Source organism: Staurois parvus, unplaced genomic scaffold (genome assembly GCF_062004578.1).
Source record: "Staurois parvus isolate SC_StPar_1 unplaced genomic scaffold, SC_StPar_1.0 ptg000818l, whole genome shotgun sequence".
Taxonomy (NCBI): Eukaryota; Metazoa; Chordata; class Amphibia; order Anura; family Ranidae; genus Staurois; species Staurois parvus.
In genome coordinates this window covers 12,165,384-12,309,562 of record NW_028318614.1, presented here as the reverse complement: position 1 = coordinate 12,309,562, position 144,179 = coordinate 12,165,384, and the positions used below count along the sequence as shown (strand labels likewise).

The following is a 144,179-nucleotide window of genomic DNA, read 5'->3' as shown; positions in this document are numbered from 1 at the left end:
CTAGGGCCAATTTAGACAGGGTCCAATTCACCTACCAGCATGTCTTTGGAGTGTGGGAGGAAACCGGAGTACCCGGAGGAAACCCACGCAGGCACAGGGAGAACATGCAAACTCCAGGCAGGTGGTGCTGTGGCTGGAATTTGAACCAACGACCCTAATACTGACAGGTGGAAGTGCTAACCATTTAGCCACTGTGCTGCCCATGCTGGACTATGAAAAAAAAACTGGTGCTCTTCATTTATGAAGAGACAGTTACAGGGCTGGCAAAAGGTTTTGATACCTTGCTCAACAAGAGAGGTAAGTACATCATGTTAGCGAATAGTCTAGATCAGGGGTCTCCAAATTATGGTCCTCCAGCTGTTGAAGTACTACAAGTTCCATCATGCCTCTGGGAGTCTTGTATGTGGCTGTCAGAGTCTTGCAAAGCCTCATGGGACTTGCGGGTCCTCAACACCTGGAGGGCCATAGTTTGGAGACCCTGGTCTAGATGTTAAATATGCATGTTCAGTGTTGATGCTGGGTTCTTTCTTGTAGCCCTATTGTATGCTGGCAGGAAATACTCCCCCCTCCTTCAAAATATAATGCTGTTTTTGCAAACTTTCCCTAGAAGTGACCATGGATCATCTTTGACCAGCGCTGGATTTATCCTGGACTTGGGTGAGTTTTCCAGAAGGGGAGGACATGGGTCAACTTTGACTTAATCAATATCTGTTTTCTTGCAGATGACCCCCACAGAAGAAGGAAACCTCCTACTCTTTTCTGAGGCAGCAGATCTGCAAGATCTGGGCTTCTCTGCATCTGACAGGAATTATATCATCAGCTATTCTCAAGAACAGCAACCTAATGTTGGTGTTGAGGTAATCAACCTTCTGCCACCGTCTTTAAGTTCAAAATCCAAAGATAACAATTTAAGCCAAAGTTCAGCAGATGTTAATGCCAATTTGGGATCGCCCACTCCACCAATCGACATACGATGTGGGCATACTATATGTAGCATATGTAATCTTGACCGAGAACAACTTGTTTTTGAACAACAGAGAGTTTCCACCAGGAAAAAACATTATGAAATCTTAGAGGGTTATTTAAAGGCCATTGAAGTAGAAATTAAGTGCATGAAGGCATGCATGCAGGAATTCTTTAGAAATACAACAGAATATCGACAAAAGAAACTTGACTTACTCAGACAGTGGCTTAAAAAGTCTTCTGGTGTTAATCCACCGCCTGAATTTGCCTCTCCCTCTGCTGTTGCCTATTGTTGCCTTTTTATAAAGTTGATCTCTAGCCAACAGTTTTTTGTCTAAAATGTCTTTTTTATATGTGACTTTTGTAGTGCACTGCAAGAAAGTGTAACTAAAAGTGACATTTTCTTTTTGGATACAGCAGAGAGGGGTTAGAATATCTATCATTTTTTACTTGTCTGTGCCCTGTTAGGGAGAGACACTCTTTGTATTTCTACTGTTTTTCTTTATCATTGAAAGTGAAAGGACTAGAAGAACCTATATTTTGTCTAGTCATCCAAACAATAAAGGGTGCATCTCACCAATGAGACACAGTTGGCGAAAAGAGACTAACAGGGGTTCTAACACTTCATTACTGTATCAAAAAAAAAAAACAGTTTAGCCCTTAAAAGCTGGTCATACTACCTAATCAGCTTTTAAAATTAGCTTGTTCTATGAAGCTTGAATAATAACACCTAGAAGATGATTGGTTACTAGGCCCAGCTGTGCTAGATTGTATGTGCTGCAGTTTTAGTACATCCCCACCATTGTTATTTTAGACAATGTTGAGCCTAGTTCTTTGAACCTAAACATCTCTTCATCATTAAGATAAGGAGATGTTTACCGGTGTGTATCAAAGTGTGATGGGACACCTAAGTTCCTTTGGCATATACCTCAAGACTTGTAAATACAGTGGCTTTGCACAGCTCTGGTCTAACACTGGTTGTTTGGCCTAATAATAACATTGCTGGACAACATATTGGTTTTATGTTTTTATTCATATATTTTATTGAAGGTTTTTGGTAACAAACATAGAAGAATGGCTTTGTGTATTATACATTTTTGCCTAAAATGCTGTATATCTAAAGATGTGTATGTAAAATGAATGTATTTCCAGTAAATGTGACATATGTTCAACCAAGGGCTCAGAGCTTCAAAAGAAGCTGCTGAAACGATCAGCTTGCGTTGAAGTAAGAGGGTTACAGACAGCCTGATAAGGGACAGCTTCCTGTGTTCCTTTGTAACAAGTCGTTTCTCCAAAAACAGAGAAAACTACATTGTTAGATTTACAGAGCAAAAGTAGATGTGACTTGATGGCCATGCTCATGGTGATAGGATTCAGGGATTGGTGGAGAACGGTCCTCATCATTGTTTTGAACCTCAATATCCAGGAGGAATAACCTCAAGCTCCTGAAAGCCTTGATAGGTGAAGGGGCGGGCTGCAACGCGTTTCCAAGGCCCCACATCCTTCACCTGTCACGGCTTCCAGTGAATGACTAGAGCGAGAGCTACAGACACCACTGTTCACCTCTATTTATTTATTATTATTTATTTCAGGTACTTATATAGCACTGTCAATTTATGCAGCGCTTTACATATATATATTGTACATTCACATCAGTCCCTAACACTCAAGGGGTGTACAATGTAAAGTCCCTAATTCACATTCATACATACACATATTAGGGCCAGTTTAGACAGGAGCCAATTAACCTACCAGCATGTCATTTCAGCGGATGTTTTGCCTATGCCGCTGCAGCCAATCATCAGTCTTTTGAGGCAGCTGTCCTCTGCTCTACTATGCACTTTCCACCTTGTCCATTGGAGCTGCATGTTGAGTATTTAATGTGTAGCTCACTTGTAAAGTGTTTATTGGATTCATTTTTTTTAACCTGGTGCTGTTCTTCTTTTGTAGATTTCATGTTGAGCTGTTGATGTCTGTTATTTTTTATTTACAATAATAAATAACAAAAGACAATACATACAAAATCACTATGGCCATGTCCCTTTAAAAATGATGTTCAAGTCTTATACTTCTCTTCTTACAATCACTATGGCCATGTCCCTTTAAGAATGATGTTCAAGTCTTATACTTCTCTTCTTACAATCACTATGGCCATGTCCCTTTAAGAATGATGTTCAAGTCTTATACGTCTCTTCTTATGATGGTGCTCTATTCGTTTGCCCACAAGGATATTTTGGTAAACAACTGTATGGCACATTCATTGGGTGTTTTTCACTTGTTTTTGCTTTTGCTTGTGTGCACTTTGATTTGTTTATGCCAGTCTATATTTTTATTCTGCTCTTTAATATTTTACTTTTGCTTCTATTTTTGTCTCAGGCTTTGGAATTCTAACTTAATAGAAAACGTTTTCTCAGTAAGTACACAGTTATGTGACCCATGACCAGGGTAACCTTAGAGCACTTGGCAAGAACAGCAGCATGAGGGTAGAAAAGGTAACTATTGCCAGTTCTGGCTCCTAGATGGCTGTTTATTCTGTAGCCATTCACAGGTTTTTGCCTTTGTGCTTAAGCCATGAAAGAAAACCAGCTTAATAGATTTTGTTATTACTTATTAGATTCAATTGCACAACTTTACTTAAAGAAGACTTTGGAATTGTTTTTACTTCCTTTTAGACTTCACTGACACCTTTAGTCATGACAATCGTCCATCCAAAAATACAACATTTAGGTTTTAGGTGGGGATGTGAAAATGTCATCAATGTTCATAGTGAGTTCCAAATTAAAAGTTCTTTGATGTACAGCAGAAATCCACAGGGATGTACAAAAGTGAAAATGAACCTGTAAGTGTTTAGTATAAATAATGCTTCAGAGAGGTTAAAATGCATTTAAAAACTAGATTTCTCCATTTTTAATCAGAAAATCATGGAACTGCATAGAAGTGGCTTTTCTGACTCCTATGGTAGTCTGCCTAAGTTTAGCTCAACCTGTGCAGCATAATCTCCACAAGAGTTTTAGATCCACTTTTCAGTAACTGTTTTATTACAGATTCCTACTTTAACATGGTAATGGATCTTGAACAATCAAATGACGTGAGACCTAGATTTGTGGTAAATAGTAAGGCACCCACGCTGAGAAAGTATTCCATGCTGACCCATGCAAAAATGGATATCCTGGTACTTGGGGGTTTAACATGGGAATAACAACCTGGTCCTGTGGAAAAAGTAGTTGCAAAGCTTAAGTAACAGGAGGACAAGGCCTTGCCGAGAAGTTACAACGTAAGAAATTATTCCTACTGTATATGTTTGATTGTTATTGTGGTTTTTATTTTAATTGGTCTCTTTAATTTGGAATGAAGGCCAGTAAAAGTTGTAACCTAGCTGAGCCAAACTTTTCAATTTATTAAACTAAATAGTAAGAAGGCTTAGCAGGTATTTAAATGTGAATTTATATACCTACTGCTTAGGAATGGTATGGTCAAGAGTCTGCCAAAACCAGTAGACCTCAGCATAGAAATGCTCTTCTAGGTCTTTATTTCAAAAAGTTCCATGTAATTATGAAAAATGTGACCTTTTAAGATACCAAAAGTCATAGTGTTTTTCAGCATTGTTTCCAGTTCTCCCCTTTGGCTGCAAATGTAAAGCAACTCAACTTTCCACCTATACTTGACCCACAACAGAATTCCCATGCATGTCCACATAAGTTACCTGCAAGGACTGCAGGGAGAAATAGACAAAGGAAGTGCAGTAGCTTCACAAGCTACCTAAAGGCCATTGTGTGTTGGGGGCTGCCACCTTTAGACATGTGTGGTTCTTTTCATTGAAATTCAGACCAATTTTTCATTATTCAGAGACTTGGATGTATCTGGATTTCCAAATTACAATAGTAACGAATTTAAATGAATCTGAAATAATGATGGTTCATCTGAAATTCAAACTGAATCAAATTTGAAAACTAAATTGAATTCAAAAACAAGAATAGAATAAGTTAAAAAAGAAAATAAAGGAATAAAATAGAAAAGAACAGAATCGATAAGAAGATAAAATGAAAGAATAGAGTCAAATAAAAGACTAGGTAAAAAAAAAAGAAAAGAGTAAAACAAAACAGAATAGAATATAAAATAAAAGAATATAATAAAATAGAATAGAAAAGAATAGAATATAAAATAATAAAATAGAAAGAAATAATATAGATTAGAATGGAATAGAAAAGAATAGAATAGAAAAGAACAGAAAATAAAACAAAAGAAAAGAAAAGAATAGAACAGAAAAAAACAATAGAATAGACCAAAATAGAATATAACCGTCTTCTGAAATTCAAATTTTGAATGGAATAAATTTGAATAGAATAGATTAGAATATAAAATACTAGAACAGAAAAGATTTGAATAGAATAGAAAATAAAAATAGAATAGAAAAGCATAGAACAGAAAAAAACAATAGAATAGAATAAAATATTGCCCGCTTACGAAATTCTAATTTCAAATAGAATAAATTCGAATTAGAACAGAAAAGAATAGAGTGGAAAATAAAAAAATAGAATAGATAAGAATAGACTATAAAAAACAATAGTATAGAATAAAATATAAAGGACATAACCATCTTCTGAAAATCAAATTTCAAATTGAATAAAATTTAATAGCATAGATTAGAAAAGAATAGAATAGGAAAAACAATAGAATATAACCGTCTTCCAAAATTCTAATTTCGCATAGAATAAATCAAATAGAATAGAAAAGAATATAATAGAAAAAAAAAATAGAAAAAACAGTAGAATAGAGCAAAATATAAAGACTATAACCGTTTTCTGAATAGAATACATTTGAATAAAATTGATTAGAATTGAATACAAAATAAAAGAATAGAATAGAAAAAACAATTGAAAAAAATAGAATATATCTTCTAAAATTTGAATTTCAAAAGAATAAATTGGAATTCAATTCGACTAAATTCGGAAAATTCAAATAGAATTAGAAAACGATGAAACAAAACAAATTCCTGAAAACAAATTCAACAAATTTAACTAAATTAAATTATTTAAATAACAAAATGAAACAATTTGTTTTGTTCTGCACATGTCTAGCCACCTTTAATAGTGCTGCAGAGTATTCATTAAAGGCCAGTTTCTATATAGTTCTGGTTTATGTCACTGAGCAGGTTTTGTTTGGGCTCTATGTGCATTTTTCATTGACATTCAGGAAACCAAACTTTCCTTACTTCGCTTCTCAAAAATTGTAGTTCAGGCTATAGAATAGAATAAAAAAAATAGAAAATAAAAGAATAGAATAGAAAAAAATGGTATAAAATAGAATCTAACTGACTTCTGAAATTCACATTTGAATACAATAGATTAGAATCTAATTGAAAATAATAGAATAGAAAAAAAGAATAGAAAAAACAATAGACTAGAATAAAATAGAATATAACCGTCTTCCAAAATTTGAAATTCAAATAGAATAAATTCAAATTGAATAAAATAGATTAGAATAGAAAATAAAAGAATAGAAAATAAAAATAGAATAGAATAGAAAAAACAATAGAATAAAATAGAATATAACAGTTTTCCGAAATTTGAATAGAATAAATTTCAATTTGAAATTAGAATTTAGAATAGAATAAATTTGAATTAGAATATAATAGAAAAAAAAAAATAGAAAAAACAATAGAATAGAATAAAATAGAATATGACCGTCTTCCAAAATTCGAAATTCTGAATAGAATAATTTTGAATTTGAATGCTAAATATTTTTTGATTCAGTTGAATTGAATTTGGAAAATTTGAATCAAATTCGAAAATGAAGAAACAAAATGATCTCCGATAACGAATTAAACAAATTTAACTAATGTAACTAAATAAAATGATTTAAATAACTAAACTAAACAAGTGTTTTTCTTCTGCTCATGACTAGCCACCTTTAATAGTGCTGTAGAATATTCATTACTATGCATGAAATAGTAGCTTGTAGTTCAGTCTATATGTCTTGGATGAATGTCGGATGGTAATTGAAATAGAATGCCCAAAGCTTCTGCTCAGTTTAAGGCCCCATGTTGCTGCCTTTTAAACCCATTGTAGCTTTTATTTTACAAGCCCCCCCTCCCGCTGCCTGGGTTTTTCATGAGGGGTTGTCTTTTTTTCTACTCTGTATAAAGGAAACAGAGCTCCTGCTATTAACAAATACAAGTTACAGGTGGGGGAGCTTAACTGCTTGAGAACACCTTATTGGCAAGGATCCAAGGTGACCCCACTAGTTGTTGCTGCTTAACAGTGTAGGGCTAGCTCACATTAGATGAAGTCCAGTGCATTTTTTTCTGCATCAAAAAATGCATGCACAGTGTTTTCCATGTATTCCAATGGCCCTAGTTCACACCAGTGCAGTCAATTCCACCTGTGCATAAAAAAAGTAGAACATGATGCATTTTTTGTGCACAGAACTGTACTGGAACATAACAAACTGCATCAAAAATGCACCGGAACAGAGTGTGGTGGGAACTGTAAGCAAAAATGTATCCGGAATGCATCCAGAGTGTGTTTTTGTAGTGTGAACTGGCCTTTAAATGGGGTTTATACCTTATATAGAAAAAAATCCCCTTTGTGGATAACTCCATATTCCCCAAAGAAATGGAAAGCATCTCCCTGTGCATGTGTTAAAGAAAATGTTATCAGGAAGAGTTGCTGTCAAATGTGCCCATGTCTGTTATGGATAAAGTTCACACAGTTTTTTTTTTTAAAGTCTGCGGAAGTGAGAAAAAACGAAAAACCCGTAAGTGAACAAAAAACGTGCTAGTGCAAAAACCAACACAAAAAAGTGCACTTAGGGGTGTGCTTTGTCCACCCCCCGAAGGGGTAGGACCTCTACCCTGATCCCCCGGGGCACGAGGCTCCTTACAGGGACTAAGGTTTCCACATGGTCTGCCTAGCTGAAGCCAGCCACCAAGTACTAGGTCAGGGGGCTCTCCCGAAGAGAGACCCCCCAGGGACAGGGGAGGAAGGTTGTAAGCTTGAAAGAGCAGGGCCCTTGAACCCCTCGTGTTTTGTTTTGTTACTGTATTGTCTCATGTTCTGTCCCCCACTATAATGTACAGCGCTGAGCAAACCTTTTAGCGCTATATACACCACGTTCCAAAATATTATGCAAATTCTATTTAAGTGTCACAAAGAATAAATATTTTGTTTTTCAGTTTAACTCATGGATGGCATTGTGTGTCAGGGCTCTTTTGATCACTGAAAACAATCTCGGACACCTGTGATAATTAGATTGGCCGATGAGCCCAATTTAAGGAAAACTACTAAAGGACGGCGTTCCACATTATTAAGCAGAGCACTATTTTCAAGCAATATGGGGAAGAAAAAGGATCTCTCTGCTGCTGAAAAGAGTGAAATAGTTCAATACCTTGGACGAGGTTTGAAAACATTAGATATTTCATGAAAACTTAAGCGAGATCATCGCACTATTAAGAGATTTGTGGCTGATTCAGAGCACAGACGGGTTCGTGCAGATAAAGGCACATTGAGGAAGATTTCTGCCAGATCCATGCATCGGATCAGGAGAGCAGCTGCTAAAATACCATTACATAGCAGCAAACAGATATTTGAAGCTGCTGGTGCCTCTGGAGTCCCACGGACATTAACGTGTAGAGTCCTCCAGAGTCTTGCAACTGTGCATAAACCTTCTATTCGGCCACCAATAACCAATGCTCACAAGCAGAAATGGCTGCATTGGGCAGAAAAATACATGAAGACTAATTTTCAAACAGTCCTGTTCACTGATGAGTGCCGTGCAACCCTGGATGGTCCAGATGGATGGAGTAGTGCATGGTTGGTGGATGGCAACCCTGTTCCAACAAGGCTGCAATGTCAGCAAGGCGGTGGTGGAGTCATGTTTTGGGCCGGAATCATGGGAACAAAGCTGGTCGGCCCCTTTAGGGTCCCCGAAGGTTTAAAGATGACCTCTGCAAAGTATGTGGAGTTTATGACTGACCACTTTCCTCCCTGGTACAGAAGGAAGAACTATGCTTTCCGTAATAAAATCATCTTCATGCATGACAACGCATCATCTCATGCTGCAAATAATACCTCTGTATCAATGTGTCAGGAATGGACTGGCCAGCAATGATGGGACTCACCTGCCTTTTGATCTGCAGTACCAGGGCTGGCCAGCGGGTGCTCCCAGCAATCAGAGACTCAACCTTTCAGCCAGCTAACACCTGGAACTGATGATACTGGTGTATTTAAGGGATGGCCAGACTTGCAGACTCTGCCTTGGTGTTGTGTTTGTCCTGGGTCCTGTATCTGTCCTGCATCCTGTTTCTGTTCCTTTGCTGACCCTGCCTGATCTGAACCGCTGCTGACTTCTCCTGCTCTGATCCCGGCTCGCTCCTGACCATCCCTCTGCCTGACCCTCTGTACCACGCTGCTTGCTACCTGTTCTGATCCCTGGCTTGTGACCCTGACCATCCCTCTGCCTGACCCTCTGTACTACGCTGCTAGCTACCTGCTGAACCTGGCCTGTTACCCCGACCCATCTCCGCTTGCTCCCCCTGTACCTACCTGCCCTAATGATATTGACCCGGCCTGCCTGACGACGCTTGCTTGTATGTACTGTTATCTGTGGGTGGTTGGTTTGGTTTGTTTGCACTGTATTATGTTTTAGTATTGCACTGCGTTTATGTTTGTATGGTTAGTGTTAATAAATTATATTGTTTATCACATATCTGAAGTCTGCATTTCCCTGCGTCAGTCACACACCTCTGGTCACACCTGGGAGCCCTGACACAATGACTGCTATGGGGATAAAAGGAGAGAAAGTCATGGTGTGGCCTCCATCCTCCCCTGACCTCAATCCTATTGAGAAGCTTTGGAGCATCCTCAAGCAAAAGATCTATGAGGGTGGGAGGCAGTTTACATCCAAACAACAGCTCTGGGAGGCTATTCTGACATCTTGCAAACAAATTCAAGCAGAAACTGTCCAAAAACTCACAAGTTCAATGGATGCAAGACTTGTGAAGCTGCTATCAAATAAGGGGTCCTATGTTACAATGTAACGTGACCTGTTAAAATGTTTAAAAAGTTAAAATGTTGTTAAAAGTTTGATTGAAATATCTTTTGATTTCAGTAAATATGCTGCAAACACAACAAATGACAGTTTTCAGTTCTTTACAACCTATAAAGTGTTTTGAAACTTACTGTGTGTAATAATTTGGAACAGTGCATTGTAAGTGTTTTATGTTTAAAAAAATACAGTTATCATTAGGAGGTTTGTACAATAAAATGTGAATTGTACTCTTAATAGTTGATAACATGAGAATTATGCTGATTGTTATTTACATCAATTATTTAGGTAAATGAGAAAAATATAATTTGCATCATAATTTGGAACTCGGTGTAAATACTGTATTATAATAATAATAATAATAATAAGGAACCAAAAGGCCACACATCCTCCCCCTAGACTTCAGGGTAGGCCCAAGGACCCACACCCTACCATCCGTGAGAAAAAAAAACACACATAAGTGAAAAGTGAAACAAACGTGGGAGAAAAAAATTAAGTAAGTAAAAATAAAAAAGTGGCCATGCAATTGTGCACTGGCTAGGCCCTGAGGCCTGTAGCATAAAAATTGCCCTGGACTTAGCCAAAAGGCCTAGCCCTAAAAGGCTCAGTGCAGATAAAGTGTTTTGGAGCAGTGACCATGTGCACGTTTCACACTTGGGATCCCATCCCCATATGCTACTAGGAGCACCCCTGAGGCGACCACTCAGGGGGAACTGTTCCGCGGACTCTCTGCCTCCCCGGCCCCTGGCGAGACAAGGTAGATCCGTTCAAACCAGGAGGAACTGGGCCCCTCTGGGTTTCCCGGGGGAATTACTCCCGGGCCCCAACTGCCTGTGGGCACCTCGGTTTCTGTTCCAGCCGGTAGTAACCATCAGAGCCCCCATCCTTCCAGCAGGGGTACTATACAGCCAAACATCCTCGCTAAGAAAGAATGATGGTGGAGCATCATGTCTTTTGATATCTTTACCGGGATACGGTACATTTGTGTCAATTTTAATAATAATAATATTTGAAGAATTTTGCAACCAGCATAGAATACTCTACCCCCTTTGGGAGTCTTGTATTCTTAGCAGAGTAACATGTATTTAATTGCTGTGTAATGGTTTACTTTCCTATGATAAAGTGATTTTAAAAATATTTTTGTCGCAGTGCCTCTAAAGTCTGCAATTGGCCTCTTTATTTCTTTAGATTAATTCACAATGATCTGTGAATAAATGGACTACAAGTACCATGTTCCACTGTGGCAGATGGCTTGTAGTTCTCAATCAACTGCCAGGGTGCTGCAGAGTGCTCTTGTAGTTCATTGATCTTCCTGCTCTTAAGTAACTGTCTGTCCATACGAGAGGTATAGGCAGACATCTATACTGATAGTATGTAGCAGCCTGACATTGCACCAGTTATCTGCTGATCATGAGTGTAGTGCTTTCTAAGCTCCTGTGGGAAAAAATGATAAATGCACATTTTTTCTGCAGAAATGTGTGCATTTATTTTTCCCAAAAGTTGAACTTAGCCTTTAAAAAGCAGCTTCAGGAGCCATTTAAAGGTCATTACACTCTTTAAAAAACAATTAATTTGGCCTTTCTTACTGATTTTAAAGCATTTCCGAAAAATGGTGAAATTTCTCCAAAATCTACTGATTTTCACCAACAGTTTGAGGAACTGAAAACTCTCAATTTTGCTCATCCCTACTTGTTACAAGAAACTGGTCAACAACAGTCCTGCAAACTGCTTGGGGCACCTATCTCTGATGAATGATTGTTTTGACTGCTCATGAACTATGGGGAATGGTCGGAGGAGTCTAGTTGATTCTGCTCACAATGCATGTGCAAACCTACCTTGAAAGTGGATCCTCAAGTCAACTCGAACTTATACAGCACCTGATCTGCAAATATGCCGTGTTCTGTTGTGTCTGGTACTTGTGCTGTCCACTCTCTGACCTTTGAAGTTGTCCTAAATAAGTTAAAAGTTTTAACTTCTGCTATCGGTCAAATGAGGAGTAATTTGAGGAGGGGGGAATTTAACCCACTGGAATATCTATAACAACAAAATACTAACATATACTGCAGAGGTCAATGTATGTAAAAGTCATCAAATGTTCCAAGTTGAAATGGGTTAAATTAGATTTCAGAAAATAACAAAAAAAGGCCATAGTGTCTGTGGTGTTCAGTCAAACACAGATAACCTCAGAGTAAAATAAACTTTTTGTTTGCCCAAGGACAAAGCTGTAGCCTGAAATATGCCCGTTCTCAAACAATGCTTATTCTGAGAATTGGACTGAACTTCAACACTAGACCAGTTCTGTTAGGAAAGTATAAAAAAAAAAACCTAGCAGAGATAAAGATTGCTGCAAAAACAACAGCAGAATAAGTAATGTACATACAAAAACAAGTAACAAAACTGAAGGCACTTAAACAACGGATAACGAACAAAACAAAATAGAAGCTTTCCAATCACTATTTTAGAGCAAGAGTTAAAATGGAACTAATAAAAAATTGCTAGGATGTAGAGTTCTTCAGCATAAGAAACATGCCATTTTTTTTCTGCCAAAGCACTTCTTACCTTTGCTCCTAGCAATTTAGTAAGATGCAGAGAATGGGGCCAAGTGCCAGGAGGATATCACTTTAGTGTACATGTGCAGTAGTTATATCATCAGTGACAGACCTGGAAGAGGCTGGACCTGTATGAAAACCAGGGAAGAAGTCATTGGCCATGTAAGGATTATGGGTGGAAAGTCCAGATTTTACATTGCTGGAGGAGGAAAATTTAGAGCACAGGTGTCAAACTGGCGGCCCTCTAGCTGTTGCCAAACTACAAGTCCCATGAGGCATTGCAAGATTGACAGTTACAAGCATGATTCCCAAAGGCAGAGGCATGATGGGACTTGTAGTTTTGCAACAGCTGGAGGGCCGCCAGTTTGACACCCCTGTTCTAGAGGGTAGACACATGGGGGAAGTACATGCAACCAACATGACAGTGTTCTATATCTGTTCTTGTGTGGGTCAGCACCATCTTTATCTGGCTCCACATACAGAAGGATAATGCGCTATACACTGCCAGCAACCTTTGTGCTGAACACTAATCATTCTTTACCAGCTCTTCATGACACTGACTGTACTTCTACTTTTGTCCAGCCTTAAAGGAAAATAGTAGAGCCACCATACTACTCACAGGACCTTTTATGTATGTGGTTCTAGATTCAGTCCCTAGGAGGATTCTTTTCTTGCAGTAGGCCCTATGATAGGGACCTTGCTGTACAGTAGAGTTTCCCATGCTCAGCCACCTCTACCTGAAAATTTTTTGTCACTGGCCACCACCATTCCACACCCAAAACTGGATGCTCCTCCTTCTTGACACTCTCCAGCTCTTAACCCCAAGGGTTAACTATAATTCATACTTTGTTTCATGATTGCAAAGGTTAACTTTGTTTGAGCACACTTCACTGCATAGCCTGAAGGAATATATTAAACAGGTACTCTCCATTCCATCAGTTCTTTTAATACACTATGAATGCACTATTAAAGTATACATTTGGTTCCTCTTCCCCAAATAAATCAGGCCAGGCAGTTCAGTAACTATTTTACTGAAGAAACAATATCATATACAGTATATTTTCAATGTGGTATTATTATACAGGATTTATTTAGCGCCAACAGTTTGCACAGCGCTTTATAATGTTGTACACTGCTTTACATGGCTATTCTCATTTACATGTTATCACCTTCCATAAAGAACATTATATTGGGCTATGGCTGTGATGTACAACATGGTGCTGTCCATACCTTTGATTGGAATAAGTCTCCACAGATAATGTCCATAGTCTGACCCTTGGAAACACAACATTGATTGTCTTCATAAACTGCTTCCCATCCCCAGACAGCCACAAGATAAGGTCTCCTCCTATATAAATCACTTTACAAGTGGGAAGCAGTTATACAGGGGAAGGCAAGTCAGAGAGCAAAAACGTTAACTCTTACAGAATCGTCCAGTAACCCTTTATTGCATTACAAACGATAACCTTACATATGCACCTGCCTACAAGTGCCAGAACATGCAAGCATACTATGCATACTTTCAAATTACTGCAAGAGCCCACCCACCTTGCAAGTGCAAAATTTCTGCTTTGAAGAGATTGTATGCCAATCTCAAAGACAGTAGTTCCTGATTCTGTGCTCACGGCGCCAAAAAACAAATTAAAAGACAGTTCCCTAAATGTCACTTACCATAAATTATCACTGTAAAGCACATCCAAACACATCTCCCCATATATGAACCCATACCACAACCTAACCCCTAAAACAGCTGTTCACTCTTAAAGAATACAACTTAAATTTAAAAAGTTGAAACAAGTACAGTGGTGGAATGCACAGATTTATTACACACTATTAACATATGCTGTAGGCTGACTCCAAGTCTCCGATCATCTGCGGGCTGTGGCTTCCCTCCACTTACTGCTATGTTCCTCTAAAGGGAAGCTCTAGTTATAGAGCAGCTGATCAGGCAGTACCAAAATGCAGACATCTAGCTCTGCAAAAGAGTGAAGATTGGAGTCAACTACACACTAATTGAAAACAATTATAACTACCTTCCAAAGCTGTACTTGTTTGAACTTTTTAATCTACTGTGCGCGTCTCTTTAACCTTCTCCTAACAATTAATATTTAAACCCTATACTCTAACATTTACCCTTATTCTTAGACCTTAACACCTAACCCTCCCCTCAACATTTATTTTATCACTTAATTCCCTATACCAGACATGTATAATCTGTGTTTTGGGGCCCCCTCAATCTTTTTTTGCACCTCATGTGGCCAGCAGTCTACATTTAGTTCCTTGTTTATGTAACTGAGCAAGTCTTGTTTAAAAGATCCTATGAGTCACACATGTGGTGCAGTAGGACAGATAAATAATTACGGAATTCTTTACTTATAGAGCATATCAGCCTCTCAGTTATAGTTTGGCTTTCACCCTTTCAATAATATCAGTACTGCTAATGTCAGACTACTAGCAAGGCTGACAATATCAGCATCGGTGAAGTAGAGAAATAGCTGAGAACGTGATTAGAACTAAAAGTAAAAGGACCCATAGCTTTTGTATTATAATGCTGCACAGGTTGCTCCAAGGAGTTTGAAGACAATACATGGCCACCAGGAACAAAGCATGAGGAAATATGAGGGGTATGGGGTTCATGCTGTCCAGGGCTGTCATTGGCTCTTGAAATCTTCAGATAGGAAAAGATTTTAGAAAGAAGGGGGAGTATACAAGGGGGTAGAAAAATATGAATGGGCACCTAAGCAGGTTCAGGTTTCACCAGTTTTCGATATTTTCACAGGACAAAGAACTACCCAAGATTAAAACTAGAACTACCAGTGGTAGCACTAACCCCATAGTAGTCATTGTAGTAATGTCCAGGCTTTCCCTAACTTTGCCCTGCAGCCAGGCACAGGGTAGTTTCACACCCTGGTACACATACACTTTCGCTCATTGTCTCCAATGATCAGTCTAGAGGTTGTTGTTTTTGTAGTTTTTTATTGGAGAACGTGGATAGTAATCCAGAATTTAACAGCATACTCCAGGAATAGAACTAGTTACAGTTGAGGACAGAACTTCCTTAGGTAGCAGCCTTAAGCAAAGTCCCAAAGTCAGAAAGGGGTTAAACAGACAGTGTTCTTCAGGACATCAGCTGATGTCCCCTGGTTTGAGCACCACACTGACTATAAAGCACCAGAGGGGTAGCAAAGCACACAGAGTCCCCAAGATCCTACAGTGTCTGTACTCACAAGGCCAAGGACAGAATGGTAGCCTCCTTCAATCTTCCAAGAGATGCCCTCCAGTAGGGATGCACTGATACCGAATATTTTCACTCATACTCGTGAAAATGCTCCCAATACAGGAAACCAATACTTTTCGGTGTGATTTGCGTCAATACAAAATGCAAATTGCACCGCAAAGAATAGCATGTGATTTGAATTGCCACTCCTGTCCAAATTGAATGTGATTTCCCCACTTCTCCTGTGTGAACTCAGGCTTGTAATAGGCTGAGTTCACACAAGAGCTGTGCAGGAAACCTCTCTGCACCGATCCCATGCTGAGTGGAGAGTGGTAATGTATACCATGGAGGTGGATGCTCCAGATTCTCAGCCATAGGAGAGGACAGAAAGCTGCAGGGATTTCAAATCCCTGCGGCTTTCTCTCCTCTCCTTGCAGTATTGACCGTTCAGGCTAGAGGGCTTTTGATTGGTCAGCACCGTCAAAGGACCGTGCTGACCAATCAGAAGCCGTCTAGCCCATACTGTCATCCCTGCAAGGAGAGGAAAGAAAGCTGCAGGGATTTCAAATTCCCAGACCTGTTAAGCAGCTTTCTCTCCTCTCCTTGTAGGACGACAGTAAAGGCTAGACGGCTTCTGATTGGTCAGTACCATCCATGTAATGGTGCAGACCAATCAAAATACCTGTAGACCGAACTGTAATCCCTGCAAGGAGAGAAGAGAAAGCCGTGGGGATTTCAAATACCTGTGGTTTATTCTTCTGTCCTACAGCTGAGAATCTGGAGTATCTGCCTCCATCTGCTACCAAGGTATACATTCTCACATGCCCTTCTCTCATGCTGTCCTCTGCAGGAAACCTCCTGCATCGCTACTGTGTGAACTCAGGCTATGACAAGCCTGAGTTCACTTGGAAGTAGTGGGAAACCGCATACGATTTGGATAGGAATCGCGTTACTGTTCAACATGCATGCTATTCTTTGTGGTGTAATTGTGTCCATACATTTTATATTGACGCAAATGACACCGCAAAGTATCGGTACTCAGTATCGGTGAGTACTTGACCAAAAGTATCAGTACTTGTACCTGCCAATCAAAAAAGCGTATCAGTGCATCCCTACCCTCCAGTGGTACCAGACAGATCTCTGGCAGACAGCTCCCCTCACTCAGCTTGCTAAAGAACCAGGATCACTCTCACCCTTACTTTAGGCCTCAGGTCGCCCACTTGAGACCACATGGCAGCAGGTGTCTGGGGCAGCAGCGTGCCTTCCCCCAGTCTGGTACAGTCCTCTCCAGCAAATACCCTGGGTTCAGTATGCCCAAAGAATAAATACCTTCTCCCAGCATCCTTCAGGGCTGCACTCCCTGGGATTGGCTGGAGTGACATTAATATTCATACTGCGTTCAGGATGAGTTTCACCTATATATCCAGAACCTTCCTAGGTTACAGAGGAAACCAGGGGCAGAACTAGCAGCACTTGAACACATTGAGCAAGCACTACTAAACAGTTGCAGCTCTCTGTTAAGCAGAAAACCTAATTTCCTAACAGTTCTCCTGTTAAGCAGAGGAACCAGCTATAATCTACTTATCCTACCACCTATCTAGGAAGGTGCTACAGTTATATGCAGAATATCTGCTATTGGTGGGCTCTGATACATGATAACAGAAAGTCATAAACAAAAGTGAATTGCATACAGTTTCAGTATAGTATTTGGTTGTAGCTCTTTTTAGCTTATAGTCAGGCCATATGCTTCACTTGTCCTACATAATGAATGATTGTGGCTGATGGATGTTGAATGGCTATTGAGAACGAATACCCAAAGCTTTTGGCTGGGTTAGGGCCCCATGTTGCTTTACATCCTGCTGCAGCTTTTTTTTCCCTTCCTAGTTTTTAATGTGGAGTTGCATTTTCTTTTTTTTTTCTACTCTGTGCGTAAGCAGCCCGGATTTGCTGCCAGCTCCCACCAAGCTGGCCAAGGGCACTACCCCGCTTCTTCTTCAGATCGGGTACACACACATCTATAAAGGGAGAAACTCTGAATTTTCCTGGCCTGAGGCCCATATTCTGACTAAAGGAATGTCCGCATGAATAGCTTTTCACCATTTTTACTGTGAGAAAACAAGTCAACAACTCAGTACAGCCGCTTCTTTCACTTCACACTTCATGCCAATAGTAGAGTACAGTTCAATACAGTAAATTTGAACTCAGAAAAGTCCAGCCTCTCTCACCATGAGTCCTCCTACTATGGGTCCTTATCCAGAATCTTGCCAGCCCAATCCTGAAGGGCTACCTACATAGCATAAGTCAGGGGTTACCTTTTTACATACTCCTTCTGACTAAAACTCTACCCACTCCAACTTATAAAGGGACATGTACTCCACCCACCACCCACACCCAGGGGAGGGGCCTAACTAAAAGAAGTATGAACCACTGTCTACAAAAAGAAACAGTGCTGCTGCTTTTAAGAACCACAGGTTGCAGGTGGAGCAACTTAAAGCTGAACACTGGGCTAAGCAAATATTGTCTAACAAGAGCCATGTGTATTCTTCCTTGAATCTTGGAGTTTTTTGTTGTATTAGTTCCAGATCTGTGTAGTAATCCATTGTGAAGCTTTGTCTCTGTGCAGGAGCTTGTGATAATAAAAATCTAGTCTAAGGTTTCTTTATATCCTTCGTGGCTATTCAGGAATAAAGGTATGTAGTGCTCACCCCCGAAGGAGCCACTGGGATTAACGGGCACTTCTGTCCTTACTTCAGTGATGAACCATATATATATTGGATCCACAGCACACCAGTACACCTGGGATGGTCACAAGCCTCCTGTGCGATTTCCAACACTCTGACCTCTCTCTGCGGTGGGAGATGTCATTGCTGTCGGCAACTGCCGTCGCAGGTGACTGATACTAATGATCACAGTTGCTGACTTCAGCTGCTGTAGATAACCGTTGTCCTTAGCAACCTCTGCTGTTCTGGAAACAGTGTCAGTGTACTTCAACATTAGGTGCTGCAGACTAGCTCCCACATGTCCTCTGCAAAGGCACAGATGGCTCTCTCTTCCTCCTCTTTGCAAAGCATCCTGGTCCTGTAGTCCTATGCAGTATAAAGTTGCATTGTCTGCCTCTGTGATGAAACTGCAACTCCCACAAACACTCTAGTACTGCTGAGAGCTGAGCCAATCAAACCCTTTCTGACAACATGCAGTCTTAAAAGGGAAACAGTTCTTTAAAAGGGAAACAGCAATGGCCCCGCTACACTCCCCCCCCCCCCCACTTAAATCTTTGGGTCCTCCCAAAGGATAAATTACACATGACCTTTCAAATTATAAACCCTCTGAATGAGAAGGTAGACTCAATTTGTGCCACCTCTTAACAAATGAGGTGGGTAGGGGGACATTACACCAAGGTGTGCTGATGGCCTGGGGAGGACTCAAGTCCTTTGATACATCTATGGACAGGGTGGACACCTCAGGTGATCTTCACACAGTTGTTACAGATTCTTCTGTTCTATTACCGGATAAGTCATAAGTGAATCTCTGAGGAGGTCGCACTGGTCGCTTAGACCTTGATTCTAGAAGCAATGAGGATCCTTCATCTGCAGAATCATCTTCTAGTTGAAGTATAGGTTGAGGGGACTCAATTCTCTCTTCTTCTGGAGAAATAGGGGTTTCTTCTGAGCTGGTCTCAGGGGTGTCATTTATTATTCTAAGCGGGGGTCTCACTGTTCTCTTAACTCTCTGTTCTTTGGGCTCAAGGTGCATCTCTTCACAGGGTTCTTCATCAGATTCAAGGTGGCTTTACTCAGAAAGTCCTCCTTCGGGTTGAGAGAACTTCCAGAAGTTCCTCATCCAGTTCAGAGACTAACAGATTGTCTTCCTCTACTAGCTCTGTGTTTTCTGGTTCCCGAGGTATGAATTCAAGTGCACTGGGCCGAAGCATGCCTGAGTGCTGGTTAGCAGCAGATGTGGATGGAGTGGCATCCATGGACTCAGATGGCCACAACCTCCAAATAATCATCACTATCATCTCCTCCAATTGCAGCCTCATATGATGGTAGAGATTGAGACCTGGTGACTGGAACTTGCCTGGAAGAAGATGGTTTGGGTGATGGAGTTTTCACAGGTATTCTGACAGCTTCACTCAGGGGGCAGTAGGTGGTTTCGATGCCAGGTCTTTAAGGGCCCTGTCTTGCCATCAGGCTGGATTTGGTACACAGGCAGGCCAGAGAGCTGCCAGCAAATGACGTTTTGTTGAGAACTCCACCAATCAGCTAACTTATGCTTTCCAGAGGGGCCCAGATTCTGTACCAACACCTTGTCACCTGGCTCTAAATCATGGATACGAACTTTTAGGTCATAATTCTTCCTGTTCCACTGACCTTTGTTATCAGAAGCTTCCTGTGCCTTCTCACAGACTGTCTTCAGGTTCTTTCTGAGCCTATCCACATAACCCCTGTGGAACGTAGCTGAAGTTCTGTCTATTGAGATTCCGAACGCCAAGTCCACTGTCAGAAGAGCTTCTCTTCCAAACATAAGTCTATATGGTGAGTAACCCATTGCGTCATTTCTAGTACTGTTATAGGCATGAACCACTGTGGAGATATGCCTACTCCAGTGCTGTTTTCTGTAAGATGGGACGGTTCCAAGCATGTCAAGGAGGGTATGATTAAACCTCTCTGGATCCCCTGAGGGTGGCAAGGTGTTGTTCCTGATTTCTTAATTCCCAAGAGATCGAATAGCTGTTTAATGAGTCTGCTTTCAAAGTCTCTTCCTTGATCGGAATGAATTCTCTGGGGCAGCCCATAGTGAACAAAGAATCTCTCCACTAACACTTTGGTGACTGTAACAGCTCGCTGATCCCTCATTGGATAGGCCTGGGCATAGTGGGTGAAATGGTCAGTCACTACCAATATGTTCCCTTGACCACTCGTGTCGGGTTCCAAACACAAGAAATCAATGTTCACCAGATCCATGGGGCCTCGACTTAGTAGGTAGCCCCATGGGGCAGCTCTGGAGGGCAAAGTCTTTCTCTGGATGCAGCGAAGGCAGGAGTGATAGTAGCTTTCAATTTCAGCTCGCAATCATGGCCAGTAGAAGCGATCCCTAACTAACCTGAATGTCCTATCAGATCCCAAATGCCCATGCTCATCATGTAATGCATTCAGCACTGTCCCCCCATGTATTTCTGGGAGGAACAATTGCCAAGTCTCTTTTGAGTCATCCAAGGAGCCCCTTCTGTAGACCACCCCATCTGACAACTGCAGTCGATTCCACTCCTTATGAACCAATCAAGCCTCCTTTGGGGAGTCTGCTACTAGCAAAAGTTCTGGGTGACCACTCTCCAAAGCTTTCAAAGTCAGGCAACAAAGAGGATCCTCTGTTTGATCCTTTCTCAAGTCTTTCTTGGAAAGGGCAGGCAGTCCCTCATCCCCCACTTGGGTGACTTAGGTCACAGTAGAGCCTTGGGACTCCAACAGTGGTTGCTCCAAGGGTTTCAGCCCCCGTTGCTCCTCTGCCTCGGTACTCAATCCCTTGACACAAAGCCTGAATGCCTTCTGTCGTCAGTTAAGTCCACTCTTCCTTAGAATCTCACGGGTCATGAGGTCTTCTTGACAGAGCATCAGCATCTCTATTCCTAACTCCAGGTCGGTACTTCAAGCTGAAACAGAAACTGGAAAGTGCTGCTAACCGTCGATGTCCCGTGGAATCCAGTTTAGCCGTGGTAAGGACATATGTGAGTGGGTTGTTATCTGTCTTAACCTCAAATTCTGCACCATACAGGTATCCTTTCAACTTGTCCACGACAGCCCATTTCAATGCCAAGAACTCCAACTTGTGGGTAGGGTAGTTTCTCAGATGGAGTAAGGCTGTGACTCACATAAGCAACAGATCTCACACATCCTTCACATTCTTGATACAACACACCACCCGGTCCATCTCTTCTGGCTTCAACATGGAGCTAATAGGGCTTGCTGGGGTCAGCGTAGGCTAAGACTGGGGCATTAGTCAAGCTCCACTTCAATTGAATGCTTGTTCGCATTGATCAGACCACTCTCCCTCTATGGACTCTTGAGACTTTCTCAATCCGTTAGTATGCTGGACTCCCTCTGAGGTCTCTTGCTGTCTATCATCTTCCCCAGCCTGCAGAAGTCCAGTGAGAGGTCTGGCTATCTTGGCAAATCCTTCCACAAACCTTCTGTTGTAAGAGCAGATCCCCAGAAATGACCTCAGCTCTTGCACATTTCGGGGCCTGGGCCATGTGGTGACAGCTTCCAATATCTTGGGGTCAGTTGCTACTCCCTTGGCTGAGGCAACATGCCCAAGGTAGGTGACTGATGACTGGTAAAACTGGCACTTTTCAAGAGACAGCTTAAACCCCTCTTCATGGAGTTGTCTTAAGACCTTCTCCAGACACTCCTCATGTGCTTCCAGAGTACATCCAAAGGCAATTATGTAATCTAGATACACCAGTACTTCAATCAGATTCATATCACCAACAGTCCTTTCCATCAAACACTGGAAGGTAGCAGGGGCTCCAGACAGACCTTGTGGCATTCACTCAAACTCAAAGAACCCCACAGGGAAGATGAAAGCAGTTTTCTCACGGTCATGTGGATGCATGGGGATCTGATGGTACCCACTTCTCAAGTCCAACACGCTGAATCATTTGGCCCCTGAAAGACATTGCAGGGCATCTTCTATCCGTGGTGTAGTGTACTGGTCTGGAATGGTTCTCTTATTGAGGGTGCGATAATCATTGCACATCCTCAATGACCCATTCTTCTTACTTACCACCACAATGGGACAAGCATAGGGACTACGGGACTCCTGAATAATTCCTGTCCTCTAATATGTTCCCTGAGGTCATCTAAATCTGCTAATGGGATTCATCGAGACCTCTCTCGAAATGGCTTATACTCTTGTAGACGAATATGGTGCTGTGCGCTCTTTGCACATCCCACGTCAAACTCATTTGCAGAGAAAATTTTTCTCCACTTTAAAAGTTGTATTCTGGCCCGTTCTCTCCATTCAGATGTCATAGGAGAAAACTTGGATAGAGCTGGTCCTCTGATAATTCTTCATCGGCTTTCCCCACTGTATCATGTGGTGCAATGGGTGTGGCTGGGTTCACTTGCCCAATTGAAATTCAAGCCCGCAGCTTCACTGGAGAGTCAGTAACATTGAGAACACTGACAGGAACCTTTCCATGGGCTCTCCATAAGGCCTTCATCGAAATGACTTCTGGAATCAGTTCCAAACCCTAATTTGTTGTCTATGGGTCACCTTTAAGGACAACGTAAGGGCCAGGTTGTTCCCAATTCAATTTAACTGAAGCCCGCATACACGCTATTTCACCTGGTTGCATAACATTTGCTGTCCTGTCCAACTTTCAAAGTTTTCCCACTCCTTCAACTGGAGCCTTCTGTTCCTGAATCAACCTCTGGTATACCGAGAGCAATGCAGGATGTACACTTTCAGCTGCAGTCTCACTCTCTGAGACATGAGGAGTGAGTAACCTGCCGTTCATTTACAGTTTGGGAACTGGAGCAAAATGACTTAATTGGGCACCAAGTTGGCTCCCTCGCCAGGGTCCTCTGGAGTTTCCCTCTGTCTAGTGATTTCCTTGTGCCTTAAGTGGGCTGGAACAATTACGCTGATAGTGACCAACGCCTCCACAATTGTAACAGACCACTGAAGGAGAGTGTTTGTTCTCTAGTAGGAACATTTTGTGTTCTCTCTGTCTGGGTGGGTTTCAATACCTTTTCCCCCTCGGATGTGGCAATCCTGGCGGACAGTAATGTCATCAGCTCCATCATCTGTGACATCTGAGTCTTCAATAGGTCTATTTCTGAACTGTCATTGGACACGTTGACCATTCGGACCTCTGTAATCAGTGTACATCCTGATACTCCTCCAAGATGGCCTCTTCCTCCCGTACCTTCTTGATAAGCTCAGGGTATCGCAATGAAGTACCTCCTTGTAAAGTCTTCAACTGAATCCAGATAGGGTCCGAACTCAGGGCACCTCTCAGGATCTGTTTCATTTTGACTTGGTCTACAACTGTAGGCTCTATTCCTTTCTACAGTACAATCTGACACAGCATTTTATTTAGTCGTCGAATATATTCAGACAACTGTTCATCTTCCTACTGAAATGAATGTTCAAACAGGTAGATTAAATCCGTAGCTTTCTCTGTGCATCCAAATTCATCTTGTAACATGCAAAGATAATCATAAACTATACTGCACTCTTGGCTGAATTTCAGATTTCTAATGGCTTCTGCTGCAATACCTTTCAAACTGTCAATAATTCGCTGTTTCCTTTGAGCCTCTGAAACATCCCATTCTTCTAGTGCTTGCAAAGCCTGTTCCATTCAGGTTCATACTCCTCTTCCCTAGGTGGCACAGGAACCTTCCCTGAATAGAATCGCAGCTTGCGATATCCATAATTGATGGACGCAGCTCAGTTGTGGACTAAAGTCTCCACCAGCTTTCCCATATCAGTGAAAAATGTAGCAGGAGGGAACCCTGTATTTGGAGTGGAAGTAGTATCTGATATTCCTGATCCTGACGCTTTTGAGCTAGTAATCTCAGTGTGGTCATCCAGTGTACATATCTGTATAAGCTGGGCTTCAAGGGCCCCTGGCAACTGTATGTTAGACCCCTGGAAACAGGTTGGGATCCCTCTCCTCCATTTTAACAGAGCATAAGTACTGGAAGCTACCTGATCAACCTTCAGGTCCACTACGAATGTCTTCTGATCAGGTACTAAAGTTGACACTACTTTCTGGACTTGTTCTTCTGTCCAGGTGGCAGCAGAGAGACACATACTTACACAGAGCCCCAACCTGCCATTTTGCTCTTCACACCACTTGGCTGTGGTAGCAGAATCCATCATGGTCAGTAGAGGTGGTTATCACTTTGTAACAGGGACAAGAAGGTATCCCGACCAAGACCCCCACGTGTAGCGCTCACCCCCAAAGAAGCCACTGGAATTAACGGGCATTTCTGTCCTTACTTCTGTGATGAACCATATATATATTGGATCCACAGCACACCAGTACACCTGGGATGGTCACATGCCTCCTCTGCAATTTCCAACACTCTGATCTCTCTCTCTGCGGTGGGAGATGTCGATGCTGTCGGTAACTGCCATCGCGGGTGACTGGTACCAATGATCACAGTTGCTGACTTCAGCTGCTGTAGATAACCGTTGTCCTTAGCAATCTCTGCTGTTCTGGAAACAGTTTCAGTGTAAAAAGATGAATATAATGCTTTTTTTCTTTTCCGTACTTATTTGTAACTGTCTTCTTCCATGCAGGATTTTTAAAAAAAATGTTCTTATTACAAAATGTTACACTACTACTTTCATCCACAGAAGCCATAGCACACTATGATAAAAGAGTAAAATACTACGGATATCATTGTTATGACATGTTTTCAGCCTAATTTTGCCAGATTTAGGTGATATCTCCCCAAAGGTGATACAAACAACAATAAAAATAATAAAAAACAGGGTCTAAAGCTACACCAATCTATTGTAAAATATTTTGGCTGAGACTGGACTTTAATCTAATTATTAGCATATGGAAATGGCTCTGCATAACATATTTGATCTGTACCACTTTGATTGATAATGCTTAGTTGAGTCCTACATTCCCTACAGGAGGTGCAACAGATACAGTACTGCATCAGAACCCTTCTTGTCTAGTAGACCCTGTGACGGGAGTGACTTTTGGGTTTCGGGGGACCTCTGTATCATCTCCCCAAATCATTATGTTTAACCCACCCTGTGCCTGTTAACTTCTTGCCGACCGCGCATAGCCGAATGACGGCTTCACCGCGGCCGGCCAGTTCTGAGTGGACGTCATATGACGTCCTCCCAGAACGCGCTCTCCTGCGCGCCCCAGGGGGCGCGCACCCGGCGATCTCCGTGATCGCTGTGTCCTACGGACACAGCTGATCACGTGATGTGGTGAAAGGCCGATCCCACCGGCCTTTTACCACGTGATCAGCGGTGTCCAATGACACGCTGATCACAGGGAAATGCAAGTGCCGGTTCTCGGCTGCACTTTCCTCACGCTGTCAGATCGTGAGGAAAGTACTGCCGAGAACCGGCAGTTGTCAGAGCGGGGATCGGCACCGATCATCAGGGCACTGATGATCAGTGCCCTGATGATCGGTGCCCAGCAGTGACACCCGCAAGTTCCGCCCAGCAGTGCGCCCACTAGCCCCGCCCACCCGTTCCCAGCATTGCCCCCACCTGTGCCCAGCAGTGCCCCCACCTGTGCCCAGCAGTGCCCCCACCTGTGCCACTCTGCAGTGCCACCTACCTGTGCCCAGAAGTGCCACCTACATGTGCCCAGCAGTGCCACCCACCTGTGCCCACCCACCAGTGCCACCCACCTGTGCCCACCAGTGCCACCCACCTGTGCCCACCCACCAGTGCTGCCCACCAGTGCCACCCACCAGTGCAGCCCAGCAGTGCTGCCAGTCAGTGCCACCAGTCAGTGCCCAGGGGTTGTGCCAGTCAGTGCCGCCAGTCAGTGCCCAGAAGTGATGCCAGTCAGTGCCGTCTATCAGTACCCATCATCAGTGTCACCTATCAGTGCCGCCTATCAGTGCTGCATATCAGTGCCGCCTATCCGTGACCCCTAATTAGTGCTGTCTATCAGTGCCGCCTATCCGTGCCACCTCATTAGTACTGCCTATCAGTGCCCTTTAGTGCTGCCTATCAGTGCCCATCAGTGCCGCCTATCAGTGCCCATCAGTGCCGCCTCATCAACGCAAATCAGTGAAGGAGAAAAAATACCTGTTTGAAAAATTTTATAAAAGAAACAAATAAACTTTTTTTTTTTTTCAAATTTTTTGCACTTTTTTTAATTTATAGCGCAAAAAGTAAAGTGCCCAGTGGCGATTAAATACCACCAAAAGAAAGCTCTATTTGTGAGAAAAAAATGATCAAAATTTCATATGGGTACAATGTTGCATGACCGCGCAATTGTCAATCAAAGTGCGGCAGCGCTGAAAGCTGAAAATTGGCCTGGTAAGGAAGGGGGTATAAGTGCCTGGTAGGCAAGTGGTTAAGGGTTACAGGGTGTGTATGTGAATGTCTGAGTCCTGTGTATAGTGTGTGTTACTTTGTCTAGGCCACATGGCTGACCATTGTCTGTTTACCATGTGCTACCCCCCATGGTGCTGTGTCTTCCTGTGCAGCGAACTATTATGGGATGTACTGTTTGTGTATTGGTGTGGGGGTTGGTCAATGTCCTTTGCCACATGGTTGCATCCCATTGTTCTGTGTCTGGTTGGATGGGGAGGCGTGATGAGGTGTTTCCTGCCTATACTGTAGCCCTTCCCACTGAGAGGGTGGGCTGATGATGTATTTCTTGTTCCTGGTTGTGTTTCCCCGCCCTCTGTATATATTCTGTGTTTTGTGTAAAATAAAGAGTAGTTGGCTTCCTGTTTTAGTAAGAGCTGGGTGTTGTCTTTTTTTCCTGAGGGATTTCGAGGGTGTGGTCCGTGGATGGTGTTCGGACAGGGGAAGTTGTGCTATAACGGAAAAACTCAGTGCGGTCTGGGTTCCGGTTCCGTTACAGACCCTACTGCAGCTATATCCCCCACATTCAAAGTAGTATTGCCCCACAAATATTTTATTGTTATGGGTAAAATATTAAACTATTATGAAAGGAAAAGTCCCAGATTTCTGGAAAGGGGTTCAGCAGATACTGCACCAGGCCCCTATTTGCGTAATAGAGCCTACTGCAACTGTATCTCCCTCATCCAAAGTAGTATTGTCCCACAGATATATTATTGTATTAAAGTGACACTAAACTCACATTTTTCATAAAATAAAATAAATTCAATATATTTAAATATGTAGCTACCCGGCCTTAAGCAGGAGTATCTACATTTAATTCTGCATTGATGTAGTCAGCTAATGCTAATTTGTAGCCTGTGGTTGGTTCAACTTCCCCTAAGTTCAACCTGGCTGTCAGTTCTCCCTGGCACTGTCACCTCTTGTATTAGTGAGAGATCTTACAGTAGGTATGAATTATGAACATTCATATCCTTTCTTAGCCCACAACTTATTTTGCCAGTGGTACATTATGGGAAAGGGTTTAAATGAAAATGAATATGAATAGGGTTGGCTAATGCAAGCTCTCTTCCTCCCTTGCTACGGCCAGGGGAGGGTGTGTGTGAGACTGAGCTGCTGATTTAGATCTGCCTAGCCTGAAGGGGGCCTGGGGATTAATGAGGCCGGAAACTGCTGAATCATCAATATAAACCCAAAGCCCCACAGTCTTGGATGGCATGGCACTCCCGTGTTCCTCCCTCCTCCAAGCTCCAAGCTGTATGATTTTAGGGACTCTTCCCGGGACAAGAACATTTTGTGACAGCTGCTAAAAATCCGTGAGCATCCCGAGCATTTCGGGACTGTTGGCAACTATGCTAGTAGGAGGAGTTGAAAGACAGGTCCATGAGGCTCAGTGGCCACTGGAAGATCTTGGATGGGTAGAAAGTTAATGGTTTCTGCTAATGGGGCCAGGAGATACTGTACAAGAAGAGGGTTCTCATCATTGAATCCCATACTGGAAGATCCAACTATTTTTCTCTCAGTTACAATGTGCTGCTGCTGGATTGTTGGCATGGAAGTTAGTTATTCTTCTCTCCTAGTACCGAATGAATTATGTCAGACCAGTGGACAGTTTAAGAAGTCCCACCTCTGTTCACTGTAATAAGGCAGAAAGACTCTGTTCAATCTTCGCCCACCAGCGTGACATAATTTGAATTTAATAAATTAGAAAAGATTTCCAAAGAATCAGACAAAGTATAGCAGCAATCATGGTTTATAAACACTTGGTTGAAACCCCATGGGGAGTCATTTGGAGGTAGAGGTTTGCCTCATTCACTTGTGTGTTTAATATTTAACTTCAGCTGCTGAGTTTCGCAGAGTGAACCATGGGAAAACATTCAAAAAGAAGTCTAAAGTTGGCTGAATAGAAGGCTACATATGAGTGGGTTCAAAGTCTGAAGGATAAAACATATTAGGAGAGACTGGAGGAACTAAACATGTACAGTCTTAAGAAAGACAGGGAAGGGGACATGTTTGAAACCTTTAAAGTGGAACTAAACTTTCTTAATCAACATCAACTATTTATGATCCTTATGCTGATAGCTTAGTAAATAGGAAGGTATATTATATTTACTTATTTTAAACTGCCATTTTTTTAAGCACAACCTCCTGCATGCATGCCTGAGTTAAGGGTAGATGGATTCTAGGAATGAATGCTGCATGAATCATCTGCCCTTACTCAACATGGCTGTGGCTAGAAATGCAAAGTGATTTCTCAACAAAATAAGGCATGGAGACATGGATGAATTGGTGGGTTTGCTTTGAATAGTAAAAATGAATTAAATAGCGTTTTCAGTTTGTGTTGCTCAGCTACAGTTAAGTTCTGCTTTTTAGTATAATGCTATCAAGAACATTGGGGCATGGCCTCAAACTGGCAGAAGGAAAGTTCAAAACCAACCTTAAGTTGGTCCCCCTATAGTCCTGCACAGCCAGGCAATCTGCATTATCCACACAAGCTTGCATTCAAAGTCAGAAATCAGTCCTTGAGCTTTTGTTTTGTTGTTTATTGAGGGGGTTTAGATTTCGGATAGGTTAAAGGGGGTATAGGATGCCCAAGGAAACCAGTAACTGAGGACAAACTTCCTGGAACTATTCACAAGCTCTTTTGTAGCACAGTCTCTGTTGGAAAGCTAGCCAGGATCTCCACAATGTAACACCTCAAACCCTAGATGCAATTCTCCTCTTCACCCAGCAATCTGGAGGTTTTTCCTGGGCAGGGGAACTGGCTCCTGTCCCTTTAAATAGGTGATCAGTCACTAGTATGGGGCTAATCGGGTTTCCCACCAGAGTTCTCCTTCCCCTATCCACCCAGGGGGTTGCAGGTGTACTCACTCAGATCCTCTCCTGTACCGCTTGTTGGTTAGTTGCTTCTACCAGGCCTATCAGCTGGGCTGCTCCATCCCTGCCATACAGGTGGCCCTCGCTCAGGGGGCCAGTGAGTTCCAAACTTTCCTCCTTTCCAGCTCCAGGCCCACAGGCAGTCCCCATCCCACTACGCCTCCTGGCAGCCTCCTTCCTCACAGCCTCACATCTTCCTCTCTCCTTCTCTCCCACACTCCACACTCCTCCCTCCTGCTCCTGAGCAGGCTCCTACATTTTTAAGGGATTCCCAGTCCCTTGCTAAGCCTTCTGTTAGGGATTGGCTGTTGTCCCTCAAGAGTGCAGCCAGCTACTTCTCAGATCCACCCTCTGCCTCCAAACCTCCTTCCAAGCCCCAGAGCAGGGGAAATTTCAAAGGGGCTGGCCTGCAGAGCCTCTCTGTCCTGACCACAATTTGACCCCTCTGGCTATTACACCTGCGCTACTATTCAGCTCCTGTCTAACCATTAGGATCTATTTCCCCCTAGCTAAACTAAGAGGGCGCTACACTTAGAAAGTATTATCTTGTCAAAAGACTAATGGATGCTTGGAACAAACTTCCAGATCAGGCAGTTAGTTCGTCATCAGTAAATTTAAGCATATTTGGGATGAACATTGTCACAGACCCAACTGGGCCAGGGGCTTTTGGAGGGGACTAGGGGCTAGTTTTTTACCCACTAGTTTTGGCCCATGGAGGAGACCGAGAATATTGTCTGCTTCTCCCTGTCAGAGCATGGAAAAGAGCTCAGTTTAGTCTCTGATCACATGGAGAGAGCAAAGCTTTCTGTAATGATGGACAATAAGGTGATGAACACTGAGAGCGAGGCTTGGATTAATCCTCTGAATGAATGCAATAAAGCTTCCCTTCTTGAGTGGATCTTGTACAAGTTAATGGTCAGAGGAAATATTGTGGCCCTCCAGCAGACTGGGTTGGAGAAGCTCCTCCACTTGGGACAGAAATATTTATCAACAATTTCCCTCAAGAAATCTATGAAGATAAATTATTTCCACTTTTTCAGACTGTTGGAACATTGTATAAGTTTTGTCTTATGATGACTTTTCCAGTGGACAGATTACACAAATGAAAGTGAAACACCCAACATCTTTGTTGATTAGCTTACTGTTAATTAAATCACTGTTTAACCAGTTGCCGCCCGGCCTATAGCCAGATGGCGGCTGGGTGAAAAGCTCGTCCCTCCAGGTAGATGCCATATGGCGTCCTTTCAGACATGCGCAGTGCGCCTCTGTGGCATATACTGTCACCGGCCATGTACCTTGGACACGGCCAATGACAGATCTGTGTACCGGCCCCGGCCCCATTGCCAGTACCATGTGACCTGATGTGACCAATCACAGCAGGTCACATGACAGTTGTATACAATGGATGGCTTCCTTTCATGCCATCCATTGTATACAAGTGTGTCTAGCTGTGAATGGTCACAGCGATCACATGCACAAGCTGGGCCAATCACAGCCCATCTGTGTCATGTGATTAGCCGTGACCAAATCACAGCTAAGCAAAAAAAAAAACTCTGAATGAATCGATGTCATTCAGGTAAATGCTTGCTTATAGCAAAGTAATTCTTTGCTATAAGCAAATTGTGTAACAAAAAAAAAATACTGATCACTTCCCCAACGTAGTACAATGTTACTATGGTAACATTATACTACTTTGGTCATAGTGAAATATGACAAAAAAAACTTTAAAAAAGAGAAAAAATGTAATAAAAAATTAAAACTAATAAAAAAAAACCAGTATGTAAAAAAAAAAGTGAAAATAATTTTTTCATTGTTTCATTTTCCGAAAAATGACAAAAAAATTACAACTTCAAAAAACTCACCATGCCTCTTATCAAGTACGTCGGACTGTCTACTTTGCAAAAAGGGGTCATTTGGGGGATATCTGTACTGCTCTGACATTTTTGGGCCTCAAGAAATTAGAATGGCTGTCAGTACTTCAGGATTGATCAATTTTCAGATATATCCCATAGTTTGTAAACTCTATAACTTTCCTACAGACTAAATAATACATCCTAATTTGGGTTATTTTCAGCAAAGAAATGTAGCAGAATACATCTTGGCCTAAATTTATGAAGAACAATTATTTATTTGCAATCTTTTATAACAAAAACAAAGAAAAACTTGGGTTTTTTTTCAAAATGTTCGGACTTTTTTGTTAATTTAGCAAAAAATAAAAGCTCCAGTGTTGATTAAATACCACCAAAAGAAAGCTCTAGTTGTGTGAAGAAAATTATAACATTTTAGTTTGGGTACAGTGCTGTATGACCGTGCAATTGTCATTCAAAGTGTGAGAGCGCTGAAACCTGAAAATTGGCCTGGACAGGAAGGGGGTAAAAGTGCCCTGTATGGAAGCGGTTAATTAGGTTACTGTTAGCTGCTAGCTGTTCATTAGATGTACTGTTAGATGTACTGATGATATTACTGTTTAAAGTTTGCATTGTTTAGGATAATGTGATTAAGCTCTTATCTGATTTTGTGTGGTATAAATTTTGTGAATTTTCCAGCAGCGAGGAAGCAGTAATCTTACCGAGGAATCCAGGTGGGGTGCCAGGCAGTCCACCACAAACATCTATAACATATAAAATGAAAGGCTAGAACCAGGAGCGGACTGACAACTCATGGGGCCCCGGGCAATAGGGGATCATGGGGCTCCTGTGTCCTTGCCCAAACTCAAAAAAGCCTATAAAAAAGGTACCAGGGGCATCTCATGGGGACCCCTACTGACCATGGGCCCTCGGGCAGTTTCCAAATGGTCAGTCCACCCCTGGCTAGAACACAAAAAACTCTATGGACCATTTGGTCCTTTTTTCTGTCACTCTTCTATGATTCTATTATTTTCATTTAAAAATATTTCATAATAACCTTTAAAATGAAAAATGTTTGTGTTTCATTTTTTAGCCCTGACAATAAATTTGGGAAAATATATACAAAGCCGCAATGCATTTCTCATACACTTGGCTTGTTATTGCAAAATTAATTTCATAGTGACAGAAATGTGAAGTAGTATTAGGAGGAGCAGTTGTAGAACATCAGCTGCAGCTCTCATTCCAGCTCAAATCAATTTACAGCATATAAACACAAGCACTGTTCCAGCTCTGGAACTTGTCTAAATATATAAGGAGCTCTACTGCAAATCAAAGACACCAACAATCCTTGAGGCTGGAACCTGTCACCTGAAAAATTTGTATAAGTTTAAATGTTTATTCCTTGCAATATGTTTAAAGAAGAAATCCAGGTAGGGTACATTTTTACATACTATTGAATATGTCGAGTCTATGACTACTAATAATATAAGGGTACTGTGACGATCGCGGCGTCAGATCCCCGCCATTCTCACCAAACTCGTGACCGAAGGGCTAGCCAATCTAAAACCGTGATGTCACATGCGTAACAATGCCATGCCCAGCTGCACCCTGCACAACGATTTTCCAGCTAATTGACCACAAATCAATGTACCGGCAGCCTGAGCCCGATTGTTACTGGGTCAGGTTAATTACGCAATTTCACACTGCCACCATCTCCTTTTTGTACAGAAAAAGAGGAAACTTGGCAATATCAGCAATAACACTAGGATGATTGGATTAATCGCCTGTATACCACTGTCACCGCAGACAGGTTATACAGAGGGTTAAACAAATATAGTAGCGCTCTTCAGCGGCAGGAATTCGTAAGTTGCATTAAAAAGCTATAGAATCAGTTGAACACTTCCAGCAAGAGAAGATTTATTACTAAAAGGTCAAAAGTGTGCAATAAAAATATTTACAGAAAAAAGATGTAACCAATATATATATACATATACAGAGCACAATAGCACAGCAAAGAGATAACAGAAAGGAGGTTAAAGGGTTAAAGTACTTGCCAATCAGCCTTGGGTTAAGCAGTTTCAAGTCTTATGAGCTCAAAAAGGATTTCTGGTCTCTCGCTCAGTTTCGATGTCACAGGGAGACTCTGCTTTCTTTCTCTCACACACTAAGCATAACAGCCCTTTTTCTACAATCTCAGCGGGGTGGCTCCTTACAACAAAGAACCAATTGCCTTATTTGGGGAGGGGGTGTTGGGAGGAGACCTAAGTACAACCAGAATCTCTCCTGGCTTATATTTTGGCTCATAACTTTTCCTAGGTACATTTGACATTCCACCCACGGGTAGATTAATATGCAGACGCATCTGCGGAACGGGTAGATATGAAACATGAAATATGCACTTGAATGGTTCAAGAGATATACTTTTCTGCTTTCCTATGTATGCCAGCTAAGGGGTGTCACATACCAGGAGAATGGCCTGAAACTGAGCCTTCCGAATATAGGCTCCATGTTTAGGTAGTTATGTCCTATGTGAAGATATCCACTTATATGAAAAGTGAGTTTTTAAAAGTAAGTCTGTTTTTACGAACCCTTGGAGGGTCTTTTGAAGTTCAGTGAGGGACTTTTACGATGTGCCAGATTGCACAGTTTCTGAGACAGCGTGGCACCCAGCTCCTGAGGTTTTATAGCTCAGAGCTCCCTGCTGTGCTTTGGCCGCCTGTGACACTTCTTATCACTCAGGCCATATGTCACTGTGGATGAGCAGAGAAGGAAGGGGATAAGGAAAGATATATTTGTACAAGATGGACGATCCTTTGCCAAGATGGAGGTTGGAGCAAAATGGTTGAACCGCGTCCATCTCTGTGGGTACGATTGCTACAGGTACCACATCCAAAAATATTACATAACAGAAAGAGAAAAAAAGAAGGGTGGGATTCTCAAGGTACTGACCAACAACACCATTAAGATAAAAAAATACAATGATTTTATTGAACAAAGTTAAGAACTATACATGTAACACAAAATGGAGCAATCTATATTTTTACATCACTTATTGAGTAAGTTGGTTGAGTTCCATCTGGAAAAATATCCTCAGATGGAGTTTGGAGACCCTGAAACCTCAACACGTTTCAGTTCTTAATGAGCCTTCATCAGGAGAAGAGATATGGTGTGAAACAGAAGCGCATATGGATAAATACCACATGTAGATGCAAAACAAAAATAAGGCCATTCAGATTACAAAGGCTACTTATACAAACCCCAAAGAATAATATAACAAAAGATACCTAGAGAGATGCATGTACTGTGTGGTGAAACTCCAATGGGGACAGGTGGAGTACAAAGAGGATAAAGCCTTAAAGAGGATAAACTCTTTGCACTTCAAAATGGAAGCCTTCATTAATATTGTCAACTGTAGGGAGGTGGGGCGGGGGGTCCACTTCGATTTTAATAAATTAACAACAGCCCAGAGTGGTGCTCTAGGTAAAAAAAAACCTGAAAAATTAAACTAACAACTACAACCAACTATTAAGTTGCAGTATAAAATGTTTGCATTCAGCTTTAGATATACTTTTTTAGGGCTCTAGCCTTTCATCAGATACCTCCAAGAGAAAGGTTGTACTATTTGGAATTTCAAACATCTGCTGCTTTTTTGACTACTTGGGCAAATAGGAAATGAAAATAGTGAAAGTGTCATGGGGTGAAACATTGTGTTACTAGGCTACCCACCACTAGTCTCATTGCATGAGAAGAAAGATGAGATGTGTGATACTTACCTGACATCATGGCAGCAATGAAGGACATTGGGCATTTATTACATGGCCATATTTCACCAGAAAATCTAAAGACAAGAGCTGTGTGGGTGCATGCATATAATGCATAGAATGTGTAAGAATGTACTGTATGTGTTTCCAGAAAAGTCTTAAGCGCCTAAACATGTAATTGAATTTAGTAGTCTAATTTAGTGTATGTCCCAAAGAAGATATACCTCTAATTAGCTTAGATAGCAATAGAAGAATAGGTACATGAGTTTCTCAAGAGTAGCAAGGACTATTGGGGAATATAAAGGCTGAGGGGACTGACAAGATATTATCTCGAGGTTTGAATACTAGCACATGAAAGAGTCCTAACTAAGTGTGCTAGCAAATTGGGACTCTTCATCATTTATCAAAATTACCATTTTGAACCCTGCCTCTCCAGGTATCGAATGTAATGCCTGAGGAAGGAACCTAACGGGTCCCCAGATCTTAATAACTTTTTTAAATTCCAAACATTTTACATTAATCACTGGCCAGCATGGTTCAAGACTCAACCTCTGAAACTAACCAATAGAGACATCATTGTGAGAAGCTCGGACTTGGTCAAGGACTCTTTCACTGTATCTTTGAATTACTTGAAGCTCGGACTTGGTCAAGGACTCTTTCACTGTATCTTTGAATTACTTGAAATGAGCACAGTGAGTGAATCCTTACCTGTAAAGTGTCTGTAAATATCAAGTTCTCCAACAAAGAACAGTCATCCTCTCATGCTGTCAAAAGCACGTTTAAATTATAATGAAATGGAAAATGCTTGTGCTGCACAACTTTTTCCGCAATCCTACTGAAACGTATTTCAACTGTATCCATGAACCTTAACAAAAACAAATATGTGGAGAGGACCATTAAAAGTAACTAAAACTGTAACTGTGAAAGGGTAGAAGGTCAACAAACAGCAGAAAGGGCAGATTGGGTGGTTCTTCAGAATCCAATACTATAGTGACTATTCACTGAAATATGCCAACTGGGGCATAATAGCAAGGAAACTTTTGCTGACCTCAGAGAATTTCCATGTCATAGTGCCCAGATCAGCACTGTTTGAGCTATATGAATATGTCCTTTTTTCTTTGGTTCCCGTTACTAATGAAGGCATTGCCAAGCCTGAATGACTGTGACCACAAGAAGTTGGTAGTTATTTATATTTAATACTGCGCTTTTTTACTTTATGAATGTTCTGTTTTTAACCTATAGCTTATTCAGAATACACAATATCAGTCTGTCCTGGCGATGGATACCATATTGAAAGCCTTATTGGTGAAAATACCAGAGAGATGAAGTTTCTAGCCCAAATCAGATTCTCAGATATGTAATGCTTGCAGTACAGGCCAGGAAAGAAAAAGGAGTACCTTGCTTGTTGCCATGGGAAACACAGACAGTTATCAGTTTCCTTTATTTGTTATCTGAAAGTGAATTGTTGTTAGAGAAACAAACAGACAGCAATTGGTGTGAAGAAAAAAAAATCATTTGACTGTTTGCTATTTTGATCTTTCGTATAGTTGACCTGATGACTAATGCTGATATTAAATCTTGTAGCTGGAAATTAAAATTAGTTGAATTTTAAAACTGTTAGCTTAAACACTGTGCAGTTATACTTAAGCCCCATTTACTTGTCCACACATACTGAGGCAATTTAAAGTGTATGTAACAGCAAAAAAAAATAATAATAATGTTGCAAATACAGAAAAGTTATTGCTGTTGTGCCAAAAATGTATTGGGCTCCTACTTTCCTGTTTAAGCTGACAACACAGTGTGGAGGGTTCAGTAAGACATTTGTGACACATTTCTGGCGGTGTGGATGTAGTCAGCAGCATGACACCAAAGTCATGAAACACTTTCATTGTTTGTATCCACATATACAATAAATTCATGTCATTCTTAATTGTGACACTTTTACTGACTGTTGCTGATATTGTGATAAATTTAAAAAGAAATACTACCATATCAGTGATAAGGAGAGTAGAGGTAGGACCTCCACCATGCTGGTAACTACCTGGTGAAAAAAAAAATGTTGTTCTGTATTTCCAGGGGAAAAGAAAATTAGAACCTGTGACAGTGCGAGGCCTTGCCACTGTGAAAATGGAAGTAGAAATGACACAGGGTTGACATGGGTTTCTCCAGGGTTTAGTATTCCTGGATTGGGTTCCGGATTTTGGAGATTTCAAAGAGTTTTGGGCTTGAAGAAATCTCCAACCCAGTGTCTAGTTCTTGCAGGAGACCAGCAGGCTGTACTTGCAGGTTCGCACAGCCTTTATAATGAAGGACTTGGGCTTACTTCAGAGCTCCCTTAAGCAGACAGGTGTGGGCTCCATTTCGGAAACAGATGTGCTCCACTCAAAAGACTGTACTCCATGCTGAAGGAGAGGTTCCTTGTCCATAGAACTGAGAGAGTCGAGGCAGCTATGTGAGAATGAGAGACTGAGAGAGTCAAGGCGGGTCTAAGGGACTGAGAGAATCTTGAAATCTCAAAGAAGCAAGAGAGCCCCGGGGTACCAGGAGAGCCCCTACTGAAAGACCAGGAAGTGGGCCCAGGCAGCTGAGTGCTGCAATTTAACCATCTGTGAGTGCTAAGAGAGCCAGGAGAGTTGAGAAAGGGCTGCAACTGTAAAACACAGGGTCACTATGTAAGGTGGTCTTGGGGTCAGAAGCTAAGAGCCAAGGTGGCTTGACACTATTTCTGTTACCTGTTTTGATGATGAAACATCCCCTGTGTGAGCAACAATTTCTGCTGAACTTTTTGTCTAATAGTTTTGGACTGGGAAGCCTTAATATCACAGTTCAGACTGGTATGGGCTCACTACAAACACTTTTACCACTGAGCTAAGCACCTCAAATTTCCCAAACTATATTTTTAATGGACTACAGTAGCATTTGTCTCTATTTTGATGTTTATACATGTGAAAAAATGATAATGTACTGAATGTACAACTAATAACTCTTTTCAAGAATATTAATTATTTTGTTACTTAAATAAAAGAAATATAGAAAAACTACTTTTACACAGTAAACCAGATTGTAGAGGTGAATCAGGTAAATTACAAATAAAGCAGATTGTAAGAAGTTTGCTCATACCTGTTCTGTACTATTTCATTTGGTTGTTCTGTTTCACATTCAAGTCTAGAAGTAATGGAAAAGCTTCCTCCACAGAGCAAGTCATGGGTTGGATTCTTTGGAAAAAATGTTTTCTGCTTGCAATATGAATAAAGACAAAGATTTCCATAAGTACATCTCAAACAGAGCCTATACCGAATACGGCAATGAATAGACACAAGGCTTTTTTGTTAAAAGCAGTGGCTGTGGGTGGACTCTTAGGATAAACTGAAAGCTAAATATTTCCAGAACGGAATGATTGCCCTTTATAGCATATTAGGTTTAATATGTTTTATGAAAAAAAAAATATATGGAAATATAGGCTCCCCATGTCAAAAGTTCAAGTGAGGTTTTCCTACTTTTTACTATAGTGAAAATTTCTACTGAAACTGCTCATGGAATGATGACTTCACTTCCGCTTCTATTGCCTGTGAATATGTCATGATTTCCATGATTTAAATAACATTTATGTTGTGTAATTAAGATGTCTACTCTAATGTATTTTTATGATTAAAGCTGACCTCTCAGTTACACATAAGTGTTTTAAACCCATTCCAGGACATAGCATATAACTAAACATGTTACACTCAACCAGTCATATTCAAAAAATAGTTCAAAAAGATAAAGAGTTCATGAAATCTTTGGAAAATGTCTTTTTATTTAAAAAACTGATTTAAAACTACAAATACATAGAAAATCTTAAGTCTTAAAGCCCATTTATAGATGAACCAGTACCCTCTGTCACCCCTAATTTCTCCCATCAATTCAACAGCTTAAATGAAAAAAAAAAAAACCTTCTGCAGCTCATTAATTTATTGTTCAGTAAGGGACACAGGATCAGTATTAATTCTGAGAAAAGTGGGTTATACGGCTGCCTACAGTTATACTGCTGCCTACAGAAGGCTGTACACTATCAAATAAAGATGTTAGTCAGCTTTAACCTCTTCCACTCCAATCATACTCCAGTTTTTATGCTAATCGGTTAGGAAATTGGATGTCTTGCTGAGAGAAGCAAACCCTTTCCAATAGACTTTTTGTTTGCTTGCATAGCCACAGAGGCTGCTCTTTAATTAGGCAAATTAGGCAGTCGCCTAAGGGCTCACATTTACAGGGGCCTCATGACCGCCTAATTTGCCTAACTGCCCCAAGCAGTGTTGCCAGTGAGTTTACAGACAGCAGAATAGTGCCCATAAAAACTCCACTTGTTCCGAGCTTCCTCCCCCCCCCCCCGCGCCCCTCTCCTTGAGCAACTGACCAGCGGCAGCCTGTCCCTCCGCCGATCTCAACCGATTACCAATCAGCAGGCTGCAGAACTGCGCATACGTGCAGTTCTGGAGCCAGCTGATTAGCAATTGGCTGAGCTTGGCTCGATTATGGACGGGCTCGGCTTGAGCGGGGGCTGCCGCTGGTTATGTGTGCAAGGAGGAGAGCACAAGAGGGAAGGGAAGCTCTGGACAAGGCGCCTTTCCTTTTGAAAGCAACTGAAAGAAGAGACGCAAAGAAGAGGAGCACCAAAGCCTGCAGGCACTTACAGGTTAGTGTGTGACAGCTCTGTAGGGCAGTCAGACAGTCACTCTCTCTGTTGGGGGTCACTGATGTAAGGGGCGAGTGGAGACAGGTCAGGGGGCCCTTCATGGTTTTTTGCATTGGAGCCCTGAAGGTTCTAGTTATGCCTTTGGTCTAACGCATTAGCCCAGTTTTGAGGGACAGGGGACCTTAATATTGCTGTGTGCACACAGCCCTGTCCCACTCACCTCTTGCGCAACCAAAGACTTCTGGAGCTCTGCCCACCAGCTAATGAGGAGTGATGTTGCATCCACGCACATCACCCCTCCCATATACAATGTACATCGATCACCCAGAAAGGATTGTTTTTTTTTCATCAACAAAGGTTGACTTACTCTATATGGATACCATTTTGGTCCTCATTGATGCAGTGCAGACCTGTCTAGATTTGGAACAACCTGCATCTGCATTTTCTATGGCTGGCCATACACTATACATTTTCTTACAGTTTTTTGACCAATTTCTTCCCAATTTCCTTTAGATTTACCTTCCACTATGTAGTGCAAGGGCCTGCCTAATTATTAATTTATTAAAAAAATCTTAGCAAAATTGTATAATGTATGGCCAGCCTTAGACTCCTTCAGAAGTCCCCAATCTGTTACTTGTTACTGGGACCTGTTGTATAGTGAATGACTTAATCCAGATGAGTCGTATCATATCATACACCTGAAATCTAGTAAGGGTTTTCTATCCATGCCATGTGAAGCACCTTCCGATCTTCTACCTCTGTAGCTAATAAGAATTTCTACCAGTCTCTAAGGCCAAGTGTGGTACACAATTCCACTGCAGGCCTTCAAATACAAAAGCTCCAGACCAATGAGTCCCCCTTGAAATGAGGAGATGCTCCCACTTCTCAGGGGGGGCATCTTTTATCCTTTGCTACTATCTAGGCTGAACAAATCTTGGACATATGGGTGATGGAACATAGTGTCCTGGGGCTAGGGAGTCAGAGCCATGGTCCTGGAAAAAGTAGGGTTTCTACTCAAACTTGTTTACTATCCCCAAAGCAAAAGAGGGCATTTTCCCCATTCTGGATCTAAAGTCACTCAATATTGTCATTCTAGCACAAAATTTCTACATTGAATCTATTGGTCATTTATTGCTTCCCTCCATCCAATGGACTGTCAGGTGCCTGTGGACATCAAGGATGCCTACTTAGATACCCCAATTGTTCCAGTGCATCAATGCTACTTGAGTTTTTCCTTAATTTCTTTTCCTTTTTCTCTTTACCTCTGTTAGTCCTCTGCACCTCGGGTCTTAACCAATGCGCTAGTCTCTCTACTTACTCTGCTTTGTTTACAGAGCATACCCATAGTGGAATACTTGAATTACCTTTTCCTGGGGGAACAGCAGGCACAAGCCTTGTCTTCAAATGTTCATTAAACTGTTCACGTTTGGTTTGGTCCTGAACATTTAAAATGTAGCTCTGGAACTGACTCTTTGCTTCGGATATCTAGATCTCCTTCTACAAATGGCCCATTCTAGGGTTTTTCTTTTGCAAGTCAGACTCCTAACTCTCTACTCCTGGAAGCAAACTCTGATGTTCAGTCAATAACCCCCTGCTTTTGCATCAGCATTCTGGGCTTTATGGCTGCCTCCTTCTAGGGAGTTTCATATGTCCATTTTAGCTCCAGAGAACTTAATAGTTAGGGTTCATGGACCAAGTAGGCACATCCTGTGGACAATGCTATGTACCTGCAGCCAATAACCAGCCTATGCCTGGAATGGGAACAGTACAACCTGAATCACACCTTTCCTCTTCTTTTTTCAGAATCAAAATTAAGGTAATTCCAGTGCTTCTCAACGCCATGGTCCAGGTGGATGTGGTATTTGGACTTCATCAGACTTCTGTGTGGGCTCTTCCAGATCCATATTACCTGGATCTTCTATCCTAAAGACCAGTTTTCCACCTTGCGTTATGGTTGCTGGCTTTTACAAAATGGCTGCTGAAGCCCAGGTCCTAAAACATAGGGGGGAAGCTGATTCTGTTATTCCCATGCTATTTATAGCTGGGACATCATCTTTTCACAGGGTCTACCATCACACTTGGAAAGCATATTTCTCATGTTGCGAGGCAATGAATTTCAATCCAAGGCAGCACACTGAGGAATCCCTTTCTACAGTCTGATTTGGATCAACATTTGGCTTTGAGTACAGGAAAGCTCAGATCTCAGCCCTTACATTTCTTTTCAAGACAGCTTACCACTCATTTTCGGTGAAAGCCTTAGACCAGGGTGTTGCCTGTATAGCTTAACCTGTACATCTACCCCTGACTCTGTGGGATCGCAACCTTGTCATGTTGGTTCTTCCAAAGCCAACCCTTGCAACTGTCAGAGGATTCCTCTGTTAACTCTCACTCATAATATCGTTTTCCTTGTTGCCATTAAAGAATCTTATCTGGTGCTACACAGAGAAAACGTCTTGAGGCCTAGGTTTGCTTTTCTCTCTAAGTTGGTTTTCCCTTCACCTTAACCTGAATATCATGCTTCCATCACTCTGCCCTGTGCTGGTACATCCCAAAGAGATATCCCTCCATTGTTTTGATGAGGTGTGAGCTGTTCAAGTTTATCTCTTGGATGCGGCTTCTTCCAGTGAACTGCCACCCTTTTCGGCATTTTGAAGGTCCCTATAAGAGCAGCCTGCCTCTTGTCCCTCATTACTAGGTGGCCTAAGCAGCTTTAACCCTATAGGCTTTGGTCAAAGTTTCACCTTTTCCTGTCAGGTGCATTCAGTTAATCAGTCCGTGCCTTTTAGACTTCAGCATCTGTCATCTGTCATCTGTTTTTTTAACTGCAAGGCTGCCACCTGGTCTTTTGTTTGCTTGTTTGCTAAATTTTAACAGGTGGATGCCCATGTCTCCTTTGATACCATCTTTGCACATAAGGTCCTGTATCTATTAAAATATCTTAATGTCCCTGTGTCCACTGTGCGCCACATTATCAAGAAGTTTACAGCCCATGGCACTACAGCTAATCTACCTGCACATGGATGAAAGAGAAAAACTTGATCAAGATTGCAACAAATGATTCTTTGAATGGTAAATAAAAAAACCCACAATCAACTTCCATACAAATTCAAGCTAACCTTCAGGCACAGGGTACAACTGTGTTAGCTTGCACAATACGTCACAATCTGAATGAAAAAGGACACTATGGTAGGAGACCCAGGCGGACCCTATTGCTCACACAGAAACATAAAAAAGCCAGATTGGAGTTTGCCAAAACTTACCTGAGGAAGCCAAAATCCTTTTGGGAGAATGTGCTGTGGACAGACGAAACAAAATTACAGCTTTTTGGTAAAGCCCATCATTCTACTGTTTTCAGAAAAAGAAATGAGGCCTTTAAAGAAAAAAATATAGTCCCTACAGTCAATCATGGTGGAGGTTCACTGATGTTTTGGGGTTGTTTTTCTGCTTCAGGCACTGGATGTCTTAATCGTGTGCATGGCATTATGAAATCTGAAGAATTCTGCAGAATTCTGGGGTGCAATGTAGAGCCTAGTGTCAGAAAGTTGGGTCTCCATCAGAGGTCATGAGACTTACAGCAGGACAATGACCCAAAGCACATGTCAAAAAGCACCAGAAATGGTTTCAGACAAAGTGTTGGAGGGTATTGAACTGGCTAGCATGAGTTCAGATCTCAATCCCATACAGCACATGTGGAGAGATCTCAAAACAGCAGTTGGGAAAAGGAACCCTTCCAATCTGAGACACCTGGAGCCTTTGGGAAAAGAAGAATGGTCCAAAATTCCAGTAGAGAGGTGTAAGAAACTCATTGATGGTTACAGGAAGTGATTGATTTCAGTTATTTTTTCCAAGAGGTATATTACCAAATATTAAATTGAGGGTGCCAATCATTTTGTTCATTCCATTTTTGGGGTTTTGTGTGGAAAGTATCCGATTTGGCTTTTTGTTTCTCCACTTTTTTGTGTCATACCAATACAAACAAAAAAAATAAACATGAGAATACCTAAACATTTGTAATTGCAACAATCTTCTGGATGAAGTGGCGCATTATCTGAACGAAATGCAGGGGTGCCAATATTTTTGGCCATGACTGTATGTGGCTGACTAACTGCTTTTTTTTTTGTGTCCATTCTTCTGAAGTAGCATTTTAACCCACTTGTCTCAGAATTAATACTGATCCTGTGTCTGTTAAGAACTCAAACAAAGGATTTTACATTAAATACAAAAATCCTTTTTTTTTTTCACATACCTAGGTCAGCTGTCCATATCTCTTTCCAGTTCTGCTTCCGAGTATGCCGATTGGTGGTCCATTGCTGCAGTGTGTGCCCACACCAACCAATTGTCTCTGTGTGATGCCTTCTGTCCACTCCAGTCTCCTGAACCATGAACATGAACCATGTTACAGAGGCACTGACAGAGACACCCAAAGAAGTCCCCCCCCACCTTTGTAGTGAACAAAATAGAAGCCTCAGGAACCAGAATGTCACGTGACCACAGATTTGGGTCAGTAAAAATGGGTTTTGGAAAAGGTTTATTTTATAAAGTAACCTAACAATTAGTTGCGGGTGGGGCAAAGAGTGTGTGTGTGGGGGGAGGAGGGGTACGCTTTGAGTTTAGTTTTCAAGTATCTAATTCTAATTTTGACATTTATGGGAAAACACATGTAAATATTGATGACTGTATTAATTTATGACTGCTAGGCGAATGCGAGTTGTTTTAACATGTATTTTAGAGAGCATTAATAAAATCAGGTCAGCATAACCTCCGGGCAACCAGCGCTTTCAGAAGCAGATTCCAGCAATGGCAGCCTCCATGTTACACTCATGAAAGCTTTCCTTTTAGTCCACCAAGCAGTACAGAAAAGGGAAGTCTTGCTGCTATGTTCAAAGCAGCTGTAGGATGTGGGGTGTCTTGGGACCAAATCAATGTTTATACTGGCATCCCAAGTAGACGGGTAATTTCTAGAAATTTTCTAGGAATCACCGTCAATGTTGATATGCCGCTGTTCTTTGCGGTTATAGCGAATTTTTTTGCAATATAGCTGAATGTCACAAAATAATGGAGACATCCACTGAACACACTAAAATATGTTTTCATTTCTTCTGTAAAGATAATAAAATGTGAAAGTTCATGTTATATAATACTCTGGCCTGACATAAGTTTATATTAGCGGTCACTTAAAAGAAAGAATCGGGCTGAGCAGACAAGAAATAAGGAATACATCCCCTCCATTAGAAGATTAATAGTTGGGGATAGGCGTATCAGTAAGCTGCAGAAACGGCGACAGTCATGCAGACCATGTCCTTTTTCCTCCTTAAGTGTTTCCCCCTGCTTTGTCATTAAAACAATTTTCTTTTTTTATCTACTTTTCTTTATTTTTACAAAATGACCTAATTTCCTCCACACCCTGGCAATTATGTTAAAAATAGGCGTTGCCTGGGTTGAAACTGTGCATAGTCTACTGTAGTTTGTGGAAAGGGTTACCAGTTCTAGGAATTGTTGAGGATAACAGTGACAGGGGCAGCTAAACAAAGAACAGCAGTCAAAATTGTTTTCTGTGTTTGCATTTTTATTTTTTTTTTTGCTAAGGACTGGTAATAGGGGACCAGATGCTTTTCTGATTCAATATTATTGTTCCTTTTAATCCTTCTGCATACTGTAACATTTAAAGTCATCGTTAAAGAGAGAAAGTGTATTTCTGGCAGCCTTCAATTTCCTCCTAAGGAAAGCAATTATCTATTCCTTAAACAGACTTCAGACTTATTAATGAAAGTGAGGGAGAGTGTGATTTGTCTCAGGAGGTGCCTATAGAAAGCAGTTCTCACTTTCATTGGTCCCCAGCAGCATAGAGGAGTGATAGGAAGTGTATGCAATAGCATAGAGTGTGGGAGAGCGTTCTACTCTAAGAGCCATTTTTTAAACGCAGGACTGATGTGTAAAAATTGGAGCAAAATAATAAATAAAGAAAAAGTGGAGAAAAGATTTTGAAAGCAGCTAGTCTGTTTTCCTGTCTTATTGTCCACATAAATGAAAGATAAAACCTGATTGGTTGCTGTGGCCAACAGTCCACATTTTCTACATCATTCCCTTTGAAGAGTATTGTGTTGTATTTTACAGGACCAGATACTTTTTTCCCTATTGTATTTCAATGTGTTAAAGAGAAGGAACTGCATTTTTAATGAGTATATATTCAACATTTTGTCCTCGTGCACATTGGACATTTTTAAAGCTGCTCTTCGGGGTGCTTGGTGCTTTTTTTTTTTCTGTCTCATAACACCCCTGAATGTTAGTCTGTGTGTCTACGTACACATAAGCATTTAGAAGAGTTTAAAGGCATGGGTGTTTAGAAGCAGAAACAAAAAACACTGCCAGCGCATTCAGGAGCAGCGGCGTTTTGGCAGAAAAAATGCTTGAGATGCCTAAATGCATGTAAATGCATCTAAATATGCATTCACGCTAAGCGCATTTAGTGTTTGAGTGTTAATTAATTTTAATGGCCAGAAGCTTGATGCTCCTAAATATGTTACATGCGTTTACAAGTGACAAGCTGTTTTTCTGCCAAGACAATGCTGCCAGGGGAAAGGCATCTAGGAGAGATGGCTAAAGCATCCAGTGTGCATCAGACCACATAATCAGTGCCATTTTAATAGCATCATGGGCCCCTGGGCAAAGTAATGCAGTGAGGCACCTACCAGCCTGCATCAGGTTTCCCTATCAAAGTGTCCATATACATTAGCTTCCCCCATCACACTGCACATTCACTGTACATCAGGTGTCTCCCATCACAGTGTCACTACATATCAGGTGTCCCCATTACAGTGTCCTCATATATCAGATGTCCCCCATCACAGTGTACCCATACATCAGGTGTCCCCATGCATCAAATGTCCATAACACAGTGTCCCCATACATCAGGTGTTCCCCACACAGTGTCTCCATACATCAGGTGTCCCCATACATCAGATATCCCCATCACATTGTCTCCATGCATCAGGTGTCCCCATACAACAGGTGTCCTCGTTACAGTGTCCCCATACATCAGGTGTCCTCCATCTCAATGTCCCCATACATCAGGTGTCCCCATGTATCAGATGTCCACATCAAAGTCTCCCCATACATCAGGTGCCCCCATACAAAAGGTTTCCTCATCACAGTGTTCCCAAACATCAGAAATCCCCAATCACAGTCTCCCCATACATCAGAGTTGTGCCCCCCCCCCTTTCCCTCTCGTACTCACAGCCACCTGTATTGACGTCAGCTCCTCCTTCCTCCCCTATGCTGAGTCTGAGATGAATTCTCAGTCTCAGTGCAGCTCTCTTCTGCTACCTGCAGGAGGGAGAAATAAGATGAATCCTCTCTCCTGAAGAAGCCAGCCACAGCTCCTTCCTTAGTCACTCCTGTCAAATAAGAGTGTCACCAGCAGCCAAATCGCTAGTGAACCCCAACTCCAACACCACGCCCACCCCCCTTGTGTCCTGGCCCTGATCATGGGCCTGCCATGCACTTGGGGCCCCTTGGCAGTGCCCAGGTTTTGCCATTCATTAAGATGGCCCTGCTCATTATTAAAGGATATGTCATTACTCAAATGCACCTCACAACTTCCCTTTCCTCTCATATAACATGTCCTGGGATTATTTTTTCTTATACTATTTAGTTGTAATGAAAAACAGCTTTTATTACTCCCTATGACATCATTATCAAGCTTGTAAAATTCTTATGAGGGTAGATGATGGGAGCTCAGAACCTATGATGTAGAAATAATCCCCAGAGCTACATCTCCTACACCTCCTAAGAATTCATTTCTTACACGCAGTGTGTGGACAGGCATTTAAAAGTCAGGGTAGCAGCATGTTTTTACTGGGAAATAAACCAATGTATGCATGTGGATTGAGACAGAGAGGAATGGGTATAGGGGGAGTACACTGGATTTTTTTGTCAAAGTCAAAAGGTATTTTCTGTACTTGCATCTATTTTAATGGGGAAAATTGGGGAAATTGCATATATTGAAGAAATATACTGAATATGGGTTTATTTTCCCTAATATACACTTTAAAGCCCAATACCCAGCAAAGTGTTTTATTGTTTTTTAGAAATTATTATTATTATACAGTATTTATAAAGCGCCAATAGTTCACTCAGCGCTGTACATTACAAAGGGGGACAGAACATGTGACAGAACAATACCAATACAATGCAAAACATGAGGGCATTGAGGGCCCTGCTCTTTCGAGCTTACAATCTAGCAAGGGTTCGAACCTATGTCAGATTTTACAACCCAAGTCAGGGTTGTGTAAAAACTTAAAAAGAAAGGGATCTCCCAGCAGTGTTTAAGTAGCTTTGGTTGCAGTTCCAGCCCTGATCTTCTTTGTTTAGTGATGCCCAGTGTAATTTTCTTGGATTAATTGTGGGTTTAGGTTTTTGAGACTGCAGGTTTTTAAGAATTTTTTGTCTTTAGGTTGAACTTAATGGGTGTGTCTTTTTTGTTTCAACCTACTTTAAAAAAAAAAATAAATAAATATGATGATTAAAGACCAACTCATTTCACTTTTAACTGGTGCAGTGTAGTATTTAAATAAAACAAAATTTCAGCTTTCACTGCATTGTGGACATGTGCACACCTGAAATGTCATTTCATTTAGTCTTTGTTTCGTTCATTGAAGAATTTTGTTTCGTCATATTTGTTATGTTGAGCAGATTTGTTTCCTGTATTCGTTTTTATTGAAAGGATTTGATATTTTCTAATCAAATCCAGATCCTTAGGTCTGGTATGGTTTTTAAGGGGAACCCCATGCCAAAATTTAAAAAAAAAATGTTGTGGGGCCCCCCCTAAAATCCATACCAGACCCTTATCTCAGCATGCAGGCAGGTCATGGAAGGAGGGGAACAAGTGAGCACCCTCCCCGAACAATACTAGGTCGCATGACCTCAACATGGGGGGTGCTTTGGGGAAGGGGGGCTCCCCCTCCCAAAGCACCTTGTCCCAATGTTGATGGGGACAAGGCTCTCTTCCCCATAAACGTGGGTGGTGGTTGTGGGGGTCTGCGGGTGGGGGGATTCTCAGAATCTGGAAGCCTCTTTTAACTTCAACAGACAGCAGATGAGTCATGGTTGTTAAGGATGTGCTGGCTGCACTTCACTCCGCCTCTCCCTGCAGGCTGGAAGCTCATTTTGGTGCCACTGCGCCAGTGATGTCACTGTGTAGCACAGGTATGGAGAGGATTGACCATATGGAGATAAGGTTTTAGCCTTTTTTGGTAAATTAATTGGCAATGCGGCCGACTGGGACTGTGCTGTGCCTGTGACTGTCTCTTTGCTGGATTGGGCTGTGTTTTTGCTGGACTGGACTTTGCTAGACTGGCACTGCCTGTTTGCTGGATTGGGGATGTCTCTTGCTGAATATGAGCCTGTCTCTTCGCTGGAAATGGGGCCATTTCTTTGCTGGATATGGGGCCATCCCTTTTCTGGATATGGGGATATCTCTTGCTGGATATGGGGCTGTCTCTTTGTTGGATATGAGGCTCTCTCTTTGCTGGACATGTAGCTCTCTCTCTTGCTGAATGTGGGATAATCTCTTTGCTGAATATGGGGCTGTCTCTGCTAGATATGGGTCTGTCTCTTTGCTAGATATGGGGATGTCTCTTTGCTTGACATGGGGTTGTCTCTTGCTGGATATGGGGCTGTCTCTTGTGGGATATAGGGCTGTCTCTTGTGGGATATAGGGCTGTCTCTTTGCTGGACTGGGCTGTCTGTTGCTGGATTGGGTTATCTGTTTACTGGATGGGGATCTCTCTTACTGGATATGGACCTGTCTCTTTGCTGAATATAGGGGGCATCTCTTGCTGGATATGGCGTTGTCTCCTTGCTGGATATGGGTATGTCTCTGCTGGATATGAGGCTGTCTCTTGTGGAATATGGACCTGTCTCTTGTTGGATATAGGGCTGTCTCTTTGCTGGACTGGGCTGTCTATTGCTGGATTGGGCTTGTCTCTTTGCTGAATATGAGCCTGCCTCTTTGCTGAATATAGGGGGTGTCTCATGCTGGATATGGGGCTGTTTCCTTGCTGGATATGGGGATGTCTCTTTGCTGGATATGCGGGCTGTTGTATAGCCCCCCAAATTATACTTGGCTTACTGTTCTCTGAAGGGATGGTGCTATGAGGTTTGTAGTAGTGGGGACGAGGGGCGGTTCTAAGGGGTCGATAGGGGGCAGACAGGAGTGGCCTATGGAAGGGGGGGGGGTTCCTGCACCTTTTTTCTGAGAAAAAAAGCCCTGCTTAAAAGTGACAATATACATTTTGGGCAGTCTAATCCTGTAGAAAGGTACAGTACATATTTCAATATGATCTGTTCAAAGTAATTATTTCATTTCTAAAACTAGCTTACACTAGCAGGAAGACAAAAAGCAATAGCACAACTTCCAGGCAAACATTATGTGCTTATAGATCAAGCAGCCACAGGTGCTCTGCTGCAATCTAAGTTTGACCTGATTTTCAGTGTAATTATGTAGTGCAACTTGGATGTGGTTTGCATATTCTATGGGGGCACAAATCACACTGGAATCACACCAAAGTAGTACAGGAAGCTTTTTCAAAATTTATTTTCATTGTCATGCCATGTCATGTCAAGTCACATCTGAATTTGCACTAGTATGAACGGAGTCTTATTCTTTTCTATTGCTCAGAGAAGAATACAGCCTATAGAAAAATTACAGAATGGTGGTGCAGCTTGTTTTATACATTAGCACTAGCAGTTTGTGCAGACATGTGTAGGTGTCTGCATTATATCCAAACATTTGTCCTCTGTTATATAAGTGACAAGCATGGTGCCAGACCACTGCCCTTCCCACAAACTCATGACAAATAACTGGTCGACCTCACACACCGGTGTTACTGATGCACAACAATGACACTCTCAGCCTCGCACTGCACAAAGATTTTCTAGCTCACGGGACCACAATCTAAGTGCCAACAGGCTAAAAGCGATTGTCACTGGGTTTTGTTAACTAAACAAAGAAACCTTTAAACTCCAAACTGCCACCAGATAGCACTTGGTCCTATCAGCCCTTCACAATGACAATTATGATTTTTCAATAAACGTCTGTAACACACACTGTCACCACAGACAGGTATATTCAGAGATTTACACTACAGTAGCACTTTCAAGAGACAGGGATTCTGTAAGTTTGTGTTAGAGCATTTGTGTTAGAGCATTTGAGACAGTTTTAACACTTTTCCCAATAGTGCTCAATAATGAAAAGGTCGTAATGGTACAAATAAAATATTTACAGAAAAAAAGGTGTTACAAAGAAACAGAGACAACAGAGCAACAGCAGGACAAAAGGATGGAAAATGAAAATACTTTCAAGTCCTAGTTTGCAGGACGGTTCAGTGGTACAGTGGTACAGAGGCTCTCTAGATTCCTGTTAGGTTTTCCTTGGTTTGATGTTAAACAAGAGCTGTCTAATGCGGTTGCAATCCAATTTTCTTTGATATCAAGGGGGTGTTGACAGAGACCATCTGACCAATTAGGCAGCTAAGGAGTGGCCATGGGATGTCACTCAAATACAGTATGTACAGGTTGCATTCTGGAAACTGTTAGATTATTGTTCAGCACTGAATTATCTTCAAAATTAATATAATAATGACAGGGTTTGGATGTCTACTTTACCTAGGAGGGATACGATATTCCATTGGATCCCCATATTGTCTAATATAGGGTTGTATGGACTTAAAACGCTACAAATTAATCAAGGGAGGTAAATATGTCCTTATTCTGACTGTGCTGTTATTATTTAATGACTTATGAAATACACTGGGATTATGAATTCTACCAAGAGGAAGAGACAGAAATGTGGATTGCTAGAGACTTCAGCTAAGTAATCTTTGATAGGAGCCGGTATCAGTTTGTGTTCTGGATTGCTCATGCTTGCGAAGTTGATGATTTTATTTGGGTTTCTAGACTGAAGTGTGAATTCTGCTAATAGGTGTGAAAAGGTCTGCTTCTGATAACAAGGTTCTGGTGTGGCTAACAGTTTGTCTATTGGATGAACTAAGGAGGAGGGAGGGCGAAGGTTACTGCAGCTCTGTCTCTTATGACAAAATGGCCTGGATTACTTGAGATTCGAACAAAATGGCTGCCACACACATAGTTTTTCGTGTGCCCAGTATGCACAACCATTACAATTTAGTGCCCATGCACACCATAAATCCAGGTAACTCTAATAATTCAATCTCAAATGTCAAGTCAAGGTATTGTCTACCATCTTCCCAATGGACATTGAAGCCACCCATGACTTGCCATCCGCCCAATAGCAGATTTACTGCTATGGGGCAAATGTTCTGTGCAAAATTATGCATATAAACATGATTTTGCACTTCCACCACTTGGGGGCAAGCGCCTGCCACCTGAGTGCCACTTCTGCTGTCATTGAATAGAGCAGAAGCCAATCAACAGATGCAGGTCAGTGGATGAGCGCCGACACCTGTTGATCTCTGAGAAAACTGACATAACACAGCTTTGCCTATGCAAACAAGGCAGAGCTGTGTTATGTCAATGGCAATCTGCTAGATTTTATTCAGGGAATAAAATCTAGCTGATTGCCTAATAAAAACAGCATAAAATAAACACAAAAACACTGGCTAGGCACACAATTAAACCTTTGATCGCCCTAGATGTTTAACCCCTTCCCAGCCAGTGTCATTAATACAGTGGCAGTGTATATTTTTAGCACTGATCTCTGTATTAGTGCCACTGGTTCCCACCAGTGTCAGCTAGTGTCAGACTGCCCGCTGCAATATCACAGTCCTGCTATAAGTCATTGATCACTGCCATTACTAGTATTAAAAAAATCCAGTATATATACCACCATTTCTAGACGCTATAACTTTTGCACAAACCAATCAATATATGCTTATTGGTATTTTTTTTACCAAAAATATGTACAGAATACATTTGTCCTAAATTTATGAAGAAACTAAACTTTTTAAATGTTTTTATTGGATATGTTTTATAGCAGAAAGTAAAAAGTATTGTTTTATTTTTTTTAAATGCTAAAAAAGTGTTTTTTCATTTATAGCATAAAAAAACAAAAATGCAGAGGTGATCAAATACCACTAAAAGAAAGTTCTATTAGTGGGAAAAAATTACATAAATTTTATTTATGTACAGAGTTGCAGGACCATACAATTGTCAGTTAAAGTAATGCAGCGCTGTATTCTAAAAAAGGGTCTGGTCCTGAAGGGGGTAAATCTTCCTGAGGTCAAGTGGTTAAACAACCAATAGCTTGTTGCAGGATATAAAAATGGAGCATGTCATGGTGTTAGAATATAAGAAAGCCCTGGGTTTATGAGGACCACACCATTGAACACAAAGGACTAAGGTACAGTATGTTTCTACACAGGGATGGATTGACAACTCATGGGGACCATGGGCAATAGGGGATCATGGGGCCCCTGTGTCCTTGCCCACACTCAAAAATAGCCTACAAAAAATGTACCAGGGGCATTTCATGGGGCCCCCTACTAACCCCGGGCCCTCGGGCACTGCTCGAGTGCTCGAATGGTCAGTCCGCCCCTGTTCCTGCATTACATTTCACTTTACAATAGTAAAAGGAAAGGTGTACTTTATTTTTTAAGAAACTGTTGGCAAAATATTGCAGTAAGTACTTCAATGTGGTCCATAAAGTATGGAAGAATTTATCAGCACTATATAAATAAATACAGTTAATAAAACATGGCATACAACTGTCTACAACCATCAACCTTGGACATATTACTCTCAGCCGCCCCTTGAATTCCACAGAGCACATGTCTCTGTGTAAAACTGTTATTTTGGTATTATGAACATCTAAAAGTGGGTCTGCTTTGGACCTTTTTCCAGGTACTTGTTCCAGTTATAACATATTAACTACTTGATGTTTTCACTAGGCAACAAATCAATAGATCATTATAAACTGGATCTATAAGCAATTGTATTTATTTGTACTATTTGTTGGCTGTTTTGTAGATCCAGCAGATGTTGTCTATTTGGCTGTTTTATATTATCTTGAACATCAAGTAATATCAGCTACTTTTTGTGAACAACACGTACTTTTTGGAACTTTCGGTACTAGTATGTGAACTTGGATGCTATTTCGTTTAAGAAACCTCAATATATTTCAATCATCATTACTTTGGATATCAAAGGTTAGGAATGAACATGATCTGGAAACAAGCCTACAGTATGTTTTTTATCATTGGCCACACAACGTAAGGCAGATCATTTGAATGTAATAGAAACAGAATTTCAGGGCTTTAGGTTTCCATCAAGGCATTTCTGTAGTGTACCAACCAACTAAACTCTCTTTTGTTGGTAATCTGGTAGTCCTGTAGCATACTTGTTGATGATACAGGAACATCTTCTTTGCTGGATATTGCACAAAGAAATCCTGATTCAAAAATGTCAGTACTAAGATGTTTCTTAAAACGTCAATCAGCCTCAACATTCCTTTGAATTTATAATGTGATTGGTAAAAGAAAAAGACAGAGAGGAAGCTACACATCCTATTCAACCAATTAGGCACTATGTGTGTGCTGCGGATGCAGTGATTTACAGAGAACTGAGTTTATTCCTATTCTCAAAAAAATATCCACACACAGCTACTAAATAATAGCCATGTAATTTATTTTTCATTAAAAAAAAGTCTTACTGTGTTTTCTGCCTTCTCATAACATCCTTTGTGAACTCCTGACTTTTCCTGTTCCCACTCAGTTCTGTTTTTTTGGAATGAGCAATGCTACTCTATGCACATTACAAATTTCATTGCCATAATCCATCCCAGGAGCAAGCAAGAGAGGGTGGCTGCATTATTGCATACTGTAGGACCATGAAGAATGAATATAGTCACCCTCTAACAGTTGGATCACAGCAAAAAAAAAAAAAGGACATACATTTAATTTATGTACCGTATTGCATGACCTGTGTAATTGTCAGTTAAACTAGTGCAGCGCAGTATAGCAAAAACATTACGTAAATTGCAGTATCTATACCTTAGTTTGTAGATGCTATAACTTTCACACAAAGCAATCAATATACACTTATTTGGATTTTTTTTATCAAAAACATGTAGCAGAATACATTTTGGCCTAAATTTATAACTCACTTTGAGTTTACTATATATTTTTTATAGCAGAAAGTAAACAATATCATGTTTCTTCAACATTTTCGGTCTTTTTTTGTTTATAGCACAAAAAATAAAAAGCGCACAGGTGATCAAATATTACCAAAAGAAAAAGAAAGCTCTATTTGTGTGAAAAAAAAGCACGTAAATTTTGTTTGGGTGTAGCATTGTATGACCGCGCAATTATCAGTTGAATTAGTGCAGTGCCGAGTAGCAAAAAGAGGCCTGGTCATTAAGGGGGGTAAATCCTCTAGAGGGCAAGTGGTTAAGCTAGGTTGAGTAAAAATTCTGATTTTAGAAAAGCTGTAGTGTATTGGAATGCATTAGTAGTTCACTGATTAGAAATTGTCTTTCTTTTTTTTGTGCACATCATTGTCTTTCTGCTTTATTTTCTTCACATGTTGCTGACCTTAGTGATCTGAACACATATGGTGTCACTGTGTATGCCAACAAAGTCGTACTTTAATTACTTAAAGTGGTTGTAAAGTCTTTCTTTTTAATAATAAACATAGTGTAGCCAGGTACTTGACTGAGAATGCAGAGTGAGAGATATATTTGTTGCAGCTGGTCTCTGTAGATGCTGAACTGGTTAACAGCTATATCAGAAGGGCGAGTGAACTGCTGAACAAGACGAGTTCAATAGAGTCAGGCAGAACTGCACTGTAGGAACTGTAGTCCAGAGAAGAAATACTCTACTGTAATCAAGAGTTTTTGAATTGCATTCCCCAGAATGAGATTGCCAGGAGGAGGGGAAAGAGATGCATTTTCTCAAACTGTACAGGCCACAGCTTCCTTTTGTTGTGAGGGAGACCAGGGAGTGCACATCGCTGTCCAGTGTGCACCATTACTGCTGCGCGCCTGCATCCTAAGTTACTGGATTTCTCAGTTTGGGAGTGCTGACAGTCAGAGTCACTTGGGTGCAGAGTGTAGAGTGGACTAATCGCTGAGTGTGAATGGATGGTGAGCTGCAATATCGCTGGGACTGGGGAGCTGTTGCTGTGGGGATTTACTATCTGCTGCTATAGAAATAAAGGCTGAGCCCTTTAGGAACTGACCATACAGCCATATAGTAGCCCTATTGCTTCCTGTAGGCTTGACGGGAATAGTTCTCATGTACACCAACAGTACAACTGGGCCCCAATGCTAGCTGGCTGAGAAGTTAGGACTAAATATTATCCATTTTCAGCTGCCACACCAAGAACTTTACCTATTGCTTATGCTAAGAGGTACCTCTCAGGCAGCATTGCACTATATCCATGCCATTCTCCTAGAATGCACTCTAGAATAGTTATAGTATTATTGTTCACATTGCAGTTAATGTTTGTATGCACTGCTTGTTGCTGTTGTTACAGATTTATGAATTGGTTAAAGTCTAGTTGTACAGAGCTCTAAGTCACTTTGACCTAGAGATCACATTGCTTAGCAGACTGTGTCTGAATCTTTCAGCTGTCCCTCCCATCTTCTCTGTGTCCCCATTGCAGGCTGAGATTGTGTAGACCAGCATGCTCAATTTCAGATCCCTTCTAAGATATCAGTTTCCTCCTTTTCTTATCTGTGCAACCCATGACTATGGAGTCACAGAAGTGGGCATGTACACAGTGGTAAATGACACTCTCCCTCCCCCTCCTCCTCCATATCCTCCTATTGTTTAACTCTATGGGGGCGGGAAATAATAAGCTGATTAATTACATTCACTAAGAAACTCACAAAAAAGATTGAATCCATATTAAATATATAAAATGTATTTGCTAATACCTGTAAAGTAAAAAAGAGCCTTGGCTACAGATGCCTTCTGAACAAAATACAAGCTAGTGTCAATCATCGTTGACTCTGCCTACACCATAAATAATGCACAAAAAATACACATTTGATGTTCAATAAAGATTTATAGGGAGCTGTGAAAGATTTTTGATATTTATAATATAATTTGAATTACTCTTCTGAAACTGGTTTTTTTTTCAGTCTTGTGACTGCCACAGCACTAACCGGGCTGTGCAGATAGACCAGGGGTGGGCAAACTTTTTGACTTGAGGGCCGCAATGGGTTCATATATTGGACCCGGGGGCCGGACCGAGAGTAGATGAATGATGTGTATGTGTCATCCATAGTAAGTATAGTAATATTCCCCCATAGTAAGCATAGTAATTAATCCCCCATATAGTAATTCATCCCCCATAGTAATTAATCCCCCATATAGTAATTCATCCCCCATATAGTAATTCATCCCCCATAGTAATTCATCCCCCATAGTAATTCATCCCCCATATAGTAATTCATCCCCCATAGTAATTCATCCCCCATATAGTAATTCATCCCCCATAGTAATTCATCCCACATAGTAATTCATCCCCCATATAGTAATTCATCCCCCATAGTAATTCATCCCCCATATAGTAATTCATCCCCCATATAGTAATTATCCCCCATATAGTAATTCATCCCCCATAGTAATTCATCCCCTATATAGTAATTCATCCCCCATATAGTAATTCATCCCCCATATAGTAATTCATCCCCCATAGTAATTCATCCCCCATAGTAATTCATCCCCCATATAGTAATTAATCCCCCATGTAGTAATTCATCCCCCATAGTAATTCATCCCCCATATAGTAATTCATCCCCCCTATAGAAATTCATCCCCCATAGTAATTCATCCCACATATAGTAATTCATCCCCCCTATAGTAATTCATCCCCCCTATAGTAATTCATTCCCCATATTAATTCATCCCCCATATTAAGTCCCCAAGTCCCCCCTGTGTCAATTCACTTACCTTTGCTCCGCGCGTTCCTCTCGCCGTGTTCCCCCGCCGTTCCGGTGTAGCATGAAAATCTGTCTCCTATGAGGATCTGTCCCCCTTGACGTATCTGCGCATGTGCCAGTTTCAGGCATTAGCAGCCGATCGGCGATCTCCGGCACATGCGCAGATACGTCGAGGGGGACAGATCCTCATAGGAGACAGATTTTCATGCTACACCGGTCTTCAGGGCGGACTGTGAGAAGAGCCTAGCTCCCCTCACGTTCTCCGCGAGCCGGATTAAAAGGTCCGCCGGGCCGTATACGGCCCGCGGGCCATAGTTTGCCCATTGCTGAGATGGACTCATACTATAGTAATAGAAGCCCTTCCCAGGGATCTTTCCCTGCAGATGCCAAAACACAGGGAAAGATTACATGAGCATATAACAGTGTGGCAGGAATAAGGTACTTGGAGAATAAAAAAAAATACAGTGGCATGATATATATTATTTATGTGAATGAATTGTGGCAATGAACACGTTTCTTTTTAGTATCACTTTAAAATTCAGGTGCACCTTGTTGAAAAAGCCAGTACGGGTTCCACCTTACCTTTAAGTAGCATACCAAAAATCAGACCTGAGATAAGTGGCTTGACTTTCTGCTGCAGTAAAAGTGCTGCCCCTGAGGTCTGATTTTTGGTGTATTCGCTAAGAAAAGGGAGACCCAGTATGCAAAGGTACAGCTGTACTTTAAGGGAAAAATATTTTGCTCAAAACAAATGAAAGAATTCTAAATAAAAAAAGCATAACCATAAAACATGCATTTTGTTATATGCTTAACTTATACACTGGGTCATGAATGAGTCAATGGGGTTGGTTTACTAGAATCAATGGGGTTAGTTTACTAAAACTGACGAGTGCAAAATCTAGTGTAGCTGTACATGGTAACCAATTAGATTTAACTTCAGCTTGTTCAATTAAGCTTTGACAAAAAGAACTGGAAGCTGATTGGTTTCTATGCAGAGCTGCACCAGATTTTGCACTCTCCAGTTTTAATAAATCAACTACAATGGGTTTCCCAATATAATTGAAGATTCCCCCTTGCATTAACCTAGAATAACAACTGTGATGCCATCCTTTGTTAATTTTATTGCTTTTTGAACTAAAGACTGACATAGATATGCAAGAGATGAATATTCAGACTGTTATATCAGGCGGTGATGCAGGCAATATTCAGAAATTGTGGGTTCCTCAAAGTTAAACACTGTAAATAGGAACAAGAGACAGGGACCTCTCAATTTTATTACACAAATAAAATAACCATGATCTTGCACCCCTTTGTTTAAGTTAACAAGGCAGAACTTCATTATGCAATCTGCTGTAATATTTAATGGTGAAATCCAATTGGTTGCTCTGATCAAAGCCACCTTATGGCTCATGCTTTAAGCCACAACTTTCACTAAATAATATGTTATGATATAAAATGACATTAAACATTACATGCATTCAAATATTCCATGATATGTTTAATTGCATACTATGTTTAATAACAGTGCCTGATACACCATATTTGATGTATGGTATGATATGTTTTTACTGATTGTTCACTTGGAAATGCCTTAAAATACCCTTTTCTCCTGGTGGAAATGCTCTCCCTGCCCTCCTTCCATCCTAGTGCTCTATGCTGGCATAGCTTAGTACTGACAGCAATCCACTTCATAAGTGTCCTCAAGCAGGCTTTGAGTGGGAAGAAATAGAGGGGGGGTGGATGACAGGTCTGTGAGATTATGAAGAGTAATGGGCAGTGTGGTCAAACTCTGGTGTCTGTTGGACTGGGCAGTCACATTTAGACACATCAAGGCATATCTACTATAAGAGGATAGTGGAGATAAGACTATAAAAATGTAGGCTATTAGTACATATTTATCTGACTTAATTTTTATTTCTGTGATTTCAATTAGCCTTTGATGTCCACCTTTATGGAATTGACTTTTGGTACTTATGAACTTCTTAAAACATTTTCAGACTATGACACAATATGATAAAATCTGGATATACATTATACTATACATTACAATCTCTTTGTACAGTTTCAGAATTCTATAACAAGAAAGCTCAGCTAATCAATCAATTAACATGAAACCAGGTAGGCTTTCACACTATATATTTATAGTTAATCTAAAGGAGATGTACAATCAGATTATAATGTCTGCCTTAAAGAGCTCCTGTTAAGCAAGCCATAGATTATACAGTTTTCTTTCTTTCCACCATGATGGAAGGAAAGAAATTTGCTTGATTGCCCCATCAACACAGTTCATGTTGATGGGGAAATCACAGCCACTTCCCTGCTGGGAGAACGCAATGAACACTGCATGTGGTTATAGCCATTGGCAGCGACTGCATGCAAAAAACCAGACAGGCTGGTTGTATTGAAGTTGATTGATGGATCAATTTCAGTACAACCAGCTGCCCATAGTTGAATTGAATTACAACCAGTCCCTGCTGAACCAGACAAGATTCCATCCATCTATGGCCAGCTTTGGTCTCCAAAATAATCTAAAGTTCCCTACAGTAGCAGAGTTCACTTCTCCAGCAGCCCATGTCTCTTACAATCCCACCATTCCAGCTCTGCACCTGCTGTAAGCCTCTTTAGTGGGACCTCTTTTTTGGTCTGCCTCTCTCTGGCAATGTAGACACTTTCTATTGACTATAAGATGAGTCCATTAGAGAGGTTCTCCCAAGGTCCTGAAGACTACAAGTGAAAAAAACATGGCATCAGAGCACTAGGGTTAGCAACTAGAACAGTTGGCTTGTCTAGACTGCAGGAGCAGCCTACCATTCTGCTAAACTGGGAGAGGCTCTGTTGAGGATCATATGCTGGCAGATTCAGGTAAGTTAAAATAGATCTTTTTTTTTTATTTATTGTAAATGAGTAGGAGTGGGAGGTATTAGATTTTTTCCCTGGAGCTAGGTTTTAAACATTAGATGAGAAATGTCTTTATTACATTAGGAAAACAATTGTTTTAGTATTTCCGTGTAAAAAAATATCCTTGCATGATTTAAGCAAATATTGTTATAGTAAGCAAAGCAGACAATGTTCCATGAATTAGGCTTGTGGTGGCAGAGTTTAGGTCAGACTCAATCTGTCATCCTGTGAAATACCACACATGCAGGGCATAAGAGAGATGTTTGTAAGGGCATTAGGCTGATTCATTATCGCTATCTGATGAATGAACATAAAGCATTTGGCTTAAAGTACTTTCACAAATGTGCACCATTATGTCTTACATGGGGAGACACTTATTATGGTTTATATTTTATCTGAGGTTAAAAGGAAATGTCAAACTTCTATCATTTTCTTCTGAAGTGAAGAATTTCAGAATTTGACTTTAAATACAGCAGCCTTGCTCTCTGGGACCATTCTATTTGAACAGCTGCTAAGTCTAACCCTGGTTGTTTTGATAAATATGGTTGTGTAATGTTTCTGTAACTCATTTGTTATAAGTGGCCAGTTCCGTGACAGAGAAATTGTATGATTTACATGGATTTCTTTACGTTTCGTGACAAATGCTAATCTTTATATAGTGAACCAAATCTTTTTCTTAGGATAATTATTGAGTATTTGAAATGTATACTCTAAACAGGGTTCCACAAACAATAGTAATACGTGATAGTATTAAAGGAAATTAGTATTGAGAGAAATACTAAGGCTGACTTTGGTGATACCTTTTTTTAAATAGCAAGTGTCTTTTTTTTACTGACTGCTTGATTTTTTCAACTTGAGATTTCCAGGAAACTATTGTTCTTAGACAGAGGTCAGTAATGGAAGCCTACATTTTTCTCTCAGTACAGGTATCATTTAAAATATACCTTAGATTGTGCACCCCTTGATGGCTAGGGACTGATGTGAATGTACAATATATATGTAAAGCGCTGCATAAATTGACGGCGCTATAGAAGTACCTGAAATAATAATAATAATAATAATAAAAATATTGATTATTTATCTCCAGGCAGAAATCAAAGGTTAAGAAAATGTAGTGGAGAAATAATCTATATGATAGCATATATTTGTAGTTTTTCTCTTTCATTGTGCTACAAATAATAATAAAAACTTGTGCTAATCCAAACAAAGTGCCCAAGATTTATAAGTGCCAAAAAAGTGCATGTAAATGCTGAGAAGTATATAGTAAAAAAATTAAGTAATTGTGAAATTTTAAAAAGTCCATGAAACACTCCCAAAGTTCTTCTGTGTAACAACGTGAGATCAAATAAATCTCCAAGAGCGGTCATCCACAAAAACTTCACTCCACCATCGTGCCACATGTAAAGGTTAACCAGAGAAATATCAGCCCTCTGAGGACCCATGATGTACCTATGAAGGACCTGTGATGCTAGACCTCTTTTCCCCTGCCATACTGCCTGGCATTCCTCAGCTGTGGCCGCTGTTGATTGGTGAGTCCCTGAACCCATGTTGCATCTATTGCTGCTTGTCCTTGCTTGTGCCTGAGTTGTGGTCCTGGACTCTGGAGTAAGTGCCTGCTGTATCCATTTGCTGCCCTGTATGCTGGCCTGTACCCTTAGTGTGCCATACCCTGCTGCCTGGAACCCTGCCCTGTGCTTGACTAAACCCACTTGTCTGCCTGGATCTCTGCCCTGTGCTGGACTCAATCCCTTGTCCACCCTTATCCTTGCCCTGTGTTGGACTTAATCCCTTGTTTGTGGTCTCATATTGCCATCCTGTGGAACATTCTCCCTTGCTGAGGCTCCCGGCTGCCCTGTGGACTATCCCCCTTGTTTGCTGTTCCACATTGCTGTCCTGTGGAACATTCTCCCTTGCTGTGTCTCCTGGCTGCCCCATGGACTATCCCCCTTGTTTGATGTCCCATATTATCGCCCTATGGAACATTCTCCCTTGCTGTGGCTCCCGACTGCCTTGTGAACTATCCCCCTTTTTTCCTGTCCCATATTGCTGTACTGTGGAACATTCTCCCTTGCTGTGTCTCCCAGCTGCCCCATGGACTATCCCCCTTGTTTGCTGTCCCATATTACCGTCTTGTGGAACATTCTCCCTTGCTATGCCTCCAGATTGCCCTGTGGACTATCTCCCTTGTTTGCTGTACTATATTGCCATCCTGTGGAACATTCTCCCTTGCTGTGTCTCCCCGTTGCCCTGTGGACTACCTCCCTTGTTTGCTGTCCCATATTGCTGTTCTGTAGAACATTCTCCCTTGCTGTGTCTCCCAGCTGCCCTGCGGACTACCCCCCTTGTTTGCTGTCCCACATTGCCATCCTGAGAAACATTCTCCCTTGCTGTGCCTTCTGTTTGCCCTGTGGACTATCTTCCCGTTACTGTTCCATATTGCTGTCCTGAGGATCACACTTCATTGCTGTGCAATCTGTTTGTTCTGTGTACTAGATCTCCTACTGCCTTTACTTTGAGTCCCCCAATAGATGCCAATGCATCAGGTTCCTTGTGATGTGCCTCTGTTTGCTCTCTCTCTCTGCTCTCCTAGTTCATCACAGGAGGATATAGGCAGAAGAAGTGATGGAATCATTGCATTTATAACAGCTATGTTTTATATGACTATTCATAAAATGGGGGTCATATAAGGCCCTTCTCCCTCCGATTGCTCAGTTTGTCCAGGTGACCAGCTCTTGGAAGAGTCCTGGTTGTCCCAAATGTCTTCCATTTGAGAATTATGGAGGTCACTGTGCTCTTGGAAACCTTCAGTGATGCATGTTTCATCTCTTGAAGACACGCCTGGAAGACCTTAAGAGATGAAAAGTGCAGGGAGTGGCTTGTATATGTGACACCATCACAATTGACTGGGCTAGAGCTTTCAGCTATAGGAAAGTGGCAGGAGCCGGCTCATGTTTGATATCCTAATGCAGTTTATACTAGTGTCGGTGAAGACACTTTTTAATGTAAGTGTGTGGTGAATTTTTTAAAAAATTTAGGAACAAATGGACAAGTGTGCACAATGAAAGTTTGCTTTTGCTTCCTCCTTCTTTGATGTTTATGAGATGAGTTGGGTTTGATGAGACACATTGAAGAGGTACTGAGAAGGTATTTTGAAGATCCTAGTAAAATCTCCATACAACAGCATGTGTGCTGGTTTTTTATATATACCAGCATTTCCATCTGGTGAGTGTTTTTGGAGCATTTGGTGGTGGACACTGTCGACTGGTGGTGGACCACATTAAAGAGCTAATCAGAGGACTAATGCATTGATTAAACATTGGACTTTGGATTTGCTCTGTTCAAGCACTAATCTTCTTATGAAGCACTTTTAATCACATTTGTTGTAATTGAATTTATGGGACTGACATTACATTATTGGATTTGGCACATCATATTTGAAGGATCACATACCACTTTGGTTTTATTTGTTTATATTTAAGGATTGATGTTTGCATAATACATTTTATTATTTTGTGTTATTACTGTAATTGTTATATTAACACAGAATAATTAGAGCTAGCGCTGCTTGTTTGAGATCCTGACCTTATTGTTGGGATCCACTCAGATGCATGGCTGGCAGCTGGCTCATCCTCTCAGCGGTGTGCTGAGAGTCTGTGCCAGCTGCTCCCTCCCCATCCACAGCCCAGTACTCCAGTGATCGCTGGAGGGGGTTGGAGTGCTGACAGTCACCAGCTCTCTGTTCACTGAAGACTGAGAACCAAGTGATCAGCAGTTTTTGATTGCTCAGTTCTCAGTCGTGGAGGTGGTGACGAAAATGCAGCATCAGAGCAATACTAAGTCCACCTAGGTGTGTATGAATGTCTGATACAGTCTGGTAACTTGTATATCATTATCCAACATGAAATTACCTTTTGAATGAACATATATATGATGGGTATTGGATGGATATTTCACCTAGGATAGCAGATGGGCCTAATTCGCTCAATACTTTCTAGGATATTGGTGTTTGGGCTTAAAATGCTGCTAATTAACTGATACAGGTAAAAGTGCCTTTATTCTTATACTGTTATTATCTCAGGAGTTATGAAATACACTGAAGTTTTGATTCTACCAGAAAAGGTAGACAGCAATGTGTATTCGCCACCTATCCCAGCTAAGCTATTTACGATGGGTGATAAACCTGATACTATTAGGAAGAGGGATACCAGTTAAGCTTATAGTTACTCAAACATGAAAGCTTAACATTTTTATGAGGGCCTGGAAACTGAATTTTGTTTTGGATTAGATTTTGCTAAACCTATCAAAGTACTGATTAGGGTGTTTGGAATGCAGCTAAAAAATTGTTGATTGTATCAAATGCCTTACTGGGATGATGTAAAGGGGATCACTGCTGTTATGTGTCTCCTATTGTTACAAACTGTCATGGCTGCCTTAGGAATTCAAAACAGCATGGCGGCCTTGCCCTTCCACATAGCCTTTTGTGGTGCCCAGTCCACATTATCACCACAAAAGGCAAACCTTTTATTAGGTTTGGAGAAAGGGATTAAAACACTTGTCAGGTTTTATCTCTGTCTTTGCCCCTGTTAGGGAGATTCTATTAGACTATTAGACTCTCTCTATTTGTCCTGTTTGCCATTATCATAAAACATGAAAGTAAAAGAAAATCCCAAATTCTGGGTTGATATCAGAACAATAATAAAGGAGAAATCTTCCAATGTTTTTGCTATGGAGGAGGGAGTGAATGGAAATCTCCCAATGGGACACAGATGGCAAAAAAAAAGATGAGGGCCATAACCCTCCCTTACTGTATCCATAATGAAAAAAAGTTTTGCTCTTAGTAACACTTTAAATTGTTTCCCATCACATCATCCTGGTTACCACCATGCCAAGGCAAAATTGATCTTTTAGCCTGATCCTTTACTTGCAGCTACTAGATTTCATTTTCACTTTTGGCCCTGCTTTGGACACAGCATTTACGCTAAACATCAGATGTGCTGTCTTTTTTGAGAAAATAAACAAATATAATTATCATTATGAAAGTATCTAAAGTATACGCAATCAGCTTTTTATGTCAATTTAGTATAGGGTATAGGTAGCCCTCCTGTACCAGGCCCGGGCCCAGGCCCCATCAGGTCAGCAAGGGAGCCCAGGTTTAATTTGTAAGTATAGGCCTATCCCCAGGAACTCATGCAGCCATATGCTAGGAGAATCCCTAAAAATCGAGAGAACCTCCCAGGAGCTGTGCAAAGTTCTCCTTGATCTGTGGAGCCTGATAGCCTTTATGGGCCTCCATGATTTCTAACGGTGACTCTGAGGTGATAAAGAAATGTTCCGGAATAAGAGCAGATCTGAGTGGTTAAGAACCAGTAAGAAGAAAACAATCCAATTCAAGAGAATTTTGCTGTTTTCTAGTCTTTACCTAGAAGTGCAGAAAGATGGAAATGGATACAAGGTTAAGTAGTGGGTCCACCTGAGTAGTTATAATTCAAAAGAAAATAGAAACAGAAGCCCACTGGTGGCTGATGTCATTCAGCCGGTCCAGGCTGGGGAAAGATCCCCACTTTAATGTCGGGATCCACCCCAGAGTCTGAAGTGGCACCAGGCTCAGCTTGTCAGCGATCTGCTGAGAACCTGAGCCAGCCGCTCACTCCCCCTCCACAGCCCAGCACTCCAGTGAGTGCGAAGGGAGCAGAGTAGACAGCAATGACTGTCAATCGCCGCTCTCTGCTCACAGTAGTGATGAGAAGTCAGCGATCACCAGTCATGTGATCAGTGAGTTCTCACACTTAGAGCCTGCAGGAGATAGATGCAGAATCGGACCGATGCTGCATCCACCAAGGCAATTCTAATTTGGGGGAGGAAAAAACACTCAAACTTCTCTTTTAATGCAATTTCTTCATTAAGGTAAAAAATACCTTTCAAAAGATTCTTCCCCAGCCCCGCTGAGCCCGAGCCCTTACTTGAGCCCGATCTCAATCCAACACTGTGGCCCTCTGCAGCAGCTTTTCCCCGCTCTATCTCCTCTTACAGGAGACTCGGCAGCAGTGAAGGCCATTGGCTCCTCCTGATGTCAATCAAATCCTGTGAGGAGAGAACGAGGGGCAGGGCCAAGCCTTGCTATGTGTATCTATAGACGCACACAGTCCATCTGAAGATCAAGCCTACAGATTGCTATGGGGGCAGACAAAGAAGAGAAGGAACAGACACTGTTGTCGGGGGACCCTAGAAAAGGAGGTTCAGGGCCACTCTGTGCAATGGTAAGTATGAAAAGGTTTTTTTTTTTTTTTCTGTTTCAATCACTCAAACTCAAATATGATGTGTAGAGAGACACTGCTAGGCATCTCCATTTTCCATGGTCAATAATTGATATCAGCAAGGACACTGTTAAGCCATAGCTCCAAATTAAGATAAAATTACACTTTGCATGACATTTACATTGTGGACATCTTGACAAGTCTTTTTGTTTAAAAAAAAAGTGTCAGTTTATATACTGTTTACTTTTATTTCAAATGAATAAGGGTACTATGTACACCCTCATATTATTCCCCTTAAAACTCATACCAGACCTCACACTTTCTTTGTACACTATCCTCTGGCCCATTGCTTCCATTCATCTGTCAGCAAGAAATCCCTGGCAGCTACTAACCTTCTAAAAATAAGCCTGAATGGAAAGCTGTCAATTTTAGTAATCGTAGTAATACCACTGCAAAATGTTTCACTTTGTACTACAGCTGAAGGTCCAGTTTGACCATACACTAATTTCACTTGGTCATTCAATGAGCCTCTGAATAAGCAAAATTCGGTCTGAACATGGACTTACATGGCACTTAGAGCTCACCACTATTTGTGACCCCTTCAAAACAGGCCACTATGGAAAGACAATTCTTTTTGTGAATTAGTAAACCTTCTGGTAATAAATGACTCATTTTTATTTAGAATTAACATCTCTAATAGATGATGCAACTGTTTTCTTTTAATATTGTTTCTTCTCTCTCTTTTACAGTATATATCTGTCTTTTGAAGAAGTGTTAAGTAACACTAAAATGATTATTATTTCCGAGAATTCTCCTGTCTCTTTTATCTTATTCCTCTCTCATGCTACAGCAAAACTTTCTCCAGCCTTACTAAAAGAAATAGTCTAGTGTTACATAATTATGTTGCAATAACCAGAAAAGAAAACTAAAGGCATAACAATAAAATTGGACTATCTAAAAATATCATCTTGAAAGAACATACTTTTATTATTTCCAGTGTTTAAAAGCTTGCTTCCCGTGACCTTTATCTACCCAAATCCTCTGGAGTCCTAGAGCACCTTTTTCGTTTAAACAATGTCTCAGATCACTATTTTGTATCTTTTAGGTTTTGTAGTTTACCATAAGGGCTCACATTACAAAGCGCATAAAAATGTGCCTGTTGTCAGTTGCACTTCCGCACTTTTCCACGTTTTTATGTGCATATTAATGTGTTTTTATGTGTGTTTTCTGCATAGTTTTTTTTTTCAAAGGCATGTTTCCTCTGACCTGATTGTGGGTGAGGGGTGCATTGCAGTGGGATCCATTTGTGCACATTTACATGAGTTTCTGTGTGTTGAGGTACAATACTAGGCAATCATGTTACGTAAAATCACACAGCTATGGAGATACACAGCATTCTGGTATGAACATAATACTAAAGGCAAATAGACTGTGCACTCTGCAGTTGCACTCATTTTCTTAGAGAATGTGAAGCTTAGTGAATGTGATGAAGCTTCACTTTGTAAAGAATACCCAATCAGAAGCAAAGAAAATAAAAAACCCTGCTTTTTTGCTTTTACATGATTGGATGATGGAAATCAGCAAAACTTTACCATATTCACTAAGCTCTGTAGAAAAATCAATGCAGCTGCACTTGCAAAGTGCAGAGTCCCTTTGCCTTTAGTAAATCAACCCTATAGAAAACCTTGCAGTTACCTGAGACAGATATACAGTATGGGGTTGAGTGAATATAAACCATATAAATGCTGCGCTACATTCAAATCAAAGTGAATGTGGAATCCAATGACACAAATCCAATATAGTGACAATAATATGGAAATAGATATATAAGTGCTTGATAATAACAAAAATCATCAAATCAAACACCCAAAGGATGAAAAAACAAACACTTAAATCTATACGCATGTGCATAAATTACACATACATATAGTTACATCACACGTGCAAATGTGAAGTGAAATAATATTTACTTATTAAGCGCAAAAAAAGTCCAATATATAGATGTTAAAGGTGAAAAAATGTAAACGGTGTTTCCAATAATATTATAAAGTGACCACAGGTGAAACAAATCGTGCAGGTATCTGAGTGTAGATAGAACTTGTGAATCCAACCACCTTCTGGATTAGCCTCTCACCTCATCACTTCGACCCTTGCGGATCAAAGAGCAATAATGGATCCCTCTCACAGATCCTCCAGGCACCACAGCACTCCAGAAACGCTTTTCAGAATTCAATATTCCCACTTAAACTCTTCTCCAGGTATAGATGAAATATCAATCTCTCAGAACAAAAAGAGGAATCCTCCCATAGTGTAGCATATTTATTATACCATAGGAACATAGGAACATAAAACTTGTTGGTAAAAAATTCCACTTACATAGCAGCCAGTCCACATAAGACCCTCATGCTCTCAGATGAGGATATATCTGTGTTTGTTGGGTCTAACCCAACAAACACAGATATATCCTCATCTGAGAGCATGAGGGTCTTATGTGGACTGGCTGCTATGTAAGTGGAATTTTTTACCAACAAGTTTTATGTTCCTATGTTCCTATGGTATAATAAATATGCTACACTATGGGAGGATTCCTCTTTTTGTTCTGAGAGATTGATATTTCATCTATACCTGGAGAAGAGTTTAAGTGGGAATATTGAATTCTGAAAAGCGTTTCTGGAGTGCTGTGGTGCCTGGAGGATCTGTGAGAGGGATCCATTATTGCTCTTTGATCCGCAAGGGTCGAAGTGATGAGGTGAGAGGCTAATCCAGAAGGTGGTTGGATTCACAAGTTCTATCTACACTCAGATACCTGCACGATTTGTTTCACCTGTGGTCACTTTATAATATTATTGGAAACACCGTTTACATTTTTTCACCTTTAACATCTATATATTGGACTTTTTTTGCGCTTAATAAGTAAATATTATTTCACTTCACATTTGCACGTGTGATGTAACTATATGTATGTGTAATTTATGCACATGCGTATAGATTTAAGTGTTTGTTTTTTCATCCTTTGGGTGTTTGATTTGATGATTTTTGTTATTATCAAGCACTTATATATCTATTTCCATATTATTGTCACTATATTGGATTTGTGTCATTGGATTCCACATTCACTTTGATTTGAATGTAGCGCAGCATTTATATGGTTTATATTCACTTGATCACTGGTATATGATTTAATGCTAGCAGCTATTTTGGGGTTCATATATTTAATTTGTTTAATTGTTTAAACACAATATTTGGAGCGCAGGAGGGTCACACCACTATTACAGTATGGGGTTGATTTACTAAAACTGGAGAGTGAAATATATGGTGCAGCTGTGCATGGTAGCCGATCAGCTTCTAACTTCAGCTTGCTCAATCAACCACTTCCCAACCGCCCTATAGCAGATATACTGCTACAGGGCAGCACGGGTGCGCAAAATCACGAATTTATACGTGATTTCGCATTTCCAGATAGGGGACGCAGTTGTCCATCACCGGGTCCTGGCTGGTGATTACTCGCCAGTGCTTGCCGAGCATCTACAACGGGGAGGAGAACTGTATGTAAACAATACAGTTCTCCTCCCTGTCAGCTCGTGCACACTGCTTTGGATGGCTGTGCACAGCACAGCTATCCAAAGCAGTGTGATTACAGTGAAGCACAGACACACAAACACAAGTAAAATAGCACACAGCACTGTTAACCCTTTGATCGCCCCTCATGTTAACCCCTTCCTGCCCAGTGCCATTAGTACAGTGTCAGTGCTTTTTTTAGCACTGATCACTGTATTGGTGTCAGTTCCCCCCAGTGTCAGAATGCCCGCTACAGTCCCACTATAAGTCGCTGATCACCGACATTACTAGTAAAAATAAAAGTTAAAAAAAATATATATAATTCCAGTATCTATACTGCCATTTGCAAACGCTATAACTTTCCCGTAAATCAATTAATTTACACATATTGGTATTTTTTTTACAAGGACATGTAGCAGAATACATTTTGACCTAAAGTTATGACAAAATTTGCTTTTTAAAATTTTTTTACTGGGCATATTTAATAGCAAAAAGTCAAAAATATTGTTTTTTTCTCAAAATTGTCGGTCTTTTTTTTTTCACAGTGCAAACAATCAAAAACGCACAGGTGATCAAATACCAATGAAAGAAAGCTCAATTCGTGGGAAAAAAGGGACATAAATTTAATTTGGGTGCACCATTGCATGACCGCGCAATTGTGAGTTAAAGTAACGCAGCACTGTAATGCAAAAAATGGCCTGGTCAGGAAGGAGGGTAAATACTCAGGAGGGCAAGTGGTTAAGCTTTGACAAAAAAAAGGAAGCTGATTGGTTTCTATGCAGAGCTGCTCCACTTTTAGTATATCAACCTCCATATACACTCTCTGGCCACTTTATTAGGTACACCTTGCTAGTGCCAAGAAAATATCCTCCACACCATTACACCACCACCACCAGCCTGAACCGGTGATACAAGGCAGGACAGATCCATGTTTTCATGTTGTTTAAGCCAAATTCTGAACCTACCATCTGAATTTCGCAGCTGAACCAGTCTGCCCATTCTTCTCTGACATCAACAAGGCATTTTTGTCCACCCAACTGCCACTCACTGGATTTTCTCTTTTTTGGACCATTCTCTGTAAACCCTAGAGATGGTTGTGTGTGAAACTCCCAGTAGATCAAGTTTTTTAAATACTCAGACCAGCCCATCTGGCAACAACAACCATGCCATGGTCAAAAGTCACTTAAATCCCCTTTCTTCCCCAGTTTGCTACTCAGTTTGAAATTCAGCAAATCGTCTTCACCACGTCTAGATGTCTAAATGCATTGAGTTGACGCCATGTGATTGGCTGATTAGCAATTTGTGTTACCAAACGATCGAACAGGTGTACCTAATAAAGTGGATGGTGAGTGTATTATTAAAAGGCCAGGGGACAGGGGTGGATATAAACCCTTACTGATTATTATTATTTATTATTATTATACAGGATTTATATAGCGCCAACAGTTTGCTCAGCGCTTTACATTATGGTGGGAGACAGTACACAAGAAAGTACAGTAACAATACAATTCAATACAAGAGGGGTTCGAGGGCCCTGCTCCTTGGAGCTTACAATCTAGGAGGGAGGGGATAGTGGTACAGGAGGAAATAACTGTGGGGGATGAAGTGGCTGGAAGAGTAGAGGAGTTCAGTATTAGCTGAGGGAGGGGTAGGCTTCCCTGAAGAGATAGGTTTTCAGAGTGCGCCTAAAGGTGAGCAGAGTAGGTGATAGTCTGATGGATTGGGGTAGGGAGTTCCAGAGGATGGGGGAAGCCCTGGAGAAGTCCTGGAGACGAGCATGGGAGGAGACAAGGGAGCTAGAGAGTAGGAGGTCTTGTGAGGAGAGGAGAGTACGGTTTGGGTGATATTTGGAGACAAGATCGATGATGTAGTTTGGGGCAGTATTATGAACAGCTTTATACGTCAGTGTTAGCATTTTGAATTTTATCCGTTGGGCAACTGGAAGCCAGTGGAGGGATTGGCAGAAACAATCCTTTCAACCTCCTCAAGTGTGCAATATTCTACAACACCAAAATTGATTCAGGAGCAACATCTACTTATCAAACCTCAATGTGTCTTTTTTATTTTTTTTAAGTACTTTCAACACTTGACTGGGCTTGTTCTCATACACGCATTAAAAGGAGACCCATATTTCAGTTTTGCATGGCTGCTGGTTGTAAAAACCCTGAATCTAAATAACTTACTCTCTATGTGGTCTCAGAATCAATCGCTGATAAATACTACACCTTGCATGAACACCCTTTTATACCTACAGTGTTGTGGGGTTAATGAATGGGCACATACTGCAAGTATTATCATCCTAATTACATTTATTACAGTTTAGGATTAAATATTGTTATACTGTATATATAACGTATTTACAGAATTGTATCTTACATATCAGCACAGCTGTGTAAACTAACCATTCAATGTTTTGTCTTTATGCCATGGTGTTACCACATGAAATATTGTGATATCAGTCTTCGCAGAATAGAGTCTGTGGGTGGAAGTCTGATACAGATTGCAGTGTCCCCAAGGATAGTCTGCATCAGTATATTGTACACCAGTTGCTGTTGTCACTAGGCATGAGCCCTCCTGTGATGAGCAATATAAGATCCACAAACCACCAGATGCCCAGACCTCCCAGAGTGAGCAGCTTTCCCTCAGCGGTGCCCGTGTGTCCCAGGCAGAAGCGATCTACTCCAAAGCATCCAAGAAAAAGGAGTACAGCAATGTGGTGATGAAATAGTGACCTATATACTTGATACATGGTTTATTCCCACGCTGAAAAGAGCGAGGCTCAGCGCATTCAATATCCTCTAGCGCATGGCACATGACTTTTGTATGCTCCACGTCACCATAGGCCTGTCCTCCAAACTTGGCACAGCCATAGCCAACCTGTTGCTGCATGGTCACATTTCCTGTATGATCCTCGGATCCTCACATTGGATGAACTCTTCTGGTAAGTACTTGCACAGGACCAGGGGCTTCCCTGAAGAGATAGGTTTTCAGAGTGCACCGTCATGTACAGTAGGTAACAAAATGCTGTGTATCTTGGAGAATTAGGAGGTGGGGGGATGGAGGGGTTTTGCCTCTTTGCAGCCTCTCCCTATCCATATACTTTACAGTCATAACAGGCAGCATGTTTTTTTAACAGGATGTAATTTTCTAATTGTTGCTGGTTTCAATAGTTTTTTTCACAGGCCTTTTTTTTTAAAGTAGACCTTCCATTAAAATTGAAAATCTACACTATGCTGAAAACCCCTCACAGCCAAATGGCCTACAAAAAAATAAAGCTTTTCCTTGGCGCTTCCAAGCGTCACACGTGATGTCACCATACCTCATGCTGCTTCCTGGGATATCTGGGTGCTCAAAATTGCATAGGAATATACCCTGAAATGGACTGGAATACATTTTGAATATCCTAGGAGGCAGAGGGGAGGAAACGTGATGACACCCGTGCCTCCCAGAGAGAATGAGAAACTGGATTGTAGGCAGGTTGCCTCTGTAGTCAGTTGGTGTGCTGCCCCAGCAGGGGGCAAGATGGGTTAATAATTATTGCTGCCATTTCTGGGTGGTTTCTGAGGGCTTCTTGAATCCAGCCCACTGGTCCTGTGTGGTGATAAAAAGAACAGGAGGTCCAGATCCCAGGAAGTCGGTCGGTCACCACCAGTGGTCCTAGCCTGACCGGTCGAAGTCTGTCTGCTGAACTCTGCAACCACCTTCATATAGGGGGAATGCTGGAACCTGCGGTTTGCCAGAAGACAGCAGCATCTTGGGCTGTGCCACTATGGACTGCCATGTATGGGCTCTCACCTGCACAGGTATGCTTGGCAGCTGTAGATAGGAGTGGTAGTTAGAGAATTGGCTTGTGACTTTACTGTTGGAAAGTTTTACAGTAAAGCCTTTGAAATGTTTGCATGCCTGGTCTGAATTTATTCAAAGAAATAATGAAATTAAGCGGCACTTTACACATCTGCAGCTTAGGTCAGTTAAAGCACATTGGGGTATGAAGATGGCTCTGCAAGAGTTACCATGGTACAGAGTAAAACAAGTAGTTGTCAAGAGTAACAGAGGTCTAGTAACCAGCACAAGCAGCCTGTCATGAAGCATGGTATTTGTGCCAGGTAAGGCATATTCCAGTAGCGAGGGACTCCCTGTCTTAGTGGTCAGTCTCCCATAGCAACTAGAGCAGATCAGCATTACAGAGGTCCTCAACCTTGCCACCAGGTATGGGAGTGTAAAAAGACAAAGTGCTTGCATGACGTGTACGGTAGGACCCCATTCTGTCACTGGGAGTGAGGTGATAAAGATACGCTGGATGGGCAGAGTCGGCATAGGCTCAGGATGTCCCTCCTAATTGCAAGCAGTTACAGTCAAGGTGTGCATTGACCAGAGAGTTTATTCACTCTGTGTACACAGTTTATGGCCATCTCTAAGTTGGAGGGCCGCCTAAAGTTGAATTTCCCTGACAGTAGTCCCTGCCTTTTCCCAGGGCATTGATGAGCGCAATGCAGTAAAGGTACCTCAAGCGTAGGGTGTGTGACTCCATCCACGGTGCCTAGCATAGTCCAGAAGAACCTGGTGGGCTTATGGTCAACCTCAGTCCCAGCCCAAAGGGTCAGGGTAAGTATTTTTTGTCTCTTTTTTTTTTAGCATCAAATTTATTTTTAAATCACCTTTGCAGGAAATTTGATTTTGGGGGGCAGGGGGCTTTCAATAAAATGGATCTTCCTTTATTTTTTTTCATGAAAAGTTAGCTTTAAATTATAACCGATATTGGCAGAATATAGTTACCTCACAACACAAAGAGCCTAAACAAGGACCTTTATATTGGTATCACTAGCTGTAATTTTCATGAATGATAACAATTAAACTAAAAATAGTATTTACAAGTAAAATTATCATGTTAAAGCTTATTTTAGAGTTTAGTGGTTGGGTTTACTATTCTATTTCTATTTTACCATACGATGCTTGAGTTCCTGCAGTGCTGGAGTATATTTCCTTAGGTGTTTTGCCTATGTGCACAGAAATGAGCACCCAAAATACTATTAAGGACCGATATCTGTCTACAACTACTGATTGATAGCTGGCTGTTCAATTGTCAACACTGTGGCTATTTTTTTCTATTAATGAGGGGTTTTTTTGTATCATAACTCAGAAACTGGACTTGGGGATGTTTGCAGTATAGCTTTTGTTGTAGGTCAAAATGGTAGCTGATGCCAGCTGCCTTCTGGAGCTGCACTGTATAGCCACTGTATAATATTCATGGCTATTGTCTCTCAAAAAAAACTGTTTACTCTCTTTCTCTTATATTGCAGGCTAACCAAGCTCCTTGTACTGTCCAACCAATGAGGGATATATGTGGCTATTGTCTCTCAGGTATTACGTCTTTACTGCCTATTCAAGTACTCATGTAAAATCTAAATTTTGATTATTTTGGGAATAATTGGGGATTTGGGTGTGGGTGAGGGTTTAGGGATTATGGTTTTAAAGTGTTTTCATGCACTCAGTTTTGAAATGTATTTAAATGAGTTCTATGGCCACAGTGTACTCTTTAATTTTAAAACATTGTAATATCAATACAAAAAACAGATATTTTTGACAATCTAAATTAGGACTACTGGAAAACTCTCTCATGTTGTGAATGCTATCTGTCTGCTGGCCATCCCTTTTCAAAGCCTTATGGATTCCCCGCGTGCTTTTCAGCTTCTGCTCCTGCAAGCTGTGATTTCTGTATTGACTCCTCCTCTCAGGACCTCTGTCGTTTGAGAAGACAGGCTCTGAGAATTCTGTGACACATCAATGCCAACTCACAAGACATAATGAATGTGTTACAAATTCCGAGGAAGTAAATGTGTTTTTTTTTTTTCTTTAATAACTTTTTTATACTCTGTAGATCTGTTGTGGCTGCTACCTCCACAGCTCAGTTCAGGCCTGTTGGATAAAGACTCAAGTATTACAGTTAAAACATACATTAAAAACATGTTTTTAAATGGAAATTAATCAGCTTGCGATGTTGCTGCTGTATTCAAGCCAAGCTAAATGTAAAAGAAAAAAAAAAGATATAGATATCTAAGTAAAAAAAAAGCCAGACTACTAAGTATTGGATTCTTTAAACACAGTAAGAGACAGTAAGATTTAGATATCTAGAATTTGTGATACCAGAAAACAGCATTGTTGGCACTGTCTGTGAAAATCCTACTGTTCCATAACATGATACAGATTAATTCATCTTCCAAACAAGCAATTTAAAGATTTTATTTTTCTTGTCAACAACAATGTTAATTTCTTTTAGGTTGAATATATTTTATTGAAGCAAAAGATTTTTAGAGTACAGATATAAAAAAAAAGGGGGGGAGAGGGAAATAAGAAAATAACCAGTATCTTCCTTTTAGAACAACATAGCTATTGTTGTCATACCTAGGCATGAATAGAATCAATAGCATTCCAAAACAAGGAAAACAGCTGTAGCATATAACAAGTACCAGTCAGAGAAGAGCAAGCACATACCTTTCACCAAAGGTGAATGCAGACAATATAGCCTCGAACACCAAATGACTAGATACTTGCATGAAGAAAGGAAAAAAAAAAAGGGGCAGGATAGTAGACAGGAGGGCTCCTGGGGAAAGTAACATTGTCATTGGACATAAACCTCCTCAATTGAGAGGGGCTTTGAAATGGACCCAAATAAAGAAGTATTGATCGAATAAAGGAGAAGGGAAAGGATGCAAAGGTCCCATCCCTAATGTCATGTAGCTCAAACTATTTTAATGAGTTGCTTGCAGAACTTCTCTGAGGAGGAGTAGTGTAGCCATATAAACCATAATTTATTATGTTTTTCCCTGTCATCTGTTTCCCCAGCTTGCACACAATGTTGATTTTTTTTTTAGCTTTGTTAATTGTTCCCTATGGCAGTGCCCTCTCCCCATGCCAATTTTTTGACAATAGGTTGCCTATTATATGAACATGGAAACAGTTAGTGTCAACATTTGCTCCACATAGCCTTTAGTGAAGCAGTGACGTTCAAGATTAAGTTGGGGTTTCACAAATATCAATACCCCCCATCCCCACCACCAGGCAGATTTGTTCATCCCTAGCAGTAATCATCCTGCCGTGGCAAACAAAGAAAGTGTTATAAATGGAACATTATATTGTATGTAGTATGAATGACCTAGGGACAGACCTCTCCAGTTCAAAGGCAGGCTGCTGCTATGTAGTTACTGTACTGTCACTATTGCTGAACATACTCATTGTTTGAGTTTAGGGTTGAGCTATTACTGTTTGCTATTTCTTCTGTTCCATTAAAGTTTTTGATTTCAACAGCTGAGGTGTACTGTTAGCTCTAGTGCTACTATGTTAGAATGGAAATCCAGCACAAGCACCATATTTACCATGATTTTGTTAGTTTTATCTGCATTACTGTTGACCTTAGTGTCTGTAAATGTACACTCCAAAAAGTTGATGGCCAGCCCAATGACTAATAGGGCTTACAGTGCCACTCCAACCCAGGGATCTGAGAATAACTCCGCTGGTATACAGATGGGGGAGCCGGTGTCCTGACATCAATTCTGGGCAATGAAAATGTAGGAAACAGATGCGGCATCAACCTCTCCAGTGTGAAAAGCAGTGCTGGTCTCAGCTGCCGTTCCAGCCACATGGCAACTGAGGCCAACACTGCTACCAACACTGCTATTCACACTAGGAAGGCTTTCTGTTTCCTTCATTTTCATTGACCTTAATGGCCATCCCAACTCAAAATTATTTCAGTTTTGAACATAATAAGAAGAGATTAAAATAATTGTCAAGTCTGCATGGCTGTCTGTGTTAGGCTTTTGGCAGGAGTTAGGTTTTAAATTTTAAAATGAATTCAAGGAGTAGAAGCTAGCTGCTTAGACTTCATTAAACCTAATTATCTATCCAGTTAGAGTAGAACCTCACCCAAAAGGGGAAGTTCCACTGTAAGTCTTCCTCTCCCCCCCCCTACCATATTTGGCATATCATTTTTTGGGGGTGGGGAGCAGGTAGCTAGTTTTGACAAGTACCTGCTTCTACTAGGTGATCCAAGTGGAAGTTCACCTCCCCCTCTCCCTCCCCGCAGTCTTCTGGGACACGTTGCAGGTCCCAGAAGACTGCGGGATCATTGACAAAGTGCAGTACAACTTGCTCATGTTCAGTGGGCAGCCATCAGTGAAGTCAAAAGCAGCATAGCATGCTGCCCACAATTAGGATGCCGGCACTGGGAACCCAAATGCTATTGAAGATCCAGCCCGGGTGAGGATGGCGTTGAATCCCTGGACAGATAAGTGTCCTTATTAAAAGTCAGAAGCTACAGGATTTGTAGTTGCAGACTTTTAATTTTTTTTTCCTAGAGTGAAGAACCGCTTTAACATGTGATGGGCTTATTTGGCTCTTGCAGGGATCTCTCAGCTGTTTTATTTGTATATGAGTTGCCTTTTAATGCTTATCTAAACCCAAGGGAAAAAAATGCATATATTGCAACTAATCAGTCCTTACAGTCATGGCCATAAATATTAGCACCCCTGCATTTCTGTCAGATAATGCACCACTTCGCCCAGAAAATTGTTGCAATTACAAATGTTTAAGCATTCTAATGTTTATTTCTTTTGTTTGTACTGGTATGACACATAAAAGTGGAGAAACAAAAAGCCAAATCAGACACATTCCACACAAAACTCCAAAAATGGACTGGACAGAATTATCGGCACCATCTCAAAATTGTAAGAAATAATTGCATTCCAAGTTTGTGATGCTCCTGTAATTTGTAAATAAACTCACCTGTATCAATGAACAGGTGCTCAAAATATACAAATCACACTGGCAACCAGTTAAAATGGTGAAAATTGACTGAAACTGTTGTGTGTCTCTGTGTGCCACATGGAGCATGGAGAAGAGAAAGAGCACCAAAGAATTGTCCAAGGATATAAGAACAAAAATTGTGGGAAATCATAGACAATCTCAAGGTTACAAGTCTCTCTCCAGAGATCTTAATGTTCCTGTGTCCTCTGTGTGGAACATTATCAGGAAGTTTACAGCCCATGACACTGTAGCTAATCTACCTGGACATGGATGAAAGAGAAAAAGTTGATCAAAGATTGCAAAGAAGGATTGTTCTTCTTGATAACATAAAACAGCATGAATGGAACAATGCTAATAGCAGTGCAGGAGAGCCAGAGAACACAGGAAGTTATCAACGCACGAGATAACTATTATTATTACTATTATTATTACATCGAGCTTATATAGCGCCAAAGGGTTTGCTCAGCGCTCTACAATAGAGGGGGGGGGGGGGGGGCATGTAGGGGTGCCAGTATTGTATGCACTTATTGAACATATACAGTATCACAAAATATTACAAAATATTGTTGATGGTATACAAAACAGACCAAAATACAGCAAATAACAGAAGTTGTGGTTTGCATACAGTTTAATAGTCTATGGGACTACTAATGCACTAATGAGGGTATTTGTTCACAAGGTCAGCTAGGTGATCTATGTGACATAGCAGTTGTCACTTGATTAAAGATGCCCCATGGATCCATTTTACACAAAATGAAGCTCTGTGTCTAAAGATTTGACTGTAAGTCCCTTTCCATTATGTTCAGCAATCTGTCACATCAACTGATATAGGCAGCATGCTTCTGGAAGACGTTTTGTGGAAATGCATGCTACAGTAAAATGATGCGCTGTCCAGCTGCTGAAGCTCCACACTAAGCTTAACTTACTGTAACTACATCAGAATATGTGGCTGTACACTGCAAGTGATATATATGCATTTGTTTGATTTGCAGAGTTTATATTATGAACTAGGCTGCCAGATAACAGGCAAAAGATAGCCATGGAATTTATTGACACATTGGGATTATTTACAAAGATGTCATGGTAAAGGTAATTGGCTTTTAGACAAGGTTACCTGGAAATGTTGAAATCTATACAATATCAAAGAAATCAAAAGGCTGAAACGTTCACAATTAGACAGCACAAGCACTTTTCTGATTTACAGAGAATGCTACATGCCACACCTGCCTAGCGGAGCTTACAGTCTAGTTTTCTTACCACTCATACAAACAAGTACGGCAGAGCCAGCGTGTATGAAAAAAGAACCCCCTTAAAAAGAACAAACAACAAATTACAGTAAAGTCAAGGCCACAGTGCTAAATTTCACATAAAAACTGTGAAAAAGTGATAAGAGTAAATGGGTAATTACCTCACATGTTACATGAAACATTCAAATCTAAAAATGTATTTCTTAACCACTTCCAGTCCGGCCCATGTACATAAACAGCCAGACGGGAGCATTGCAGAAGCGGGTGGCCATTTATAAACGTCCTCCCCGCTTCCCTGCCTGTGTGCGCTCCCTAGGAGCGCGCGGCACCACGATCCGGAGGTCCCATACTGTGATTGGTGTTCCACTGTGTCCACTGTACAGGACCTCTGTGTGAGGTCCAATCAGCGATCACATGAATAGTAGTAAGCAAGATGTCACTTCTGACATCATTGCTTACTACATGTGAAATCTGTGAATGATCACAGAGGTCACATGGTACAAGGCTATTCACAACAGCCTTGCACCATGTGACAAGCTGGGACCAATCACAGCTCACACAGTATTTCTCAATGGCTGCAAGAATGCAGCCAGAGAGAAGGAGAAATGATTGCTTTTACAGCCTTTATGGGTGTAAAAGCAATTAGTGTAGAAAAAAAAAAATCTTCATTACCCCACACAAGTAGTACAGTGTCACTATGGTGACATTGTACTGCTGGGGTGACAGTATGTAAAAAAACAAAACAAAACATAAATATTAATATTAAAAAAAAAAAATGTAAAAATTTTTTTTTTTTAATTATAATTTTTGGTTATAAACTAATTTGGGGTTTTTTTTTACTAAAAAGATAGATGAATACATTTTGGCCAAGATTTATGAAGAAAGATTATTTATTTGCAAAATGTTATAAGAAAAACACTTTTGTTTCAAAATGTTTGGAATTTTTCATTTATATAGCAAAAAAATTTAAATCCCAGTGGTGAATAAATACCACCAAAATAAAGTTATATCTGTCTCAAAAAAATGCTAAAAGATTCATATGGGTACAGTGTTGTATGACCGCGCAATTGTCATTCAAAGCGTGATAGCACTGAAAGCTGAAAATTGGCCTGGACAGGAAGGGGGTGAAAGTGTCTGGACTTGAAGTGGTTACAAATTATGGGTAGGATCTTTGAAGTGGCTGTAAAGGCAAAAGGTTTTTTACCTCTGCATTAAGGTAAAAACATCTAACAATATCAGCACCCTCCCAAGCCCCCCCCAAACACTTACATCAGACCTGTATTGATCCACCGCTGTTCCTGGCTTCAGTTCTTCTCTTCTTTCTTCCTTCTCACACAAGCTTCACTGACAGCAATGGGAGTCATTGGCTGCAGCTGCTGTCAGTCATATCATGTGACTAGAGAGTTGGCGGACAGGGGCCAAACCATGCTTTGTCTATTGAAACACACCACCCAAACATCTGCTCCTATAGCAAGACACTTGCCAAGGGGGAAGACACAGAAGAGGGGAGCCAAGATGGCTGGCAGGGGACCCCAGACATAGGTTAAGGGCTGCTCTGTGCTATACCATTGCACAGAACAGGCAAGTACAAGGTGTGAAAATGTAATTGCCAGAATAACCCACAGCCAAGCACTATGGTGGTGAGTCACACAGCCACTTGCACTTAAGCATGTTCTCACATGTTCTAACTTGCATTCGCATGGGTCACAGACCAGTTGACTTAGTCTTTATGAAGTAGTAGAAGAAATAACATGTGTGTGCATAGTGCTGTTTGCAGAAAATGAGTGATAGGAATCTGGAGCAGAGGATTAACATCAAATGTTGCGTGAATATTGGCAAAAGTGCGAGGGAAACTTTAGCTCGGTTACTACAAGCTTATAGGGAACATTCCATGAAGAAATATATGTTTTTGGATGGCATAAGTGGTTTAAGGAGGGGCGGGAAAACAAAGAATTCACCTTGCCTGAAGAAAGCATGCATGTCTCGTTCTCAGTTCAAAACTATGCTGCTGTGTTTATTTTATAACAAGGGGATAGTCCATTATGAGTTCATAGAACATAGTACAATGGTTATCAACATTGTTACTTGGAAATTCTGAAAAGGTTTGAAGGAAGACACAAAAACTCTAGCGTGACGAGTGGATTCTCCACCATGACAATGCTCCTGCACATGATACGTTAACTGTTCGAGTTCCTGGCCCAGAAATCCATTCCAAAACTTGACCAACCACCTAATTCCCTGAGTAAGCACCCTGTGAATTTTGCTGTTTCCAAGAAGGGGCGAGAAAACAAACAATTCACCTTTCCCGAAGAAAGCATGCACGTCTCATTCTCAGTTCAAAACCATGCTGCCATTTTTTTTTATCACAAGAGGATAGTCCACTGTGAGTTCATAGAAGATAGTACAATGGTTGTTACTTGGAAATTCTGAAAATGTTTGGAGGAAGAGATCAGAACTCTGGCCTGACAAGTGGATTCTCCACCATGACAATGCTCCTGCACATGATGTTCAAGTTCCTGGCCCAGAAATCCATTCTAAAACTTGACCAACCACCTTAATCCCTTGACTTAACACCCTGCAACTTTTGGCAGTTTTCAAAATGTAGAAAAGTCTTTAAAAGGACACAGATTTGATGACATTCCAGACATCTAGTGTCCCGTGACAAAGATACTATGCAAGTACAGGTAAGCAAACATTTTTTTACAGTCTATTACGGGAATTAAATTATCACACCTTATATAACATGGTTATTAATTAAAACAACTGCTTTAAAATCTTTAAAACCGTTGGAAAATCCAGATAATCCAGTTGGAAAATAAAACTTGTGGTTAATAATCATAAAGATCCATAACTAATTACTTTCAACATCAATGTTGACAGGTGGCTTTTTAAACTCCCACTGATCTTACTCTTCTCAAAGCTACGATCAGTGGGGAGGTAAATCATTCATTCCTATCAGGCAGTTACCTGGTAGCTGCCCTCAGTGGTCATAATGGCCTTATGAGCAAGTGTGTTTAGTGTGAAACGCATTAAGGATTTCCTTTTGTCGATATTTGCTGTTTCCACCTCTTCTTGGGCATAAGCATCAGTTAAAGCATTACTAAAGGCTAATTGTTATAATAAAATAACAAACGTGTTCTACTTACCTTCAAATGGCCTTGAACCAACTTTTCTGGGGTCCCTGCATTGTAAGCTCCTCCTGTTGTGTCTGTCCTCATATCAAGTGCTTGCTATGAGACCAGATGTGCAGGCTCACTCCCACAAAGTGCGACTCAGCCCCACCTCCCAGTCCCTCCTCACTGGATTTGATTGACCGCAGCAGGAGCCAATGGCTATAATGCTGCCTCTGAGCCAGTAAGGAGAGAGAGAGCAGCAATGCTGCTCTCAGGCACAGCACTTGACACTGGATCGAAATTAAACTCAGATAAACCTTTAGCCTTTCAACCGCTTTAACTTCTTTGTTATTTACTTTTAGTTTGTAATTAGAGATGAGCGAATCGAACATGACGAAGTGGAATTCGTTTTGAAGATTAGGAAATATTCGATTCGCGCCGAATCCGAAAATTAGCAAACTTCGGATGCACGAATCGAATTTTCCCAAAAATGGCGGCGACATGTGTGGCGACGGAGCGGGGATCTCTGGGAAGGCGCGCAGACAAGGCGCGCTGACCCATAATGCATTCATTCATGACATGTGATCGCATTAGCCAATCAGCAGCCAGCCAGCCAGCACTGTGTAATGGTGGAGCTATAAATCGCGGCCATCTTAGAATTCTCCATTAGCCTCCGGTCATTCAAGAGAGACAGACCTCTGTGTATTAGGGACAGAGTTAGGGCCACAGAGACTTTAGGGCCACAGAATCGTTACTTAGGGACACAGAATCGTTACTTAGGGACACAGAATCGTTACTCAGGGACACAGAATTGTTACTCAGGGACACAGAATTGTTACTCAGGGACACAGAATCTTTACTCAGGGACAGACACAGAATTGTTACTCAGGGACACAGAATTGTTACTCAGGGACACAGAATCGTTACTCAGGGACACAGAATTGTTACTCAGGGACACAGAATTGTTACTCAGGGACAGACACAGAATTGTTACTCAGAGACACAGAATTGTTACTCAGGGACACAGAATTGTTACTGAGGGACACAGAATCGTTACTCAGGGACACAGAATTGTTACTCAGGGATACAGAATTGTTACTCAGGGACACAGAATTGTTACTGAGGGACACAGAATCGTTACTCAGGGCCACAGAATTGTTACGCAGGGACACAGAATTGTTACTCAGGGACACAGAATTGTTACTCAGGGACACAGAATTGTTACTCAGGGACAGACACAGAATTGTTACTCAGGGACACAGAATTGTTACTCAGGGACACAGAATTGTTACTGAGGGACACAGAATCGTTACTCAGGGACACAGAATTGTTACTCAGGGACACAGAATCGTTACTCAGGGACACAGAATTGTTACTCAGGGACACAGAATTGTTACTGAGGGACACAGAATCGTTACTCAGGGACACAGAATTGTTACTCAGGGACACAGAATCGTTACTCAGGGACACAGAATCGTTACTGAGGGACACAGAATCGTTACTCAGGGACACAGAATCGTTACTCAGGGACACAGAATCGTTACTCAGGGACACAGAATCGTTACTCAGGGACACAGAATCGTTACTGAGGGACACAGAATCGTTACTCAGGGACACAGAATCGTTACTCAGGGACACAGAATTGTTACTGAGGGACACAGAATCGTTACTGAGGGACACAGAATCGTTACTCAGGGACACAGAATCGTTACTCAGGGACACAGAATTGTTACTCAGGGACACAGAATCGTTACTGAGGGACACAGAATCGTTACTCAGGGACACAGAATCGTTACTCAGGGACACAGAATTGTTACTCAAGGACACAGAATTGTTACTCAGGGACAGACACAGAATTGTTACTCAGGGACACAGAATTGTTACTGAGGGACACAGAATTGTTACTGAGGGACACAGAATCGTTACTCAGGGACACAGAATTGTTACTCAGGGACACAGAATTGTTACTCAGGGACACAGAATCGTTACTCAGGGACACAGAATTGTTACTGAGGGACACAGAATTGTTACTGAGGGACACAGAATCGTTACTCAGGGACACAGAATTGTTACTCAGGGACACAGAATCGTTACTCAGGGACACAGAATCGTTACTGAGGGACACAGAATCGTTACTCAGGGACACAGAATCGTTACTCAGGGACACAGAATCGGTACTCAGGGACACAGAATCGTTACTGAGGGACACAGAATCGTTACTCAGGGACACAGAATCGTTACTCAGGGACACAGAATTGTTACTGAGGGACACAGAATCGTTACTGAGGGACACAGAATCGTTACTCAGGGACACAGAATCGTTACTCAGGGACACAGAATTGTTACTCAGGGACACAGAATCGTTACTGAGGGACACAGAATCGTTACTGGGGGACACAGAATCGTTACTCAGGGACACAGAATCGTTACTCAGGGACACAGAATTGTTACTCAAGGACACAGAATTGTTACTCAGGGACACAGAATTGTTACTGGGGGACACAGAATCGTTACTGAGGGACACAGAATTGTTACTCAGGGACACAGAATTGTTAGTGAACCAAATGCAGTGTCTCCTGCGCTCCGGGACCCAGGCCGGTGGTGAGTAGATGGTATCAAACTCCAAAAAGGAAGGGACCACCGGAATAGACAAGGTCGTGCAGCTCCACACCAAGGCTGGGGAAGCCCAAACAAAACTGTGAAGAAGAACAACAAAAGAGAAGCGCACCAACCTTGCGCATTACCTCAGTAACCAAAATTTACTGGCCAGCTCTGAGGAAGAAGGCATGTCCTTCGAAACGCGTCAGCTGTACTGAGTGGCTTCCTCCATGATGGGATTCGCATTGGCATCTTGCCTCTAAAGTCCCTTTGAGGACTTACATGCTTGTTTTTATTCGCTGTTTGTGAGTACCATTCTTTTATTTTAATAAATTTTGGTTACTGAGGTAATGCGCAAGGTTGGTGCGCTTCTCTTTTGTTGTTCTTCTACACAGAATTGTTACTCAGGGACACAGAATTGTTACTCAGGGACACAGAATCGTTACTCAGGGACACAGAATTGTTACTCAGGGACACAGAATTGTTACTCAGGGACACAGAATCGTTACTCAGGGACACAGAATCATTGAATTAAAGAGTATGTCAGACAACACGCAGAGGAGTGGCAGAGGAGGCAATGTTTCAGGAGCGAGCAGAAGTGGCAGCAGAGGAAATGGGTCGAGGCAGCACTAGTCGCAGCCAGAGGCCAGTGCTCCCGGTGTCATCCAGCGGTCGTGTCTCCACCGACAACCCTGCCGTCATCGATTGGTTGGCTCGGTCGTCTTCCTCTTCCCAGGTCACCTCTGACATCTACAGCCAACGGTCGGTGGGTACGTCAGACACAACCGTTAGTTGGCATGGCCCGGGAGCAAGCCCACTGAAATCACGTGTCCTCTACCTGCCCCTGTCCTTTGGTGTTCCCTCACCAAGCGAAGTATCGCATGCTGTGGGCTCAGCCCCACTGTACAGTGAGGAAGAGCTAACAGAGGGCGGTCAGGAACGGGGGGAGACATCCGCCTCTTCAGCAGCCAGGCGAAGAAGTACTGGCGAGGAGAGTGGCTCGGTAGCCGGTCTAGAGACAGGTCTGTCTCCTGACCCACACGCAGCCGAGGGGGCTAGTAGTGAGGCGGAGACCCTAATTGATGATGATGAGGCTGATCGCACTTGGCAGCCTCGTCGTCATCAGGCTATTGCTTCCGCATCATCAGGAGAAGAGGGTGCCAGCTTGGCAGCGAGCAAAACAGTCGGTGGGTTGCCCAGGAGGCAGCAGGGTCGCAGCAGTGTCAGTGGAGGCAAACGGCCACGGAGTAGAGCACCAGCTCCACTGCAGCCTACCACCACGGCCAGTAGTGGTGCCGGTGTGCACGGAGGAAGTATCAGTCAGCCAGTGAGGAGTAGCGGGGGCAAAGTTTCCTACTCGGCGGTGTGGCAATTTTTCGTCAAGCCGCCCGAGGAAGTAAACGTAGCCGTATGTCGACTATGTGGCCAGAAAGTCAAGCGTGGCCAGGGGGCCCATGTTGGGACTACAGCGTTGCGTCAGCATATGCAGCGTCGCCATTCGGTGGCCTGGGAAAACCGTGATAAAGATACGGCGGTTCTGCCTGCCCCAGCCCCCGCTCCATCACCCGCTCCGTTACTTGCTCCGTCACCCGACGTCAATCGCCCTCTATCAGCCAGTCAAGGCTCCAACACCTCTGCTGAGGGGAGTTGTCGCTCGTTGGCATCTTCCGCTCGTTCAGATGCTCCTTCTCCTGCTACTCCTCTTCACGTCAGCAGTCTTTCTTGGAATCCGTTTCCAAGAGACAACAGTTTGCGAGCACGCACCCGTCAGTGCAGAAGCTGAACGTCCTCCTGTCCAAGTTGCTGGTGCTGCAGTCCCTCCCTTTCCAAGTGGTGGACTCAGCACCTTTCCGAGAAATGATGGCTTGTGCCGAGCCGCGGTGGAGAGTGCCAAGCCGGCATTTCTTCGCCAAAAAGGCAGTGTCAGCCCTGCATTCACATGTAGAAGAGATGGTGGGCCAGTCTTTGAGCATGTCGGTCTCTGCCAAAGTGCACGGCAGCGCCGACGTGTGGAGCTGTAACTACGGTCAGGGACAGTACATGTCATTTACGGCCCACTGGGTGAACGTGGTGCCGGCACAGCCGCACCAGCAACTTGGACAGGTCACGCCGCTTTTGCCTCCACGTTTGCACGTCCTTGGTCCAGCAAAGATGTCTGCCTCTACCACCTCTTCTTCCGCCGTGTCCTCAGCCGCCACCCCCGTGCCAAGTCCCATTACCCGACCGGCATATCACATGTGCAGGGCGCAACGGTGTCACACTGTGCTGCACCTGGTATGCCTTGGCGAACGTAGTCACACAGGGGAGGAACTTCTGAGTGTAATGAACAGAGAAATCGACAGATGGCTGTCTCCGCGCAAACTGAAAATCAGAACCATGTTGACCGACAACGGAAAGAACATGGTGTCTGCTCTGCGTCAAGGAAGGTTGTGCCATGCACCATGCATGGCTCACGTGTTCAATCTGGTTGTCAAGCGGTTCCTAAAATCCACCATCCCACTGCAAGACATCCTTAAAATGTCACGTAAACTTTGCATGCATTTCAGCCATTCCTACACCGCAAAGCACACCCTCCTTGAGCTGCAGCGGCAGAACGGAATTCCACAGCATCGCCTGATCTGCGACGTTGCAACAAGGTGGAATTCAACCCTACATATGTTAGACCGCCTTTACGAACAGCGAAAGACCATCACCGATTTCCTGATGTTACAAGCGGATAAAGGTACTCCCCTGTGTAACTTAGATGTCAGCCATTGGCAGCTCATGCGTGACACCTGCCGCTTGCTCAGGCCCTTTGAGGAGGCCACGCTATTCGTGAGTCGGCAGGACTATGGGATGAACAACGTCATTCCTCTGTTGCACGTCCTGGAACAAATGCTGTTAACAATGGCTGGTCAGGGTGCGGTAGACGTGGCGCACAGATCTCAATGCCACATGACCCCTGTGGGGGCAGGACAGGAAGAAGAGGAGGAGGTAGAGGAGGACATTGGTGCTCAGGAATTATTGAGTGAAATGGGTGGTTTTTCCACTCAGCGGACAGGAGTGGAGGAGCAGGAGCATCTGGTAGAGGAGGAGGAGGAGACAGAGGACCCAGACGCACCGTGGCAGTATGCTGTGGAGATGGAGGCAGGGAGTCCCTCGCATTCCTTGGCACAAATGGCCCATAGCATGCTCGGTTGCTTGCGTAGCAACAGCCGAATAATAACCATCAGACAGAGGGATGACTTTTGGCTGTCCACCTTGTTGGACCCTCGCTACCGTTCAAAAATGGTGGCCTTTTTCACACCTGCTGAGAGGGAGGCCAAAATAACGTACTATAAAAACCACCTATGTAGTCAGTTGGTCTCTGCCTTTGTGCGCCAACTTCCATCCTCAGATACTGTGGGCCCTGTGCGCTCGCGTTCCGCTGCCATGGCAGCAGGGGAGGGGTGGGGTGGTAGGAGCAGTGGCAGCTCCACCAGCAGCGGCTGCCTCAGTCTGCAGTCGATGATGAGTAGCTTTCTTCACCAGCGCAGTGAGGAAACTACTAACCAGCCGCAGCAGCAGCAGCATCAGGTGGACCTGGAGCAGGACCTCAAACAACAGGCTTGGGCCTACTTGGACAGCACCCTGCCAACCGAGGTAGACAATCCCCTTGACTACTGGGCAACGAAACTTGACCTTTGGCCCCAACTAGCTGAATTTGCCCTTGAAAGGCTGTCATGCCCGGCCAGTAGCGTGGCATCGGAGCGCGTGTTTAGTGCGGCAGGAGGTATTGTAACTCCGCGGAGGACACGACTGTCCACCCAAAGTGTGGAGAGACTCACGTTTGTGAAAATGAATCAGGCATGGATTAGTCTGGATTTCAAACCACCAGTTCCTGACACAACTGACTAAATCCGCCATGAATCATGCCCCAAACATGTTATTATTTTTAACATAGGCCTCTGTATGGCCTTCAATTTAAGCTGCTTACGCTTCGCCACTCTGCCATGGGCCCCTGTACCGCCTCCTCTTGCTGCTGCCAGGTCCAGAGTGTGTCATGGGTCCCTGTACGGCCTCCCATTGCTGCTGTCTCCATCGCCACACTCTGCCATGTGCCACTTTCAGGTCTCCTCACACTGCTGGTGTGTTCCATTTTGTCATAGGGTGCTGGCAGATTACGGGCCTCCCATTGCTGCTGCCAGGCCCGTAATCTGCCATGGGCCCCCGTACCGACTCCTCATGCTGCTGCCAGGCCCGTAATCTGTCATGGGCCCCTGTACCGCCTCCTCATGCTGCTGCCAGGTCCAGAGTGTGTCATGGGTCCCTGTACGGCCTCCCATTGCTGCTGCCAGGCCCGTAATCTGCCATGGGCCCCCATACCGACTCCTCATGCTGCTGCCAGGCCCGTAATCTGTCATGGGCCCCTGTACCGCCTCCTCATGCTGCTGCCAGGTCCAGAGTGTGTCATGGGTCCCTGTACGGCCTCCCATTGCTGCTGTCTCCATCGCCACACTCTGCCATGTGCCACTTCCAGGTCTCCTCACACTGCTGGCGGGTTCTATTTTGTCATAGGGTGCTGGCAGATTACGGGCCTCCCATTGCTGCTGCCAGGCCCGTAATCTGCCATGGGCCCCCGTACCGACTCCTCATGCTGTTGCCAGGCCCGTAATCTGTCATGGGCCCCTGTACCGCCTCCTCATGCTGCTGCCAGGTCCAGAGTGTGTCATGGGTCCCTGTACGGCCTCCCATTGCTGCTGTCTCCATCGCCACACTCTGCCATGTGCCACTTTCAGGTCTCCTCACACTGCTGGTGGGTTCCATTTTGTCATAGGGTGCTGGCAGATTACGGGCCTCCCATTGCTGCTGCCAGGCCCGTAATCTGCCATGGGCCCCCGTACCGACTCCTCATGCTGCTGCCAGGCCCGTAATCTGTCATGGGCCCCTGTACCGCCTCCTCATGCTGCTGCCAGGTCCAGAGTGTGTCATGGGTCCCTGTACGGCCTCTCATTGCTGCTGCCAGGCCCGTAATCTGCCATGGGCCCCTGTACCGACTCCTCATGCTGCTGCCAGGCCCGTAATCTGTCATGGGCCCCTGTACCGCCTCCTCATGCTGCTGCCAGGTCCAGAGTGTGTCATGGGTCCCTGTACGGCCTCCCATTGCTGCTGTCTCCATCGCCACACTCTGCCATGTGCCACTTTCAGGTCTCCTCACACTGCTGGTGGGTTCCATTTTGTCATAGGGTGCTGTATGGCCTCCCATTGCTGCTGCCAGGCCCGTAATCTGCCATGGGCCCCCGTACCGACTCCTCATGCTGCTGCCAGGCCCATAATCTGTCATGGGCCCCTGTACCGCCTCCTCATGCTGCTGCCAGGTCCAGAGTGTGTCATGGGTCCCTGTACGGCCTCCCATTGCTGCTGTCTCCATCGCCACACCCTGCCATGTGCCACTTTCAGGTCTCCTCACACTGCTGGTGGGTTCCATTTTGTCATAGGGTGCTGGCAGATTACGGGCCTCCCATTGCTGCTGCCAGGCCCGTAATCTGCCATGGGCCCCCGTACCGCCTCCTCATGCTGCTGCCAGGCCCGTAATCTGTCATGGGCCCCTGTACCGCCTTCTCATGCTGCTGCCAGGTCCAGAGTGTGTCATGGGTCCCTGTACGGCCTCCCATTGCTGCTGCCAGGCCCGTAATCTGCCATAGGCCCCCGTACCGACTCCTCATGCTGCTGCCAGGCCCGTAATCTGTCATGGGCCCCTGTACCGCCTCCTCATGCTGCTGCCAGGTCCAGAGTGTGTCATGGGTCCCTGTACGGCCTCCCATTGCTACTGTCTCCATCGCCACACTCTGCCATGTGCCACTTTCAGGTCTCCTCACACTGCTGGTGGGTTCCATTTTGTCATAGGGTGCTGTATGGCCTCCCATTGCTGCTGCCAGGCCCGTAATCTGCCATGGGCCCCCGTACCGACTCCTCATGCTGCTGCCAGGCCCGTAATCTGTCATGGGCCCCTGTACCGCCTCCTCATGCTGCTGCCAGGTCCAGAGTGTGTCATGGGTCCCTGTACGGCCTCCCATTGCTGCTGTCTCCATCGCCACACTCTGCCATGTGCCACTTTCAGGTCTCCTCACACTGCTGGTGGGTTCCATTTTTTCATAGGGTGCTGTATGGCCTCCCATTGCTGCTGCCTCCACCGCCACACTGTGGCTCCACACTCTGGTTTTGGCCCCGTGACTGCCCAAATGAGTGAAGTGTGCGGTGATTCTAAGATCGACGGCACTCATCTGCATGTCATACTGACTGACAGTATTATTTCTCTTCCCCAGCAGACTCCAAGGGCATTTAAATTAAAGGTACAGTGTTCTGCACTAATATAAAGGCTCTCTGAAGCCTAGAAACACCCTTTTTATAAGTTAAATTCGCAGCGAATATATTCGACTCGAATCGAATTTATTCCGCGAATTCGCCGAATCAGCCGAATCGAATTTTTGAATAATTCGCTCATCTCTATTTGTAATAACTTGATTTCTTCCTTTTTTAAAGTTTTTTTTTTTAACATTCTTTATCATTCATATAGTATTGGTACATTTAGGTCCCATTTACATCTGGGCATAGCAGTTTCTGGCAGGTTTCTTGAAATGCACAAAAAGCAAACTAAAACTGTGACGCGGTTGCAGTGTCATTATGTCTTATTGGCAAACCAAACGCGGGTAGCAGTCGCTCATTTTGCAGTGCATTTTCCGTGTGCCAAATGAGTGAAAAAGCACAAAAACGCTTACTGCAAAACATACTTGGCTCACTGCCAAAATTTGGTGCATGAGCTTCTTTAGCATATTTTTGGAGCATAAGGAGGCCCATTCAAATGAATGATGATGCTCCAAAAATACCCTATAAAAATGCACAAAGTGCTAATAACACACATTGTCTTTCGATTTTTCATTGCTCTCCTTTTCTGCTGTCTCTTGAAGTCATTCATTTAATTCTAGATATGTTATTCACATTAGGACTTTACTTGCTACAGTATTTGTTTAAAGTTTTGAGTTTTGTGTAAATTATTTTAAAACTTCCCATTTGGTTTCTATTTAACACCTTTGATGTGTACAAGACTAAGTACGTTTCTACGCTGTTTAAACTTGACTTTCTAGAAGTTTATAGTTTCTGCAGAACCTTGTCAAACACTTTATTCAACACCAATTCAAATGTTACTATAGTGTGGTCATTGTTGTTCATATATTCCTGTATATGTAATATGGCATTTGGCCAAATAGCAGTGCTTCTCATTCAGTTGATTCAACTGCCATTTTTATAAGGTGTTCATTTTGTAAAGTCATAAAAAATGTATAACTTGCAGCACGAAGACATTATATAATACATCATTTTGGATTGTCCAGAGCTTTTGGGACAAAGTGAATGATGTCAATTAACCATTTCAATACCAGGCACTTTTACCCCCTTCCTGGCCAGGCCAATTTTCAGCTTTCAACACCTTGCACGTTGAATGCAAATGCTGTAACCAAACTAAATTTTTATCATTTTGTTTACATAAATAGAGTTTTCTTTTTGTGGTATTTAATCAGAACTGGTTTTTGCAAAATAAACTAAAACCGACCAAAGTTTTTCTTTGTCTCTGTTATAAAAATTAGCAAATAAATAATTGTTCTTCATAAATTTAGGCCAAAATGTATTCAGGTACATTTCTTTGATGAAAATAACCCAAATTAGTGTTTATTATTTAGTCTGTAGGAACATTATAGAGCCCACAAACTATGGCATATATCTAATATATTTTATATAGATATAAATCGATCAATACTGACGTACTGACGGCCGATCAAATTTCTTGAGGCCCAAAAATGTCAGGACAGTACCGATATCCCCCAAATGACCTAGTTTTGGAAAATAGACAGTGTGATGTATTTAATAAGAGGCTTGTTGAGTTTTTTGAAGTTGTAATTTTTTTGTCATAATTTTTTGGACAATGAAGAAATCAAATGCAGTACAGCTTCATCATATACACTATATTGCCAAAAGTATTGGGACACCCCTCCAAATCACTGGATTCAGGTGTTCCAATCACTTCCATAGCCACAGGTGTATAAAATCAAGCACATAGGCATGCAGACTGCTTCTACAGACATTTGTGAAAGAATGGGTCGCTCTCAGGAGCTCAGTGAATTCAAGCGTAGTACCGTGATAGGTTGCCACCTGTGCAATAAGTCCATCCGTGAAATGTCCTTGCTACTAAATAATCCATGGTCAACTGTTAGTGGTATTATAACAAAGTGGAAGCAACTGGGAACAACAGCAATTCAGTCACAAAGTGGTAGGAAACGTACAGTAAAATGACAGGGTGGAGCAGGGGCAGACTGACAACTCATGGGGCCTTCGGGCAATAGGGGATCATGGGGCCCCTGTGTCCTTGCCCAAACTCAAAAAAGCCTATGAAAAAGGTACCAGGGGCATCTCATGGCTCCCCCTACTGACCCCGAGCCCTCGGGCAGTGCCTGATTTTCCAAATGGTCAGTCCACCCCGGGGCGGAGTCAACGCACAGAGCTTCATGGAATGGGTTTCCATGGCCGTGCAGGTGCATCTAAGCCTTACATCACCAAGTGCACTGCAAAGCGTTGGATGCAGTGGTGTAAAGCACGCCACCACTGGACTCTAGAGCAATAGAGTTGTATTCTCTGGAGTGATGAATGACGCTTCTCTGTCTAGCAATCTGATGGACGTCTCTGGGTTTGGCAGTTGCCAGGACAACGGTACTTGTCTGACTTCATTGTACCAAGTGTAAAGTTCGGTGGAGGGAGGATTATGGTGTGGGGTTGTTTTTCAGGGGTGGGGCTTGGCCCCTTAGTTCCAGTGAAGGGAACTCTGAAGGAGACAGCATACCAAGACATTTTGGACAATTTCATGTTCCCAACTTTGTGGGAACAGTTTGGGGATACCCCCTTCCTGTTCCAACATGACTGTGCACCAATGCAAAAAGCAAGGTCCATAAAGACATGGATGGGCAAGTTTGGGGTGGAGGAACTTGACTGGCCTGCACACCTTTTGGGATGAATTAGAGTAGAGACTGCGAGCCAGGCGAGCCAGGCCTTCTCTTCTGACATCAGTGCCTGACCTCACAAATGCACTTCTGTAAGAATGGTCAAACATTCCCATAGACACACTCCTAAACCTTGTGGACAGCCTTCTCAGAAGAGTTGAAGCTGTTATAGCTGCAGAGGGTGGGCCAACTCAATATTACACCCTACGGACTAAGACTGGGATGCCATTAAAGTTCATGGGCGTGTAAAGGCAAGAATCCTAATACTTTTGGCAATATAGTGTAACTGGTGTGGTGGTGGTCAGAGACACTGACTGGTGACAGTACAAAAAAAAAATATAATAGTTTACTACTTTGGGGAAATGATCAGTATTTTTTTTGCACATTATAATTGCTTATAGCAAAAAATTTCATTGCTATAAGCAAGCATTTAACTGAATGAAATCGATTTATTCAGTTTTTTTTTTGTGATTAGCTGTGATTGGCCACAGCTAATTACGTGACAGAGATGGGCTTTGACCAATCACAGCTAGCAGCACAATTGGATACAATGGATGGCATGAAAGGAAGCCATCCATTATTTACAATTGTCATGTGACCTGCTGTGATTTGTCAAAGAGGTCACATGTACTGGCAATGAGCCAATACACAGATCTGACAATGGCTGTGTCCAATGGACACTGGACACAGCCAGTAACAGATCTCACTGCAGTGTGGGAGTCATATGACACCCACCTGGATCGACGAAAATCCCACTTGGCCATCAATTTGCTATTGGCCCGGCAGGAACTGGTTAAAAATGGTAATTAAGTCTGCTATATATTTTTTTTTTTTAATGGACCCCAAGTGCACCACATATTAGCACATTATGACAGACTTCCCTACCAAAGAACCCTCCAGATCTGCTGTATAATCGATCCAGCGGGCCCTGGGCACTTCCATCTTTGCCCAGTCTTCTTTCAGGGTTCCATTCCTTCACCTGCATGAATAACCGGGCCGCGATTACATCACTTTCACGCACAGGAGTCACATCGCTGTAACAGACTGGAAATGTACCCTGAGCTGCTTGTGCGTGGCTCAGTTTACATGACAGCTGACAGGCAGGAGGAAGCTGCTATGACAAAAGAGACCGATAGAGATCTTCTGTCATAAATACCTTACCTGTCAGCAATGAATTTAAAAAACTAAGTTTACTACTACATAAGAGAGAATCCTGCAGCTTGCTCCCTCTATTTGAATCCTATTCCCAAAAGCTGGCATGAATGATCCCTGCTGATTCAATCATACAAGGTTGCAAGGGTATGTTATTCTATTGCAATGGAAACAAACAACAGCTTTTTCTCTGAGTCTTTGCAAAAAACAACAAAAAACTATGGCCAAAGTTACATTTGCTGTAAATAAATAAATAAGATAAAATGGAAGACCTGTTTCATAGAATGTTATCTGAGTTTCCATTTTGCCCAAGAGTACCATCACCTGTTAGCATCTGATCCTTGATTGGCTTTTTCCAGTCTCACCATGAGTGATCTTCTATCCTCTCCTTTTATTTTTTATTTTTTTTATCTATTTTTTGTCTTCTCTCTTCTCCCCCCTTTCTCTCTAATATTGCTTGTTCCTCTCTTCTTTCCTCCCTGATTTCATGTTCTCACTTTCAACATCTTTTTGAAATTCTGTATCCCAACCCACTGCCTATCTAAAGTAAAATACCACAGTTACTTTTATGTCTCTTTACACACCTGGAAGTTTGAAGAGACTTCCATTGCAGTGTGCTTGCCAGTGATTGCCAGGACATGTGTTCTGATTTCATGCTGTGTTATTCGATTATACTTGGTGCTTTTATGCCCCATTATTGCTTATATCAAATGCTTCTTCTATGTGATATTGGATGTATTCATGATATTGGAATAACTAAATAAATAATTCTTTAAAATTAGGACTGCATTTCTACTTGCTGCTTTTTTTTTAAGTGTTAGCATGATTTAGGTAAGGCGGCTTATAAAAACCCCACTTAGGACATTACATAAATTCAGTCTCCAAACACAGAAAGGGTTCTTCACAGTGAGAGCTGTGAAATTGTGTAATAGACTCCTTCAAGAGTTGGTTCGGGCCAGCTCAATGGATTGCTTTAAAAAAGGCCTTTATTCTTTCTTAGATACACAGAATATAACTGAATACTAACATTTATAGGTAAAGTTGATCCAGGGAATATCCGATTGCCTCTCGGGGGATCAGGAAGGAGCCTTTTTTTCCCTGCAGGAGCAAATTGGATCATGCTTTGCTGGTTTTTTTTGCCTTCCTCTGGATCAACTGTGGGTATAGTATTATAACTTTTTTTTCTATGGTTGAACTGGGTGGACTTTTGTCTTTTTTCAGCCAGACTAACTATGTAACAGTCATCTGTATCTGTGTAGTTTCCATGCATAGACTTCAGATACCATCTTACTTCTCACTAATATGAATCAAAATTCTAAAAACTTTATTTCTCTTGCCTTTTATACCCTTTCTAAACGTAGTTTTAACTTTCCAAATCCATTATCTAGTCATAACATTTCATCTGACCAGGTTACTGTTACCCCAATATATGATAATCTCGGGTAGTCAGGAGAAATTCCATTTTGTTCATTTTGTTAGAAAATCATCCTGAATTTGCCAAAATACAATATATAATTTTACTGTCACATGTTATATTTTTACATATAGAGTAGGGATTGGCTAATCTCTGTTTGATTTATTTTGCCTCTGGTGTGCACTGCTTCCTGAGGATGCCTTCATGACGAAACGCGTTTAGACAGAAGTGACGTCAGACACTGGTCTTGGATCCTTGATGGAGTGGGGTCTGTTGCAGTGAAATCTGACAGTTTTCATGTCACTTGTTTATCTTAAATGGGAGTAACAATTTTTCACCATTTCATAAACTGCTTTTTATAACCGACTACATTATTGAGATTATGCTTTGTTTTTTTTTGATGCATTAAGCCTTTGAAAAGGAGGAATTGGTGGTTCTAGCAGGACCTAATTAAAGGGTCATATTTTGTATATCTGCCGTGGAAAAGCTGGAGATCCCAGCCATACATAAGGAGAGTGATGCCTGGTGGTTGTTACATGTATTGCATCTGGCTCATATGATCTGCTTAGCAACAAGGGGCTAAATGTTCAGGTGAAAGTTCTGTGCGTAAAGCTTTTTGATCACAAAGGTGGATCACTAAGAACATGATATAAGGATTTGCACTTTCCACAATTTGGATACACTAGACTTTATTTTTTATGGGCACAAGTTTTTTTCACATTGGAATATGTAGATGTCACTTTATATAATAATAACAATAATAATAATAATTATTATTATTATTGTTGTTTTAATAATTATTAAATATAGAATTATTAGTTATAACCAATTTTTAAATTTGTTTAATTACTTTATTGTTTTGTTGTTGTTTTGGGTTTGGGGAGTGGAAAATAAGGGATTATTTTATTGCACAGATGGTTATGACGGATGATGCACTATTAGTGGTTAGTGCTGGTATATGAGTTAAGTGATTATCTGATCCAGGGGGATAGGAATTTTCCAGTTGCTTGTGGTGTTAGAGACTGCCACTGTTCAGGAAAAATGTTATAGGACAGGTCTCTATATCAGCAGATCATACTTTGCTGCCATTTTGTGAGCGCAGTTTTAAGTCTTGACATATTTGGTATCTATTTATTTGGTCCTGCCTCATCTTTTGTATTTACAGAAAATGTATGTTATTGTGTTTGTGTGCACTAAAATTAATTTTAGTATATTTTTCACAAACATTTAGGTTTGATAAATCTTTGCAATAATATGAGATAAAAATTAACATTAGTTAAATATGTGGGTCCTCTGCTTTTAAAAATGATTTAATATTTGAGGGTTTTAGGTGTGATTTCATATGTTTTCATATACAGAATGTAAATTTTAACATGTGTGAGAAAAATTGAAAAAAGTCCGGCAGCAAAAGGGTTAAAGGACAACCACATGAGTGAAAGTGAAATTGTGATTTAAAGTTGATAACTAAAGTAAATTGTGGAAAATCATTTCAAATAGAAAAAAAAATAGGTATTCAAAGTTCTTAAAATGCACACTCCAGGAATGCAAAAGATTCAAAGCAAATTGTATTGCCTATGTGTTGAAAGCAAGGCTGCGCCGCGAAGACCAATGCATATGGTGTGAGAAGTATAATTTCTCTATAAGCCGGTTCAAAAAAATCGGTACATTGTCCCGTTTTGTTTCTCCCAGACTTTTTTTGTTGAACACTTACAGCCTGCTATTTATTTGCATTATGACCTACTGTTAATAATTAGAGCTTGCATATCATGTTACTGCCATTGATTGACCGTGTGCATTTCTCCTTTCCCACGACCTTCCTGTTCCCCAAACATTTTATTACCAAGGTGTCATCTTCCACGCAACTCTACATTTGCATTCCCTATCTGCTTCCAATTCAAGTGCATCATTTTCTGGCTACCCTGAACCTTGTTCCATTATTCCACTTATATATTAATGTATATCCAAATGTAGAAATAAACATGCCATATATTTCAGCTTATCAGTCTTTAGATGAGGTGCTTGCATTAATTTTCTTTTTTATGCGCTTTTCTTTATTTTCATCTGGTGATCCTTCAAATACCACGCATCCTATCCCTTGGTGGCTACACTCTTTTCTACATTGGATCTATAGAGGGAGCAATGGTTATAACTCAGGCTGGACACCAAACAAATCATCCTTCCCTCATCTCCATTATATGGGGGGATGGTGGATTCATTTAGAGAAGGAAGATAACATTGTTTGTACTTCCAGTTTATAGGAGAACACTGCAATTATGCATGATCAACAAGTATTGTCAGTACTTGGTGAATTGGTGAATATGTTCTTAACCTGAAAAGAAGAAAATTAATGCATCCACCACAACTAAGTACTGATAGGCTGCGATATATTACATTTTTGTTCTTGGGTTTAGTTATCCCTAAGGGCCCATTCACATTTAAAAATTGGGGTTTGATGCATTAATGCGCAATAATGCGCAAACTCATGTGTGTCACATGCTAAACTGTGTTGCTTTAAGGCAGTCCAATCAAATGAATGGGCTGCCAACACACCAGAAAGGACAAATAGCAGACATGCAGCATTTTGTTTTTAGTGCATTATTGTGGTGCGCTCAGGGCTTTTTTTCTCAGAGAATAGGTGCAGGTACTCCCCTCCTTTCGAGACACCCCTTGTTTCCATCTGGTACCCACCTCTGAGCACTGTCCCTTGGTTCCACTTCCTAGCACCACCCTTTTAGAGGATAGGGAACCACGTATCCATTTGTGGTGCTAAGTAATTTGTATGGAATGAATTAATGAGAACAGAAAAAGCAGTAAGATAGATCCCCTGCAGCCAGCAACAATAAATCCCCCAGCAACAATAGATCCACTACCACAGCAACAATAGATCCCCAAAGCAACAATGTATTCCTTACAACAAAATACCCCCTTCAACTATAGATCCATCCCAGCAGCAATAGACCCTTGACAGCAAAAATAGATCTCCTAGCAGCCAGCAACAATAGACCATCCAGTAGCTAGCAATGATATACCCTTCTCTCAACAGTAGATTCCTTCCAGACACAATTGATCCCTCAAGGAACATAAGACCCCTCCATCAACAACAGACCCCTCATGAAACAATAGTTTCCCCCAGCAACAATGGATTCCCTGCAACAAAATGCTCCCAAGAAACAATAAATCCGCCCCAGCAATAATAGTCACCCTGCCAGTAATAACAGATCTCCCAGCAGCCAGCATCAATACACCCTCCAGCACACTCCAGCACCCCTTGCCATTATATGAATCCAGTGCTGGAGATCCCGGAACTGAGTTCCACATGTTCCCACTGAAAAAAAGTCCTGGGTGCTCTGAAAAGCATGTGTGTCAGGGTTGGGTTGCCTTTCAAAATGCAATTTACAGAGAAGTGTTAATGGGTTCTTAAAGTGTATGTTACCTTAAAAAATTAAATTCCATACATGCATTATGTGAAGCACATAGTTTTTGTTAACTGTAGTCTGTAAAGTTTCTATTGCCTATGTTTTTGATTAATAAGTGGTGATCCTGTCAATTACTCTTCATTTCTGTTTCAAATTGACCATGCTAAGCACAGAAGCAGATTCATCCTAGCGTGGTCAGTTTCCATCTCTTCTCCTGATTTGGGAGCTACAGGATGCCATGCCTACGTGTGGCATGCCTGTACTCCTGTAGTCAAGTTTAGCTGCTATGCCCCATCTGGCTCTCCACAATCTGATTGAGAGCTGCAGGACCCATGGTGGATTATTTACTGAAACTGGAGAAACTGCAAAACTGGTGAAACTCTGCATAGAAACCAATCAGCTTCCAGGTTTTATTGCCAAAGCTTAATTAAAAAAGCTCAAGCTAGCAGCTGATTGGCTACCATGCACAGCTGCACCAGATTCTGAGTGCACCAGCTTTAGTAAATCTTCTCCAGTGGCATCCATAGGGGGGTGCGGGCCACACTGGGTGACACCATAGGTTCAACCTATACAGGGTTAGCTGATCTTGCAACCCATAGTGATCTGCGGGATCAGCTTCAGCAGTTTGCAGCCTGTAAGGGGTTAACTGTGGCAGCTCTGTGCTAAAGTTAGAGATCGGGTTTTTCGGCCTGAATCCAGCACATGCGCAGTTGCTTCAGGGGATACAGATCTTCAAGGGTCGGGATACTCATTTTACAGCTACACCAGCACCACTCCTTCCTCTCTGGAGAGGTGACACCACGTGTTACCGATCCGGGTGACACCAACCCTAGGGACGCCTCTGATCTTTCCTGCAGTGACTAATGAACATATTAGGGTTTTCTATGGAGCTTCTTCTATTTTGCAAAAGCTGCCAAGTCTCATCTGCAGCCTCTGTCCCAGGACTCCAAGATGTGGGAAAGGAGGGGAACAAACTGCCATGTGACCCCAGCAAAAAAAAAAAAAAAAAAGAACTTGAAATTAGAACTAGAAAATGTATCTAAACATTTTTTTAAGTGAACATGGGACTTTGTGATGTTATTTTTTAAGGGTTTTTTGGGGGGTGGGCTTCTCTGCTCTAGCCTACACTTCTTTTGATACATTGCCTCACATTGTCTCTTGTTATTTGTGTTTTCCTTTATAGCAACAATGTGTATTTTCAGTTGCCAGAACAATAGGCCCAAAATGGTATAACTATTATTTTAAGTGATACATTTATTCCATTTTAGAAAAAGGTTCTGCTTACTGTTTTCAGCTAACATTGAAGCTAGAGTTTCACTATGTAAACTTATGTTGAGTACAGGTCTGGTTTACTTAAAACAGGGTACTTAAGTCAGTCTTTAAATATTTTTGCAAATGAAACCTATATATTAATGAACAAGTTATACTTAAATAACAAAAAACAGTCCTACATAAAAAACAGTCCGACATTTGTGCTTATTTTCTAACATGACTGTTATAAATGCAAAAACACACACAGCAGGACACAAATGCCTATTGCATTACCACCATCAACATTTATTGGATCTAAAAACAATTAAATACTTGCAAACACATGTAAAGACAGGCATGTCAAATAAAAATTTCAGTCATAGGTAACCATTGTGTCAAATCATAAACCAAGCGTTTGGAAAGATTACGCATTTCGGGGGCAAACTCCTTCCTCAGACCTCTAAGCCCAGTCACACAGACCTCTCTAGGCAGCAGACCTAGAGAAACAGCAAAGTAGTAAAACTCCCCAGGCCTAGGCAAGACTGAATGTAGGGGGATTGAGCCAAGGGAAATTTGCTTTGACTGATTAGAGCCAAGCAACGTAAATTTAGTAAGACACTCCTGCCTAAGGCAGGCTGGCTACATGTTGCAAATTCTTAGCTCTATAATACATATATCCAAGGCCAATCTTACAGTTATGGGTCCTGTAGGCACATACCTTCCTGCACTTTAAATCTCTCCTACAGGTTTCTTTTTAAAAATGGTCTTTGTTCTGTTACTACATATAATGCATATAAAGTCAACAGTGAGAACTGATGCAATGATAGATACTAGCTTACTATATTATGAAATGTACAAAATTACCAAAAGTTCTATGTTATTGCTTTACTAGAGGTGCAATTAGGGCTGGTGCTAGACTATTTTGCACCCTAGGCAAGACCAGCTACTTACAACCCCCCCCCCCCCCAAAAAAAATGTAAGAACAGTAGAGAATATTAAATCAACAAAACATGAAACGGCTAAAGTTCTTTTATTAATTTATTTAATTTGCAAAAATAAGTGCCATAAGATGCCACCAGCACCAATATTAAAGACAAAATCAGTGTCAAAGACAGACAGTATCTGTGGATGGCAGTGGCAGGGTGACAGTTGTAGTGAGTGGAGGATGATGTATCTACAGGCTGGATTTCCCTAGGTAATAGGGGGAGATAAAACACTGTGACAACATGCAGCTGAACTGAGCGATCCCACACAGTGACAGATCCGACACTAACACTGACAGAGATCTGCAGGCCCAGCAGGCACTAGAAGAGCAGGCTGTGGGATCGTGATGATGTCATCACTCACTGACACTTTGCACATGTGATGGATGTCCGGCTGGACAGGTCACACATAGACATGAGACATCAGAGTCATACATTACCTTCCCCCACAGGAGCAGCTCCGCCTCCACTTACGAATAGGAAGAGAAGGGCTGGAACTCCACAGTGATCAGCAGCCGCCAGCCGGCTTCCAGTAAGGGACTGAGTCTGAGAGGAACATTGGAAAGAGCTACAGCTCAGCTGCTACTCTGGCCCCAGACACACAGCATCTTCCTCTGTCCTTTCTTTCTACCCTCTGCTGCCCCTCCTCTCAGCTGAAGAATCGAGGCACCCCTAGGAGCGCCCTAGGTGGCCACCTAGTTTGCCTAGTGGAAGCACCGGCCCTGAGTGCAATATTACCATATGGACCACATTAATTGAGGTGCAATGCAACCAGAGGTGCCATATAGCTCAGGGATCAGAACATATAACTTATGGAAATCCTTGCACAATATTTTAAGAAATGCTATGCAACCAGAGGCAACAGGTTGTTGTTGTAAGATCTGTCCTGTTGATCTTTTCCATTTTATAAAGCTGGAATGTTTTTTGGCAATGTGGGTCATATCAGGACAATAAAGAATAGCATGTCATTAAAAATATGCTTTAAGGAGCCTGGGAAACTATGCTTGTCAGTTTCAGGAACTTACATCTGTATTTCTCTGTGGTGAATTCAAGAGTAGGAAATGTATATGGCTTGTTTGTAGTTTGGTAGACAAGATTACAAGATGTGACCTATTTTCACACCAACTTAGTAATGCCAGCAATATTTTTCTGTGCGTAAAATTCAGTATTAGCTCTTAGAATTTGCAAGATAGTGTGACATTATTTATGTTGGTCGCCCCTTCCTATGGGACTGCAGCATCCTTTTCATGCACATTTTCTTTCATGTGTGCTCTCACACAAACACATATACACATTTTTCTTATTTTTGAGGTGGTACTTTTGCCTTGTAGCTGAAGCATGAGAAGGATGGCTTTAATGTGGCCTGGACACCAAAAAGTGAATACCTACTATGTTATAAGGAATATATAGAAATGCTAATTGCACCTAAACAGTACCCTCAAAATATACATTTTGTCTTCAATTTCTCCAGAAAACAGCAGTTAAGTTCCTGGTATGTGAGGGCATTTAGAAGGAATGAGTTTCAGGTTCCTGTGTGTTCCAGGTATGTGGACCCAATAAAAATATGCAGAAATTTGACATAGTAACCAAAAGTGCACTGCCTTTCTTTTGAAATTAGGTCACCTGGCTTAGAAGGGCAATAAGGGGAATATTGGATAAGCCAGCCCCCTCAAAATAAAAGAGTGATGTCACAACAACCATATTGCCAATGGTTTATGGCTTACAGATGTGAACCCCTATGAATGTCATAAATGGAAGTAATATGCTGTGTATCTTAGTGAATTGGGGGGGGGAATTTTACCCTTTTTTGTCATTTGTTACACCCTAATGCGGCCTATGTCCTGCAACCACTTTACAGCCTGTCCCTTTCCACATGCACTACAGTGATAACAGGCTGCATGTGTTTTTTAGCAGATTGTGTTGTTTCCTGATTGTTGCTTGCCGCAATAGCTTTTTTTCGGATGAGTTTTTAAAGCAGATTTTCCATTAAAGTGGAAAGTAAACTCTATTGAAAGCTCCCCACCCTCAAAGTCAAATTGCCTTCAAAAGGTGATTTAAAAACAAGGAAGTTAAAAAAAAAAGGAAAAAAAACAAATTTTCTTTGGCCCTGGCTTCCAATGCTTCTGAGGGGTGCAGGTGACATAGACATTTGTAATCTTATGCACTCCAGGCCATGGATGGGTCATATTCTCATGAGATCTCAAGTAGTCCACTTTAAATGTGGAATATGTCTGGGCAATGGCATCAGCAGAAAAGCTTAAAGTTTCTTTTGGAAGAGAATCTCACTTTAGGACTGCCTAACATTTTTTTAATAAGATTGGTATCCTAAATTACAAAACAGTTGGTGGAAGAAAAGAAGAGGGAAGAGGAGGAAGAGGGGGAGGAGAGGGAGGTGGATAAAGACGTGAAGGAGGAAGAGGAGTAGAAGATGGAGAAGGAGGAGGAAAAAGTGGTAACATTAGCAATGCTTGCCTATCTGTGGCAGAACCTTTACCCCTCTTTTTAGATTTGTTTTTTCATTATTATTATTTTGTATATCCTGATTTATGGTACAGTGGACAGCCTACGGCCATAGGATTTTTTTTTTTTAAATTTTTGATGCTGCCTGTCTTTCGTCCTGGGCTGGCTGTAGGATTTCATCCCTCCACATTGGTGCTGCCTGCTCTTCTCTCTTCTTGTAGAAGTGCTGACATCCTAGAGCAATAGGTTTTCCCCTTACAGCTACAGTGGGGATCGAAAGTTTGGGCACCCCAGCTAAAAATTTGTATTAATGTGCATAAAGAAGCCAAGGAAAGATGGAAAGATCTCCAAAAGGCATCAAATTACAGATTAGACATTCTTATAATATGCCAACAAAAGTTAGATTTTATTTCCATCATTTACACTTTCAAAATAACAGAAAACAAAAAAATGGCGTCTGCAAAAGTTTGGGCACCCTGCAGAATTTATAGCATGCACTGCTCCCTTTGCAAAGCTGAGACCTGCCAGTGTCATGGATTGTTCTCAATCATCGTCTGGGAAGACCAGGTTATGTCAATCTCAAAGGTTTTAAATACCCAGACTCATCTGACCTTGCCCCAACAATCAGCACCATGGGTTCTTCTAAACAGTTGTCTAGAAAACTGAAACTGAAAATAGTTGACGCTCACAAAGCTGGAGAAGGCTATAAGAAGATAGCAAAGCGTTTTCCGATGTCAATATCCTCTGTTTGGAATATAATTAACAAATGGCAGTCATCAGGAACAGTGGAAGTTAAAGCAAGATCTGGAAGACCAAGAAAAATATCAGACAGAACAGCTCGCAGGATTGTGAGAAAAACAATTCAAAACCCACGTTTGACTGCATGATCCCTCCAGAAAGATCTGGCAGACACTGGAGTTGTGGTACACTATTCCACTATAAAGAGATACTTGTACAAATATGGTCTTCATGGAAGAGTCATCAGAAGAAAACCTCTTCTACGTCCTCACCACAAAAATCATCGTTTGAACTTTGCAAATGAACATATAGACAAGCCTGATGCATTTTGGAAACAAGTTCTGTGGACCAATGAGGTTAAAATTGAACTTTTTGGCAGGAATGAGCAAAAGTACGTTTGGAGAAGAAGGGGCACAGAATTTAATGAAAAGAACCTCTGTCCAACTGTTAAGCATGGGGTTGGATCAATCATGCTTTGGGGTTGTGTTGCAGCCAGTGGCACAGGGAACATCTCACGAGTAGAAGGAAAAATGGATTCAATAAAATTTCAGCAAATTTTGGATGGTAACTTGATGCCATCTGTGAAAAAGCTGAAGTTAAAGAGAGGATGGCTTCTACAAATGGATAATGATCCTAAACACACCTCGAAATCCACAGGGGATTACATCAAGAGGCGTAAACTGAAGGTTTTGCCATGGCCTTCACAATCTCCTGACCTCAACATAATTGAAAATCTATGGATAGACCTTAAAAGAGCAGTGCGTGACAGACAGCCCAGAAATCTCAAAGAACTGGAAGACTTTTGTAAGGAAGAATGGGCAAAGATACCTCAAACAAGAATTGAAAGACTCTTGGCTGGCTACAAAAAGCGTTTACAAGCTGTGATACTTGCCAAAGGGGGCAGTACAAGATATTAACTCTGCAGGGTGCCCAAACTTTTGCAGACGCCATTTTTTTGTTTTTTGTTATTTTGAAAGTTTAAATGATGGAAATAAAATCTAACTTTTGTTGGCATATTATAAGAATGTCTAATCTGTAATTTGATGCCTTTTGGAGATTTTTCCATCTTTCCTTGGCTTCTTTATGCACATTAATACAAATTTTTAACTGGGGTGCCCAAACTTTCTATCCCCACTGTATGCCTCTTGTGCCCTGACTATAATTAAATACATAAAAAGAAATACAACTGAAGAATGCCTGGGGGGGGAGAAATAATTTAATTGCTGGCAAAACAGAGGAATTGCAAATGAGCCTGGCCTATGCTGTGTGTGATCTATCTTCTGCATCAATACCCAAAACACACAGAAAAAGAAAAATAATAATAATATATATATATATATATATATATATATATATATATATATATATATATATATATTGTCAGGGCAGGAGCTGGGAAACGGACAGGCAGGCCTAATATCAATGTAACGCACAGGCTGACGACAACCACCACCCACAGACCGAAGTCCCTCAGGGCGCGGAGTCTAAGTCCCAGGCTGCCCTTCACCAGGGCCCCTGATGGTGGGGATGGACTTGACGCAGCCAGGAACCAGGTCGCGGCCCCCCGAGGCACCCCAGCTGCGGAAATGGCCGCCGCCAATGGCGTGTAGCTAGTGGTAAAGACAATAGAGTAGTCAGACAGGCCGGGTCAACAACAATGAGACACAAACGGTACAGGACAGCAGACGAGAATCACAGGTCATGAGCCGGGTTCAGCAACGGAGGGTCAGATCAAAGGAGAACACAAAGAATGGTCAGGTCACAAGCCGAGTCAGATTCCAGGAGAGTCACGAGAGTCAGAACAGAGTAACAGCAACAAAAATACACAAGACACAAGTGCAAAGAGCATGTGCAGAACACAGGCTTATATGTCATCAGCCACACCCCTCTGGGGGATGGACCTCAGAGACCTGAAGGCATAAAAGATTCCCACCATGCTCTGCAGAAATCCAAGATGGATGCCAGCACATGGAGTAACATAACCTCTGGTAAAAAGGTAGGACCTTGACATATATATATAAATAAAGGTAAAAATGTTATATCTTTGTTGCAACCCTTGAAAAACAGAGACAAGACAAGTTTTATCTTTCATAAAAAATATATTGCATTATCTGAAAGACAATAGCCACAAATATTGTTCAGTGGCTGGACAGTATGTAAGCAGCTTGGTTAGGTCACATTATAAAAAAGGAAAGGCAAGACAAAACATTTTTTACTTTGAAATCAAAATTGTATGGGGACAAGTACCATAAATATTGTATAGTGGATGGGCAGTACTTCTCCAGATGGCAACTGATGCTCATTGCTGTACTGTCCCGACATTAGCCAATTTCTATCAAACATATATCTGAAGTCTATATTTTTAATATTTTGTGAATAAATGGAGATACAGGGATGATAGGATACTTTTGAGAAAATGGGTTTGTGGCTCTGAGGTTTTTTGGGCACTTTCTTTGTAGTAAACCTTTTAAGATGATGCAGTGTGGTACTGTGAAAAAAATATAAGCTCCTCTCTTGTGCTGAAATAGCTTACTCTGATTTCACACTGTGAGCGTCTTTTATGGCTGGAGGATGTCCAATACTTTTACTTCCCAGCCTGATTGCCACAGACCTGCCCCTTTCATTCACTGGATTTCAGTTCTTTCAATCATGTAGGCATCACCCAGGGCATTCTGTATGCAAATGCAGTCTGCCTAGGAACGCTCACTCCTCCAGACTTACACTCAAATAACAAGGGATTTTGAGAGACATAACTCCTCCCAAGAGCCAGCCCACTGCTTGCATCAGGACCGAGGGCTCTTGAGAGGAGTACTGAGGCAGCGTGCTGTGATGTTTTCAGGAAGCTATGTACATCATCCTGCTGGCCCCTCCCACAACCCTTGATCTACCTGCACTTCATTAAGAAGCACAAAGACACCGCTGCATGTAAAATAGGCTTTGTAATAAATATTGAAATGTCTTATTAAAAAATTGTATTAGAATATTGATGGGGGGGGACCAAGGAAGGCAAAATATAACCAGATGAAACATCAGCTTTAAACTGTTTGCCACTGGCAAATTTATATGAAGTTGATGGTTTTAGCTTTTTTTTTATTACTGCCTAAAAAATCAGGTCTCACAGCCAAAACAACCTAAAATGCCTTTTTTTCAATTTGAAGTGATCACATGGGAGTGCTGCTGCTGTTTTTAGGCCAAGCAAACTGTGAAAGTTTAAAAAAAATTTATTACACATCCAGAATGTGTCATGCCAGAATACGGTGTTGTTGATGCTGTCCATGGAAATCGTACTGTTTTATAAGACATATTCAGCTTAAAGACTCCTAAGCATGTCATTTAAAGGATTTGTGTTTTTTTCCATGCATTAAGTTGCATTAAAATTACCCCCTCCCAGATGTATTTTTGAAATAATGCTTTAAGTGTAACCCATGGTGGTGTCCAGCTCCTCATGCCCTTTGTTGACAATATCTTGCCTATCAGCCTTAAAAATGCCAGGAAATTGGCATCAGGATTTTTTTCTATAGACTTTAATGGGGTTTGCATCTAAGTTCAGGTTTTGTTGATTTTAAGCAGGATGCAATGAACCCCTGTAAATAGAATCCGTGCAGATTTGCTCATCCCAAGTGCCTAGGTACTCTTATGCCTACAGACTCATAGCTGTATATCTGCTGTTGGAGGTCTAAGGAACTACGGCCTCTAACTGTCTCTGGAGAATGGAAGTGAGATTTGATGATGTCACAGTGCTTCCTATTGTTTTCTTTGCTGGAGGCTCTGAGATATGGAAGCAATAGTGCTGTCTGTACCAATAATGCCACCTCTGCAAAGTGACACAATGCAAAACAAGGCATGGCAAGCCAATAATGGGGATAAAGTCAGCTGCAAGGAGACCACAAGCAATACTGCTTATCAACCCTTTGTCCTTTTCCTGCCTTAGGCATTTTCTAGGAACTTTAATCTTGAAAATCTAGGATTTATGGTAATTGTGGTTGGGGGAAACACCTAGTAGTTTACTGATATATAATATATTGTTACTTTTTTATGACTATGCAATTAAAGTAGGAGTAAACGTAATCACCAAAATCTCATATATTTTAAGCATGTTAATGCAATTTCACCCTGTCACATTTGCATGTCATTTCACATTGTATTTTAATTTTATATATGTTAGTGGTTTTATCTTGAAAATTGTGTAGCGTTTGAATGACCTTGTACCAATAAAGTCCTTAATTATGAAGGGCTGAGGTTCTCTCCTGTCTTTTTGTATACAGTGCCTTGAAAAATATTCATGCCTTTTGAGATTTTCTACATTTTGTCATGTTACAACCAAAAAGGTAAATGTATTTTATTGGGATTTTATGTGATAGACCAATACAAAGTGGCACATAATTGTGAAGTGGAAGGAAAATTATAAATGGTTTTCAATTTTTTTTTTTTCAAATAAACATCTGGAAAGTGTGGTGTGCATTTGTATTCAGCCCCATTTACTCTGATACCCCTAACTAAAATCTAGTGGGACCAATTGCCTTCAGAAGTCACCTAATTAGTAAATCTACCTGTGACCTGTGTGTAATTTAATTTCAGTATAAATACAGATGTTCTGTGAAGCCCCCAGAGGTTTGTTAGAGAACAATAGTGAACAAACGCATCATGAAGGCTAAGGAACACACCAGACAGGTCAGGGAAAAAATTGTGGAGGATTTTAAAGGCGGTTAGGTTACAAAAAAATTCAAAAGATTTGAACATCTCACAGAGCACTGTTCAATCCATCATTCAAAAATGGAAACAGTATGGTACAACTGCAAACCTACCAAGACATGGCTGTTCACCTAAACTGACAGGCCAGGCAAGGAGAGCATTAATCAGAGAGGCAGCCAAGAGGCCCATGGTAACTCTGGAGGAGCTGCAGAGATGCACAGCTCAGGTGGGAGAATCTGTCCACAGGACAACTATTAGTCGTGCACTCCACAAATCTGGCCTTTATGGAAGAGTGGTATAAAGAAAGCCATTGTTGAAAGAAAGCCATAAGAATTCCTGTTTGCAGTTTGAGAGGAGCCATGTGGGGGACACAGCAAACATGTGGAAGAAGGTGCCCAGGTCAGATGAGACCAAAATTTTACTTTTTGGCCTAACAGCAAAAGCTATCACTAACTAACTATAACTAACACTGCACATCACCCTGAACACACCATCCCCATTGTGAAACATGGTGGTGGCACCATCATGTTGTGAGGATGCTTTTCTTCAGCAGGGACAGTGAAGCTGGTCAGAGTTGATGGGAAGATGGGTGGAGCCAGATACAGGGCAATTTTAGAGGAAAACCTGTTAGAGTCTGCAAAAGACTTCAGACTGGAGCAGAGGTTCATCTTCCAGAAGGACAACAACCCTAAACATACAGCCAGAGCTGCAATGGAATGGTTTAGATCAAAACAAATGCATGTGTTAGAATGGCCCAGTCAAAGTCCAGACCTAAATCCAATTGATAATCTGTGGCAAGACTTGAAAATTGCTGTTCACAGACACACAGCTTGAGCTATTTTACAAAGAAGAATGGGCAAACATTTCACTCTCTAGATGTGCAAAGCTGGTAGAGACATCCCCAAAAAGACTTGCAGCTGCACTTGCAGTGAAAGGTGGTTCTACAAAGTGTTGACTCCGGGGGGGTTGAATACAAATGCACGCCACACTTTTCACATATTTATTTGTAAAAAAATGTTAAAATAATTTATCATTTTCCTTCCACTTCATAATTATGTGCCACTTTGTGTTGGTCTATCACACAAAATACTAATAAAACACATTTACATTTTTGGTTGTAACATGACAAAATGTGGAAAACTTCAAGGGGTATGAATACTTTTTCAAGGCACTGTAAGCACTAAGATATAATAATGCATAACAAGGGTAAAAACTGTATTTTCAGGGAAAAAAATTGCCAACTGTCTGAAAAACAGTGCGTTTGCAAACAAAATGTCTTCTTCTTAGGTTTACATCCACTGTAATTTTTGTTATATATTGTACTCTTGTTGTGCTTCTGCTTGAGTGTACAATGTCTTTAGGCACAGGAAACTCTTAAACAATGCTTAGTTTTGTTTGTCATGGGTTGCTTTTAGCATATAGGTGTGAATGTGCCTAAAATCTATATTTTGAATTTTGAGTTCTTCATGCTCAGGCTTATTAAGCTAGAGTTCTTTCTAAACTACATCATTTCCACAGAATGCTTACACTCAGTGACATACAGACGAACTTCTTCAGTAGTCTGTTGTTTTTCTCCTGAAGTAAATGGCTCACTAGTGGTGCTGTGGAAAGGCTGAGAGACAAATAAAACATAAATAAAGGAAAGGACAGCATAGCCAAACCCATGGACAAAAGAAAATACCATGTAGAAAATTTTCTGACCAGAGTAAACATTAACAGACACCAATGTTAATTATGACGTTCGTGGCTGAATGAGAGTTCATTCAAATATTCTAAACAAAAGACAGATTAATAAGCAATGCCCTTAAAATATTTAGTTAAAAAAACAAAAATATACAGCGTACATAATATATATACATACAGAATATATATATTATATATATGTGTGTATATATATATATATATATATATATATATATAGTGTATATATATACCATATATACTCTGTATGTCTTTGTTTTAAAATAACATTGGATGGAGTTGTTCAGAGGGAGTAGAGGTGAAAAGGTGAAAAAACACTGCTCTGACTCATTTGTGGAAATGTAAGTTTGAGCTTTTGAACTCTGTAAAAAAAATAGACTTTTTCCAGTAAGAGGATAAATCATAGTTGGCGACACAATACAAAATATTTACATAGAATCTTTTAACAAGTGAAAGTTGATGTACTCACAGGTGAAGCAGAAGAATTTGTTAAAATATTTATTGTGTCTGTTTTGACAGCACTCAGCCTGTTGATTTCCTATCAGTGACAATGGTCACCAGGAAAAACAAGGTGAATTTACCAAGCAGGGGCGCAGACCGCAATAAAACAATTCCCTAATATATCTAATAGTAAAATAAAAAGTACTATACATGCCAGAGCTGGGTGGAGGCTTCCTTAACCTCCTTGGCGGTATGATTATTTCCGATTTTTTGTGCTGAAAGCGGTACCATTTTTTTGCATGGAAATATGTAGTTTTTTATTGTAGGCTGTAATTTTTAGGAATAACTCACTGAAATCTGTCCGAACAAGAGTCTAGTAAACATTCCGGATATGATAAAACTTGAAACACGAAATCATAAATTATAATTTAATAAATAATCATAAAAAATAATAATATAATAATAATATATTTAATTCAATAATCTAATCAAACCAAAAACACTGAAATTTGAAATACAGAGGCAAATTCGCTGAGCAAAGTCGCAAAATCGTTTTCAGTGTCTGATGACGAATTTCCCCACAAATCATCACTCAATTCTGCAAGTGGTTCTGATTTACTATCGCTGTTCTCTAGCCGGTCTACAACCGCTTTTGACATAAAGGGACGCTTTTTGGACACCATGGACTTTTCTAAGTTTCCAGGCAGAAAGAACAGTCAAAATGCAGGCAGGGCACAGGACAAAGCAGTAGGGACACAATATATGTGAAATACATTGAAACAATAATGTTTTACTATATAATAATCATTTTTAAAAAAATGAAATTTTTTAAAAATTTCAAATTTGCCGCCGGTTCCGGCGCCTGTACGTCCCGACGTCACAGGGACCGGAACACGGAAGTCGGATGCCGGCATCGGCTGGAGGAGATGGCCGGGGACGCTGCAGGGGATACATCGCGGGAACGAAGGACAAGGTAAGTGCTGCAGGGACTCCCTGAGCAACGCCGCAGGGTAAGCCCGAGTGTAGCTCGGGGTTACTGCTCTTGGTACTGAAATTTTACCCCGAGCTACACTCGGGAATACCGCCAAGGAGGTTAAGCAAAACAATCACAGGTCAAATATGTTTTGACATTTGGGAATTCTTTATGCTTTGCTGGGCTTTTTGCCTTCCTCTGTAACAACTGTGGGTATAGGATTATAACTTTTTTTTTTTTTTTAATGGTTGAACTGAATGAACTTTTGTCTTTTTTCAGCCAGACTAACTATGTATCTATGTAACTATATCCAAACCCTACCTGTTGGCAGTCTTTAATGAAGTGCTTCCAATATACCCAATGGTATCACACTAGATTGCTAATTAATGACTCTCTAATTGATTCTTCTCCACTTAATTGGAAATATTCATTAAATCCTGGTAACTAATGCCCCCCCCCCACCCCCTTCCATCTTCACCTATCAGTTTTTAACCGTCCATCCTGGTACTTACTTTGACTCCTTTCTAGACTCTGTCCTACTAGTTTACTTTTAAACCATGTTTACAAATTGTATATTGCCATTTTAAGTTCTATCTTTGGCCAAATGTTGCAGCACCTGACACTGTTAACTGCATTCTCACTTAAAATATACATTAAAAAAAATACTATACATACATTTTAGGCATTTTACAGAGAAATAGGGACCTGTGTATGAATGTATATGCTAAATGCTCATAAGAGTCAGATTTGTGGAATACAAAACTTTGCAATAACATGTCTCCATATGAGTGTCTTTTACATATAAATACTTGTTTTTTTGTTCCATGTACAGGGTTCATACAAACTACCTAAACGTATCTTAAATGAATTGGAACAGATGCGTTTAAATAAAAACAGCATAACAACCATCCCTCCAAAGCTGGCAAAACCTCCCAGGAACCATGCAAATTGATTTCATGGAATGTAAATGGTGCTGGATGTCCCACTAAACAAAGCTTTTGCCCTCAAATGACCTACTGGTTAAAGTTCACCATCTCTGTAGAGGAGCTCTACAAGTTTTCATCACTTTCTTTCAAGAAATACCACTAAAAGCAACCCATTCAAGAAGAAAGTAATCTTAACTGCTGTAGAGCTTCTAACTGATCTCTTAATCCAAACTGAAGCTAAAAATGTGCAGGGCCATTTTTTTTTTTTTGTTAATAAGTAATATTTTTTATTTTTATGTAAAAAATGGCTAGACCTACATAGTTAGATCATAGGTAGTTAGATTAATGAAAGACAGTAGATTTAAAACCATTATAATCTGTTGAAGCTTATATTAGATTTTAGTGATGGGGATTATATGTGCTTCAATTTTTGTGCCATCTCTATGCAAGTCTCATGGTCAATGGCAATTAGCTGTATACTGCTTGATTGATGTCAGCTTCTCTGTCCTGTCCAACACCCTCATAATCACTATAGTGGTCACTATAGCAAACTAAGTGGCTCCCCTGGTAACAGCTCATGGGAGGGATAAGGACATCAAAGGAACAGCCTTGGGGACTTGAACACTAAGCTTATTATAGATTATAATGATGAATTATATTAATTATTTTTTTTTACTGTTTGTGCCTGCAATCCAGATGAGTAAGCAAATCTTCTCACAAAACAAGTATGCATATCAGACAGAATCATAGCATTTCACATTGCTTTCCACACTGAGATGATGCAGCTGTCATCGGCTTAGTAAGGAATTTTAAAGCTGTGAATTTCAATTAAAAAAACGCAGTTGCTGTCACGTGACCTTGCACAAAATCTGGGAGCCCTACCAATAGACACTATCCAGTTCTGCCACCTAGGTCCACAGAATACATTTCCAATGTAGCCAACTACATATGAGCCTGTATTGGGCAATATCTTGCCACCTCCCCCCAAGTGGCCACCATTCATAATATGTAGACTGTAACAAAGTGCTTTGGAGTAATAAAAACATTCAATTATTACCAGGTACTTCTAATTATACTTAAAGCGGTGCTCCACCCAAAAGGTGAAGTTCCGCTTTAAGGATTGCTCCCCATTAAGGATTGGCACCTTTGGGGGACGGGGAAACGGGTACCCAAATTTGACAGGTACCCGCTACCACTTCCGGTCTGATCACCTAGGAGATCGGAAGCAGAAGGTGTCCGCCCTCCCTGTAGTCTTGTGGGACACGTGACAGGTCCCAGAAGACTACAGGACCATTGATGAAGAGTAGCGCTACTTGCGCATGCGCAGTGGGTACCCAGCTGTGAAGCCACAAGCTATCACAGCAGGGTGCCCACACTGAAGATGCCGGCCTCCTGGAATACAGGACGGCCGGAGAAACGGGCTGCAGGAGACACACCGCGGGACTGAGGGACAGGTAAGTGGCTGTTTTTTAAAAGTCAGCAGCTACAGTTTTTGTAGCTGCTTTTATTTTTTGGCAGTGTGAGTGGAACTCCGCTTTCAGTTGACATTTTTGGACCAAAACTGGGAAGTGTGGACATAAGGCATAGATGTGCTAAATTCTTTGCAGTCATCAAATAAGGGCTCATACATAGGAGCGAATGAGATATCTTGGGTCTGCCTGCATCTTCTACTTTTGGTAGACAATTTTCTATGTTATATAAGTCTAGATTATGTTATGCAGAATGTATATGTTCATTAATAAGAAAAGTGAATAACAGTGAAATATAACTTACAGTGACTGTAAACCTCAGACATGAAATATGAACAAAGCATATCCCTCTATAATGTTTACTTCAATTAAGAGCACTACATGTAATTTCTGTCTGCTGCTTTGTTCCTCTGCTATCTTCATGAGTCACTTCTGACAGGTTTTCCTGACACCAAGAGAAAAATGGTGACAGGGGAGGGAGCACCAGCAGATTGACAGCCCCAGCTCTGTTCCTGTGTGTTGTGTGGAGGAGGGGGTGTCTCTTCTCTCCAATCAGCTATCAGATCTCCCCTCACTGAGCTCTTTAGTGTGCAATTTTAGCCATCCTCCCCCTTTTTTCTGAACTCCAAGACAAGCATTATGATTTTGGCACTTGAAAGAATGTAGAGAAAAGAATATTGCAGATAGACAGGTACAACTTATATAGGAGGATTTGTTTGATCTCTGTGTATCATCTGAGACCAGTCACTTCACTGGGTATATGGAAGGGTTTACAACCACTTTAAAGGGATGCCATAGATGTGTACTGACCAAGTGTAGATGTTGTTTATTTTCCACCCATGCTGGCATCTCTATCCCTGATTGTTACAAATCCAAAATCCTTAAAACTAAAGATACAGTGCATCATGTATTTGCAAACATATACAATTTTAAATACAGCTAGTATAAGTACCCAAATAATTTTTCATATTACCTTCATATAATCCACTAAACAGTAGGCCACCATTGGAGAGAGCATTGACCAGATGAGCATTTGAAAATTCAACAATTTTCTCAAAACTGACCTGGGACTTGAGTTATCTTTCTGGTCATCCATTTGTGAACCATGTGTGCTTGAGTGTTGTCAGTGTCCCTTTTAGCTGTTTCAATGAAGGAAGGTCTGGCAGGTTTTCCCATCAATATAATTCCAAAAACTTAAAAATTCAATTTAAGTGGAGTGACCACAATTAACGATAAACTGTTTAAAGGATAAGTTCACCTTTCCACAAAAAAAAATGAATTTACATTTTTTTTGTAGGTAAAAAAATGTGCATTTATTATTTTTTGTGTTAGGTGCCGCTAAATCATTGCATCAGCGATCAGCAGATTGCTTATGTCATGCAGGTCTCCTGCAGACTGTCAAGGCTACAGCGCGGTTGTCTAGTTCTGCAAGGGCGTCATATGACATCCTCCAGAACAGCACCTCCCATGGGCACCCTGGGGCGCGCACCCGGCAAGCCCTGTAATCACTGTGTCTGTCAGACACAGTTGATCACATGACATGGTAAAGGGCCAATCACAGCACCCTTTTACCACGTGATCAGCTGTGTCCAATGACACAGCTGATCACAATGTAAATACATTTGCCGGTTATCGGCTGCACTTTCCTCACAGCTGCAAATGTGTTTAAAAATCAAGGCAGTCCAGTGCAGCCCCAACAGTGTCCATCAGCGCAGTCCCAACAATGTCCATCAGTGCTACCAGTCAGTGTCCATCAATGCTCCCAGTCAGCGATCATCAGTGTCGCCAGTCAGTCCCGCCTATCAATAACCTTCAGTGCCTCCTATTGGTGCCCATCACTGCCACACATCAGTGCAGCCTATCACTGCCCATCAGTGCTGCATAACAGTTCCCATCAGTGAGGGAGAAACATTTTATAACAAAAATTAAGAAAAAAAAATTCTACATTTTTGGTCTTTTTTCATTTGTTTAGCAAAAAATAGAAAACCCAGTGGTGATTAACCACAAGCCTACAGGGCACTTATACCCCCTTCCTGCCCAGGCCAATTTCCAGCTTTCAGCGCTGTCACACTTTGAATGACAATTGCACGGTCATGCAACATTGTACCCATATGAAGTTTTTATCATTTTTTTGTGACAGATAGAGCTTTCTTTTGGTGGTATTTAATCACCTCTGGGTTTTTTATTTTTTCTTAAACAAGCCAAAACCCACTGAAAATTTTGAAAAAAAAAGTTTTTTCTTAGTTTTTGTTATAAAACTTTGTAAATAAGTGATTTTTCTCCTTCACTGATATGCGCTAATGAGGCTGCAGTGATGGGCACTGATAGGCTGCACTGATGGGCACTGATGAGGAGGCACTGGTAGGTGGCACTGATGGGCTTTGACAAGCATCACTGATGGTCACTGAAAGGCAGCACTGATACATGGCACTGATATATGGCACTGATAGGCAGCACTGACAGGCGGAACTGACTGGCACTGATAGGCGGCACTGACTGGCACTGATAGGCGGCACTGATTGGCACTGATAGGTGGCACTGTCTGGCACTGATATGTGGCACTGATCGGCAGCACTGATAGGTGGCACTGATTGGCATTGATAGGTGGCACTGACTGGCACTGATGGGTGACACTGAAAGGCAGCTCAGATGGGCACTGATATGTGGCATTGATGTGCACTGGTAGGCACTGATGAGCACTGACAGCTGGCACTGATGGACACTGACAGGTGGCGCTGCTGGGGCTACACTGATCATCAGGGCACACTGATCATCAGTGCCCTGATGATTAGTGTACATGTCCCCTCCGTGGAAAGCCGATTACCGGCTCTCCTCTCGAGCTGTCAGCGTGACAGCTCGAGAGGAGAGAAATGCCGTTAACCGGCATTTCCCTGTTTACATGTGATCAGCTGTGATTGGACACAGCTAAACACATGACCGAGCCGACATCTTCGGCTCTTTCTGCGATCGGTGATTCGTTGTGTCTGAGGGACACAGCGCACTGCCGATCTGCACACTACGCGCTCCCTGAGCCGCACATGAGCGGTGAGAATGGGAGGACGTCATATGACGTCCTCCCAGAACGAGAGAACCACCTTGCATTCGTCATATTACTATATGTCTCCAAAAATGATAAAAATGTCATATGTGTATAGTGTTGCATGACTGTGCAATAGTCATTCAAAGTGTGACAGTGCTGAAAGCTGAAAATTGACCGGGGCAGGAAGGGGGTGAAAGTGCCCGGTAGGCAAGTGCTTAAAGGTCCATGCACACTGGACTTAAAAAAAGCTGCTTCTACAGGAGTTTTACTTTTTTCTGCCTGTAAAAGCAGCTCAGTGTTATCCTATCTATCCATGCACATTAGGATGTTTAAAGATATATTTTAAGCTCAGCATTTCCTAGATTGTAAGCTCAAAAGAGCAGGGCCCTCTAACCCCTCGTGTGCTGTTTGTTGTTGTTGTACTGTTTCACGTATTGTCCCCCCCTCTATTGTACAGCACTGAGCAAACCCTTTGGCGCTATATAAACTCGATGTAATAATAATAATTTACAAAAAAACCCCTTCTGGTTTTTGTTTTTGAGAGGGGTTTTCTGGCAGAAAAAATGCTAAATGCTCCCAAATGCATATACAAAAACACTCTAAATGAGTGTTTCCTTCTGCCAGGGGAATTGGCATTTTTTTTAGGCCTGCTGCGGATGGACCCTAAATCACTTACTATAACCTATCAGCTTGCAATATAGAAGCAGCTAATAAACAGCTGAAGGCTGACATGAGGACATACTTGTGTGTCTGCTCCTATTCACTGATTGATGTCATGCTAAATGACTGCGCAGCTTACATACAGCAGATTGGGGAGTTATGTATTTCCTGGTTTAGTTCTGACATGCTATAGAACAATGTCTGCAAATCCTTGTATGTGTTGACAGCAACTGGAAGTACAGTAACAGTACATTTGCTTTCACAGAAACAGTTGTAGTTCTCCAAATTGTGCAGAAAGTAAGAGTATTTAGTGGCAAGTCTGTCACAGAATTAAAGTGGCATTAAACCCAAAACCAAACATTTTTTATATATTATTATTATACAGGATTTATATAGCGCCAACAGCGCTTCACTATATAAGGGAGGCAGTACAATTACAATACATTTCAGTACAGAAGGAATATGAGGGCCCTGCTCGCGGAGCTTACAATCTAAAGGAAGGGGGAGGTGATACAAAAAATGATAGCTGCGGGGGATGATCTGGTGGAGGTGATTCAAGTACAGTTCTTAGGTGGAGGTGGGTAGGCTTCCCTGAATAAGTGAGTTTTCAAATATTGTCTAAAGGCAGACAGGGTGAGGGGTGACCGGACATACTGTGGTAGGGAGTTCCAGAGGATGGGAGAGGCTCTGGAGAAGTCCTGGAGGAGAGCGTGGGAGGAGGTGATGAGGGAGCTAGAGAGGAAGATATCTTGGGAGGAGCGGAGTGGGCGATATCTGCGGATGAGGTTGGCGATGTAGCTAGGGGCAGTGTTGTGGATGGCTTTGTAAGCTGTGGTTGCAATTTACCAATCCTGCTGTGGCTTCATTAGCTTTCTTTTTTAAACATTTTTTCTCCTTTGTTTTCAACTGATGATCTGGCCAGTAACACACCCAGAGCCGGTGCTAGACTATTTTGTGCCCTAAGCAAGACCAGCTACTTGCAAAAAAACCCCCAAAAACTTCAATGCAAGTTTGCACACGTTCATGCGCTTTTGTGGAGCGGAATATGTTTTTCTCGCATACACATTGACATTGCATCTTGTGCCTGACTGCATCTTGTGTAAATAACCGGTCACAAATGGGTTAATTAACTCTTTCATGCCTGCAGGAAATTTGAATTCAGATGATGATGAGAGGGGAACATATTCCATTATATGAGGCGGTCAGTGCTAGAAGACAGAAGCCAGGTCTTCCTAGTGGGGAAGGCCCCCTTCTGGCCGTGGAATGATTAACCCCAGCCAGACCATGTCCCCTTCCTATGGGTGACCCCAGACCTTCTCCCAGCCACACAGCCGCTTCTCACCTCCTGCTTAGCCAACAAGTTTGTCCGGGGAGCTAACATTCCAGGTCATGGCTCCTCTCCTCTTCGGGCTCTATCCTCTTCTCTTTCTGGGCCAGCAGCCTCCTCTCTCGGACACACAATGGACACTCCACACCTCTCACTGGAAAATTCTTCAACATTCCACTTCCTTGACACTCCGCAAAGTCTCCCTGCCCCACCCAGGCACAGCTCCACACAGTGATAGGGTGCATATGATCAGCACAGGGCCAATCAGCATGGTCCAGACCAGGGGCGGACTGACAACTCATGGGGCCCCCGGGCAATAGGGGATCATGGGGCCCCTGTGTCCTCGCCCACACTCAAATCCCACCTAAAAAAGCCTATGACAGGTACCAGGGACATCTCATGGGGCCCCCTACTGACCCTGGGCCCTCGGGCAGTGCCCGAGTTTCCCAATGGTCAGTCCGCCCCTGGTCCAGACAGCGAGTCAGGGGTCATGCAATCTCATAGGACAGTCAGAGGAGAATAAAAACTCCTCCTACAAGCTTTAACCAGTGCTCAGCCAGACACACAAGTCACATGACTGCTATATACTGCTGATGAGAAAAGGTATTTAGCTGTTTATATTTGCTAAAAGAATTGCATTTCCATGTTCTGTTTACTGTGGGAGACCAGATATAGTGAATGCAGGGTCCGGGGTTTAGTATAACTTTAAGTCTTCCCATTTACACAGCATACTTTAACATTTATTTCAAATACTGTTTACTTTTTAGATGTCTCTCAGGAGAAGGCCTTATTAAGTGTTCTTGCATGGCAAGACCACTTACTGTTATCTCACACATATATTCTTATTATTATAGCCAAATTTACCACCCTAACTCCTCCCACAGTTTTTACACTACATAGACAGTAATATACTGAAACGTGCGGATTGTTCCCGATTGATGTGCTATTACTTTGTGGACCGTTTCGCCGAATGGTTCACGAAATATAGGCGTTTTTGTGGTGTAATTGGTCCCATAGGAATGAATGGCGGAATGTTCAAAACTAGAGTGGGAGCTGACAAAAGCTAGAGTGTGAGCTGAAAAATCAGGACATGATTTCTAAACTGCCATCACTCCCTCATTTTCAAGCCCACCTACACAAATCTTATATCAAAACGTTCAGCTATCCCTGCTGCCACTAAAAACACGGCTAAGCCATAGTCCTGATAGTTTGCACAATATGACCATTTGTTTGCAACTCATGCCGCCCATTGACATTCATTGAAACTCTACTCTAGCCACCTAAAATTTGAAGGGCAATTTCTAAACTGCGACTGTGCCTTCATTTTTAATATTTCAGAGACATACTATGCATCAAAATGTAGGTCTGGGTTGTGATTCTCACAATATAAAGCTTTTCAGTGTAGGATTTATAATTTTTTAAACTACAACCATTTGAAAATGGCAACCGCCAGTGAAGTGAGCAAGTTGGAGCAGTTTGTTTTTAACCGCTCTTCTCTGCCCTTGCTGTAGAGTGAGTTGCCATAGGAACCCAGGTGTGTGAGCAGGCAGCAGAGTGACAAGCCGCTCCACCCAGTTACTCTGTCCACTCCAGTTGTAGACTACTGGTGGAGGCAAGAACACTTCACATAATTTCCCCAGAAATTGTAGCTTTTCTAGTTATTATTATACAGGATTTATATAGCGCCAATGGTTTGCTCAGCACTTTACATTATAGTGGTAGACAGTACAGTAACAATACAGTTCAATACAAGAGGGATTTGAGGGCCCTGCTCCTTGAAGCTTACAATCTAGGAGGGAGGGGTGAATGGTACAATAGGTAATAACTGTGGAGGATGGAGTGGTTGGAAGAGTAGAGGATTCCAGTATTAGCAGAGGTCGGGATAGGCTTCCCTGAAGAGATCGGTTTTCAGTGATCGCCTAAAAGTAAGTAGAGTAGGCGATAGTCTGATAGATTGGGGTAGGGAGTTCCAGAGGATGGGGGACGCCCTGGAGAAGTCTTGGAGACGAGCATGGGAGGAGGAGATAAGGGAGCTAGAGAGTAGGAGGCCTTGCGAGGAGCGGAGAGTAAGGTTTGGGTGATATTTAGAGACAAGATCGGTTATGTAATTTGGGGCAGTGTTGTGGACGGCTTTATATGTCATTGTTAGTGTTTTGAATTTTATCCATTGGGCAACTGGGAGCCAGTGGAGGGATTGGCAGAGAGGGGTGGCGGATACAGAATGGTTAGTAAGGTGGATGAGTCTGGCAGCAGCGTTCATGATAGACTGAAGAGGGGATAGCCTGTGATGAGGTAGGTCAATGAGGAGGGAGTTACAATAGTCGAGGCGAGAGATAACAAGGGAGTGAATAAGTTGCTTAGTGGTTTCCGTGGTTAGGAACGGGCGTATCTTGGAGATGTTGCAGAGGTGAAGTCTACATGATTTTGTCAGTGATTGGATCTGGGGGTGAAAGGACAGATGGGAGTTCAGGATTACACCTAGTACCCTGGCATGAGGGGCAGGACTGATGATTGTGTTATCGATATTTATTGTGCAGTCAGTGGGGGTAGCATGGGCTGGGGGGAATACTAGGAGCTCAGTTTTGGAAAGGTTGAGTTTGAGGAAGTGGAGTGACATCCAAGCCGATATGTCACTTAGTAGGCTAGCGATGCGAGTGGAGACTGAAGGGGTGAGGTGAGGGGTAGACAGATAGATTTGTGTGTCATCAGCATAGAGATGGTACTTGAAGCCGTGAGAGTTTATCAAGTGACCAAGGGAGGAGGTGTAGATGGAGAAGAGAAGGGGACCAAGGACAGAACCTTGAGGGACCCCTACAGAGAGAGGGAGTGAAGAAGAGGTGGCAGCGTTATAGGTATTACTGAAGGAGCCTGATGACTGATTGCAATTTCTGAACAAAACACAATACCCACTCTAAGGTAAACTAATAACTATATATAAACCCCTAATGAGCCAAATTATAAAAATGTGTGAAACACCAATAACCAAAATTGCTGGTGTATTTAATAACCCCAAAAAAGTGTGTTTAGTAAATGAAAGGAAGCTCTGCTGACTTCTATCATGCAATCATGTACACGCAAAAATGCTGGGGTTTTTTTCCTTACATGTAGTTTTTTTAAAAATGAAGCTTCATATCATTTACTAAGCTCTAGAGAAACAGCGATTGCAAAGTGCACAGTCTATTTGCCGTTAGTAAATCCACCCCACTGTTGGTGTCTAAATAAACAGGATGGGATGCATAATAAAATGATTACTTTAACAGCTTAAGGACCACCCTAAAGCAGATATACTGCTACACAGCGTCAAATGTGCGCAAAATCATGTATATATACTTGATCTTGCATTTCCGGGTAGGGGGCGTGCGCCCTACCTGCACCACCATTCGAGGCCATGGATGTCAATCACTGGGACCCGGCCGGTAATAACCCACCAGCATCTCCGACGGTGAGGAAGATTGTTTTGTTTACAAACAATCTTCCTCCCTGTCAGCTCGAGCGCACTGCTCAGGATGGCTGTGCACAGTATAGCCATCCCGATCAGTGTGCTTACAGTGGAGATCACCCCCCCGCCCCTTAGTAAAACACACAGCACACAGTTAACCCTTTGATCGCCCCTCACATTAACCCCTTCCTGCCCAGTGCCATTATTACAGTGTCAGTGCTTTTTTTAGCACTGATCACTGTATTGGTGTCTCTGGAGAAGTCAGTGACACCAAGTTAGTTCCCCCCAGTGTCAGAATGTCTGCCTCAGTCCCAGTAAAAGTCGCTGATCGCCGCTATTACTAGTAGGGGGAAAAAAATCCCATTATCTACATGTATTGGGATTTTTTTTAGCAAAGACATGTCTCAAAATACATTTTGGCCTAAATTTATGACAAAATTAAATTTTTACAATATTTTTACTGGACATGTTTATTGGCAAAAAGTCCAATAGCTTATTATGCAAAAAATAACAAATGCACAGGCGATCAAACACCACTGAAAGAAAGCTCAATTTGTGGGAAAAAAAGGACGTAAATTTCATTTGGGTGGAGCGTTGCATGACCGCGCAATTGTCAGTTAAAATAACGCAGCGCCGTAACGCAAAAAATGGCCTGGTCATGAAGGGGGGTAAATCCTCAGGATGGCAAGTGGTTAAACATATAACACTTGCTAATTTTAAATTATCATTGGTCATACTAGAAAAAAAGGGTAATTTCTGCACTGGTCTGGCCACTGTATGTTTTAATGTAGAAGCTCAAATCCTTTAAATTTTGAGGGTGGGAGGGGCTTCATCATCCTCATCTGCAGTATCATAGGACCTTGCCTTTGCAATGCTGAGTACACTTTTGACTTCTAGCAGGTGAAAGTGACCTTTTTGGTGTTCACTGAAGTTGGCTGGAAATCGGACCATTACAGGAGTGTCATTCTCTGGGGTTTTTGCTGTCCGTGTCCCCTCTGGGAAGATTTACCCTTTCTGGTTGCCCTAGTGAACATTGTCATCAGGACTAAAAAGGAAAAAATATATTTTAAACAGTCAATGAAATAAAAATAGAAGGGAAAGTCTTCCAATGGGACAGTGGTCTAACAATGAGAAAGGGAGGCACAAAACTTTGGGCCAACCTTCTTGGGTCTGCAGCCGCCCTTCCCATCTTATTAACCTACTTAGATACTGTTTTTACTTTATTTGATAATGAGGTAAAATATGGTGTGTGTCACTTTAAGAGGAAGTATAGCGGCTGCTAATGGATATTTTAACCAATAGAAATTTAGAGAACTTTCTGGAAGTTGAAGAGATTATAAAAGTGTATGGATGAGAGCCCTTTTTTCACATTCCTGTCAGCGTTCTCAGGAGAACTCCCCTGCTGCAGTCATGAAGACGCTCCTGAGACATGTTCTTGAGAAGGCTGAGGGTGGTGGAGGTGAAGCCTGGTTGAGGCGATGCCTGGCACTAGCCGAAGAGCAGAATGAAGCGTAGGACATGGCAGTGCCCTTACCGTCAAGTCAGTCAGCGGTAGTGCGTCCAAGTGAAGAGACCTGAAGCCGCCGTCTCCACATACAGAGAAGCCAACTGCCAGAGAGGCAGAGGTTTTAAAAGGGAAGCCGTGAGAAAGGACCGCACATGTCAAGTTGGAAGAGGTCAGAAGAGAAGAGGTGGGCCTTGTTACCCTCGCTGTCAAAAAGCGTCCATAGAGGCAGCTTGTCAGGAAGCCATGGATGACACCTCCATCAACACCTCCTGCAGCTGACAGACAGCCAGACCCTAGCATGCAGTCAATTACAGCTACACAAGAAAAGCTTGACTAGCAGATAAGTGATGTCAGGTCTGTCAGGGAGCGCAGAGGTATACAGGCTCTCACAGGGGTGGACTGACCATTTGGAAACTCGGGCACTGCCCGAGGGCCCGGGGTCAGTAGGGGGCCCCATGAGATGCCCCTGGTACCTTTTTCATAGGCTTTTTTGAGTGTGGGCAAGGACACAGGGGCCCCATGATCGCCTATTGCCCGAGGGCCCCATCAGTTGTCAGTCCGCCCCTGGGCTCTCAGATCACATATTCCAGTCCCTCAGGGTGAGTTTATGCAGATTTCCATACTTTCTAATTTAATTGGTTCATTAACAAATGTTTTACAGTCTATTCAGGAAAGCAACAGAAATATGGTACCTGGCACATCTGTTAATAGTATTGACACTCAAACTGAATTACCTCAAGGACATTTGGTAGTTAGCAGATCACAGGTTCCTGAGATGTGTTTTAAAGAAGTACTTCTATACAAAGTTTCCCCTTTAGGTTTTCTCTTGTCAAATTCTGTCAAAGAAAAAATCTGGAAAGGAGACTATAGATTTCAGCAAAGCTTTTTGCATTTTTTCCAGTGTAATGGCAGGAAAACATCCTGAATTATGTGCTGGACTTTTTCAGCATGTTGTCCATGTATTGGAAGCATACAAGAAGTTCACTACGACTAATCATTTTGTCAAAAACTATCGTTCCACCCATCACTAAAATGGGGAATGAAAGATGGATTGTGGCTTAATTTAATATTACCACAAAAACAACCAGTGAACAGATCATCTATCCCTAATACAACTTCAACATCACTACATAGAAAAGGGGTATGCTTTGCTTATAATGAATCACAATGTAAGTGGAACACAGCTTGTATATACAGGCATGAGTATTCATTTTGCACAAGGAATCATCCAGTAGTCAAATGCTATAAGAAAACTAATAATGCTACACAAGGTTCACGGGATAATATTTTTTAAAAAAGCCTGCACACCAATGAGGCTTCAAAGAATGCTCCTATGGTTAGATCTACAGTATATCCAGGCAGGGAGAAGGTATTATTTCTAATTAATGGTTTTACGTTTGGTTTTCCACTGCCTGGTTTTTCAGGATTGGGTTGTGAAATAGTCACTAATCTGAAGTCGGTGGAACGTTTTCCCTAGGTGGCAAGATATATATTTTTAAAGAGATTGCAGAAAATAGGGTAGCAGGTCCTTTTCTTTTTCTGCCCTTTAAGAATTTGTGCATTTCTCCACTAGGAGTGGTTCCCAAAAAAGGACCTAATTCATTCCGTTTAATACACCACCTTTCTTTCCCTAAAGGAGCATCTTTAAATGATGACATAGATTCAACTCATCGATTTCGATATTGTCAGGGACCGCCCGGCGGTACCACTAGCACTCCACTGAATAGGCGTCCCCAGCGCACGGAGTCTAAGTCCCAGAGTGCTTGTTCACCAGGGCCCCTGATGGTGGGGATGGACTTGGAGCACCCCGAGACCAGGTCGTGGCTACTGGGTACGTCCGTCAGTGGTAGTGGTATGCGCCGAGGGCTCCCACGGGAAAGAGTCTGATATGAGGAAGTCTGAAGACCCCACTGCGAGGGATGGATGGATGGATGGATGAGCAAGGTCAGACAGGCCGGGTCGGTAACACAGAGGACGGTATGGTACAAGGCAGCGGGCAGAGAATAGTCGGGTCACACGCCAGGTCAGCAACAGCAGGTCAGATCCAATAGGGGGCATCCAGGAGAGAGGTCAGACAAAGCAAGGGTCAGGACAGGAGAAAATAGCAAGGTCAGGTACAATCCGGGTCAAAAACTTACAGGGCACAGGTTCACAGGATACAGGATGCAGGTAAGACCAGAAGGCACTGAATGACAGCTCAGGGCCATTTAAATATCTCGCTCTGCGCTGCCATTGGTGCCCAGCGGGCGGCCGTGGCTTCTACTGCGCATGCGCGAACTCGAACGCCGCGGCCGGCCCGGACCTAGTGCCCGCGTCCCTGCACAGGGCGGCGCACTGCACCTGCGCCGGGACCATCGCTGTGGGGATCGTGGAGATCCCTGACATTGCCCCCCCCCCTTCGGGCAACCTCCAGATGCCCACCCGATCTCTCCACCACGAGTGATCGCGAAAAAACCTCCGGACAAGTCTGGGTGCATGGACATTATGGGCTGGTTCCCAAGAATTGTCCTCAGGGCCATAGCCCTTCCATTTGATTAGGAATTGGGTCTGGCCCCCCCTCCTTCGGCACTTTAGGATTGTTTCTACCTCAAATTCTTCTTCTCCTTCGACCGTTATGGCTAGAGATGAGCGAATCGAACCAGGCGAACCGGAATTCGATACGAATTTCAGGAAAAATTCGATTCGCGTCGAATCCGAATATTTGCCTACTTCGGGTGCGCGAATCGGATTTTTCCCGATCAGCCGGCAAAAGTGTCCCTGCAGAGAGCTCCGCTATTTCTGACATTTCTCTGACAGTTCCTTCACATGTACAGCGGTTGAAACATTGTATCTATTAGTTTCCATTTAGGATACAGATGTTTCAACCGCTGTACATGTGAAGAAGCTGTCAGAGAACTGTCAGAAATAGAGGAACTCTGCACATACACTTTTTGCCGGTTTGGAATTCTTATTTTCATCCTACTTCTTCTTCTTCTTCATCCTCATCCTCATCCTCAGAAGAAGAAGAAAAGGATGAGGATGAGGATGAAGAAGAAGAAGAAGAAGAAGAAGTAGGATGAAAATAAGAAGAATTCCAAACCGGCAAAAAGTGTATCTGCAGAGCTCCTCTATTCTGCAGATACACTTAGAGGAGCTCTGCAGATACACTTAGAGGAGCTCTGCAGATACACTTTTTGCCGCCTTGGAATTAATCTTATTTTCATCCTACTTCTTCTTCTTCTTCTTCATCCTCATCCTCAGAAGAAGAAGAAGAGGATGAGGATGAAGAAGAAGAAGTAGGATGAAAATAAGAATAATTCCAAGCCGGCAAAAAGTGTATCTGCAGAGCTCCTCTATTCTGCAGATACACTTAGAGGAGCTCTGCAGATACACTTTTTGCCGGCTTGGAATTATTCTTATTTTCATCCTACTTCTTCTTCTTCTTCATCCTCATCCTCTTCTTCTTCTTCTGAGGATGAGGATGAGGATGAAGAAGAAGAAGTAGGATGAAAATAAGAATAATTCCAAGCCGTCAAAAAGTGTATCTGCAGAGCTCCTCTATTCTGCAGATACACTTAGAGGAGCTCTGCAGATACACTTTTTGCCGGCTTGGAATTATTCTTATTTTCATCCTACTTCTTCTTCTTCTTCTTCTTCTTCTTCATCCTCATCCTCATCCTCAGAAGAAGAGGATGAGGATGAAGAAGAAGAAGAAGAAGAAGTAGGATGAAAATAAGAATAATTCCAAGCCGGCAAAAAGTGTATCTGCAGAGCTCCTCTAAGTGTATCTGCAGAGCTCCGCTATTTCTGACAGTTCTGGGACATTCACTCCATACAGCGGTTGAAACATTGTATCTATTTGTTTCCATAAATGGATCCATTTATGGAAACAAATAGATACAATGTTTCAACCGCTGTATGGAGTGAATGTCCCAGAACTGTCAGAAATAGCCTATTTCTGACAGTTCTGTGACATTCACTCCATACAGCGGTTGAAACCGCTGTATGGAGTGAATGTCACAGAACTGTCAGAAATAGACAGAAACTGTCACAGAACTGTCCTTCTTCTCATCCTTCTCCTTCTTCTCATCCATCTTCTCATCCTTCTTCTCATCCTTCTCCTTCTTCTCATCCTTCTCCTTCTTCTCATCCTTCTCCTTCTCCTTCTTCTCATCCTTCTCCTTCTTCTCATCCTTCTTCTTCTCATCCTTCTCCTTCTTCTCATCCTTCTTCTTCTCCTTCTTCTCATCCTTCTCCTTCTTCTCATCCTTCTCCTTCTTCTCATCCTTCTCCTTCTCCTTATTCTCATCCTTCTCCTTCTTCTCATCCTTCTCCTTCTCCTTCTTCTCATCCTTCTCCTTCTCCTTCTTCTCATCCTTCTCCTTCTTCTCATCCTTCTTCTCATCCTTCTCCTTCTTCTCATCCTTCTTCTCATCCTTCTCCTTCTTCTCATCCTTCTTCTCATCCTTCTCCTTCTTCTCATCCTTCTTCTCATCCTTCTCCTTCTTCTCATCCTTCTTCTCATCCTTCTTCTCATCCTTCTCCTTCTTCTCATCCTTCTCCTTCTTCTCATCCTTCTCCTTCTTCTCATCCTTCTCCTTCTCCTTCTTCTCATCCTTCTCCTTCTCCATCTTCTCATCCTTCTCCTTCTCCTTCTTCTCATCCTTCTCCTTCTCCTTCTACTTCTTCTCATCCTTCTCCTTCTTCTCATCCTTCTCCTTCTTCTCATCCTTCTCCTTCTCCTTCTTCTCATCCTTCTCCTTCTTCTCATCCTTCTCCTTCTCCTTCTTCTCATCCTTCTCCTTCTCCTTCCTCATCTCCAAGGGCATTTAAATTAAAGGTACAGTGTTCTGCACTAATTTAAAGGCTCTCTGAAGCCTAGAAACCCTTTTTATAAGTTAACTTCGTAGCGAATTAATTCGCATCGAATCGAATTTCTTCCTGAAATTCGGCGAATCAGCCGAATCAAATTTTTGAATAATTCGCTCATCTCTAGTTATGGCCTCCGGAGGTCTAGATTCTCGTTCAGGGAAGGCATCTGGGATCACTGGTTTCAGCAGGGACACATGGAAGACTGGGTGGATCTTGAGTGTGTCAGGGAGGACAAGTTCGTAAGCCACCTCGTTGACCATCCACTTAACGCAAAAGGGGCCTATAAATTTAGGTCCCAATTTCTTTGAAGGGCAAAGCATCTTTAAATTGGATGTCGCTAACCAAACCTTCTCCCCAGGCCGCAACACCAGATCTCCCCTCCGTTTCCTGTTGAATGCCTTCTTGTAGTCCTCTTGGGCCCGACTGATGGCCTCTTGAAGTTTTTTGTTGTTTGCGGAAAAAAACGTTACTACATCTTGTGTTGCTGGAACTGGGCATTCCGAGACCAAATCTGGGAGGAAGACAGGGTGAAACCCATAATTGGAAAAGAACGGGGACTGCCCCGTTGCTGAATGGCAAGCGTTGTTGTACGCAAATTCCGCCAGGGGTAGAAGTGGCATCCAGTCATCTTGAGCAAAAGATGTGTAGCATCGCAAGTATTGCTCCAGGGTCTGATTGGTCCTTTCGGTCTGTCCGTTAGTCTGAGGGTGGAACGCAGAGGAAAGGGCTTTGCATAATGCCCTCCAAAATCTTGACGTAAACTGGAAGACAATGTCTTCGGGGACCCCATGCAGTCTTACAACCTCACGAATGAATACTCGCGCAGTCTCGGCTGCCGAGGGAGTTTTCTTCAATGGAATGAAGTGGGCCATTTTGGATAAACGGTCCACGACCACAAGGATTGCCGTGTGGTCTAGTGATGGTGGAAGCTCGACTATAAAATCTAGCGAGATTCTTTGCCAAGGTCGTTCAGGAATCGGTAAAGCCCACAGCAGACCCCAAACTTTGTTCCTTGATGGTTTGTTCTTCTGGCAGGTGATACAGGATCTTACATAGCCCTTACAATCTTTAGCCATGTCCGGCCACCAGAAGGAGCGTCGGAGAAGCTCTAGGGTCTTTTCTGGGCCAAAGTGCCTTGCCATCGGGTGGTCATGGCAATGTCCCAAGACCAGGGTTCGGGCTTCCTCCGGCACCATAATCCGATCTTCCTTCCATAGGAGTCCCCCCTTGTTCTGGAGGGGCACCCCAACTGGGGTTGATACGGTTGTGGACGCCTCCATTATCTTGGAACGAAGGTCCGACTGAAGTGCCAAGAAGTTACCCGAGGACAAGATAGTGTCGGGCACTGGGATCTCCTTGGCGTCCTCGTACATGCGTGATAACGCATCTGGCTTTGTATTTTTTGATCCAGGCCTGTACGTGATGTGGAAATTAAATCTTGAAAAGAATAATGCCCATCTCGCCTGTCGTGGGCGTAAACGCTTGGCGGTCCTCAGGTATTCTAGATTTTTGTGATCTGTAAATATCAAGATGGGGTGCACGGCACCTTCCAGCAGGTACCTCCATTCCTCTAACGCCATTTTGATCGCCAGTAGTTCTCGATCACTGATATCGTAGTTTTTCTCCGCGGGGGTAAGCTTCCGTGAGAAAATGCTACAGGATGGAGCAATTCCTTGGTGCCCTTCCGTTGGGAAAGAATGGAACCTACTGCATTCTCCGATGCATCTACCTCTAAGATGTAGGGTAGGGCGGCATCTGGGTGACCCAAAATGGGTGCCGAGGTGAACAGCTTCTTCAAAGCTTCAAAAGCTTCCTGAGCCTCTGGTGTCCATCTGAACCGAGTTCCAAGCTTGGTTAGCTGAGTAATGGGGGAGACCAGACCCGAGAAGTTCTTGATGAACTTCTGGTAAAAGTTTACAAACCCGATAAATCATTGGACGCCTTTCCTGTCCCTGGGTTCAGGCCAATCCAGAATTGCAGCGACCTTCTGAGGGTCCATCGCGACCCCCGCGGTGGAGATAATCAGGCCCAGAAAAGTAATGCTGGATTGTTTGAAGCAACATTTATCTGCCTTGGCGTACAACCCATGCTGCCGCAATCGCCCCAATACCCTTGCTACATGTATTCTGTGCTCCCCCAAGGAAGGTGAGAAAATCAAAATGTCGTCTAAATAGACGATAACAAAGATATCCAGGAAGTCCCTAAAGATGTCATTCACAAAGTGTTGAAAGGTGACCGGTGCATTGCACAACCCGAAAGGCATGACCAAATATTCAAAGTGGCCGAAGCGGGTGCGGAATGCCATCTTCCACTCGTCCCCCTCCCTTATGCGAACCAAGTTGTATGCTCCCCTCAAATCCAGCTTTGTGAAAACCACTGCCGCTTTTAAACTTTGAAATAACTCCGGTACCAATGGCAGTGGGTAACGGTTTTTTATTGTGACCCTGTTCAATTCCCGGTAATCGATACACGGCCTCAAGGTTTTGTCTTTTTTTTCTACAAAGAAAATTCCCGCCCCTGCCGGAGAAGTGGAGGGGCGGATGAACCCCTTCTGGAGGCTGTCCTCGATGTATTCCTTCAGGGCCCCCAATTCGAGCTCCGAAAGGGGGAAGATTCGCCCAAAAGGAATCTCTGAGCCGGGTAACAGGTCAACGGGACAGTCATATGGGCGGTGGGGGGGTAGAGTATCGGCTCCCCGTTTACTGAACACATCTAGAAACTCATGGTAGGCTGCAGGGATTACCTGTTTTAAATTGGCATCCCCTTCAGAGCACAGGAGGAACTGGGGGACCTCCGGGCCCGAAGTGCGGCAGTGTTCCCGACAGTATGGGGAAGGGAACGAGATTACCCCGGTTTCCCAGTCAATTTGGGGGTTATGGGCCCGTAACCATGGGAGCCCCAAAATGGCTGGGAAAAGGGGCGATGCAATAGCATCCAGGCGGAGGAGTTCCTGGTGCTGGCCGGCAATGGAAGTGGCAATGGAGGGGGTTTCCTGGTTAACTACCCCCGATTTTATCCGGGAACCATCGGACAAAAATATATTGAACCCTTTTTCTTTTGATTGGAGGGGAATACCCTGCTGGTGAGCAAAATTAATATCCAAGAAGCAGCTGCATGCCCCCGAATCAACTATGGCCGTCACCTCCACTGTCCTTTCTGGAAGCTGAAAGGAAAGGGGCACCACTAAGTATTGGGATGGACTAACATTGCCAATAGACAAGGAAGAAGAGGTGCACTTACTCAGTTTCTGCGGGCAGAATCGTACCATGTGACCAGCTTCACCACAGTAGAGGCACAGGTTCTGGGATCGTCTGCGCTGGCGTTCCTCTGGAGATAATTTAGGCTGTGCCAGGCCAAGCTGCATGGGTTCAGGAATATCTCCAGGTGGCAGGTTCTGGATGTTTGGTCTAGTTGTTTGGCTGGAACCTTGAAATGACCCCCAGATACTTCCATGACCCTGACCGGACCTCTCAAACCTGCGTTCCCGCAGTCTACGGTCAATCTTAATGGTCAGAGCAATTAAGTCCTCTAATGTCTCAGTCATGGCCTTCTGGTACTGTAAGGGACCGCCCAGCGCACGGAGTCTAAGTCCCAGAGTGCTTGTTCACCAGGGCCCCTGATGGTGGGGATGGACTTGGAGCACCCCGAGACCAGGTCGTGGCCACTGGGTACGTCCGTCAGTGGTAGTGGTATGCGCCGAGGGCTCCCACGGAAAAGAGTCTGATATGAGGAGGTCTGAAGACCCCACTGCGAGGGATGGATGGATGGACGAGCAAGGTCAGACAGGCTGGGTCGGTAACAGAGAGGACGGTATGGTACAAGGCAGCGGGCAGAGAATAGTCGGGTCACATGCCAGGTCAGCAACAGCAGGTCAGATCCAATAGGGGGCATCAAGGAGAGAGGTCAGATAAAGCAAGGGTCAGGACAGGAGAAAATAGCAAGGTCAGGTACAATCCGGGTCAAAAACTTACAGGGCACAGGTTCACAGGATACAGGATGCAGGTAAGACCAGAAGGCACTGAATGACAGCTCAGGGCCATTTAAATATCCCGCCCTGCGCTGCCATTGGTGCCCAGCGGGCGGCCGTGGCTTCTACTGCGCATGCGCGAACACGAACGCCACAGCCGGCCCGGACCTATTGCCCGCGTCCCTGCACAGGGCGGCGCACTGCGCCTGCGCCGGGACCATCGCTGTGGGGATCGTGGAGATCCCTGACAGATATCTTGTTCTTTGTTTGATGAAGCAATTTCATTAAATAGATCTTATGGAAAATACATGTTGTTAGCAAAAGCTTACATTAGGTCGGCTTATCGCTTACTTCCTATTGACCCTTTACCTTACAATCCACTAGGTTTTTATTTCAAAGGTTATTTCTTTGACAAATGCCTTCTGATGGGCTGTTCTGTATCCTGTTCATATATTGAAACATTTTTGTAATTTATTAACTGGGTGGTGTGTTTTGAGTCAGGTTTAGATGGAATTTTACACTATTTAGATGACTTCCTTTTCATAGGTTCCCCAGATTCTAGCATTTGTACAGAATTACTTAACCTATTTTATGATATTGTAAGGAATTTTGGTATTCCTTTGGCAGAAGAAAAATTGTATTTCCTACAGTATCTTTAGAATTTTTGGGAATTTTTATCAACACATCTGTAATGGAATTCAGATTAGAAGTAAAGTTGGAAAGGATCAGGTTATTGATAATGATCTTTCTTAGGCGGAAAAAGGTATTGCTGAAAGAAATTAAATTGCTTTTGGCCTTTACTTTTAGAATAATGCCGGTCGGCAGAATTTTTTCAAGGCATCTGTACCTGTCTACCTCTGGTTTAAAATCGCCGACCACTCATATCCACCTTACAGTCTCTCTTAAAGAAGATCTAATCATGTCACCTAAACTTTTGGAAGTTTTAACCGTAGATAATTTTTTCAAAAACCATTTAACGATTTTGATGCTTTACATCTATTTACAGATGTGGCTGGCTCAAAAGGCTTTGCGGTAATATGGGAAAACCATTGGTGTTGTGGGAGCTGACCGTATTCTTGGATAAATAAAAGAGCTATTAAAAGAATTATTTTACTAGAACTTTTCCCAGTTATAGTAGCATTAGAATTATGGGGTACAAGTTTTGCTAATAAGAGCATTTTCATTCACACAGATAGTAAAGGTGTATTGTTTGTGTTGAATTGTTTGTCATCTAAATCTTTGTAATCCCCTTTTTAAGACATTTGGTTTTCCTTTGTTTGAAGTATAACATCTGGATTAAAGCAAAATTTACTCCTGGTAAGTTTAATACCCTTGCTGACTCCCTCTCTTGTTTTCAGAAGATCATGTTTGCCCAGATCATTTATGAAACCTGATTTGAAGGTGGCTATGGATGTTTCAGGTCCTTTTTTCATTCATATGGATAGATCTCCTGTCACAAAATACCAGTTTGATTTTGTTTTAAAAAAATGTTTATCACATCTTGATTTGCAGCAATATAAATTTACTTCCCACTCGTTCAGGATCGTTCAGGATTCGGGTATGTCAGAAGACCGAATTAAAATACTCAGTAGATGGGGGTTCAATAGTTTTAAAATGTATATACGTCTTGACTTGTTTCTTTAATTTCTTTAGGTAATGTCTGCAATATATGGATATTTGGTCACTCTTACATATTCAAGGAAGAGAGCAGCTCAACGGACTTGGTCGGAAAACCTGTCTATGTCTTCAGATTCTTTTGCATCTTTTGGAAGGGTATAAGGGGCCTAAAGTGGTGCCAACTGTATGTTACTTTAGCTAGGCTATTTCAAAGCTGGCCTCCTCCAATGGTGTTGATTATTCACCTTGAAGGAATTGATATAGGCAGAATTAGAACTTTGGATTTATTGTTTATGATTAAACAAGATTTACATAGATTTAAATTGTCTTCTCCTAATACTTCAATTGTTTTCTCTGAAATTGTGCCCCGATTATCCTGGTTGTGTTTATCAGAATGCAGGGCTATGGAAAAAATCAGAAAGCGCATAAATAGAGCAATGGAAAAGTACTGACCCTCCTTAGATGGTTTCTTTTACAGACATATAGACTTAGAAGGCCGCTTGTCTTGTTCATACCGCAAAGATGGTGTTCATCTTTCTGATGTGAGCTTAGATATTTTTAATCTAGGCTTGCAAAACTGCATCGAAATGGCCGCGGGTAGGGAATGGGCCATTCTTTCCTGGTAAAGCCTAGCTGGTGGGGACATTTTGTTGCAATTCAGTGGAAGTATGCTCAAGTTCTAATAACTGATCAAGATGGTTGGATTTTATGTGATATTTGTTATGAATCAGCTAGTTAAAATATTTGATATTGATGATATGTGAATTTAATTTTGGTAAACCAATAAAGTGACGTGGCCATTTTCATGCTAATTTTGATGTTTTGTCTTCATTTCAATTAGATTAATGTTTTAGATTTACGGGAAGGATTGTGGCCTGAAGTCCCATGAGAAAGGGAGGCACAAATCTTCGAGCCAACCTACTTGGGTCTGCGGCCGCCCCTTCCCAATCTTATTAATCTACTTAGATACTGTTTTTACTTTATTGGATAATGTGGTAAAATATGGTGTGTGTCACTTTAAGAGGAAATACAGCAGTTGCTAAGGGATATTTCAACCAAAAGAAATTTAGAGAACTTTCTGGAAGTTGAAGAGATTATAAAAGTGTATGGATGAGCGCAGATTTTTCACATTCCTGTCAGTGTTCTCAAAAGAACTCCCCTCCCTCCCTGTCATGGGCTTTATGTGGTTTTCTGTCACTCTGGATCCCAGAGAGACGTTTTGTTGCAATTCAGTGGAAGTATGCTCGAGTTATAATAACTGAGCAATATGGTTGGATTTTATTTGATAATTTTTATGATTCAGCTAATTAAAGTATTTGATATTTATGATATGTGAATTTAATCTTGGTAAACCAATACATTTCTGCGGCCATATTCATGCCAGCTTTGATTTTTTTGTCTTCATTTTAAATAGAATAATATTTTAGATGTATGGTAAGGGCTGTGGCCTGCAGTCCCAAAGATTCTCCTTACTTTGGAGTCATTTTCTCATGTTTCTTGATGTACAGTATTTATTGGATGAAAAAATAAGTTTTGATTGAGATTAATAAATCTCCCCAATGGGCCACAGATGGGGAAAAAAATTGACAGAGATTTTAACCATTCCAGCTCTATGTAAAAGTAACTAAGAAAAAAGCTTTGGCTTTAGCTATTATTTTAGTCTTGTTATACTATATGCTCACAGTTTATATGTGGCTGACATAGGTTTATTGTCAATTGTACAGTATTAGTATATTTGCCATTATTACTGAAATAAGCATGCTGCATAAATGAATAAAACTGCTACCTTACCTATTTGACTTAAACTTTTTTAGTGTTTTTTTTATTGGGTGGGGAACAGGAAAGTTGAGTTAGTTTAGGATTAGTGGTTAACACTTATGCCTTGCTGCACTAGGGTCATTGGTTCAAATCTTGGCCAAGGCACTATGTTAATTGAGTATGCATATTCTCCTTGTTATGCATGGGTTTCCTCAGAATACTCTGGTTTCCGCCCAAATTTCAAAGACGTGCTGGTAGGTTTATTAGCTCCTGTTTAAATTGGCCCTAGCATATTATTATTATACAGGATTTATATAGCACCAACAGTTTGCACAAAATGAAGGCAGACATTAGTTACAATACAATTTGGTACAAGAGAAAATAGAGGGCCCTGCTCATTAGAACTTACAATCTAGGAGGAAGGGTTCAGTGATACAAAAGGTAATAGCTGTGGGGGATGAGCTGATGGAGGAAATAAAAGGCAGTTTACTAATTATAAGCAGAATAGGCTTCTTTAAAGAGAAAGATTTTTAGTGATTGTCTAAAGATGGATAGATTAGGAGATAGTCGGACAGATTGGGGTAGGGAGTTCCATAGGATGGGAGAAGTTCGAGAGAAGTCCTTGAGGTGAGCATGGGAGGAGGTGACACGGGAACTAGAGAGCAGAAGGTCTTGGGAGGATCGAAGAGATCAGTTTGTTTGATATTTTGAGACCAGGTTGGTGATGTAGCTGGGAGCAGAGTTGTGGATGGCTTTGTAAGTTGTCAGTATTTTGAATTTTATTAATTGTGCGACTGGATGCCAGTGGAGGGATTGACAGTGAGGGGTAACAAACACTGAACGGTTGGTAAGGTGGATGAGCCTGGCAGCAGTATTCATGATGGACTGGAGGGGGATAGCCTATGTAAAGGTAAGCCAATGAGAAGGAAGTTGCAGTAGTTGAGGTAAGAGATAACCAGGGCCTGAATTAGGAGTTTTGTAGTATCATTGTTTAAAAAGGAACATATTCTAGAAATGTTGCGGAGGTTGAGGCGGCATGATTTAGACAGGGATTGGATGTGGGCCTGAGAGGATAGGTCAGAATCCAGGGTTACCCCTAGCACCCTGGCATGCGGGGATGGGTTGATAGTGGTGCAATTGATCCTGACCGAGAAATCAAGGAAAGAGGCACGTGGGGGAGGAAATATTATGAGCTCAGTTTTGGATAGATTGAGTTTTAGGAAGTAGTGTGACATCCAGTCTGATATGTCTGCAAATCAGTGAATCAGAGGAAACTGACTGGATGAGCTGAGGAGTAGACAGATAGATTTGTGTGTCATCAGCATAGAAATGCTATTGGAAACCATGGGAAGCTATTAGCTGACCCAAGGAAGAAGTGTAGATCATGAATAGGAGAGGTCCAAGGACAGAACCTTGGGGGACCCCGACAGTAAGAGGAGTAGGAGAGGAGGAAGTAGAGTTGTAAGTGACACTGAAGGTGCCGCTAGATAAGTAAGATTCAAACCAACGGAGCTTGAAGTCACGGAGCCAAGTAAATATAGTTTTTTGAGGAGGAGGGGGTGGTCAACTGTATCAAAGGCAGCAGAGAGGTCCAAGAGTAAGAGTACAGAACAGTGGCCATTGGTTTTAGCGATTAGCAAGTCGTTTGTGAGTTTTAGGACAGCAGTTTCTGTGGACTGTTGTGGGCGAAATCCAGACTGAAGAGGATCTAGAAGGTTATTCTCAATAAGGTGGCAGCTCAGCTCATTGTAGTCTAGACGTTCAAGGAGTTTGGAGGCAAAAGAGAGTAAGGAGATGGGTCTTAGGTTGCTAAGATTGGTGGGGTCCAGTGAGGCCTTTTTAAGTATGGGGGTGACTAGAGAATTGGAGAAGATGCCAGTAGAAAGGGAGAGATTGAAGATATGAGCTAAAGAGTGAAGGATAGAGCTAGAGGGTGAACGTAGTATTTGCAAGGGAACAAGGTCCAGGGGACAGGTGGTTAGGTGGGCTTTAGAAAAAAGTTTACCAAACTCCTCTATAGTAGCTGGGTAAACAAGGGAAGTATAGATTGTGCAGGTGGACAAGGAGTGTAGGGTTAAGGAGATATCTGTACAGTGGAGATCTCATCACAAATTGTATCAATCGTATTGTTTAAGTGATTAGCGATCTCCTGGGCAGTGAGTAAAGTAGTGGGTGGAGGTAGAGAAGGACGAAGTAGAGAGTTAAAGGTAGAAAAGAGTTGACAGGGATTGCGTGAGAGGGTGTTAATGAGAGTGATTAAATAGGTCTGTTTGGCAGTGTGGAGACGGTAGTTTTATTTTTGAAGGGCAGATTTATATTAGTTGAAGCCTTCTGGGTCTTAGTCTTACGCCATAAATGCTCAAGAGCATGGCTTCATTTTTTGAGGTATCTGGTATTGTCTGTTTGCCAGGGCTGTAGCGGTTGGGGCCTACTTCTGTGTGTAGTGAGGGGGGCCAATGTGTCCACGGTGGATGACAGTGAACTGTTGTAGACAGAAGTGGCCAGGTTGGGGCAGGACAGGGTTGAGATTTTGTCATAGAGACAATCTGTTGCCGAAAAAAAGAAGAGAAGGGTTAAGATAGCAAAGGTTTCTATGGGTAACTGTTTGGTAGTTGGAAGACAAGGAGGAGGAGGCCAAGGAGAGAGTGAAGCTAATAAGAGAGTGATCAGAGAGAGGAAAGGGAAAGTTGATGAGGTTGCAAGGAGTGCATAGGTAGGAGAATACAAGGTCAAGGTAGTTACCATTAGAGTGAGTAAAAGTCCATTGTTTTAGGTCAAAAGTAGTGGTTAGGCTCAGAAGTTTAGAAGTAGCAGGAGTGTTAAGATGAACAGGGATGTTGAAGTCACCAAGAATGATTGTGGGAATTTCAGAAGAGAGAAAGTAAGGCAGCCAGGCAGAGAAGTCATCAAAGAAGCTTGATAGCAGTCCAGGAGGCTGATAGACCACAGCAAATCTTAAAGAAACTGGAGAGAATAGATGAATACAGTGAACTTCAAATGAGGAGAGGGACAGAGATGGAGGTGAATGAAAGTCCTGAAAAGTGCTTTGAGGGGATAGGAGGATTCCAACTCCACCTCCTTTCCGTCCACTAGGCTTGGAAGAGCGAGTCCAAAGGAGACCACCATGAGAGTGGGCAGCAGGAGAGGGAAAGTCAGATTCATAAAGCCAGGTTTGTGTAATTGCAAGTAGGTTAAAGGAGTTTGTGATAAAAAGGTCATGGACAGAGGTACACTCAAGTGTACCAGACATGGTGCCCAGTTTGCTGGCCCACAGACTCGCTGAGAGTCAGATACAAGTGTATGGATGTACAGTATGCATACAAGTTTGTTATGCCTATGCTTCTCAACAGTCAAGTTTCCGTGAGACCTTGCAGTCATAGTTTTAGTGTCCCTTCTTGTCATGATTAAACAGAACCTGTATATTCCAGAGAATATTGATTTACTGGATTTCATTGATTTCATGTTTTTTAATCATTTGCTAAACTTGTACAATAAAACTATAAAAGCCATTTATCCACCAGCATGGTACAGGATATCCAGATGTTCCTCTCTCGTCAACTAGTCCATTTTCTGGGATCTGCAATGCTGCTGCTTGCAAATGAACTTCTCACAATTTACGACATAAAGGCATCCTTCAGGTAGGGTTCAATCTCTTGGCTTCCCTTTCACAAGGACTTCATTCTAAACCAAAAGTGACAGCCTGGACTAAAGTTATTTATCCTCCTGCCTGGACCAATGTCACATTTTTCTTAAGTAGCCCCTTTTGTTGCTGCAGACATATGCTCTTGGTGTGTGCCTGCAGGCGCCCGGGCATACAGAGCAGCATGCATTCAAATTAAGCACAATTTGCAATTCAATGGCACCCCACTCTTCCTTGCCTTTTCATAGAGTGCTCAGAGCATTTTCTTCTTACACCAGTTCTTAGAAAGTATTAGACAGGAAACTGATGCCAATTAAGTGGCTAAATAAGGATGAAGTGCGGTGTTAAGAATGCATTTGCATTAACTAAATTAGACAATAAATGTATGTTGTGTAAGCTACTTCAATCTAGACATCAAGATGTTGGTGCATTTCAGTTTAGATCTAATATATTTTGTCATACGCAGCTTCATGATTTTGCTTAATGCATAAAAAAACATGGCAAAAGAAGAGAAATAATACCTATTCTGCCTCCCATTGCTAATATCATCACTCTCTTGTAGAGCAAAGTAGTGATATAAATGTTCTAGCAAGCAGTGAGGACCGCAGGCATCCCACACACCAGGAAGTATGTTGGTCTCAAGATTCTGCCAGCACCTTTGCCCTGTAAGAAAATGTAGACTTGAGCAACAGGTAAGTATTAATTCTCTTCTTTTGCAGTTTTTTGTTTTTGTAAAGCATATCTAAATCGAAAAATCTAATATATAGCAGCTAATCAGTCCTTAGATGTGGTGACTGTATTCAGGCTTTTTATTCCTTTGTGCTGCATTGGGAGGACAACAGAATAGAACTTCTAGGAATTTCCCCAGTTCTCTTGTACAAGACACAGATGGGTGGGGTCCTTTATTCAACACTCCCTCATCTTGACAAAACTGGCCAGTTTTAAGACTTATGTCTGTGGTGGCCAGACCAGTTACACATTTAATACAACCTCCCCCAGAACAATGCAGTTTAAAACACATAAACAGAAAGCAGATCAGCTAGAATGGAATGCAGAAATACTCTAGCCAGGATCTGCTCAAGCCTCTTATGCCTGGTACACACAATGAGAACATTGGACAAATGATCATCCGTTTTTGTTTTTTTGCATGCTTTGCACGCTAGTCTCCATATTGAAAATGAAGTGTTTACTGAATTTACAAAAATTCTCGTCCAATACAATAGAATTTCGGAAGTGATGTAATGTTTTGTATTGTATTTGTATTGTATTTTCGGACAAAAACTGATTAAACAAAAATTGTACGATCTGGTATCATATGAGAAACATTTTCGTGTTTATCCCTTCAA

General features: G+C 42.0%; 1 long non-coding RNA gene and 2 pseudogenes across 1 annotated transcript in view; 2 read left to right on the top strand and 1 right to left on the bottom strand.

Annotated features, from left to right (window-relative positions):
• Window positions 1-831, top strand: part of LOC149444087 (uncharacterized) — a 2,056-nt gene extending 1,225 nt beyond the window's left edge. Inside the window, exon 3 of the long non-coding RNA XR_016306564.1 lies at window positions 723-831. This is a non-coding gene — a long non-coding RNA (uncharacterized LOC149444087). The remainder of the gene's footprint in view (window positions 1-722) is intronic.
• Window positions 832-73,111: 72,280 nt separating this feature from the next.
• LOC149444086 (TM2 domain-containing protein 2 pseudogene) lies at window positions 73,112-74,741 on the bottom strand (annotated as a pseudogene).
• Window positions 74,740-138,070, top strand: LOC149444085 (uncharacterized; annotated as a pseudogene).
• The last annotated feature ends 6,109 nt before the right edge of the window (window positions 138,071-144,179 follow it).